The sequence below is a fragment of the Hyperoodon ampullatus genome, assembly GCF_949752795.1.
Source record: "Hyperoodon ampullatus genome assembly, chromosome: 1".
NCBI classification, from domain to species: domain Eukaryota; kingdom Metazoa; phylum Chordata; class Mammalia; order Artiodactyla; family Ziphiidae; genus Hyperoodon; species Hyperoodon ampullatus.
The window spans coordinates 227,265,875-227,410,053 of record NC_136914.1 but is presented as its reverse complement, the minus strand read 5'-3'; the positions used below and the strand labels follow the sequence as shown (position 1 = coordinate 227,410,053).

Below are 144,179 nucleotides of genomic sequence, written 5' to 3'. Positions count from 1 at the left end.
CACAGGCACCAACCCAAGTGAAAGAGGCCAGACCAGAAGGCACTGTATGTAGGACTCCTTCATGTGGCATCTGGAAAAGGCCATGTTGGGGACAGCAAGCAGCTGGGCGTTGCCAGGCGCTGGGAAAGGAGGGAGTGGTTACTGCAGAGGGAATGCAGTAAGGTGGGGGGCTGTCAGGGGATGGAACTCGGCTGGATGGACAGTGAACTTTAACAAGTGCAAATTTTCAAAAATCAACCAAGAGGATGGAGGCTCCAGGATGGAACGGAAACTGACAAGAGTACCAAACTGTGACAAATACACGCCATGCTGACCGCAGGGGAGGATGGAGCTGACCTCGGAGCTTGGAAAACAGCGCTTTGGCTGGAAACTATGACGCTCAAGACAAAGAAACTTACACAGACACTGTGCTCTACTCGGCAACCTTGTTTCCTACAGAAGTTGGGCTAAGGGTCCCGAAAGGGCTCTTCATGTACATGGGAGTGAAACAGGTAGGGGGGTGGGGGATGGAGGCAGCAGGGCCCTCACTGGCGGACAGGAGAAGTCACAGGTAAGCAAGCAGAGGGGGCAGAATGGGCCACGTGCTCCTGGATTCGAGTCTGAAACGGCACAGGCTCGTGTCTAGGACCATCGAGACACAATCATGAGCGTCTGAGCAATCACAGGTCAGTACAAACACGTACTTCCTAGCTAGAGCAACAGCAGACCAACAGCGCACGCACACTCGGGGCCAGATCTGGGTCTCTAAATGCCATCCCCCAGTAAAAGGAGCCAGGGCTGCTTGGAGAAACGTCTCATTCTAGGGGCCGGGCAGGGAAAACACAAGATGAGCGTGGGGTGCCTTACAGTGCCAGAAAGTAAGGAAGTGCTCAGAAAACAAAAGGATGGGAACATGTCAAAACACTCCCCATGGCCCCAGCTGGAACAATTTGAGCAAAAAATTAAATAATGTAAAATGGATCCATAACCAAAACTATAAGATGAATATGCATGAGTCCCTGTTGATACAAATAAGTGAATAAACGAGGAGAAGAGGTAAGTCTTCCTTACAGAAGAAGTTCAAATAATTTATGTGGCTATTTCCGCCTCCAGAAAGTAGGGCTTAATTCTGAGCAAGGCTGCACTTTGCCGCATGCTTCCACAGAATAGAGTCTGGATGGGGGGAAAGTGACTTGACAGTGGGGAGACCTGGCAAACACAACCAACTGTAAACAAGTATCTAGGTTAACATCACCAGTGGGAAGCCCTGTTTAAAGTCCGTACCCTCTGACGCAACGTGGTGAGACGGACACTTCACGTGTGCGGTGTTCATCCCAAGAAGCCATAATGCCTCGTGAAAAACTGTAGACTACATGACCGATATCCTCAGAGCTGTTGAGGTCACTAAAAGCGAGGTGAAGTATGAGAAAGCATGCCAGAGGAGCCTAAGGAGACGTGACAGCTACACGCAGCGTCATCCTTACCCCCTGAACTGGATTCTGGAAGAGACAGAGAACTAGCAGGGGGACTAGAGAACTCCGGATGAACCGTGGAGTTTAGTTATTAGTAATGTGCTGGTTTCTTAGCTGTGATAAAAAACCATGTACTATAAGGTGTTGACATGAGGGGAAACTGGTCAAGGGGTATATGGCAACACTCTGTACTATGTTTGCAACTTTTCTGTAAATCTAAAGTTATTCCCAAAGGAAAATTTTATTTAAAAAAAAAAAGCACAGGGCTTCCCTGGTGGCGCAGTGGTTGAGAGTCCGTCTGCCGAGGCAGGGGACGCGGGTTCGTGCCCCGGTCCGGGAAGATCCCACATGCCGCGGAGCGGCTGGTCCCGTGAGCCATGGCCGCTGAGCCTGCGCATCCGGAGCCTGTGCTCCGCAACGAGAGGCCACAACAGTGAGAGGCCCGCGTACCGCAAAACAAAAAAAAAAAACAACAAAGCACAGGGTGTGGGACTTTCTTCCAAGGCCAGTTGTCTTGAGAACCATTCCCCCTCCCACCCCCCCGCAACAACCAGAGGATATTTCACAGGTTCCCCACGCAGCCCCTTCCCCTCCTCCCGCCCCTCCTCCAGGTGTTCTGTGTCATTCACTCGGCAGTGTCCACACGGGGCTGGGGCTCCGCCATAATCCAATTAAGCAACCAGGCAGAACGTTCTTAAAAGATATGTATTCATAGCTTATGCATTTCCATTCTTCTTTGAGAAGTCTCCCCCAACCCTTAGCTTTTACATGTAGCCTCCAAGGTTTACTTCTAAAATTGCTATTCCATAATCCACCTGGAATTTAGTTTGCATTATGATGCGAAGTGGAAGTTTAACTTCATTTCATCCATTCACTTTTATAACTCTTTAGTTCACTATCTTTATATTTCTCCATTGTGTTTGTGTTGACTTCAGTGCTGATTATTGTCTATTTCTCCTACTTGAATGTAATTATACTCATGAATGGGGACTTTTTTATCTTGATCATCACCATAAAATTTGACCTGCACATAGAAAGGACCCCATAAATGTATGTTAAATAAATTAATAAATACAGAAAAAAAAAGATATGTATTCAAATCATTAAATCCACTAGTAAAGACGGGTAGGTTCTGACAGCCTGTTGGACTAACCCACTCCTCTGGACCGTCATAGACGGATGGCCAAGGCCTGGCTCCCTGGGACGATGGGTGTCCGTCCACTCCAGCGACGATAACCAAATGTCACAGACGGGCTGGCTTATGAATGACAGGCGGTTATTTCTGACAGATCTGGAGGCTGAAGTCCAAGGTCAGGGAGGCAGCACGGTCAGGTCTGGGCAAAAACACTCTTCCGGCTTCAGACAGCATCCACTCCCCGTGTCCTCGCTTCATGGAAGGGAAGAGCCACTCTCTGGAGCCTCTTTTATAAGAGCGCTGACCTCATCCAATAACCTAATCACCTCCCAAAGGCCCCACCTCCTAATACCACCACCTTGGGGGTGGGAATTTGGTGGGACACAAGCGTCCAGACCACACACTGGGGCAGGTAAAGCAGCCCTCTCAAGACACTTCACTGTTACACAGTGAGATCCTGCAGTCACATAGGATATGGGACCCAGGTGACAGGCAGAATGATAGCAAGCTGAAGACAACCAGCACTCTAGAGTATTTTTTTAAAGACATAAAATGTAAACTGCCTGGTTGCAAATCACATTCTGACTATTTCTAAAATGCGTGACTTTGAGCAAGTCACTTTAACTCTCTGAGCGTCCGTTTCCTCATTTATGAAATGAGAGCATCAACACCGGGCAGCAGGCAGGTCACGCTGGGTTTACACAGAGTGGCCGGGATCCGCCCCCTTGGGTGGGGTGTGCCCCTGCTGTGTACACAGCCCTTCCAGACGACACATGGTTGTCAGCCACCTGAGCATCTCGGCCTCTCAGAGGTCAACAGCCCAGGCAAACTCTTCCAGGTCTCTGTACCCCATGCTGTGGTTTTTGGCTTTCAACCTGAACAGACCACCTGCACACACGACCTACCCTTGAACCGAGTGGCTTGTCAGGTGTGAACAACACGTGAACACAGCACAATCAATAGAAGAAGTTCCACGACGCTGTGTCCCTGAGTGGTGATGATAGCTGAATGGGCTAGTATCTCCTAATCAGGGCTGTACCAATCAGGGCTGTACCCAATCAGGGCTGTACCAATCAGGGCTATAACAATCGGGAAAGAGAATTCACCCCAGAAGTTCCAGATGAAGAGTCTTTGATGTAACTACTACTTAGAGGGTCAAGTAGAGGATGGTGAGGCACCCAGAGGTGAGTCATTGCCACGGCTCAGCTTGAATTATCACCCGTAGGGCAAGGGAAATCTAGACATGAGAAGGGCGGGCTGCTCAGGGGGAGAGCCCTGAGAACTGGCCAGGGAACTGGCCCCAAAGCAAGGAGAAAGCAGGAAGAGATACTGGACCACTCTCTCCTCCCGCCCTCCAGTCTCCTGCTGGCCTCTCATAGGCTGAACCCAACTGGAAACCAGCCAGTAAGGAAAGAGGGCCCAGGAGATGCCACCCCCAAAGGTAGGCCTGCCAGGGCACCAAGGAGGGCAGAGAAAGGAGGAGAGGGAATGGAGGGGGAAGAAGATGCAGGGGTGGAGAACAACCAAAGCGTGCACTGGGGGCAGGAAGAAACATGAACGGCCAGGGATTGAAAAGCTGTAGTTAGTGTCGGATCCCACTGCAATATTATATGAATAAGTGAGTACAAAACACACACATCAAAATATAAGAGGGGACCGTCACAATGTGCCGAGGGCTCGGGGAACCTTTATTTGCTTCTTTAAACCTTTCTTTGCTTTCCACATTCTCACAATAGTTTTCTCATATTTTAGTCAGAGAAGACAAATGTTTCTGAAATGTAATATTAAATCCACACACATTCACAAAGATATATTAGACTGAACCACGTGAAACCGCTGTTTCTGCAGGTCAACATGGTTGAACGTCTGTTCAACTTAACACACACACACAGGCACACATACACAAATACACACGTACACACACGCACATACAAACACACATTAGACCCACATGCATCTCAAGCACTCTGAAATCAAGCCTACTAAACAGCGAACGCCAACTGGTGTCTGTGGCTTGGGAAGAGAGCTAGGATAACTGGTGCTGCTACAGATGTGCCTCTGATAACTAAGATGTGCCGGCCAACCTGCCAACCGCCAGCGCCCAAAGGTGAAGTACGAAGCCTGGACTCCACATCACTGACCCGGCTCATTACCTTCTTCCACGTTTCAACATCTCTGATGACACATGAAATGAAACCTAAGCAAAACTGTCCTCCTCCTCTTCGGTGGAAATGTGTTTTGCTTCCCCTGTGATCACTGGCCAAAGGTCAGTGTTCTGCCCAAACGCGCATCTTGCTGGCACCAATGTCAGCCGCCTGGGCTGCAGGTTGGGGCCACGGGTGGGAAGCCCTGGGCTCTCTGAGCTCTGGGCCTTAGAGGAGCCCACCTCCCACCCAGGCAGGCACCACGGACGAGGGCCGGCAGCAAGTCAGAGAATCACTGAAAACATCACATTATTATAAAGATATAACTTGTGACGGTCAGTTTGTAACATGCCCATGATTTTGCAGGTCGTTATAGCACAAATACCTTCTAAGCCCTGAACAAACGTCTCCCTGGTACACACTGTCAGGGAGCCCGGAGTCGCTCTTCTTGAAGATAGATACTTGCTGCAGAAGGTTCTCCACAGAGGTGATGGATGACCATGTCGCTGGCAGGCCCCCAAAGGAAGGTCTGAAATCAAAGCCCTCAACGCAGCCCGCCCATCCACTCCAGCCCCGGCCCCGGCCCCGGCCCCAGCCCCGGCCCACCAGACAGGCTCTCAAAGACCCTGACCTTGCCCCCTGAGCCCATGATGCCCACCAATCCCCACCACTGCTGAAAGCACTTTGTCTTCCTGCGTGTGGTCAGCTCTGAACTAACGACACTTGGAGGAGACTCACGCCCGTCTCACTGGACGCTGAAGTGCCACTCATGGCCCTCTGGGCCACAGGCCAGCAGGGCCAGCAGCCTAGAGCGTTTCCGACGGACACCTGCCCCTCCAGTTTGGGCTCTCCTCACTGACGGGATGCTGTTCTCTACACCCCTCCAAGCTTAGCCGTGACACATCCGTCCTCTGCAAGCACGCTCTTAAGGATGCACAACAACGTGAGGGCCCCAAGGTGGCTCATGCGGCGTGTTTCAAGCAGTCAACTTTATTTTTGGAGTCTAGAGCCCATCGACCAGAACAGACTGATCACTTCCCGGCTGTGTGACCCCCGGCAAGTGACTGCACCTCTCTGTGCCTCTGTGTCCTCAGTTGTAAAAAGTGGTTCATACCAGTGCCCACCTCACAGCCTTAGAAAAGTGCCCAGCCATCTCTGTCACTCCCTGTCACTCCCTCAGGGCAGGAGCTGCATGAACTCACCGGGGCAATGCAGGCCGATGCCTGGGGTGCTAAGGCCTCTGTGTAAGCTGCCCTGGCCTGTTAACAGCTGCTCTGTGAACCCAGACAAGTCACCTATCCTATATGGGCCATCAGTAAAATAGGAGGCCTGGGGGCCACTGTTTCTGAGGCTCCCCTCAGCTTTCACATTTCTGCTAGTCAGATCTCAAAGGGTATTCTGTTTTTGTCTCTACATCCATTTCGATGAAGAAAAAACAAAACTACTTTATGCAAAAATGGGCAAAATCCAGATACCACAATTCATCTGGCAGTCAGTCGAGGGCCCAGGTTCAGAAGACACCAGGGGGCCAGAGCTGGCCACAGCTTCCTGGGCCAGGGAGGGGCCACGGGTCACACAAGAGTCCTAGTGTGGCCTTCCTGGGTGGCACAGTTTCAGCCACGTCCTACAGAACGCCTCAGCAATGCTCACCCGAGGAAGACCCTCCAAGGAAGCATCCAGAGCAAAGGAACCCCAAGTCTGAGACTGTCCTCTTGGCCATCTGACCCTGACCAAGCGTCCAGCAGACAGGAGCACAGGGAGGGGGCCGCCGGGCAGCAGCCCCCCAGCACAGGGAGTGGGCGGGTCCTGCCAGGTCTCAGCAAGGCCACAGAAGGAGCCAGCAAGGAGAGCCGCGGCCCTGCAGAGCTCAGAGCAGCAGCGGTGGACATCAGGGCGGCCAGCCTCAGGACGCCCTCTTGCAGAGGCCAGGGGTCCTGGGAAGGTGGGGAAGGAGCTGACTGTGGAGCCAGTGGCTCCAAGTTATCTGAAACGACTGTACCCAGCAGAGGAGCCCTTCCCTGTGACCCAAGTGCCCTGGTAACCCAGGTGCCCTCCTAGGCTCTGGTGCTAGATGAGCATGGGGCAGCACCTTAGGGGCCTGACCAGAGGGCAGACATGCCCACTGTCCCTGGTGGGACAAAGTGCCTGCCGTCAGCACGGGGAGTCTGCAATGAGCAGCAGGAAAAGCCCCTGTTTTCCTCTACGCTTGCTGCTCACGCTGCACAGGAAAGGGAGGAGGGCCCTGCGGGGACAAAAAGCCTTTCCGTGTCCCCCGTTTCCTGTTTGTAGGAAAAAGGCTTCAGCCTCCTAGGCCTTCCCTGACTTCCAAAGGGCAGATTCAAGCAGTTACTAATCAGGAGGGTGAGGGAACTTGGAAACCAAGGAAAAGCAGTCAAGAAACAATAAACTGGGAGACTGGGATGGACATATACACACTACTGTATATGAAATAGGTAACTAATGAGGACCTGCTGTAGAGCACAGGGAACTCTACTCGATACTCTGTAATGACCTATATGGGAAAAGAGTCTAACAGAGTGGATATATGTATACGTATAATGGATTTGCTTTGCTGTGCACCTGAAACTAACACAACATCATAAATCAACTAAACTCCAATTAAAAAAAATTTTTTTAAAAGAAAGAAAGAAGAAACAGTAGTGCAGAGATGAAACGTCCCGGTTCCCCCTCAAGGGATAGACGTAACAATCTGACACAAATCTCTGAGTTGTGCTATAGGAATTAGGACACCACCCAGCTGGAGGATGGTGACTACAGCTGAGACCCCAGAATGGTCGGAAGCAGAAGGCTGACCAATGGGGTTCCTGTAGCCCCGCCCCATTACCTCCCCATCAACCAATCAGAAGAAAGTCACATACCCCACAGCCCTCCCCTCAAATGTTGCCTTTAAAAACCCTTCCCTGAAAACCATCAGGGAGCTCGGGTCTTGTGAGCACGGGACGTCTGTTCTCCTCGCACGGCCCTGCAAGAAGCCTTTATCTGCTCCAAACTCCGTCGTTTCGATTTGTTTGGCCTGTGTATCACGCACACGAACTTGCGTTCAACAACAAACAATCCTGACACCAGATGTGTGTGTGTTTCCCACACCAAGCAACTCTCGGACATCCGCTGGGTGTCCTGCAATTTAACTCAGTTCTGACACGGTCCACCTGGGGATGGTGTCAGGACCCACGCGTTCAAGGTCCAGACCCGCGAGACTGCTCCCAGCCACTGCGGACTCCAGGAGAAAGTCCAGGTCGTCACCTGTGCGTCTGACCACCCAGCTATAAATCAGAGGTTCCCCGGCCCCCTCCTCGGGCTCCGTAATTTGCCAGAATAACTCACAGAGCTCAGGAAAACAGCACTAGATCACCGGTTTATTACAAAGGTACAACCTGGGAACAGCCAGATGAAAGAGGTGCACAGGGCGAGGTAGCGGGCAGGGGTGGGGGGCGTCCAGGCCCCTCCAGGCCACCACCCTCCCAGCACCTCCGCGTGCTCACCAACCTGGAAGCTCTTTGAACCCAACCTTTTGGGTTTTTAGAGGCTTCATCACATCAGCAGGATTGATTAAATCACAGCCCATCGGTGCTTAATCCAACTCCCAGCCGTTTCCCCTCCCCCTGGAGGTGGAAACGGGGAGGCTGAAATTTCCCTCTAATCACAGGGTTGGTTCCCCTAGCAACCAGCCCCCAGCCTGCGGTTATCTGGGGGAGGGGTGGGAGGACTTTCCAAAAGTCAGCTCATTAACAGAAACCCAGGTGTGGATGAAGGTCTGTTATGATAACAAGACACCAATCTCACCTTTATTGCTCTGCGGCTCCAGAGCTATTTCAGGAACCAGGGATAAAAACCAAATATCATAACAAAGATGCCCCTGTGGCCCTAATCACTAAGGGGATTACTGGGGTTTAGAGCCAGGAATGGGACGCAGAGGAGGCCAAACACACACACATCTTCTTATGTAACAGTATCACACAGAGGCGAGGCAGCAGAGCCTCGGGGGCACCTGGGAGCTGGCTCTGCGGCCCCCACCTCGGGGGCCTGAGCAGGTTCCTTCCTGGGGGACACAGCTGTGGCCTCAGGGGCCAACCGGGCATCAAAGCCGTGCCCTGCAGAGGGCACACGGGCCTACCTGCCACCCCACCCAGGGCTCCAGGCTCTTCCATGGGATTCGTGCTGGCTGGGAAATGCCAGATCTGAGAAGGTGACAGCTTCTTGAGTCTCAGAAACTGGAGGGTGTTGGGGGTCAGGGTGGACCGCCCCCAAGGCATTTTGATTACGTCAGAAATGGTCAATGCACGAGGGACATCCTGACCCTCCTCTCCACCTCCCTGAGCGGGAAATGGATCTCTCGCATGAAAGGTGCTCCCTCTCCCTGCGCCTGGGCGTAGGACACCCTCATCGCCGGAGACAGGGGATAACTGCCCCCACCCAAGCCCAGACTCTGTTCAGATTCACTAAATGAGCACCCAAAACTGAAGTTTTTGTCGCCTCAGGTCCTCACAAATTTATTGCTGCTTTGTCTAAAGAGTATAAAAGCTGCCTGCTTTGGCTACTTCTAAGGTCCCATTCCTATGAGACCTCCGTGCGCACAATTAAAACTTGTTTCTTTTTCTCCTGTTAATCTGTCTTGGGTCAATTTTATTACTAGTGCAGCTACAAGAACTCAAGAAGGGCAGAGGGGGAAATTTCCACTCCACAACCAGGGTTTGCCCCTTGGGAGGCTCCAGCTGTAAATAATTAAGAAATCAGATTTTCTGTTCCTTCAAAAGATAAGGAAGAAGCCTAAGGGTGGTTGTAAATCCTTGAGGAAAATTACTTTTTTTAAGGGAAAATGTCACCAATAATGTTTTTGAGATGCACTAAAGTTCAGCTGCAACCAGCAAACAGGTACAGTGCAAGGAATTGCTTTACAGTGGCTTCACGTGGCTGGAGATTTTTAAAACCACATCCTATGCTTTTATGTCCCTGGGCTATAGGTCCATCCTGTTTCGAGTATGGAGACGGGAGAAGGAATCACTGTTGTGTCCAGGACAGAAAGCTTGCTGTGAGAGATGGTAACATGAGCAAATTTACAGACAGGCACGCTCATACACGCACACACGCGTGCACACATGTACACGCGCACGCATACACTCGGCCAGTTCAGCTTCCTTACCACCTCTTCTGCCCTCCAGGCATTCTCCTACCTGCCTCTGTTCCTATGTTTTGTAATACAACCGAGCAGAACTCTGCGGGGGCACCCCCAGGTGCAAAGGCCCCTCCCTGTCCCCTGCCTCTTGTTTGCAGAAAACCTGGAGTCTCCTGGGCCTCCCTGAGTCACACAGCAGCAGGCTCAAGCAGTTAATGATTAGGACGCTAGCATCCCAGAATCTTCCGGTGTCTGATGCACGTTCCGGAGCTGTCTCACCGATACTATAACTGCCGCTGGAGGGCAGGCGCTGACTGCGTGGTGACCGTGAGCGCGGAGCTCCCAGACCTAGTGGAGCCCCAGGATCGACAACGTGAACCCCCGTTACCTCGCCATCAACCGACCAGAGCACTGTGCTTGAGCTGAGCATGCACCCCGAGACTCTTATCCTCACGTGGCCTTTAAAACCGCTTCCCTGGTGGCGCAGTGGTTGAGAGTCCGCCTGCCGATACAGGGGCCGCGGGTTCGTGCCCCGGTCTGGGAAGATCCCACATGCCGCGGAGCAGCTGGGCCCGTGAGCCATGGCCGCTGAGCCTGCGCGTCCGGAGCCTGTGTTCCGCAGCGGGAGAGGCCACAACAGTGAGAGGCCCGCGTACCGCAAAAAAAAAAAAAAAAAAAGAAAAGAAAAGAGCCGCACTATTCTGCAGCCCCCTCATGAAGAGGTGGACTCCATCTCCCACCCCCTTGGATATGGACTGGCTCGGGGCTTGCTTGGATTAACACCAGGGAGAACGTGATGGGTGAGTTCTGGAACACGCACCTCAGAGACCTTCCACCTTTGCTCTCTAGGGACACACAACCACGCCCTGTCGAAGCCTGGAGCAGCTTCCTGGAGGACAAGAGATGTCATAAAGAAAGAGGCCACAGTGAGACAGTGGCCAGCCATCCCCCCACCCTGTTCCAGCCGCTTCATCTAAGGTCCCAAACACAAGAGATGAGGTTGCACGGATCACGCAGACCAGACCAGCCTGCAGGGAACCCAGCAGGTAAATGCAGCCAATGAGTGACCCCAGGAGATTCCAGCAGGACTGTTCAGCCAAGCCACAGAAGCGTGAGAAATACTAAGTCACTGCTTTCTAAGCAAATGAATGAGGGTCAGGCATGGGTGGGGACTACCTGCACCTACCCCCTGGCGCCCACCAGCTGGTGAGGCTGGGAGCACAGTCAGACCTACTAAGTGGCCTGGGGGCATCCTTTACAAAGCACCCAGCAGAGTCTGCTGTGTATCAAAGCACGATCTATGGCAATCAGGGCAGGTCACGGGCCTGCGACCTGTGCAGTCACGTGGGACCCACAACCAGAAGGGCCCCCCCTCCACTGGGTTTAGCTCAATCTTGAAACTGTTAACAATTTTTGGAAAGGGGGCTCCACATTCTCATTTTGCACTAGCCCATCACCTAAGGAGCCAATCCTGATTCAGTAATGACACTCCGTGGTGGTCAGTGCAGCAGCCCCCCAGGGGAGCACAGAAAGGCCACTGCAGCTTTCTGCTTGGTTTCTGGTGCTTGGGGTCAAAGAGACCCTGAATCCTATCTGTCCCTGGGCCATGTCCTAGCTCAGGCCTGAGCGGAGCTCTGCTCTGTAAGTCTCACAGGCCAAACAAAGCATAAAAATGTGCAATAGGGCTTCCCTGGTGGCACAGTGGTTGAGAGTCCGCCTGCCGATGCAGGCGACGCGGGTTCATGCCCCGGTCCGGGAAGATCCCACATGCCGCGGAGTGGCTGGGCCCACGAGCCATGGCTGCTGAACCTGCGCGTCCAGAGCCTGTGCTCCACAACGGGAGAGGCCACAACAGTGAGAGGCCCACTTACCGCAAAAAAAAAAAAAAAAAAAATGTGCAATAATTTTGACACGTTGGGGCAGACTTGTTTCAGACTAGCTGAGCTGGTGAAGACAAGTCCTTCCTCCCCCAGATCATCATGCACCACTGGGGGGCGTGGAAAATGTGGAAAATGGTACGGCAGCTCCTCAAGAAATCAAACACGAAATTACCATGTGATCCAGCAATTCCACTCCTGGGTACACACCCAAAAGAACTGAAAGTGGGGACTCAAACAGATATTTGCACCCATGTTTATAACAGCAGGATTCACAACGGCCAAAAGGTAGAGGCAACCCAAATGTCCACCAACAGATGAACAGATAAACAGAATGGGGTCCATCCGTACAACGGGATATTATTCAGCCTCAAAAAGCAATGAAATTCTGGCACCTGCTACAACACGGAAGAGCCTTGAGGTCACGATGCTCAGTGACATAAGCCAGTCACAAAAGGACAAGCACTGTATGATTCCATACAAGGTGTATGGGAGATGCAGATTCACAGAGACAGAAGGTGGGTGGTGGGTGCCAGGGGCAGAGAGCGCGGGCAGGGGACCTGGTGTTTAATGGGGGCAGAGGGTCTGTCTGCAGAGATGAAAAGCGTTCTGGAGAGGAGGGTGGTGATGGCTGCACAGTAATGCGGATGCACTTAATGCCACTCAATGGCACACTTAAAAGGGGTTAAAATTTTTAAATGGTTAAATTTTCTGTTATACGTATCCTACCACAATTTTTTTTTTTTTTGCGGTACGCGGGCCTCTCACTGTTGTGGCCTCTCCCGTTGCGGAGCACAGGCTCCGGACGCGCAGGCTCAGCAGCCATGGCTGACGCTGCCACAATTTTTTAAAATGAAAGAAAAAGAAAACACAGGTGGGGAGACAGGAGAATAAGAGGGAGAAGGAGAGAAGGGAACGACGGGAGACACGCAGAGAGAAGCAGCAGATTCAGATGGGGGCTGGGGAGTAAAAGAGAGACCTTGGTGACGGGGTGGGGGCTCGGGAGAACCCCAGAGGCGCCCTCCAGAGAAGGGCTGGCACGGGACAACAGCCGCACAAAGAAAGCGCAACGCCAGGTGCGACCACCTGGGCCCAGCGAGAGCGTCATCCCTCCGCCAAGCCCACCGCGCTGTGGGGGCGGGACGCTGATTCCAGGCCGGAGTCTCTGGCCCCCTCCCCCCACCAGCATCAGTGTGGCTCCCCCGCACCCCTGAGCATCACACCCCTCCAGAACAAAAGAGATTAACCCACACATTATTGGGTTATTTTTGTGTTACGATTTTTTTGGCGGTACGCGGGCCTCTCACTGCTGTGGCCTCTCCCGTTGCGGAGCACAGGCTCCGGACGCGCAGGCTCAGCAGCCACGGCTCACGGGCCCAGCCGCTCCACGGCATGTGGGATCTTCCCGGACCGGGGCACGAACCCGTGTCCCCTGCATTGACAGGCGGACTCTCAACCACTGCGCCACCAGGGAAGCCCTGTGTTACGATTTTTAAAACCTGCATTTTTTATCATCTAAATTTTAAAACACAAAAGAAAATCGAAGTTATCAGTAACCCTGCCACCCAGAAATGAGCCCTCTCACGTTCTGGCATATACGATACGTACGTCCAGACTGAAGGTAAGCAGACTGTGTCACCTCACGATATGCCGCCTTGGCACACTGACACATCAGGGGCAAGACAGACACTCGGACCCTCCCTCCTCTTCCCAAAAGCAGGAGACAAAACTCCTGAAAGGGGCCTCTCCGCACCACGAAGGAGGACATTCTTATCACCAGGGACGGGGAACCAGGGGCCGAGAGATCTGTACACACAAGCCTTGTGAAACCAACCCTTACTTCCTAGTTACATCCCCACCATTTACGACCCTTGGCCCAGACTCCTCTGTCCTGTCAACTCTTCACAAACTTACTGTTCCTTTGTCTGAGAGGTGTGAAAGCTTCCTGCTCTGGTCACTTCTTCACATCTTCATTCTCTTCTGAAGGCTCGTGTACATGTACAGATTCAATAAAATGCTCTCCTGTTAATCTGTCTTATGTCCATTTAATTCTTAGATCCAGCCAGAGACTCAAAGAGGGTAGAGGAGAATTCTTCCTCTCCTACAAGACACACACACACACACACACACACACACACACACACGATCCAGAGAGCCATCCACACATGTGCACAGACACACATTCAAGTATATTGTTTTTATTTCTCATCTTCAACCAAGATAAGATTTACTTGCCCAACACTTTTAATGCCTTTTAAAATGTTACCTATTACAATAGTTCACATATGATTAACTCTTCTTTTTGAATGTTGTATTTTAATGACTGTATAACACGCCATTATATGGCTCGACCACATTTCATTTGAACTAACTCATAATGGAGAACATGTAGGCTGCCTGCATGCTTTTACCGTCACGGGCATGGCAGAGACATGCATCCTGAAGGCTGCGTCTTGAGCGTCCCAGCTGAGGAATAACTCGGGTGAAGGGTGTGCACGTGCTGCTTGGGGCATGCTTTTTTCCAGAAAAGCCACCCCAATTTACACTCCACCAGGTGTGTGACATCTAAAAGGGAATCACCTTGGACTCAATTAACTTTGCTAAACAAATGCACACGAAACAAGGGCACAAAACGAAAGCAACTCCGATGGGATGTGACATCTCGGGACCTTCAGGGATTCCGAGGCTGTCCACCCACAAGCTGATGGGCTTTGCTGTAAACACAGAGCCCATGTTCAGTACAGACATGCTGCCCCAGACCAGGGAGCCAAGCTTCCGGGAGGTGCCTCCCCATCTGCAGAGATACCCGCAGCCCAGCCCGGGCCACGCCAGAGAGGACGGGCAGGGCACAGCCCCTCCCGGGCCCTCTGGGCCCACAGGGGAGCTGGAGCTGGGCCGCACAGAGCTGCGGTGAGCAGGGCAGGCCCCATGGCCCAGCCCTCAGGGGCACATCAAAGCCCCTCCCCCCAGGCAGCTCCTGCTGATGTTCAGGGCGTGGATCTTGTGTCAGAAGTTAGTGGGATCCTGTTTTAATTGAAGAACTTGCTTTATTAATGAATGCCACGTCTCCACTGTCTGTTCCCAGCCCCTGCAGGGCAGTAAGCATCTCGTGGGCTGCAGGGCAGAGGACCAGGAGTCCGGCAGGACCCAGGAGGTAGAGGAGGCAGGCTAAACCTGGGGCTCGTAGCCCCATCCTGCCCACACTAACAGGGCATCCTGTGGTCCTCGTCGGGGTCCTGGCAGCTAAATCTGTATGCTTAGGGAAAACGCTTAGGGCCTGCCCCGCCTGGGCCCTTCGTGGCTACTGCGGCCCGATGTGAGAGCCATCGACGGGCCACTGGCTCCAGAATCCCTGGGTGCGTGTCTAAGATGCATATTCCAGGCCTCACCCCACACCAGGCCAGATCAGTAGTTCTAGGGTGGGGCCCTGGAACCTGCATTTTCAACAAGCGCTCAGGTGGGTCAGGTGACCACTGAGCTGGGCGACCTCATCACTCAAAGAGGGAAGCTGCTGGTGTCTCCGCAGCTTCTCTTTTCCTTTCTTCTTCTTTTTTTAAATTCAGCTGGCTAAAATATTGCCCTAATTTTTTCGATATATGGACATGAGGGGCCAGCGGTGGCAGGACTGTTAAATGGCAGATTCCCAGACCCCTCAGAGCCCCTGGGGCGGGCCTGGAGATGTGCATTTTTAAGCTCTTCCAGTGATTCTGATGCTTGGCCCGTTTGGGAATTGATCTACTAATATGACAAACTGGGTTTAGAAGGAAAACATGTTGAAATAAAAATTCATAAAACATGGCTCCCAAGGGCCAGCTCAGCACATCCAGGCCTTAGGACTCTAAATGCAGCGATGGTATCATCTCAGAATCCACAGGGCAAGGCTGACCATGCAGTTTTCCCCTGAGAACGGCCTCCTCCCTCCACCTGGCCCTGAGGTCAGGCTCCAGTCGGGCAGGACCCGGTCCTGAGGATCAGGCGACAGGGCTCATTATTGCACACTGCCTCCCAGACCCTTCCTGACCCGCCCAGAAAAATAACCTTGAAGGTGAATGTCCAGGGCCCAGGTGGGCCGCCTGGTGAGCCGCAGATTCAGTCTTGTTCACCTACTTGTCTCCTCACCCAACACAGGAAAACCCCAAACAGAAGGATCGACAACGTGAAACAGGGCATTCCCTCTGCAGCTCCCTGGGGGAAACAGCTGACTATGGAGGGACCGGACACCCAGCTGGGCCCCCATCACTGGACCCCACAAGGATCCTGCGGGCGAGAGCACATCAGGTGCTCTGTCTAGTGGGAGGGTCTCTGAGTGCTCAGAGTGTGAACCAAAAAGATGACGGTGGATAGATCCTTGTGCTTTTGTTTGATTTTTTTTTTAAGCCCTCATGGTACTCCGTCCACTTGGGGTCAATTCAGAATTCCCAAGGGGACATGGACTTATAAACTCTGGAGGGACCCCTGAGAGCACCCCGTAATCCCACCTGCCGTTCAGGGCAACAACCGTCCCTACAAGGCTCCGCATGCTGGGGAGGCCACCCCTGTGCACCTGTCTCTGCTCTCCGCAGCTGCTGGCACACAGCCCGTAGCACAGCAGGTGCTAAGGGTGTGTTAGCGGAAGACCCCATCGGTTTCCCTTAGCCATCACCCCTCATTTATATCCTCACCAGGATGTCAGTGATGGTAGGTTTCGTTTTTCCAAACCTAGGCTGTCACACCAATGCCCAGGTGACAGACAGCCACTCTATTTAGTTCCCTTCCCCCTTTCCTGCTTTCACAGATCCAAATTCCACTCACCCTGACCACCCTTTCCCGAGAGTCATCACCCCTCACACCACCAAAGAAAGTCCAGTCCAGGAAAGCGGCTCCCTGCGTCTTCCTCCAACGTTGGGATACATTTTCAGGCAGGAAAGCTGTGACTGTGCCAGATGCCCCAGCAGGACTGGCCCATATTAATCCATCAGTGAATATTTACTGTACATTCTTAAGTATGCGTCCTTAATTTTGCCAATTAACTTCCCAACTGCTACGGTAATGGGCGATGTAAAATCCTGGAGTAATAAAAATCATTAGACTTATGAGCTCTGTGAAACCCCAGTGGGTGCCTGAACCACCGGGGTTAGGAGTCATTCTGACATCTGTTTATTCAAAAGTGCAGTGTGTTCTTAGATCAGTCTCCCAAGGCAAAAGAAATAAAAGCAAAAATAAACAAATGGGACCTAATCAAACTTAAAAGCTTTTTGCACAGCAAAGGAAACCATCAATAAAATGAAAAGACAGCCTACAGAACAGGAGAAAATATTTGCAAACAATGTGACTGACGAGGGGTTAATATCCAAAATATACAAACAGCTCATACAGCTCAATATTAAAAAAAGCAATAAAAAACGGGCTTAAGACCCAAACAGACATTTCTCCAAAGAAGACATACAGATGGCCAACAGGCACATGAAAAGATGCTCAACACTGCTAATTATTAGAGAAATGAACAATGAGGTATCACCTCACACCAGTCAGAATGGCCATCATTAAAAAGCCTACAAATACTAAATGCTGGAGAGGGTGCGGAGAAAAAGGAACACGCCTACACTGTGGGTGGGAATGTAAATTGGTACAGCCACTATGGAGAACAGTATGGAGGTTCCTTAAAAACTAAAAATAGAACTACCGTATGACCCAGCAATCTCACTCCTGGGCATATACCTGGAGAAAACTCTAATTCAAAAAGGTACATGCAGCCCAATGTTCAGAGCAGCACTGTTTACAATAGTCAAGATATGGAAGCAAACTTAATGTCCATCGACAGATGAGTGGATAAAGAAGATGTGGTACCTATGTACAGTGGGATGTTAGCCATAAAATAAGAATGAAATAATGCCATCTGCAGCAACATGGATGGACCTAGAGATTATCATACTAAGTCAGACAGAGAAAGACAAATATTTTATGATATCACTTATATGTGGAATCTAAAAAATAAAACAAATAAATCTATATACAAAATAGAAACAGACTCACAGACATAGAAAACAAATTCATGGTTACCAAAGGGGAAAGGAAGCAGGGAAGGATAAATCAGGAGTATGGGATTAGCACATACACACTACTATACATAAAATAGATATGCAACAAGGGTTTACTGTATACACAGGGAGCTACATTCAATATCTTGTAATAACCTATAATGGAAAATAATTTGCAATGTGTGTGTGTGTGTGTGTATATATATATATATATATATATATATATATATATATATATATATATATATATATATATATATATAAAAAACTGAATCACCTTGTTGTACACCTGAAACTAACACAATGTTGTAAATCAACTACACTTCAGTCTAAAAAAAAAGTGCAGGGCTTCCCTGGTGGCGCAGTGGTTGAGAGTCCGCCTGCCGATGCAGGGGACACGGGTTCGTGCCCCGGTCCGGGAAGATCCCACATGCCGCGGAGCGGCTGGGCCCGTGAGCCATGGCCGCTGAGCCTGCGCGTCCGGAGCCTGTGCTCCGCAACGGGAGAGGCCACAACAGTGAGAGGCCCGCGTACCGCAAAAAAAAAAAAAAGTGCAGTGTTTTTGCCGGGTCCCGCCCATGCTGGGGTGCAGGGCAGGTGGGGGACAGTGAACGTGAGTGCCGTGCTCTCACTGAAGGAGATCCGAGCAGGGGTGCAGGCCCCTGGGCAGGAGGGGAGGCGGCCCACCCGACCGCCGGCCACAGCAGGCTCAGGCCGGGGCCCACAGAAACATTTCATTTCTCCCAATAAGCAAGCTTCGTAACTTCTGCATTCTGTTCGTCTTTATACCAACGTAGTCGTGAAGTATAACTGTAGTACATTCTCATGGAGGAAGGGCCCGCAGAGGCCAAGGTGCCCGGGACCCAGGGAAGCCCTAATGCAGCCCTTGCGGAAGTGACAGAACTGAACCTGTGAGGGCAGGGGAGGGACCCCGGTACGGCAGGAGCGGGGAGGAGTGCACCCCTACCAGATGCCTCCCTAGGGTGGCAGGAGGCAGAGGGTGAGAGGGAATGAGACCCCCCCCCGGGGCTGGAGGGCTGGCTTGCAGGGAGGGTGGGGGGCAGTCAGCGTAGCCCTCAACAAGAGCACCCTGGGGGGGCTTGGAGGTGAGAGCATCCTCCCACCAGCTCGCCCTGGGTCTCCAGGGACCCCTGACACAGCAAGAGCACGGACCCCACCATCACCACCCACAGCCCCCATCCTCATGCCACCAGATCCCCATGTCGGTTCAGCAGCCCCCCAGGAGCCATAGCAAAGCTCCCCCAGCTTGGCCACTCAAGGCCACAGGCTGGAAGTAAAGGGAGGGAACTGTCCACACGAATACTCTTGTATTACCCTGCGTCAACCTAAAGCCCAGCCAAGCCCATGCGGGGGGAGGGTTAGAGCCAGCCTGACCAGGACCAAGCTCTGGAAGGTAGGGCCCGCCCCCCCATTGCCACAGGGCCCCCCAGCTGAGGCCATCGAATGGACTAAAGGACAGAGCCGCCGGAGCAATGCAGCCGTGGTGGACATCCGGGTCCCCGGCCCTGACCACCCCTTTCCCTCAAACGCCTCCACGGGCTTCCCCGGCCTGTGCAGCAAGCCCTCTCAGAGTCCTCACTTTCCCATGCTCAACCCAGCAACGCTCCCAGCCTAAGAAAGCCCATCTTCTTCTCGTCCTTCAACCATGAAACTACTGACAGCACCCAGGCTCCGGGGGTGCCCTTGAATCCATAACTTTGTGTGCATCCTGGGTGATGCAGTGGCAACAGAGTGGCCTCAAAAGATGTGGTCACGTCCTAACCCCCAGCACCTGTGGATTCAACCTTATATGGAAATAGAATCTTTGCAGATGTAACTGAATCAACGGACTCGAGAAGAGACCATCCTGGATTATCCTGGTGGGCCCTAAATCCAATGACAAGTGTCCTTTTAAGAGACCGAAGAAGAAAGACGGAGGGAAGACGGCCATGTAAAGACGGAAGCAGAGATGGGAGCAACATGGCCACAAACCAGGGAGCACCTGGAGCCACCAGACTCGGAAGGAGCAAGAAAAGCTGCCGACCCCCCAGGGCCTCTGGAGGGAGCACAGCCCTGCCGACACCTTGATTTCAGACTTCTGGCCTCCAGACTGTGAGAGAATGAACTCCTGGTGCTTTAAGCCTCCCAGTCTGTGGTCATTTGTTACAGCAGCCCAGGAAACTCACACAGCTGACAAACATCCGGTGTGGCCAGCAGGGAAACAAATAGCAGTTGTTATGTTCCTGCCCTGACAGCACACCTGGGAAAAGGACTACACAAAAAGTCTACTGAGCCACCGGGGGCAATATTACTGGTCCTGGAGGAACACTCGAGCAGGTGGGGGAAAGGAAGGAGTCCTGGCCAAAGCAGAGGGACCTGAAACTCAGACTGTAACTGAGCAGGACCCTGGGGGGCCTTCCCGGGACACATACCTCATCCATGTCCTCCACCTGCCTCTTGTCTTTAGAAAAACTTTAGCCTCTTAGGCCTTCCCTGAGTTCCAAAGAACAAATTTAATCAGAGAAGTGGGAAAATGCAGAAAGAAAGGAAAACAGTCAAGCAAGACAAAATACTAGTTTAGCCATTAAACAATGTCAAGGGTCTTTAGTTCCTCCTCAAGGGCTATAGATCTTATTCTGAGCTACGTCCTTGAGCTGTTTTGCAGATACTGAAGCCCGCTCCGGGCGGAAGTAGTTAACTGGATGCTGCCCACAAGCACACAGACCCCAGACCCACTGGAACCAGAAGGTGGATGTTGGTGACTCCCGATGACCTCACCACCAGCCCATCAGAAGAATGTGCCCAAGCTGATCACACACCCCACAACACCCCCTTGTCTTGAAAAACCTTTTCCTGAAAGCCTTCGGGGAGTTCAGGCCTTTTGAGCACTAGCTGCCTGGGCTCCTTGCTTGGCTCCTGCAATAAATGCTGCACTTTCCTTCCCCACCACCCGGGGTCCGTAGATGGGCTTTACTGCGGATGGGCGAGAGGACCCGAGCTTGGTTTGGTAACAAGACCTCTGTGGGTAAAATGGGAGAGTGCCTTCTCAAAGCCGACAACGAACAGGCAGAATCGCTTATTCTAGGGAAGGGTTTCCATATCCACGGGACAGGCCTATCACAGCCACTGAACTGCAGCCCAGCAAGCATTTAAAATAGCCTGAAACCACAAGATGTGCACAGAGCCTGGTTCTCGGGAACCCGGAACCAGCGAGGGGAGGAGGGGCGGGGGACACTCTGTGTGTTGGCCCCGCCCCCTGCTGTGTCTCCTGTCGCCAGAGACACAGGGCCAGCTCAACATGAGCAACAGCCAGGCACGCACCTCCCCCTGCAGCTCTCTCCATGAAACACACACAGTCTGCCGTGATTCCACTGGTTTCAGGCTCTGGTACCTTTTCACAGCAACAAATTTCTATTTTTTTGGTAAATGGTGAATGATTTCAAGCAACGGCAATGATGAAATATACATGAACGTTATCGTGCATGGCTTTTTAGCTAGAAAAATTTCCTCGTAGTTAGAATAACTGCTTCAAAGGGTTGTAGAGCTGGGAGCCATTTGATTAGGTTATAACACAAGAGAAACAACATTTGCAGAAAGCACAGATCTGATCTCCATGTCTGGACCAGGAAAAGCATTGTATTAATCAACAAAGAAGGGCTTCCCTGGTGGCGCAGTGGTTGAGAGTCCGCCTGCCGATGCAGGGGACACGGGTTCGTGCCCCGGTCTGGGAAGATCCCACATGCTGCGGAGCGGCTGGGCCCGTGAGCCATGGCCGCTGAGCCTGCACATCCGGAGCCTGTGCTCCGCAACGGGAGAGGCCAGGCCACAACAGTGAGAGGCCCGCATATCGCAAAAAAAAAAAAAAAAAATCAACAAAGAAATAAGACATCTGGGGCTTCCTTGGTGGCGCAGTGGTTGAGAGTCCGCCTGCCGATGCAGGGGACACGGGTTCGTGCCCCGGTCTGGGAGGATCCCACATGCCGCGGAGCGGCTGGGCCCATGAGCCATGGCCATTGAGCCTGCGTGTCCGGAGCCTGTGCTCCGCAACGGGAGAGGCCACAACAGTGAGAGGCCCACATACCGCAAAAAAAAAAAAAAAAAAAAAAAGAAATAAGACATCTGGGCCCCGGACACCTACCTGAAGCCACAAAAGTGTCCACACAATGAAGAGGCAGCGTCCTTGCACTAAAATCACTGCCAGAACCAGGCCCTGAGCCCCAAGCTTGGCTGAACACAGTTGCCCTGCCCAGGGGTACAGATGTCCCCTGCCTCCCAGGGGACAGTTCTGAGAGCCATCAGGCTCCAGAGCTCCTGTGGGCTTGTCTGTGGCCTCTGTTGTGGCTCCATCAGTGTCCAACTCCTCCCTCTGCCCTGTCTTCCCTCGCGCCCTTACAGGCATCGCTCTGAGAGCCCCCGAGATAAACGTCCTACACAAAAGTCTTCATCTCAGAGTCTGATTCCCGGGAACTGGACCAGACCTGGCTCAATACCCTCCTGTTCCCATGTTAAGGATGGTGTTCCCTCCTCAGTCTCCCTGAGAATTCTGAACCTACTCACCTTAAAGTTCTTTCTGCTCACCCTGGGCCTTCTCTACACTCCTGGGCCTGGGTGCTTTCCTCTTCCTTTTGAACATGTCTCCGTTTGTTTATTTTTTTTTTAACAGTTTACTTATCATGTATTTGAGTCAGGAACAGAGAAGAGAGGATTATGCCTGGATCCACCCTGCCCCATCTTGGCTTGGAAGTCCAGCCCAGTTCTTCTGTAGACAAATCTGCACGTTCAAAGGTCCTTCTGCATTTTGAGTCTAAATCAGCCTCCTCTAAGTTGTATTAGTTAGTCTTATCTCCACCCTCTGGAGCCACTTAGAAAAGGTTCATTCTTCTTCTGTGTGATGTCCTTCCAATAGGTGGTCCCTGATGGTGGTCCCTGATGGTGGTGCCTGATGGTCCCTGATGATGGTCTCTAATGGTGGTCCCTGATGATGGTCTCTAATGGTGGTCCTGATGATGGTCTCTGATGGTGGCCCCTGACAGTGGTCCCTGATGATGGTCGCTGAAGGTGGCCCCTGACGGTTCCTGATGGTGGCCCCTGATGTGGTCTCTGATGGTCTCTGATGGTGGTCCTGATGGTGGCCCCTTGATGGTGGTCCCTATGCTTTTCAGGATGAAAATTCCTGCTGCCTAAAACACAGTTTTTAAATCCTTTGCCAGCCTGGAAACCCTTCCCTGGATGCACTCCCATTGGTCAATTAATATTTAGTTCTCAATATAAGTTTCTTAATATAATTCTCACCATTTTGTTTTGCCATTAACAAGTCTATTTAGACTCCTAATTTCACTGCCAAAATTCTTCCAAGAGCAAAGAGGTATGCACCCACAGCCCAGCAATCCCCTCTAGGACGTCACTAACAGATGGCCAGCCTGCCCCTTGGAATATCTCAGAGATGGAGCACCAAGTCACCAGGGCAGACTCTTGCACCACTGAGCAGACCCTGCATGTGTTGGTGTTTCTTTCACTGAATCCCAATCTTCCTCCAAATGAAAGATAAATGTACAGGGACATCTGATGCAACATTCTTTCTAAATGAAATATATGGGGGTGGGGAGGATGCAGGCCAGACACCTAAATGTCCATCAAGTAAGGGAGTGATTTAAAAATTGAGGTAGCTTATGCCATGGAAAAGACAAAATTTGTGAATGTTGACATCGTATGTCAAATGACGCAAGCATGTCCAGGATATGCTGCTATATATGCAGTGTAATGAATGTTGAGGGATTTCAATGATATAAACGCATATGATGGATCCATACTTGTAAACACCTAGAAAAAAGATCTAGGAAGCTACCTGCCAACGGCTGACAGTGGTTCCCCCTCCGGAAGGTGCAGACAAAGCATGAAGCAGATTTGCACTTTGCGTTATAACTAATCACTTCCACATTGTTGGAACTTCTAAGTGAGTATGTATTACTTTTGTAATTTATAAAGGAAAAGAAAAACACATTCTCCAAAAGCACGTGCAGGTGAATAAGGGTTCTAGCAGCCCAAATGACTGTTTGCTGCCTGCTAAGAGGCCATGAGCCTGCACTAACTGAGCCTCAAAGCAGCCACTGTCACCACCTCCTGTAACAGATGGGAAGGCAGAAGCACAGAGAGGTCAAGTAATTTGTGCAGGCCACACAGCAAGAACAGTGCTGGGCCAAAATGCCCATCCAGGTCCAGCCCAGAGCCTGCTCACCCAACCTCTGCCCTGCCGAGGGCTTCTGCAGCCTGAACTTGTGCTGACGACTTTTGGGTACAAGGGGCTGTCAAGTGTCCAGAGCAGCTACCCTCCCTCATGGGCCGTCCCCAATGCCCCAGCTGGCACACATCTACCCTGGTCCTACAGGGGTCTGAGGGCCAGGATGACCGGACCTCATTCACCTTTGCCCCTGAAACCACCACAGTGCCTAACAGTAGAAAACATTCAACAAACTCACATTCTAGATTGTTCTAAAATGCATTCCATGTATTCACTGATATGCATTATATGTTAAGCCCAGTATTTAGAATGTCTGTGGTTCCCGAATTTTCGGTTTATTAGGTATATGGCTTGGATCAAGATTCTAAATTCTTTAAGTGTCAGTTTTCTCATCTTTCAAATAAAAACAATACCTCACAGGGTTGTTCTGAGGATTAAATGAGAATTAAGTGTATAGAAGACTGAGCACAGTGCTGGCCACACAGAAGCATCTGAATACTTAGCCTAGGTATTTATGTATTTACTACAGTTACACCTCTATTGCCTGGATTGGGGTGGGAGGTGTCGGTACCTCAGGAAGAATCACTGCCATTTAGTGACATATCAGGACCTGAAGCTCCTCTCCCCCAGAGCAACCCTGGCCGCACAAGGGCAGGGCCAATCACATCGCCCATCTGTGCTGATACACCAGAACTTCTCAGGCCCAGTGATGTTCCCTCTAGAAGCTTCCTCCTGCTGGCAAACGTCTATCATATCTGCGCTGCCCACCCTGATGCAAGATGAAGGGGACCCTGCCTGGAAACCCTGGCTTCCACCCACCGGGCTCAGAACCCCTGCCAGGCGGGGGCGAGTGTGTGGGACCTTCATAAAAACCTCTCCATGAAAATTCGACATTCCCACTCATAGCAAAGTGCCTTCTCAGGTGAACGTGGCTTCTGCACAGAATATTCCCGATGCCTTTTATAAATGTTGCATCTGGCTGGCTGAGTTAATTAACAGAATGAAAATAATGGGAAAGACAAAATGAGCTAAGCCGCTCACCATGGCAGTGGCAAGAGGAAAATAAAGCCCCTCAAAATTCTGAGTCAGATAAATCACAGCAAGATCCTTTCTGACCCACCTCCTAGAGAAATGGAAATTAAAAACAAAAATAAACAAATGGAACCTAATGAAACTTAAAAGCTTTTGCAGAGCAAAAGAAACCATAAACAAGACGAAAATACAACCCTCAGAATGGGAGAAAATATTTGCAAACGAAGCAGTTGACAAAGGATTAATCTCCAAAATATATAAGCAGCTCATGCAGCTCAATATCAAAAAAACAAACAACCCAATCCAAAAATGGGCAGAAGACCTAAACAGACATTTCTCCAAAGAAGATAATACAGACTGCCAACAAACACATGAAAAGATGCTCAACATCACTAATCATTAGAGAAATGTAAATCAAAACTACAGTGAGGTATCACCTCATGCCGGTCAGAATGGCCATTATCAAAAAATCTACAAATAAATGCTGGAGGGGGTGTGGAGAAAAGGGAACCCTCTTGCACTGTTGGTGGGAATGTAAATTGATACAGCCACTATGGAGAACAGTATGGAGGTTCCTTAAAAAACTACAAATAGAACTACCACATGAGCCAGCAATCCCACTACTGGGCATATACCCTGAGAAAACCATAATTCAAAAAGAGTCACGTACCACAATGTTCATTGCAGCACTGTTTACAATAGCCAGGACATGGAAGCAACCTAAGCATCCATCGACAGATGAATGGATAAGGATGTGGCACATATATACAATGGAATATTACTCAGCCATAAAAAGAAACGAAATTGAGTTATTTGTAGTGAGGTGGATGGACCTAGCGTCTGTCATACAGAGTGAAGTAAGTCAGAAAGAGAAAAACAAATACTATATGCTAACACATATATATGGATTTTTTTTTAAAATGGCCATGAAGAACCTAGGGGCAGGACAGGAATAAAGACACAGACATAGAGAATAAACTTGAGGACACAGGGATGGGGAAGGGTAAGCTGGGACAAAGTGATAGAGTAACGTTGACATAGATACACTACCAAATGTAAAACAGATAGCTAGTGGGAAGCAGCCGCATAGCACTGGGAGATCAGCTTGGTGCTTTGTAACCACCTAGAGGGGTGGGATAGGGAGGGTGGGAGGGAGATCCAAGAGGGAGGCGATATGGGGATGTATGTATACGTATAGCTGATTCACTTTGTCGTACAGCAGAAACTAACACAACACAATTGTAAAGCGATTATACTCCAATAAAGATGTTAAGAAAAAGAAAAAATTCTGAGTCAGACTTGAGAGGGCCTGTTTATCAGCATCTGATTAAATACCCAGCTCCTTGGGGAAATAAATTCCCATCATTCTCTCCTCAACTAGACCAATAAAGTGTTACTTACGTGTTTTCCCCTTAAAAGTTCTCCTAATTCCTCATGCTCAGCTCTGGAAACCAAATGTCCACCTTTAGCTGCTTGACTAGACAGAGACAGAGGTTTTAAATTCTTTGTCCTTTTCCTTTTCCACTCCCTCTCCCATGGGTCCCCCTTCCGACCCTCCCTCCGCTGTCCGTGGTGCTGGAGGGGAACTGACAGAAGAGTGTCTGGTGTGCAGCCAAGCTCCTCCCCTGACCAGCTGGGGGACCACAGGCAGCCGTGGACTGTGAGCCCCTAACGGGGAAAGTAGGACAAACAAATACCCAAGACCCCTTGTCTCCGGATTGTTCCTGGGGCTCACGTGCCCCTCAGGCTCAGGGAGGCCTGTGGTTGAAGGGAAAGAGCTGGGGTTGGGCTCAGACCCCCGCCCTCTGCCCTGAGCCTCTCCTAACCTCTCTGAACCTGTTCCCTGTCTGCAGAAGTCATGCTTAGCACTCAGTTTTGCCAGGAGAAGAAGTGCATGTAACATACCTGTGGCTCCGAGCCCCTCCTGAAGCCAAGCAGGACCCAGGGGGGCTCCTGGGGACAAAAGCCTTTCTGTGTCCCCTTCCCTAGTTCCAAAGGGCAGGTTCAAACAGTTGCTAATCAGGGAAGGGAGGGGATGTGGAGACCAGGTAGGAGCAGCCAAGAAGCAACAGTGCAGCCTCGGGGCAGGGTCCTGGTTCTCCCTCAAGGGATGCACAGAACAGTATCTCTAAGCTCTTTTGCAGAACTGAGACGCCCACCAAATGGAAGATGTTAACTACCTGATCAAGCGCTCTTCATTCCAGAGAAGGTCACAGTTCACCCCCCACCACCTGAAGCCAGAGGATCTCTGGATTGAAGGCCTGTGGGCCCTGCAGGTACCCTGATTCTTATCAGCAACCCCATCCCTTGATTCTGACTCTTCACACACCCCTCCCGGGATGGGACACACAGTTTTGAGGGCATTAGCCCACCATGGTCCCCTCTGCCTGGCAAAGCAATAAAGTTATTATTTTCTACTGCACCCAAAACTGTCTCTGAGATTCAATTTGGTGCTGGGATACAGAGGCCAGATTTGGCATCACTATCAAGTCTGTGCACCCCGAGAAGCGGACACTCATCTCGGCCGAGGGTGTGGAAGAGGCCACATCCCACATGCAGACTTGAGCCATGTCCTAGATGCATCCCTAACCCTTGGCTGTTGACAAAGAAAATGTATTAACCCATATTTGATGAGGACGCTTCCTTAATTGCCAACTTTGATGCATCTTTCCAATATACTGAAACCCCTAATGAAGACGTGTACGAGATTAACAGATGCAATTAGAAAGAGAGTCTTTTTGTTTCATTCGATACAGAATCAGCTTTTTATTGCGCAATTTATAACACCTTCACATTTTCAAAGTCAAGGAACACAGAAAGAGGAACTCGGCACGCCAGAGCGTATCACACGTAATTATCTTTGGAGGAAAATAAGAACAAAAGTATGAGATAAATCTCATTGCCTGTTGAATAGTGAAAACCCACAAGAAACAGAAAAATGTCCATAAGTTTGTGTTCCTCACAAGCGACTTTCCAAATTGGCTTCATAAAACCTTTGTGACCTTCAAGACTGGTTAAATCTCCTGGCCAGCATTTTCGACATGAAAAAACAGTATTTAAGGAATCTGTACTATTAGAGACTCAGCGGGTTTTTGTAGCGTTGGCCACCAAGGTCAGAAAGACGGGCAGCCAGGAGCCCCACACCCGAGCATCTTCATCTGAGGGCAGGCTGGGGCAGGACCCCGTGCATGCCCAGTTAGGGGTCTGCAGGGACACAGAACATGGCCGGGAGCCCAGGACTGTCAACAGGCTGTGTCCATAACAGTGAGGACACCTCCTGCCCTGGCCATCACCCACTGTGGCCAGAGGCATGGAGGACCCTGCTTCCATGAATGAGGCAACGGTCCAGAAAACCACCTGAACCCAGGGCCGGACCTAGGACACTGAGGCTGGACAGACATCCTTTACCAGACGCCAACTCTGATACCGCCTGGCAGGTCCAAACCAGTCACAACAGCTGAGAGCTGCACACAAGCACAGGTCTACCCCTGGGCCTCGTGGTGGGCACCGACCAACCAACGCTCAGACCTAGCGGGCACTGAATGACCTCTGCTGTTCAGAGCACCAGGCAGGAGACACAGGGAGGCACGTGAAGAGCCGTGTGTATCAGACTGACATCTGCAAGCCCCCTGAGCCCCCAGACAGGGAAGAGCAGGCGGGAGGGAGAGGAGGAGGGGAGGGAGTGGCGGCCGGGCAGGGCTCTCCAGGCTAACACAACCTCGGAGCTTAAAGGAGAAAAACGACGTCCAACTGCTGACTATTCCTTGTGCGATTCCTATAACGAGCATTAAAAACAATCAGTGGGAATTATTTTGACTTTCAGGAAACCCTCTAAAAAGCTGAGGACTTCCTCAGGGGAGGGTCACAGTAAGATTCTTTCATGCATTAAAATCCAATTAAGACCTAGGAACAATGGTCATTCTCAGTCTCAGTTGCAAACAGGTCAATCGTGGAGACTTGGAGAAACTGGAAGGAGGCTAGGTGCTTTCTCTGCAACCATCAGGGACGGGCCTGAGCCACCAGCAAAGCGGAACAATTCGTTATGAAAAATGAGGCTTCGGGGCTCTTAAAGAACCTCAGGAACTTGAAGATTTGGGGGCAAAGGATGCACAACAATATTAACATACTTAATACTTCTGAACTATACACTTAAAATGGTTTAAGAAGACAAAATTTATGCTGTGTGCATGTTACCATGATTTAAATGATAAATCAATTTTTTCAAAAGATTTGGGGCAGGCAGAGGTCGCGCTGACCCTTGTCACTGCCTCACTGTCCCCCTCACCTCCTGAGGTCCGCCGTCTCCCTCACTGGCAGGTGGTAATTCACCCTAGCTGACACAGTACTTTCCTGGGCCACTGCCTGCGGGCTAATGTCCAAGCACCCGGGTGGGACGCTGGTGCCTCGATCATCTTCTGCCCCACCCTGGAATGGGTGTCCCCAGCTAAGAGAGGGTAAACTTGGTCCCCAGCCACGGGGCCTGCCTGCTCCCTGGGACTCCAAGTGCCCTTCAGCTAGACAGAGCCAGCTCGCCAGTGGCTATTAGGTCTCCGCCAGCATCCAGGAGGTGGCTTTGTAAACTCTCCAGCTCATCTAGGAAGGTCTCGAGGTCACATGGGGCGAGCAGCCCTTTGTGAGGGAGACCTGGGTCCCTCTTGCCATGACCTCGGGCTGGCAGAGGGCAACTCCCAGAGAGGGCTGACCCGACCACAGCCTCCCGGCAGCCAGGGGTATAAACCTTCACACCCCAGGAGGAGCTGGGGCACATCCCTGCATCTTCTATTAGGACGGCCCTATAACGTCACCCACACGAGGAGAGGCTTTGGAGGATGGCCAGAGGGTCCCACCAATCATTCTGCAGGCGTGAACTGGGCCAGCCAAGCTGGGACATGCGGTCCTAGTTACAGTCCCACCCTGGTATCTGGGGACCTAGAACAAGGGATGCGGGCGGAGAGAGATGTGTGACGCAAACACACTCACTACTCAGGCCTTTCCCTAGCGCCCGTCCTCATCCTCGGCTTCTCCCCACCACAGAGGAGATCAGAGGCTAAGGGTAGGGTGACATGCCCCAGTCCACGGCGCACCCACAGACCCAGACGCTGGCGGTAAAAGCTCTCCGTGCCCACACACTGCAGCTTGACCTGAGATCTAATGCTGGTTTATCATGTACGCTGATGTGTTTCCAGGTTGACTGCGGTCTCAAGGGTCAATGCTAAAGAGAATTTATTATTTCCTATTTTTTTAATTGTGCTAAAATACGCAGAACATAAAATTTACCATTTTTAAGTGCACAGTTCAGTATGAAGTACATTTAACAGTGCTGTGTAACCACACTGTAATAGGGAAAGACCTTCGTATCCTATTACAAGTTCATCACTAAAGGGATGTTGCCTGTAAGCTTAAATTATACATAATGGCCCGTCTCTGGGGACCCTGCCTCCCAGGTTACGATCATTAAGCTAAAATACCTTTAACTCACGGGAAACATCCTGGCTAGGTCCACCTGTGAAGCCTGCAGGAAGGAAGGAATGAACCCATCCCCTCCGCAGTCTGACCAGAACCAGGCCTCCCCTCCCCCTCTTTAGCATAAAAGAAGCCTAAATTCTAACTTGGGGAGGATGGTTCTTTGGGACAAGAGTCCACCATCTCCTTGGTCTTCTGGCTTCTGAATAAAGTCACTAACGCTTGCACCAACCCTCATCCCTCGATTCACTGGCCTGTCGTGCAGAGAGCAGTACAAGCTTGGACTCAGTAACATCACTACCATCCGGCTCCAGAACTTTCCCATCCTGCAAACCTGAAACTCTGCCCCCGTTAAACACTAACTCCCCATTCCCCTCCGCCAGGCCCCGGCACCCACCATCTACTTCCTGTCTCTATGCATTTGACTATTTCAGACACTTCACAGAAACGGAATCATCTCGTATTTGTCCTCTCGTGACTGGCTCACTTCACTCAGCACAATGTCCTCAAGGTTCATCCACGTGGTAGCAGGTGTCAGAACGTCCTTCCTTTTAATACTAAATAATATTCCATTGCATTTAAGCATGTAGATTAAAGAAAAACCCAGAAAGCTGTCCTCAGCCGCCAAGGTTGCCTCAAGGCCAGAAGCGTCTGATGGGGGAGGCCGGTCTGTGGGCCAGGCCGCAGGTCATGGCAGCTGCGACCTTCAGCTGGATTCTCCTCTTCCTGGGTTGTGAGCTGTCCTGTCCCCTGGGGCCACTCCAAATGCAGCCCTGAGAGCAGTGTTCAAACTAATAAAAGCAAATGGAGCTTCTGATTGCTCCTAATGAAGTTATGGGGCTTCTGATGCTCACTGGAGGAGAAGTTAATTCTGAAAGATGGTGGTCATCTCCCGTTATCCTTTCAAGGGGAATGGAGTGGCTCTGGGGCCCCGGCCGGCACTGCTGATGGGTGGGGGGCTGCGGGCACTTGGCTCTCAATGGCTGGCCCTTCTGCCCACTGCCAGGGCCCGGGACCTCCTCCAGGGGTGAGCTGCCCAGATGCAGAAGGCTGCAAGACACCCACTCAAACAGAAGGCCACTGCTCACAACCCAGGCAGGCACACGAGGGGCAACGAGGGATGCAGCCTAGAGGCAGCCTGGGGGATGCGGGGAGGACTGTCCATTCCTGGCGTTTTTCACATTTCAAAAAGCCCCATAAACCAGGACCCCATGACCCCTGTGGCACACTAAGTGTGAAACCCTTGACTGGAACTATCCATACACATACACTGACCCTGAACTGCACAGCTAACTCAGAATCCCAGCCCCACACAGATGCTGCCCCGACCCTATGTGCACCGTTAGTGAAAGTGGCTGAGGGCTCAGGACGGGCTGTGGGTGACTCCCCTGCATCAAACCCCTGATGTTCAAGCTAGCTGCCTTTCCGGCTCATCATGCATGTAGACAAAGCTCTCAGCTTCAAGGAGACGGAGCGCTCTGAGGGCGGGCCTGTGCACCCCGTCCTCACTCCACCAATCCACGTGGACATGTTGGAACCAATAATCCCCGTCCCCCAACCTCCAGGCCATCCTGCAGCGCAGGGCAGGGTGTCCAGTTCCTGCCCAGCTCTGCCACCAGCTCCCCGGAAGGCCCTGGACCGGCCGCTCTCCTCCCCTGGGCTGTTTTCCCCTACGGACCCTGTCACATCCAAGACCCGCTCCTCTGAGCAGCCCCGTGCACAGACGCTTCCCTTCCCTCAGGCCAGCGCAGGCCACTGGGCGGTGAGTCTGACCAGGAAGGTGGCCCCCCTCCAGGGCTGAGGCTGGACGGGCCACCGCCTTCGCTGGACCCCTTCCCCTCGGCCAGAGGTGGACTCTGGGGCCACGGCTCCAGTCTGGCCAATGTACAGGGAGGCCGCTGTGCACAGGAGAGAGGTTTCCCCTAATGAAAGGACACGGGGGCTTCTCCACCCCCTCTTCCTGCCCAGGGGAGGATGACGACAGCGGCTCCGGGCAGGGTCCCCAGAGATGCAGCGAGCCCCTCAGAGGCAGGAGCATGGCCGCCCTCACATCCCAGGCTGAGAATCATCCCCCCAGGGACACCGTCCTCTGCGGCTGAAAGCGTCCTACCCCGCGCACCACCTGCTCGGAACCCCTGAGCTTTCGGCTCAACCCCCGAGCAATTTGGAGGGGCCCCTACACCTGGGCTGCCCAAGTCTCCCTGCAGAGCTGGCCCCCCGAGGCTCGGCACACACGGCAGCCACCAGGGAGCGAGCGGCCTGTGCTCTGCCCGGCCGGCACCTGCCCGCCCGGGGACCCTCGGACACCTCACCTGCGTGGAACCCATCGGACACCTCACCCGCGTGGTGGCACCTGCTCCTCCAGGTGGGACCCCTGCAGGCTGCCCTCTCGGTGAATGGCAGCTCTTACCCCACCTGACAAAAGCCTTTGGCAGCTGCTCTCGGGGACCTGGGTCCCTCCACCCTCAACCCCAGAGCCCCCATTATGGCTTTGCTGCTGTTTGCTCTCCCCGGGAGGCCCCCGCCTGCCCCAAGCGCCCCCCTGGGACCCTCCTCCCTTCCAGCCTACACCTCTCCACCCGCATCCCTTGCTCGGTGCCCAGCACGCTGCCACCCTGCACATGACACCGGGGGACTGGATCCTGAGAGGCCCATCTCAGCACCCCAAGCCCTTGTGTGGGGCCTCCACCACACCCCTTCCAGCCAGCCCCATTTACAGATGAGCAAACCGAGGCAGAAGGCCATCAGTGATGACCAGGGTGGCACAGGTAAGGACTCACCTGTGCAGAGGGTAGCTGGAGATGGGGGGTGGCGTGGGGCTGCCACAGCCAGAGGGAATGGGGGGCAAGTCTCCCAGATTCTAGAAACAACACTGCTTGTCTTTGCTTTGAATCGTAGGAACGTTGGTTCAGAGGCAGGACAGCTCCTCTGTCACTCCTGGGGCCTCCCTGTGGCATGAAGCCCAGACATCAGGGAAGGAGCCTCCAGGGTCACAGCCCCACTGGGGGCCTCCCGCCCGCCCCGCCCCAGGAGAGCCTCATGTCCAGGGCCCAGCTGCTCCCACCTCCCTCCATCCCCTCCTTGGGGTCCCACCACTGTCCCAGGAGACGTCCCAGGTTCTCTCAGCTCCCCCAGCCAGGGAGGATCCCGTTTAGGGGGAGGTCTCCTCCCCTCCCCTTCCCTGTCCCCTTTCTCATCCACGCACCCCGGACTCCCAGATCCCATCCTTAAAAGAGGGTGAGAGTCCAAGAAACACAGACATTCCCGGAGGCCACTAAAGACAGACACCTGCTGGATGGCGCTGGGAGACACTGAGAGCATAAACACCAGAATCAGCAGCTCAGAATAGCCAGCCACACCGACATGCAAATACCTCGAAATCTGACATCCCTCTGGGCACCTCTGGGCACAATGCAACTAAAACGCGATTAGCGCCAAGTGTCACTGATTTCCACCTTCCAGGGACTGGTAAACCCTTCTGAGGGCACGTGCGACTGTTATAAACCCCTGAAGTCTCACTTCTAAGTGACATCCAAACCGCAGAGCAGAGCGTTTTACAAAGCAAGCAGCAACAACGAAGCCACCAGAGCTCTGGAAGCAGCCGTCAGGAGGAGGGTGGGCCTTCAGGGCCACCTGAGCCACAGTCCAGCAGTCAGAGATGGGAGCGGGTGGCCAGGGTCACCCAGACCACACGACCCAGGGCCCCACCTGGAAGCCGGTCCTGGGGCAGTGTCGCCTCATGTGCAAGTGCAAAACAGCAAGTGCAAGTTAAAGGGTGTTTTAGGAGGAATTCGGCTTTTCTTTTTATTTATTTTTTTAACCGGCTTCATTTATTTTTCTCATATAAAACAATGTGGTGGCTCCAGCTGTAGCCTGGGTCCTCTGTACGAAAACTCTGCTTTCCATGTGCCTTTACAAGATGATCAGTGAATTCCTGATACGGAGACTTGATGAGTACCGACTCTTTCCAGAGATCATGGGTGAGACACCTGTAGGTCTTGGAAATGGCATCAAAGGTGGCCTTGGCAACGTCGCCCAGGGTGGTGGTGCAGCCCCTGGTGGGATGTAGCAGTCGTCAATTCCGGCCATCAGCAGTAGCTTCCTGGGCACAAGGGCTGAGATGACGCCAGTGCCCCAGGGGCAGAGACGAGGCGCACCAGCACAGAGCCTCAGTGGCCAGTCGCCTGGGAAGGGACGGTATGGGGTCTGCCGATCTCATTCCCCCCAGGAGCCTCGCCACACGGGCACGATGGGGAGCTTGGCCAGAATTAGGGCCCCATGGAGGGCAGTGGCTACCTCCTTAGAGCACGTGACACCCAAACCGACATGTCCCTTGTAATCCCCGATGGAAGCGAATGCCTTGAACCTGATCCACTGGCCAGCACGGGTCTGCTTCTGACAAGGCATAATCTTCAAAACCTCGTCCTTGAGGGATGCCCCCGGGAAAAAGTCAATGATCTCAGATTCCTTGATGGGCAGAAGGAGGGGACAGATCTCCTCCAGGGACCCGATCTTCACGCCCTTGACCAGGCGGCCCGGCTTGGTGACGGGGAGCCACTCCTTGTCCTCAGCCTTGCCTCCTCGAGCTCCGAGGCGTCAGCCCCAGCCCTGAGCCCGGCCCCGGTTGCCGCTGCCAAAGCCTCCGAGGAAGCCACCGCAGCCTCTCACTCCAGGGGCCCCTGGGGCCTCCGGGCTCTCCCACAGCACCGGTGTCATCCGCCCTTCGGTGTTTCGACGGAGAAGCGGCGGAATTAGGCTTTTACGTTGATGTTTATGAAAAGAGCGTGCAGAACGTGTCCCTAACTGGGAAAAAGCACGCACCCAGTGTATCTTGTTTCTACCTAAATCTGTGATGCATCGTCTACATCAAAGTGATGACACCGAAATGCTCTCACAATGTTCTACAACTCGGACCTCAGTGAGAACCGTGAGGTGTTTATAGGAATTTGACCTTGGCAGGCATCTCTGTGGGAGAGATTTGTCACAGTGCACCCAGGTGTGCCCTGCGACCCCAGATGGAATTTCCTTCCCCAGATGGAGGATAAGAGAGAACACAGTTCTCAGAGATCTCCAAGGGCTGCTTCTAGCAAGAAAACAACAGACAAACTCCTATTAGCCAAAATTTTATTACATTTTCTGTTTGGAGCTATATTTGAAATCAATTATTCACATTCCTGCACAGGCAGCCAAACATGTCCCCAGCAACTTGTCAACAGCCGTTTGCCTTGGTCACTGTGTTGACCCTGGTGCTGAGGGACAAGGATGCCTGCCGCGTGGGGCTTAAAAGAGGGAGTGAGCACCTGGCACCTTCGCAGGTGATGCTTCCCGGCTTCCACTCGGCTCAGTAACACACAACACTTAGAAGGTCTCTCCCCATTGCTGGGGTTTGTGGAGAAGCTGGTAGCGTCGTTATCCCTTTCCCTGTTTTATGTCAAGGGTCTCAGCCATAAGCACTAAAAGGAATCAGTTCCCAGTTCTTATTTCCTAATAAAAAAAAGATTCTCCCAGCTCACACCACTTCTCTGTGCTGGGAGAAGGAAGCTCCATCAAACCCGACTGATTCCAGCCGACACAGAGGATTCGGGGCGGACGGGGTTGTAGGGGCCAGGGGGCCTCCCCCGACATCAGGGCCCATGGGCCCCTCCATTTGGGAAGGGGAGGCTTGGTCAGCGTTGGCTGGAGCCCAGCCCACACCAGGCCACCACTGTCGGGAAGGCAGAGCCCAGATGCCCTGAGCCTCCAGTGGGATGGATGGGCCGGCCTGATGCTGCCCTGGCCCAAGTCAGACAAGTTGGCGCTTGGTGCCCCCCTGCGGCCTGCTGTGTCCACGGGGCCTCATAGGATCCTGTCATGAAGATCGTGCTCCCAGTAACACTCTGCAGCTGAGGGGGTGTGCGAGCATCCTCGGGGCTCCTGTGGGCAGCAGAGCTGGACCACGCGCTGTCCGGGGCTGCGGACCCCAGGCTGGAGCTCCTGCCCGGGCCCACATCTGGACGCAGATGCTGACTCCACAAGACACGTCCCGGGGTTGTAGGCGGGAATGCTAAAGAGACGTGTCGAGAATGGGATGAATCTTCCCACACTCGTGCACTTGTACATGCACGGGCATGTGGACATGCACGTGTGCACAACGCACACCCACACACGCCTGCACACGTGCGCACACGCACACACAGGCCTCTCTCCCCAGGCACTGCCTGGGACACCAGGCCAGTCGTCGCCTGCAGCTCAGCTGCCCCGGGTCGGGGGCGTGGACCCCAGCTCTGCTCCGTCCCTGCAGCCCAGCCCCTCCCAACGCACCTCTGCAGCCCCCACTAAGAGGCAGAGGTTCCCCCTGCCCCTGGAACCCGGGCTGGCTTTGCAGCTGCAGAGGAAAGGACAGGGCACCAGCGCCAGCCTGAGCTCTGCACGTGTCCACCCACTGTCTTGGACCCTGTGACCGCTGCGACGACAGGCCCAGGCCGGCCGGGGGGTGGGGGGGAGATGAGGGGCCCCCTGGGGGTCAGCTGAGCCGTGAAGGCGCGCCAGTCAGCCCCGGCCGACCCCGGGCACCCCGCCTGTGGGAGAGCCCCCGACCCCCTCCACCGCAGAGGCACCCAAGGGCCCAGAGGCACTGAGTGCGGGGGTGGGGAGGGGTGGGTTGCAGCTACGGTGGCAACAGCACTGGCGGGAGGTGACAGCAGCACGGTCCCATCTGCAGGATCGACGCCGAGCGCGCCCAGCAAGGAGGAGTCCCATCGGGTGGCCAGGCCACCCAGAGTGGTGTCACCCAGCTCCCCCGCCCTGCAAACCAGAGTCCCGGTGCGATGATCAGGTCAGGGCCGCCCGTCCAGGTGCCGCTTTGCAACAAGAGGGCCGAGGAGACCACACACGGGCCTGCTGAGAATCACATGGGTAAGGAGACCCTGCAACACTCCTCCCCCTCTGACCCCCCCTCCCGGCAGGGAGGCAGCCGGCAGGGGTCCTGACTCTGATGCACGACACACCCTTGGCCCAGGGTGGCTGTGAGGACTGCCGCCTGGGGCCTCCCCTGTGACCTGGGCTCACACCTAAACATGGCCTTTACCTCTTCCGTCACCCCGTCCACAGCCGCGTCCGGCCCACCTGCACCTGGACTCCCGCCGCAGCCTCCTCGAGGCCAGCCTCCCCGGCACGGTTCCCCCTGCCTCCCCTCCCAGGCCAGGCTTCGTCGAGCAGAGTGTTTGTTCCCATCACCACCGCCCAGGGGCCTGCTGGGGCTCCCCGTCCCGCTGCGGGTCGAGGTCCGGCCCCACACTTACGACAGGGGAGCCTTCAGCCGCTGCGCTGACTCCCCGAGCAGCCAAGGGACCCACGTGGATGCCAGATGCAGACAAGCAGGACGAGCCTCGTGCCTCCGTGGAGGAAGGGAGGCCCGGGGAGAGAAGGGGGAGGACGCTGGTGGGGGCAGTGGGCGCCACTCCAGCAAAGGCACAGGGGCAGGGGGCTGACTCCGGGACCCCCGTCTCCTTCCTGTCCCATCCTGTGGGCAAGAGCAGGGGCAAAGGAGGGCCACAGAGAGCCCCAGCCCGCTGGGCAGCTTGGAGTCAGGAGCCACATCCGGCACCATCACCAAGAGCCCATTGGCTGAGCCATGGAGGTGGAGGGTCAGGAGACGAGGGGAGAACCGGGGAGTGGCAGGGATCTGGTTAGAAAAGGTCTCACTGGCCAGGTGGGGGGACGGAGGCGGCTGGGGCCACAGAAGAGCAGCAGGGGGGAGGCTTGTGGTGGACGGGCTGTTCTGCGTCCTGACAGTGGAGCTGGGTACATGAGTTTACACGTGTGGTAAAGCTGCAGAGAACTAGACACACACGTGCCCACACGCACACACATGCATGCACAGGGGGCACGCGCGAGGACGCACATGAGGGCACACAGACTGGTGGGATCTGATGGAGGTCGGGGACAGTGTCGCTGATGTCAATACCCTGCACGACGCTCCCTGGGGGAAACCAGGTGAGGGTAGCCAGGACTCCTCTGTTATTTCTTACAACTGCATGTGAGCCTACAATTATCTCAAGTTTTGTCAAAGTCCCGCTGCCTGGCACTCGGAGAAGAGGCTAGAAGGAGGCGGGACCCCATGAGGGATGAGCAGATGGGGGCACATCAGGACCTGCTGGGGGTCGGGGGCCGCAGGAGGGGGTGACCCGGAGAAGCGAGGGTGGGATGGCTGCTGGGGCTTCAAAGGGAAGAGAGGGACCAGTTCCCCCAGGTGCCCCCCCAAACAGACAGCAGAGGCTCAGATGGAAAGGAACCAAACTTATAACTTTGACAGGTCGTTTGAGTTTGGGAACGAGGCTAGTTTGCCAAAATGATTCTTCCCTCTTTAATTAAAATCCTTTATTAACTGCCAAACTAATACCTTCCCCCAAGACAGACAAGATAATGAGCCCACATCCTTCTGCCCAGGTGGGCAGCCGTCCAAGCAGGCGGGGTGGACTCAGGAGAGGGGCCAGGCCACCAGAGACCCGCCTCACTGGGCTGTGGGCATGGCCCAAACCCAGGGTAGGGGTCCCATCTGGGGCAGAAATCACATCTGACCAGACCCGGAGTACGACAGGTTCTGGATGCCAAGGCATGTCCGGCCTGCGCCCCAGGAGCCCTGGCTGTGACCACAGGGAGAAGGGGCAGGTACGGCCACCCTGCCACGGGGGCACCACGGGGACAGTGACTGTCCACCAGCCTGGTTCAGGCCCTGGATATCGGCCCTAAATTCATTTTCTTTTCACTTCATTTGAAACATTCCAAACAGACAAGAATAGGGACCCATATAACAAAAGCCACGTACAGACCACCAGCGTTACCCAATGTGAAACCATACCCCCTCCTACCCTTTAAGTATAAAATAAATACCGGTATCGTGACTCCATGCTGATATAAATATGTTATTGGAAAAAATAAATAAATGGGAAAAAGAGACAAATCTCCCAAAAGTTCCATGTAGAAGAACCCCAAGTAGTTAGATGCTCTCCCTAACGATGTCCCTTAAGTGTGGGCCGTGCAGAGTGACTTCCTCCCAGAGGACACCATGAACAGGGGGAAAACAACGACCTGACAGGGGAAGCACCTGACAGACAGACCCCCAGGCAGGTGGTCAAGGTCACCATCAGCAGCCATAAGTCATGTGGCAAGTGTGGCCCATACCCTGGGTAGGACGTGATGAGAAGGGCGCTTTCCTCTGTGGGTTTCTTCCCCGAAAACCACTGTGCCCCTGTCTAATCACGACAAAAACCTCAGCTGAATCCCAACAGAGACACATCTTACAAAACGCCTGACCGGTACTCCTCAAACTGCCAAGTGTAGAGAACACAAGGAGAGTCTGAGAAGCTGCCCCAGCCGGGAGGAGCCTCGGGAGACACTACCCCTAAGTGTCATGTGGGGTCCTGGGTAGGACCCTGGGACAGAAAAAGGACATCAGGCAAAAACCACGAAATCTCAATGAAGTATGGACTTTAGCTCAGGATAATGTACCGATATTGGTTCATTAATTATAGCAAATCAGCCATACTGGCATAAGTTGTTAATAATATGGGAAACAGAGTGTTGAGGGGGATATGGAACCCTCTGGACTTTGTACCCCATTTTTCTGTAAATCTAAAACTAGTCTAAAAACTCAAGTCTATTAGTTTTTTTAAAAAACTAACCCCTGATTGTCCCCACTGTCCCCCAAGGTCCCTCAGCTCCTCCTCTGGAAGACACTGAAGGTTTACTGGGGCTAAAAAACAAGACTCAGGAGGGGAAGCTGGCCCCAAAGAGGCCAGAGGCCTGTGTGTGCTGAGGCCCGGGCGGACCTGTCTTTGCGTCCGGAGCACCAGGCACGGTCCCTTCTGCGCACGGGGAGGGGCGCGCGGGGACACCCGCTCCGGAAGAGCGGGGCTCGATCCTCACCCCCGGGAGTCGTCAGGATCACCAGGGTGGGCTGCGAGATGCACGCAAGCGCGATGGGGGTGACGGCTGCTGCTCCCCGCTGGCAGCGAGGCCAGGAGGGGTCGCAGGAGTCCCCCCTCGCAGAACCGCAGACACCGGGGCGCAGGCTCCGCACCACATCCGGGCCCCTCAAGGACCGGGCAGGGCGGAGGTCTCGGGGTGTCCGCCCTGCTGGGGTCCCCTGCTCCCCAGATACTGCCGCAAGGACCACAGCGGCCTCCGAGGGCCCAGATGCCCGGAGGGGCCCCGAAGGGCCGCCTTGCCACGGGGACAGCGGGGGTGGGGAGCGCCCCGAGCCAGGCTCTGGGTCCCAGTCCCGACTCCCTCGGCACCGGGGCCTCCGTGTCCCGAGCGGGAAAATGAGGCCCACGGTCGGGCCGAGGGCGGAACCTGAACGCGGGTAACGTGGCCAAGCGGCACCTGCATAGGTGCGCCGGGCACGCTCCAGGCAAGTTTCCGGCTTCTGCTTCCTCCCCCCGCGCGCGCACACGGCAGGACGCGCGCTCCGGGACCCGCGGGCCGGCTCCCGCGCGATCCTCGGTCCTCGCGCGCCCCCTGGCGCCCGGCGGCCGCCCCTGCAGGCGGTACGGGCCGGCCGCCAGCGCGGTGAGCGGCGCCCTCGCGTGGACACGCGCCGTCTCCGCCCGCTCGGAGGCCCGCGGCCCGCGTGGAGGCCACTCCGTGGCTGGCCGCGCGCTAAGTCCGAGCGGACCTCTACAATCCAGCAGGGGCCGGAGAACGAGCGCACCGGCCTGGGCCGTTCTGCATTCGACAGAACTGACGCTTGAGAACCCCTGGGGGACCTCTTTCCGTTTATGACAGCCGTGGGGGGTGGAAAGCTCAGCATCACGCGTGGCCCTGGGCGTCGCCTGCCGTCACCTGGCCCTGTGGCTGGGGGTAGAGGGGCGGCCCTGCAGGTCCCACGACCGCGGCAAACGGGGGGACCCAGCCAGGTAGGGCTGGCCACCGGCTCCCACCTCTGGTTCCGGGGCTGGTATCTGCGCGCGTCCTCCACAGCAGTGCGGCCCCCGGCCAGGCTCAGGGGCTGCACGTCTCCCGGGGCGAGGCGACCCCGCACCAGCGCAGACGCGCCCAGGCCGGCCCTTCCCGAAAGGGGGCGCACCGGGACCCACCCCTCCAGAAGTGGGGGCGCACCGGGACTTACCTCTACAGAAGCGGGGTGCACTGGGGTCGACCCCTCCAGAAAGTTGCGCGCAGGGCAGGAGGGGAGGACGCGGAGCCTGCGCAGCCCCTCCCCGCACGTGCCCGGCGCGCCCCTCCCCCAGCCCGGCCCCGAGGCCGCACACCTGCTCCCGGGGTGGCGCCGGCCGGGCCTGCGCACGTCCTGCCTGGCACCCGGGCCCTCGCGGAGGGCGAGGGAAACCGAGGGTGGGGAGAGAGGGGCCGGCCGGGCGGGCGATCTGCAGCCACCCAGAACAGCCCTCCAAGGGCTGACCGTGCTCAATTCAAATGCAGTCCTCTGGGTCATTAGCAGGGTGTATTTGTCATGGTAAGAGGACAGCTCACATTCTAACGTTTCGTTCGCTTTAGAACTTCATTGTTTGCACAGAGGGTGAGAGGCTTGCTCCGTGAGCTCCGGGCTGTCCCCCAGGATGCCCCGGGGTGACAGCAACCACCCGAGACCCACGGGGCGGGAAGGGGCTCGCCCCGAGCAGAGCAGAGGGGCTGCCCTGCCGACCGCACTGAGTGGCTGCTGTCCTCCACCCCAGCCAGAGCACAGCGCTTGCTGAGAATACCATTCGCCGCGTCCAGAAGGTGCAGGGATTGGGAGCTCAACCACCCCCTTAGGCGAGTGACTTCGGAAAATTTCTGAACCTGTTCCCCCCACGCCAAAAATGGCACCTGTGACACCCATTGTGCTTGGGTCCTTGGCAGTTTCTACCTAACAAGCACTGGGCTTCCAGCAGAGCCTGGCCTTCAGCAGAGGGCAGCTCCCGTGATCGTCAGTCTTCTCCCCACCCCACCTCCTGCACCAGCCCTCTGCCCCATTAGGGCCAGTTGGGGCCCCATCCACAAGCCAGCCCTCCACCCTGTGCTCAGTGCCCTCTGACCACCGGGAACTTGAATGGCCTCCCTCCAAGTCACCAGGGAAGGAGCTCTGGAGCCAGGTGACCCAGGGCCAAATCCCAGCTCCACCTGGTACTGTGTGACCTGGAGCAGGTGGCTTAAACCTCTCTGTGCTCAGTTTCCCCATCTATAAAATGGGATCGATAATGCCCCACCTTATAGGTTGTTGTGAGAAGCGATTCACTGTGTCAAATATATAGGACAGTACTTGACACGTCATCAGCACCAGGTAGGTAGGTGTTGCTGTTGTTATACCACATCACTAACACAGGAATGCATGAAGAGCAAGGACTCAGGACACTGATTGTGTTGAGGGTAATGTGCACGTTTCCCTAGTGAACAGTTCTAGTCAAGTTCAAAGAGGAGACTCATTACGGGACAGCAGTTACACTAAGTGGCTCTTCAACAGGACCTCTAGGAAAGAACAGGGTCAGGGCTGGACCTCCCCACCCCCACCGTCCCCCCTCAGACCACACCCCCAAGGCTTCATAGGCCTGCACAGTGCCGCTGGCAGGGCCCTCACTCAGGGAACCCACGCCGTTCAACATTCTGCTGTCACCTTGAAATGCATCATTGTATCTTTGGACTTGTGTTTGCTAGGTGAAGTCTAAAGGGACAACGTGCGTGCCCACCTGTGCCCCGCCACCCGCTCACACACAGCACGGAGTCCCAGTGCCCCTGTGCATGGGAGGTCCCTGAGCCTCAGGGCAAGTACAGGTGAGCCTGTTACACCTCTGAGCCCGCAGCAGGGAGCCCGCAGCCCTGAGAGGCCATGCTTTCCCTTCAAACCACAACTTCCTTCGTACACAGAAAGAAGGCAACAGCGTTCCAAGAGCCACGCGTGACCAGGAACCCTGTCTGTCCCTCTGCCCGGTATCCCTCGTGCTGGCCAACCACTCACGGTGAACTGACAGGAGGCAAAGATGGTACCCAGCCCCCCCACCACCACCCCCCACCCCGGGCCCTTCCTCCTGCATCAGCCAGGGCAGTGTTGAGAGAATGCGCACCCATCAAGAAGGGGAATAAAAGGTAGAGTTTTGTGCAGCATTTCCAACGTTTGGTAACAAAATACACATGCACGCCCAAGCTATAAAAACTGTCATTTCACATCCTCCATGTACAGGTAAATGCTCTTGTATTTGCGTTTAAAGTTGTCATCGCACAATACAAAGAAAAGCGGACTCCTGCTAATAACTCAAATTTTTAATTTTTCTTTACTAGGGCATTAAACAGCAAAACTTTAAAACCATGACATAGAGAATGTGGAAGAAAAAAGCTTTATGTTTTAGCACCTCTAAGGGCACTTTTTTCCTGCTCTATGAACAAAGGGCCAGAGTTTTCATTTTGCACTGGGCCCAGCACTCAGGCCCCACCGAGGGGATGCAGGAGGCTGCTTCCCAGGAGAGGGAAGTGCCCTGAGGAGCACTCTTCCGGAACAGGGCACACTTAGGGAACAGAGGGACGGGACGGCCGACACAGAGCCCGGCGCTCGGCCTGTGAGCCGCCCGCTAGGCTGCTCCCCCTCCAGAGCCTGACAGCCAGACCCACACACCCTGCCCAGCAGGACGCGGTGACGCTGGAGTGAGACCCTCAGGACACACGAGGGACAAGTGCCCCGGACTGCGTCAGTCCTGGCCAGATCTCCACTGTGGGCCCAGAAACAGCTGGGGCCTCTTCCCTGCCTGCACCAGCGGCCAATGGCCTGGAACCTTCCTCTAGAGGGAGGAGGGAGGGAGGGAGGGGCTCTCTGAGGGCACCCAAGCTCCTATCTGTCATCATGGCCCTTTTTTAAAACACAAAACACAGAGCAATAGCATAAAAAACTATGTAAATGCCCGTCAAAATACCAAGCTTCTCTTCTTCCTGAATAGACTCCATATCCAGGTTCCAGGCCTGGGTTTGAAGGCTGGGCTGTACTTGGTTCCTGGAGACAGGAACCCTAACCCCCTAACTCCAGGCCACGTGGCAGGCATCCCCCGGGCGACCCCACAAAGGGTCAGGCTCTCCCTCTAGGGGTTCATACGGGAAAAACTTGTAACTTAAAAAAAAAGCGTTGTTTTAGGAGATGGTTAAAAATTATCTACAAATGATAACCATTTAGATGAAGGTGGGGCAGCACATGAAAGGCCTTTTTGGTCATAAGGGCTGAGTCCTGGCACCTAATTTTTACACAGCCATGGTACTCCTGACGGATTTCGGAAGCCCAAGACCTCTGGCTGCAGCCGTCGTGCCACGATGCCCAAAGCACAGTGCCCAGGGCTGGAGTTGGTGCCCCTCCTGGCTCAGGCCCCCGCGGCTAGCCCCCTGCGAAGTAACTTAAGATGCACCGGAGCCTTCCTCGAGGGATGCTGCGGCCTCAGCATGGCGGCGCGTGGGGAGCCCGGGCACACACCCGACACACGCCCTCCCCGTTGGGCCCGAATGCCCCGAAGCCGGCCGAACTCACGTCTTCCGGATCTGAATGTCTGTGAACATCAGACAAAGCCCCTAAGCATTCTGAAACCAGAGTGGGGTTACTAACTATAAAACCCTGTCTTTGAAATTACCCATTTTGGTGAATGAGGCACCAACTTCTATCCATTCCGACAACTCGTCTGAAATGGGGTATAAAAAAATGAATTTATCTGCAAAGAACCAAATTACTTTTATTTCGGAAAAAAAATGTGTGAATTGTGGTCACAAGTACCTATTGTCATGTTAAGAAAACTGACTTTAATTAAAACCTAAATCGAAAATCATGCTTCATATTTCAGTCTTAAGCTTTGAACTTCTGATTTGGCCACGGGATAGGTCTTATTTTTGTAATTCCCTCCAATGAGGCAGGTAATGTCATGACCTGCATCAAGTCATTCAAATGTATTACAGCTGTTTCAGAGGTCAATTAAACTTCTTAGCATGACTAGAAACGTAGCTTTCTTTAAAAATAAGTTAATACAATGAGATATTCTAATTATAAACATATGCTTCCTATTTTAAAAAATTTGTCTCTATCTCACACTCATCAGGAGGTTTTTTGTGAAGTTTGCAAATGGAAAATCATTTTTTTCTTCCTTCTTGAGCAAGTTAAGGATCAGTCAAGATGGACGGCCTGAAGTTCCTGACCGAGACCAAGAACAGCACGGCTGCCCTGCAAGGCTCAGCTGTTCCACAGCATGACACAAGGTCCCCGTCATCACCAGGGCAAGGCCAACCCCCCCCCCATCCTTTTATGTTCCAAGGGCCATTTACATTATTTTAGCAAGTCTCAACACACTTACCTCCTAGGCCTTCTTCAAATCAATCCTTGGACTGCAAAGTAACAGGTGGTAAGAAAGAGGAAGGATGAACTGCCCTCCCCAGTGCTCAGGAGAGGGACAGACTTCAGCCAGAGCCCAGAGTCCCGGCCAGTCACCCGGCATTTCCCATTACAGGTACAAAGGCAACTTAATTCCACACACCGTGATGGGGTGGCTGCATGGAGGAGGCGAGCCTCAGGTCTAGGGAGTCATATAATCCCGGACGGAAATCTCAGCCCAAGCTTGCAGCTGAGCCTTTGCGCTAACAGCTCACTTCTCTCCCTAAGTTCCTCACCCAAATTCCCAACTCCTTTCATTGGTTTTATTTTTTTTTTCCACTTCTGGTTACAAAGCAAAATCAGAGTTTTTTGGGTTTTTTGTTTTGCTTTTTTTAGTCCCTTCCTGCAAGCTATTTCCCCAAATGGATACCAATTCCTGAAAAACCCTTCCCTCGCAAGGAAGTTGCCTCCAGGCTCGACACACGAGTCTTGGGGAGCTGCCTGCTTCCTCAGTGAGCCCTCCCGGTTCCTATGGAACAGTCACTTTCTTGAAGGGCAACCTGGGGGTTAAAAGACGAAGTCGTAACGGCAGCCAGTGCCAGCATCCCCAGCACGGTGACCTGCCACTCCCCAGCCCCAGGCCCACCATGAGCCCCATGTCACAAGCGAACTCAAGCACAGGGAACCACGTAGGCGAGGAGCTGGCAGGGCTGGGCTGTGCAGAGGCCCCCGGCTCCCCAGCAGACAACAGCACTTCCCAGCCCTTCTAGCCACACACACGCCCCTCCTCCCCCAAACCACACAAACCCACTGACACCCTCACACAGCCCCGGCCCCGTCTGCTCCCAACAAAGCTCAAACCTGCAGCATCCAAATGACACCCTGTCACCTTCCCTGCCAACGGTCTCTCGGGTGCTGAGAACTACTCTGTCTCCAGGATTTGTGGATCCCAGAGAAGATTACCATTTTAACAGAACATTATGACTACGACAGGCTTGCTGGTTAGGAAATCTGATCGGGGATTACCTATGGAATGTGAAATTCCACCAGGCACGAGAATCACCTGCCTTACTCCTACAATATACCCAGAAAAGTCAATGAGGAATGGCTATCAGTTTGCATGGAGGCCTCTTGGCCTTCCCAACATCTAGCTGGAAACACCTGCAAAACAGAAATCTGCGCCACTGTCACTCCAACATACCTAGAGCCAAAAACTAACGGAATTCAAGAGGACAACCTCACGTTCAACACAGGGACAACTCCCCAAAAACTCTGAACACTCATCTCAACTCAAACCGTGATGCTCAACCAAGGATGATACCGTCAAAGTTCTTCATCATGCCAAGAGTCACCTGAAGGAACGGAAGGCTGTCCTAAAATGCACGTAGCATCTTACATTACCAGAGCAACACCTTTGGCCAGAAGGGTGGTTTCCAAATTGGAGGTCGGCGTGTTTGTTAAAAGTTATATATTTTGTTTATCTGAATGTGCAAGAGGGAAAAAAAAAAAAAAAAAACCTAGTAAAGATACTGTTGTGATAGCAAAGACACTGTTGCTTGGGATAAGGTGAGGTTAAAATGTGACTTAGGAGAAAATATACCAGGGCAGGTAGCACTCGTGGAGAGAGCAGAGATCACAAAAGCGGCGTGCAGACGATTTAGGTTTAGGATAAAAGCACACAAGGAAATTAGGGACCCTTCTGTGAGCCACACACATCCCTGAAGCCAATGGCTTAATAAAATTTCAGTCAAAATTCCATTTCCCTCTGCATTTTAAAGGTTTGCTTATACAGTTGTTTTCATTTTAAGTGGAAAAACGTAGTTCATAGACTAATGCCCAGAAGAGACCCACCTGATTACACACAGTGGCAGGAATATCCACCATGATGCGTGTCCTCCTCCCAGCAGGAAGCAAGGCCATGTCCACCTTTATGATCTCGTGCAGATGTCTCTGTAACACACACCAGGGCATCAGCTCCCTCCTCTCCACACAACCAAAAGGCAGAGAAATGGCCTGTCGCTCAAGAGACAGGAAAAGCCAGCGCCCTAGTGAAAGGCTGACCTGCATTTCCTCCCGTTTCTCTTACCTAAATTGCTGGCCTCTGCACCCCTTTCCTTACAACCACCAGACAGTTTTCAGATGGACAGGCTGGGAAAACTCAACGAGGCTAACATGTGCCACGGGTACCAGAAAAGTCTAAGAACCATGACAGTGGATTCAACCGTCTGTTTAAGGCATGCACAGCACAGGCCTACTGGAGCAACTGTTTTTTCAGTACGTTGGATTCAGGATCAAAAACACTACTGAAATTTTCATGGAATTCTGGATGTTCTCCACATACTTAAGGGCGAAATCAATACTTTCAATGCAATGATTAAAGTAAGTTGTGATGTGTAACGCACAACTCAACAACACCATTCTGCTCTCTGCCAGGCTACCATCCTTGTACAAGTTACGAAAGAAGCCTTGCTGACACACCCACTGAGAAGTCACCTTCCTCTCAAACGTTTCTTGGTACTACGCTGCTGGGGCTTTCTGAGACGGGTCCTCAATCTGCAGACGCCTGACACTGCCCCTGCGACTTCACCAGGGCCCAGCTCAGTGATGCTGTCAGAACAAGGTCTGCAGCGGAATTTTCTGAGCTGTAAAGAGATCTCCGGCCAGTGAGGGGAGCCACTGGTCTGGTCTATGAGTGGCTCTAAATACTGCTGTGGTTCAGACTCTCACAGCTCTCCACTCTCTGAAGACTGTCTATTTCTTAACTGCTTCAAGATGCCCACATATGATGAAAAAGAGATTTAAAGTGGGTTAATTACAGTAACTACATGTCTAACACCACTGTAAAGACACACTTTTTTACACAACTATTTTTAACTGAACTTGAAGGTGTTTATTGCATTCTATTTTTGGTGGAAAAACGTCACATACGTTTATTTAGCACAACCTTGTGAAATACACACAGCGTGCCTGGGGCCGAGCACTTTCCACTCCTAGTCCCCTGCTGAGGACTAAATCATGAACTGCTCCACCGGAATGAAGGCCTTCTTGCAGTAGCTGGGCACCAAGTCTAACGTTTATTAATTCTCTCCTTTCAGTATAGGCAGCAACTCACCATTTTCTTTCAGTTCCTAAAAATAAAAAAGGAAACAATAATATCATGCATACGTATATATAAAAAATGAAAACATCTAAACGAAGAAAGATTGCATCTATATCAGAGAACCCAAAGAAACACCTTATTGGATGAGAACTCCAGTCCACCAACACACTTGAACAAAGGATCATGCCATAAAAACTGGGCACACTATCACAGTACAAAATTAAAGTTAAAAGGCATTCTGAAACGAACACCAACAGATTTTTTAGCATTAGCGAATACAGCAATGAGAGCAACACGACGAAGCTTCCTATTTAAACAACAGCAATAAACAGGGAAAATGAACTTTGAGTGACTGAAAAAAGAAACACTGTGATATTAAGGTCCACTCAGATACAATGCACATGACACCTGCGGCCCTACAGGTGGTAAACAGGCTTCACTATTTCAACCAAACTCGGAAAAGCCATGGTACTAGTACGTAAATGTAAACGCCAGAAACCATTAAAGAGATGAAGTAATTCAGAAAATTTTTTGTGCCTATCTTTCAGATCTAAAATATGGAATACAGCCATCAAGTTTAAAACATGACCATGGAGGATAAATAAGATTCTCTAGTTTAAGGTAAACACTTAATTTGATAGAACATTTCAGGTTCTTCCTAAGCTGCATGAACATTAATGAATAAAACCACTAAAATCCACTCGCACTGCTCTCTGGATTGAACCCAAACAGGCATGATCCTATCACACAAACTCAGACAGCAAGGTCTTGGGATCTTCTACCCATTTAACAAGCAGACGTCCAGCTACGCCAAGAGGCCAAGCAGGGCCTCTCAGAGCACACAACTCAGAAGCAGCAGGCCACGCGGCAAGGTGGGTGGGCCGGGCGGCCCTCGGGTGGAATCTGGCCACGGCTCCCTGGCTGCGACAGGGCACACAGCTCCCCGAACTTCTGTCCCTTTCCTCCCCCGCTGGAGGATGAGACGCGGCGGCCTACACGAAGAGCCAGAGGGGCCTGCCTGGCGTGGCGCAGGCCTTCAGACGCCGCTGTGACTGCGAGCCAGTGGGTTAAACAGCAACGGATCTAAATATTCTGCCTCTCAACTGTTTCTGCATCCACAGTCTGCGGTGAGGAACCGTTCGCTCTTTAGAGGTAACAGGGACACACCGTGTGCGTATTAACCAGCAGATATTTTTCTCAGGACATCGGCCTGATGGAGTCACTGAGTCTCCGAGTGACTCACTCGTCCAGTCACCCACTCGACCAAAAGCAGCGTTCACGGCTCCTGCTGAGCGAAGTCAGGATTAACCCGTCGGCAACACGGCTGAGGCTTGAAGTCAGGGGTCTCCATCCCCTGGGCCACAGACCGGTACCGGTCCAAGGCCTGTTGGGACCTGGGCCGCAGAGCAGGAGGTGAGCGGCGGACGAGCGAGCCACCCTGCCCCACCCCCGGTCCGTGGAAAAATTGTCTTCCACGAAACCAGCCCCTGGTGCCAGAAAGGTTGGGGACCGCTGCTTTTAGTGACCTAAAGGTGAAGAACTGCCCTCTGCCAGAAACAGGCCAAAACGGCACCCTAACAGCTCTTCCCAGTTATCTTCTCCAAGAAAAATGTTAGCACTATCACACGTTTCCAAACGTGCAAGTTCTTAGCAGGCGAACACAGAAAGTCATGTAACGGACACCCTGTTATATACCTAAGAAGTTGCCCGTGCAGCTCAGCTTTAGAATTAAATGAGATTTATTGATTGTATTTCCCCAAGAGCTACCAGTGGCTGAGGTACAGGCCATCAAACATTCAGACAAGAACAGGGTATTCCGGTCGGAAGACAGTTTGTGTCTTACAAAAATAAAAAATAGATATAAGATAATGAATGCAGATCTATTTTTGTTGCCTCAGGGCTATTCAAAAGCCACTGTGTTAAACCTTTTTTTTTTTTTTCCCTCCAGGAATGAGACACTTTATTGGGGAAATGCCTCACTGGCTTGCTCAAGAAGTGTGATGTCAGGGCTTCCCTGGTGGCGCAGTGGTTGAGAGTCCGCCTGCCAATGCAGGGGACACGGGTTCGTGCCCCAGTCCGGGAAGATCCCACATGCCGCGGAGCGACTGGGCCCGTGAGCCATGGCTGCTGAGCCTGCGCGTCCAGAACCTGTGCTCCGCAACGGGAGAAGCCACAACAGTGAGAGGCCCGCGTATCACACACACAAAAAAAAAAAAAAAAAAAAAAAAAAATGGGCCTCCCTGGTGGCGCAGTGGTTGAGAGTCCGCCTGCCGATGCAGGGGATACGGGTTCGTGCCCCGGTCTGGGAGGATCCCATATGCCGCGGAGCGGCTGGGCCCGTGAGCCATGGCTGCTGAGCCTGCGCATCCGGAGCCTGTGCTCCGCAACGGGAGAGGCCACAACAGTGAGAGGCCCGCGTACCACAAAAAAAAAAAAAAAAAAAAAGAAGTGTGATGTCAAACCTGAACTGGGCAGGAGACAAAATCTGGGCGGATGAAACCGTGGCCCTGTGTTCAGAAAACCTACCGGCACTCAGGGCTGGGCCAGAGTTCTTTCACGGTACGAAAGCATGAGTTAAAAACTTTCATTTTATAACTAGAGACAGCAGTACTTACCACTTGCTTTCCACTTAAAATACCAGGGATCTGACCTCAGGGAAAATCCTCTAACCGGCGAGGCCGAGGAGGGCCTGAGCCCCGGCAGCTCCACCACCCGCCTTTCGTGAAGGCTGGCGCTTCGGCAGCAGAGCCCTGCATTCCTGCCCAGGCCCTCCTGTGCCGACCCACTGCCACCCTCCTCCCACACCATGACGCCCAGGGTGAGCCTGGGTCGGAGGTAGGGTTTGAGGACGTGAAAGCTGCAGCTGTCCTCTGGGGTCCTGCGCTAATCAGGAGAGCACCGGAGCACACAGGTGCTACCAGGTAGGGGTGCCCTAAGTTCTGGACTTGAAATTCTATGAGAAAACTCATGTTTGTTTAAAATTCAGTTAGAATTTACTTAAAGCAAACCAAAGAAGGAAATTCATCATCAAAGACAGGTAAGAAACAGCGTCCTTGAAACACGCTTACGATCTGACAGAGTTCTCCAGAGTTCTAGCATCTGAGAGTCAAAGGGGGACTTGGAGATGACCTCAGGCCTCAGTGACACAGCCAGCAGGGCCAGGCCGGCACTAGGTCTCAGGCCCCCGGTCCCTCCGCATGGTGCTCTTCACTCCATCACCCAAGTGTATGTGAGTAAAGCAAAATAAAATGCCACCAGAAAACAACGTAATGACGATAATATAAACAGAAAAGGACAGGAGAACTTCCGGAGCAGGGGCAGAGCGACCACTTCTGGCCAGAAAGACTCTGTGAGTGACTCACAGAGAAAGGCCCTGAAGGGCGCAGAAAGCATACTTCAGTATGAGACATGCAAGGAAATCCAAAGCAGAGACAGGGTGAAGGAAAGCTGAAAACATGGAAGAACTTAGTACAGTGTGAATAGATCAAGTTCTGAGCTCGGCCACACCCGGAGCCGCTCTGAATGCCCAGGCACACTTCGGACCCTGGCCAGCAGTCCCTCAAGAGCTGGAGGAGGTTGTGAAAGGACCCAGCGTGGCAGGAAAGGCCGCACAGTAAGGGGGCTGATTTGCCCGCATCAGGTGAGAGCTGAGAGAACGGCAGATATTATGGTTGTAAAGATGGTAATGCTGGTCTAGAAGTGATTCGATATGAGGCCAGGAAAGAACATCGAGGACAACCCCAATGAAATAATTTTCAAACGCGCCCGGGTTTTCAGTTCTCTGGGCTCCCAGACGAACGAATCCCAACCTCACCTTAACGATGTCCAGTCCTCCAACAAGCTCCCCTTTCACATACAGCTGAGGGTATGTCGGCCAATTGGAGTAAGTTTTTAATCCTTGCCGAACCTACGGAAACAAAAGGGACCCTGAAACCTTCCCATCAGATTAGGATTAAATGATAATCCTAATGATTAAAACTAAGACAAAGGACAAAACATAAAACACAGAACTTACTTCTTCATCCTCCAAGATATCAAATGTCTCATATTCAACTCTACAAAAAAGGAGAAAACATTTTAACAAGAAATACAGTTTTAGACAAAAACTATAAGAACTATTTGGTGTTTCAAAAACAGTCAAGAAAAGTAAAACTATTTTGTTGCTAACAAAATTTACTGTGGAAAAATAGAAATGATTCTACTTCTTAATCTGTCAGGTACTACACAGAATACGTTATCCCAAGACAAGAATTTATCTGGAGTTTTCTCTACACAGTATCAGGTCAGACAGGGGTCAGCGACCTTTCTGTAAAGGGTGAGGCGGTAACCATCTCGGCCCTGCGAGCCATACAGCCTCTGCTCCAACCACTCACCTCCGCTGTGAAGCACAGAAGCAGCCAGAAAAGGCAGAGATGAAAGGACAGTGTTTCAATAAAACTTGATTTACGTAAGTAGCCGGCCAGTTGCAGTTTGCCAAGTTCAGGCTAGACTCAGCGTTCATGCAGGCCTGTCGTTAGCACCCTCGCTCCATTTCCAGCCCCCTCGGCACTGCTGCTTCCTAACCTACCGGCAGCTGCTTAGGGTGCAGGAGGGAGCAGCCCTGCTGGTGCCCATGAATGGAGGCTGGGGGCTCACCAGCTGGGAAAAAAATTGCCAACCAACTCTACGCTCTGCAGATGTGCTTTCCACACAGCAGTAAACTTATCACAGAACACACATGCTATACTTTCTTTTTCTTATTATTTATTTTTGGCTGCGTTGGGTCTTCGCTGCTGCGTGCAGGCTTTCTCTAGTTGCGGCAAGCGGGGGCTACTCTTAGTTGCGGTGCACAGGCTTCTCACTGCGGTGGCTTCTCTTGATGCGGAGCACAGGCTCTAGGCGCGCGAGCTTCAGTAGTTGTTGACTCATGGGCTCAGCAGTTGTGGCTCACGGGCTCTAGAGCGCAGGCTCAGTAGTTGTGGCACACGGGCTTAGTTGCTCCGTGGCACGTGGGATCTTCCCGGACCAGGGATCAAACCCGTGTCCCCTGCACTGGCAGGCGGATTCCTAACCACTGCGTCGCCAGGGAAGTCCCACGTGCTATTTTCAATATGCACAAAACCAGTGAAAGTGTTGTGGCATTACGCCGTGTAATGAACACTAATTGTATAAATTAATGAAAATTCAACCACATCTACTCGGGGAGGATTTCATTACAAGGTGGTCAAAGAATTAGTAAGAATATAAGACTGAATCCCTGCAGGGAGACTGTGGGTACACATGCGATTCCAAAAACTGGCCAAAGAAAATGCCGCATATAAAGAAACAAATTTTGTTTTCCATAAAACCAAAACCATCTTCATAGGGAAATCTTGTTTACTGAGTAAACACGTTCCAAAGAAGACTGTCCATGATGCAGGAAACAGTTAAAAAAATAACCTGACAGGCTAATCAGCAGCAAGCACCAAAAAAGGAATGTTTGAAAGAAGAGCAAAGAAGATTAAAAAAAAAGAATCACCCAATTTAAGTCTCCCTGCAGATCTCCTAACTGACACAGTACAATACAAATAATGAGTTCTGGAACTATCTATAAAGGATTTAAGAAGTGCTGGGCCTAAATGCTCATAGGTATATAGAATCACAGCAGCCAATACATCTCCTAGAAGTTCACTTGTAAAGGGTGCTTTTCACACCCAATACACACTAGGTACTCAGCCCCTCAAGGCATGCGTACTTTGGCTAGGGAAGGAACAGAGAAGTGCAAGAATGGAGGAAAGGAATAAAGTGCCAGGAGCTTCCTCCACATTCTAATGGCTCTCAGCAAGACCACGGTCCACTCAAGTTAACAGACCCTGGGAGGTGTTTAGCCAGTCTCGAGCCGGGAGGGCACTCTCTCCCAAAGAAGGCGCTCCACTGGGGGTTACCTGGTGCTTCCGATCCAATCAGGATTAGACAGACATGGGACAGAAAGTAAAGTTATGGAGACTTTCCACCAAATACTTGAGTGGTGATGGGCCTAGGGTTGTCCTACCCTGGCCTCAGGACCTGAGGGGACACACTGGCACTAGGGAGAGGTGGCCTGAGGGCGACTCACTGGGAGCTGTGGCAGAGGGAAGACAGAGACAGGGGGCGTAAACAGAACGACCAAAGCCAAGCCGGCCTCCCCTCCATCCTGGGGCGGGGTGGAAATGAGGCGGCTGGAGGCCACAGGACAAAAGCGACTAGACTCTCCTCTGTGAAGCGTCACAATCATTTGAAGAGAACAACTGTGTGTCTCCTTTGGTCCCTAAAGTTGTATTTGAACCTGTGCTACCCCACCCTGCCCAAGAATGCCCACATGCTTCAGAGATGACTTACCGTGTCACTTCACAGGGTCAGCTAGTCTATTTAAAGCTACGGTTAGAATCCTTACAATATTGAAAAGAAGCAGTTGAGAAATAATAAGGAAGAAATAAGCAGAAGCATTTGACAACCCCATAGAACATGTGCTAAGTATCTCCAAACAAGTGGTTTGGTGTTTTCGCTTTTTTTAAAATAAATTTATTTATTTTATTTATTTATTTCTGGCTGCGTTGGGTCTTCGTTGCTGCACACGGGTTTTCTCTAGCTGCAGCGAGCAGGGGCTACTCTTCGTTGCGGTGCGCGGGCTTCTCATCGCGGTGGCTTCTCTTGTTGCGGAGCATGGGCTCTAGGCGTGTGGGCTTCAGTAGTTGTGGTACGTGGGCTCAGTAGTTGTGGCACACAGGCTCTACAGCACAGGCTCAGTAGTTGTGGCTCACGGGCTTAGCTGCTCCACAGCCTGTGGGACCTTCCTGGACCAGGGCTCGAACCCGTGTCCCCTGCACTGGCAGGCGGATTCTTAACCACTGCGCCACCAGGGAAGTCCCAAGTGGTTTGGTTTTTAACCACAAAACTCAATTATAATTTTCTTACCTGGCAGCTCCATCACTAAGGAGAGCAAAAGCATGAGCTCTGCAATTTAATTTACCCTATTTGTCAGATCCAGACAATGGATCTTAATATGCATCCTATCAGTTTCATGAACAATTTGGAAACTAGAATTTTTTTTAAAGAAAATTAAAAACCTATAATACACTTTCCCTAAAATATCTTTATGCATGGTAAGAACTCAGTTATCAACTTTCCTCTGGGAAAGTAGACAGAGTTATTCTGATGATTGCCAGAATACCTCCTTTATGTTACCGATAGGTTGGACACTGGCCAGAAAATTCTACTGTGGTGTAAGCTAAAGCATTCGCAAAACGTTATAGCAAAAATAAATAGATAAAAATATATGAACAGATATAACAACTGAAAAGCATCAGTGGCAGAACTGAAAAGTTAGAATTTCTTAAAATATACCATTTGAAAACAAGATTTACTTACCCAGTACTATTTAGTATTTCCAGAATCTGTCTGCTGAAGCCACATTTAACTTCCTAAATTTAGAAAAAAACAAATTTTAGGATGCACTGCATTTCCCACACAGCCCACTAGCATGGTTGTATCTAATGCTCTGTCAAGGGGGATAGCACCTGCAGAAGGCAGCCACCTCCCAGGGCCTCTTCACATCAAGAGCCGTCAGAGGAATGAGACCTGCACCTTCGGGACTGACCCATCCCGACGTCGTCCCAGGCGCACGGCCCCTAGACTTACCTCAGTTTGTAACCACCGGAGATGACCCGTGCTCTAACATTGCAACCTTTGTGGTCAGAAAGGTCCTGAGTTAAACCCTGAGGCTTCTGCTGCCCCTTCTCTATTTCACTCAGACGGCCTCACCTCCCACCTTGCTGCAATGGTTAGGGGCACTGTTCTCCTACTCCCAACTGGACTTCTACTCCCACTTTTCAAATCTACCTTTACACTACAGAGCACCGAACTTTTCTGAGGTTATGGAAAAATCTTACAGTTTTTTTCATGCCCCAGGATTCCAACTCCCAATCCTGTGGGAAAGACCTGGCACCACATAAACACCTTAAGTGCACTCATGATCCTGTTCGAGAATTTATGCATACTTCCTGGGCTTCCAGGAAAAAAAGGATAAAAATCTGCTTTAAATAATCACCAAGAAGAAAAAAAAAAGGTATAACTCGGGAAGCAGAGAACCAAACTGCACACTCCAGGAGTCGACAGCAGCTAACAGAACCAGTCCAGTGTGAACAGGGCTGACCGCATTAGCTGACAAAGTTTGGCAGCAGGAAGAAATGCACCCCACTGAGGTTTGATGCTAAAGTCAAGCAACACGTAGATCACCGTGTCTGATCTCCACAAGCACCAACTGAGGCCTGGGAAACTTCCTGCTGCCACTACGGCTTCGTTAGCTAAAGCCAGGAAAGTAAGATGTAAGCGTCCCCTTGCCACAGACGTTAACATCAAAAGAAATTACAAATAAAACCATTTTTGAGTTCTTTACCTGTTTGTTTCCTTTCATAAAGAGCATCACAGAAGCTTTATTTGTCAGTGCTTTGAGCCTGAAGAGAGAAAATTGATATAAAACAGCTCAGCTAAATTATTAAACAGCACTTTCACTCCGCTTCATGAGCAGCGTACATCTTTGAGGGATAGAAGGATGAGAGTCCACAGCTTCGAGTGGCATTAAACAAGCAAACGCACTGACATTTTCCTTCATTCCACTGTCTCCCTGAGCCACTATAAAACACAATATTGCTTTTTAAGGCAATGAATGTGCCTTCAAGTTGCAATTTAAGCCCATCAACTCACAGAACTAAAAAAATAATAATAAGCAACTCAACAAGGAATTGTTCAGTAAGGACCTATAGACTTGAGCCCACCCAGAATTCCCAGAACTAGACGTGTGTGTCCCTTTCCCATCACGAGGCCCGCATGGCTCTACACTCTTCACGCCCACAAAAGGTCCCACCTGGAGGGAGAAGCGCTAAATCTTGGAGCACCAACACCAGCTGCTAAAATCAAATGCTCTCGTCTTGACTTTATGTTTGGTACTTTATACCATCTTTCAAACCTCATGATCTAACTGCTGTCAGGAATGCTAACCATCTGCATGCAGCCTAGAGCCCAGTAACGACTCTCAGGAACAGCCCACAGCAGGACAACGGGCTGCTGAAGGGCCTCTAAGCCCCAATGGACAATGGGACAATGGTGGTCACAGCACCGTGTTCTCCTCCTTCCACGTGCTCTGGATCATTCATGGCTCCAAATCTCCTCAGAGAAAAAAGGTATCACAAACGAGACACACCAATCATGCACAAAGCTACGTCACATACACTTTCATGTGGTACAATCAGCTAATTCTCACAAAGACCCCAATCACGCACCTGGAGACCCAACTACCGGGATCCAGGGCACCAAACAGGTCCCTGTGTCCCACCCACAGAGACATGGCCAAGCCCAGGAACTCAGGCTCCTGCACTCTGCTTTCCAGGAGCCCTTTAAATTTTTACTCAAAATATACTGGATATTACTTTCTATGGAATGCTAGCCAGTTATCTTCTGGTGTCTGAAACCACGGGAGATACAAATGCAGCACATCAGGAAAAGAGAGAGAAGGTCTGATGAAGACAGGGACAAAAACAACAGCAAAAGTGTATTCAACACAGAGGAAAATAAACGGAAAGCAAATAAAAGTGTATCTGTAGAAAGAAATTAGGAAAAGCACAGCAGTCTTCTGAGGCCACACAGCCTCCATGGCCGCCCAGGCCGTACAGCAGAAACCCAACTGAAGACACCAGAGCATCAAAGGAACCAGGAGCAGCACTTTCTACCTAAAAGGCAGTAAAGGCGTAAATCATGTGAGAAAATGTGGCACTTAAAGGTCAGCTCGACATATATGCAAACTATGAGGACTACCTCATGAATCAAAAACAGATAAACGAGGTGTTTATTATTAAACACTTTTAGAAAATCTCAAAATGTTAAATGGTAAGAAAATTACAACAGGAAGTTTTACCTTACAAAGTCAAGCACCGACTACGAATGGCTGGTATGCTGTATTTCAAAATAAATTGCTTTTTAATCCTCTACATTAATTAATATTTATTACATTTAAAATCCTAACTTTAAGTCTTCCTACTGGCCAAAGCCCAAACTTTCTGTAAGATAAAGTCTCTGAAAGCAGATTGAGATCCTTCATAAAACTAAGAGATTTTACAGCTCTACAATCTCCTCGAATTTTTAAATTACCACAGTTCTTCGAAAGGCAGTGAGAAATCCCCCAAGTGTTTACACGCAAACTCCATGCACAGCATCTGCTTTCCACACTCAACCACTTTTCACAGTGTTCTACCAGGATAGTGACAGCAACAGAAGAAAACACAAGTAAGCCAGCTTTAGGCTGTGAGCAGGAACCGCTACTAAAACCTGAACCAAGACAACTGGATCCCAGCTCCGAAATGGAGAGAACTAAAATTTGGTCGTACCATGGTGACAATGACATTTCTATAAAACAAAGACTCTCCTCCACATAATCATTAAATTGGTACAGAATTTTCTCCCATCCAAATCAGACCTTCCCAAGTCTGCATGACGAGTTTGCAAACGACACAATTATGACTTTGGCATACAAAAGCAAATCTCTGATTTCTACATAGAAAGAGTAATGCAAAAACTGAAAATTTAAAAATGTTTTTAAAACAATAGCAGACTGAAACTTTTAAAACGCTTACCTTTCCTCTAACTTGGGGGCTTTGGGGCAAATTGTATCTAGTTCGTTAGATGCTTCTAGCTCCTAAAATAAACATACATGTAAGTTTAAGAAACATTTAATATAACATCTGTCTCCTTGGTCATGCCACAATATAAAATATTAATGAATCACGTCATCAGAAATACTTTGTATTTATTTCAGATTCATATTCATAAAGGTAGAGCCTTAAGAAATTTATGCTTTAGATTTAATACAGCACTTACAAAAGTATGCTTAAATATGAAAATTCTTTATAAGGTCCAGTCTTCTCAAGTCTAACCTTAATTATATCAAGTCCTCCTATGAGCTCTCCAGAAACATAGAGCTGGGGATAGGTGGGCCAATTGGAATAGGTTTTGAGGCCCTGACGAACTTCTTCATCGGAGAAGATATCGAAGCTGCTAAACTGAATATTATGTTTGTTAAGAATTTCCACCATCTGCTTGCTGAAACCTGCGTACAGAAAAAGAAAATCAAGAACTTAATTTCTCTCTCTCAAATACACACAATTTTAAATTAATTCAGATTACATATTATCTACTGAACACAGATGCCTGCCTCTATTTTACCAATGATTTAATTAGCATGGCTGAATAGTATGTAAGGAGGAAGCAAACTCCAAGAACCCCTTCTCTGACCTTGAACCACATCACATGTTCAGGTATGGCTTAACTTTTTAAAGTACTCGTGAGTTTAAACAAACAAACAAACAAAAAGTATGTTTATTTATCGAAGTTCCTCTTCAATACTAGGTATTTTTGTTGTAGGAAAAACAGTACTGGCCAAAAAGCAGAGACCTCAAGCCCCAGCACCGGCTCCATTCACCAAGGGGAGGCACAGTTCAGGCCTGGACAGCCACCTCTGCCTCCCTGCACTTTCCCATCAATCAGGGGACTGACGTGGACGCCCAGACAGTCCCTCCCAACTCTGCTGTTCTGTGAATCTATAAGAATCAACACCAGGTGGAGGAAAAAACTCTACAATTGTTATTTTTAACTAGTACTTGACCATACTTGGAAACCCAATTCTGTTTGTTTTCTACTGCCCTTTTACTACTTCCTGTGTACCCATTTCAATAGTTCTCAATTTTTATCATCCCTAAACAGAATAAATTAAAAATCAAGAAGCAATGTGTTCTCTTTTAGTCTAAAATGGACATAGCACATTGAATTTCAAAGCTATCTTCTCTGTTGTTATATATGAACTGTCAGTAGACTGCTGGTATTCTTTCTCATCTGGTGTCATAACTTGACAGTTTCTTTTCTAAAACTATTTATATTCCCCAAAGTATGTAATGTGATTTTTTTTTTTACCTCACTGTAGTGACAATCTTATGTTCCATGATTATACTTTTTTTTTGTTCTGTACTTTTTTGACATCATTTTCTTATTATGACACTGGTACTGAAGAGTAAGAGTGTGAATATCAGCCTTTTATAAACCTGTTAGTCTTGTCTGAAAAGAGTGTATTTTTCTTTCTAGAAGCTAATTCTTCCCGATTGTTTTTCAATACTCTGTACTCTACTCTTTCACATTCCATCATTCTTCTTTTCAAACACAGTCGTAATCTGCTGGAAAATAATCTATTCTTCAGATTCAAAATTCCTGGAAGATTTAACAGCATCTGCAATTATTTTTAAATAAAATCAAACCATGAAATTCAGTATAAAATTAATTGTACGAATAGGCTTTACCTGATGTCACGCAAAAAGCACTTTTACTATTAAAACATGGATCTATTACTGGCTCCAGACATTTTTAGATCTGCCGTTCATTGAGATGAAGTACCAGTATTTATTTGCATAGCACGTAAGTTGCTTTTCCTACAACTCAAGTGTTAAGTTCATGTATAGCCTGAAGTAAAACACTGATTCTGAAATTTTTCATTCATCTGGGAGTTCATTAGTAAACAGCTAACGGCTGATTGCTGATAGTTACTCTGTTGCCAATATATTAACTCATTTCTACTGTAACTGGCTGAGAAAAAGCTTTATTTTTGCTTTAGGCAATTACATGCAGACTAGAAAGATTGATTGGTAGAGTTTCATTTTTAAGGGTTAAAGAGGCAGACTGGAATGTTATGCTTAAGGACAAAATAGTGAGAAGCCTTTATTCTAATAACAAAATGTTTACACCCACTTTTTTTAGGAAAAATGCATGCATGCAATAAAAATATTTAGAAGTAGAAAAACCACGTTTAACTGTCCCAGAACCACCATTTCTACCCACAATCATTTCTGCTCATGACAGAATACATGAATAAGGAGCATAACTGTCCCACTACATAACAACGAGACCCTAAAGAACACTGCGGAACCTGCAGTGTTTTTGTGTCTGATTTAAAAAGTAAAACACAGTTAGATGACTCTCACCGCAGGAGAAATTTTTGCACTGTGGTTCAAATACCTTTTGCTTTGCTAAAAGCTTTGTTAGCAGAAATAGATACAAGAATTCCCAAATAACTTGATTAACCTGCATGTTGAAGGATTTGTCATTCTGTTTAAAAAGATGTACATCTCAGCTCTTCTTGAAAATCATCCTAAAACATGACAGCCCTCTCTTTCCTGTCCTCCTGAGCAGCACAGAATAAGGATAATCTAATTCTTTGACGAATGAGACCCTATCAACATGTCAGGCTCCTAACACACCACATACCATTCTCCAGGTAGAGCCCAAAAGTGAAGGTTGAGAAGACAGAGATGTGCAACGTGCAGGGGCTGGGCTGAGTCCAAGTAGATTCCAGGGCAGACCCTGCAACGGCTTTCAAGGTCTCCTTGATGCAAAATGTAAATGTTGTTCGTTCACGTTTTCCTGATTAACTGAAAGCAAGGCGGGGTGGGGGGGACCCACTAATGGAAACTCACGTGCAGCTCTACCCCACAAAGGGCGCCCAAAGGGAGCGATGCACGTTACTGACAGTAGTGCGTTCAAAGCGAGTTCTGTGCAAAATACGGAAATACCAGCCACTCGAGCTCATGAGCACTGATGGCCATTCTTTTATAAAGGAGGCTTTGCCTACGCCTCATCTCTACCATACCACCAGAAAAGCAAAAACAACTGTCCACTAAACAGGCTCAGAAAGGAAGAGGGTGAAAGTCGTGTACATTCCTGTAAAAGAACAGTTTGGAGATAAAGACAGTTTGTGTAGCAGTGCACACAGAAAAGGACAAACAGAATCAGAGCAGCATCAGTGAAGGAAGCAGCAGGGCACAGTCACAATAAAAGACTCCCAATTAATCCTTAAGTAGATGTTTTTTCAAAGAATACCAAAACTCTAAAATAATCTATTTACTCTATGTGATAGAAAGACATGATGTAACAGAAACCAAAATACTGGGAAACAGAAAAGCCTATTAAAGTGTAGTTATAAAAATTATAAACAATAAAATAAGTACTTGTACGGAATGAAACTGTTTATAATATGTATCTAAAAATCTTTTTTTAATTCCCCAAGTATTTATCTAAATGTCTATAATACAGCCTTTTTATAAATGTCTACAATACAGCGTTTTTTCCTACTGTTCTGAAATGTTTCAAAGTTTCTTTTTTATTCTACCTTCTTATTTGTACAGTCTTCCAAATGCCACTCAGATGGTTAATATAAAAATGGCTAGAAATACATCATAAATCCAGTCTAATGAAGTAAAAGGTAAGCAGAAAAATGATTACTTCTAAGTATAATTCTAATTTATTTGAATAATCATACAACAGCTGAATTGAAAAGGCTCTCCAAGACTGGCTCCAACCCCCAACACCCCCAAGGAATAAGTGAAGTCACACGGAAGGTAACTGATTTGTACCTCAAGTTATCAAGGCAGGTGGCAGGCATAGGGGCAGTTAGGACTGCAGCTCACCTGTCGTGACATCTAGTCTGTGAGGCTTTCCAGTATATCTATCACCTTCCCCTCTGCTGCCTCAGAATACCTTCCCTAAGCTTCAGTTTTTACCACCTGCCAATTTCATTAGGTTATTATTCAGAAACAATTAAGAGAACACTACTGTTCATTCCCAAAGGAAATAATATTCTACTGGTTTTACTGTAGGTTTCCTGTGTATAACCTGTCCCACCGGTTCCTCCACATCTTACAACCAGTTCTACAGCACTTCAGGCTTCAATGAAGGTATTAAATAAAATTCACTGGACTGATTTAAGTCCCTGTTATTAGGTCACCACATAAAGTACCAGAAGTGATTTTCATGCCTGATGGGAGAAACTGAACCAGCTGCAACATCCATTAAAAACAAACAACCAAAACACAGAGACTATCTGTTGCTATCTTTGGTTAACTCTAGTATAGACTAAGTTAGCCTTTCAACACACAAACAGCAGGCAGGCATCTGACATGGAAATACTGGCAAGGAAAATTTTCAAGCATAACTGAGAGAAAAAGGAACCATTTCTTTATCCTCCTAAGATAGAATTCATCATGAAACTTTACGTTTAAAACTAGACTGTTTCATACTTTAATATGTAATTTGCTAACTATACAGGGAAGAATTTATAATCAACTTTATATTGGAAGCTTGGCTATATGATAAAGTCACACTGGACACGCAGTAATCATATCAATAACACACTCAACTTTCCTGCCACCTATCTTAATAAATCCCTCCTGTGCAGTTGAAACAAACAAGCATCACCAAAAGGCATTAAATGCTCCATTATGCAGCATAATAATGTTGTACAAGGCACAGTAAAAAGAAAACAATGTAACCCCAATACCAGAGGGGCCAAATAACTCTGAGACTTACTCAAGGACAAAATTCCAAGCATACCTGTGGTAAGACAATAAGAGTGCCTATAAGCCACAGAATTGGAAATCTTTAAATTATGAGCAGCTACAAATTGGAATTGACATCAGTGGGTGAATAATACAGTCATGAGACGTTGAGAGACAACAAGGAAGACAGAGGCACACCAGGTAGACATAGGAACACTACTGCAGTTCTGTACATTTTCAAACTGCTGAATCTGGACTATGTGAATAAGGAGGCTGCCAAGAAAGAGAGGTAAGTGTTAAGAGCAAAATTAACTGAACATCCCAAAAGCCCATTAACGGAGGGAGAAAGCAGTCTGGCAGCCGGAACCTAACCCCAACTCTGCTACCCAGCGACCCGAGCGAGTCACCTTCACTGGGACTTAGGTAGTAGACAACAAAGATTTTCAATCAGGTGATTTCCAAGATGCCTTTTGGTTCCAACATTCTCCGAGTCTACACTGCAAAGGAGTTCTCACACCGAATTATAGAATCCCCTGGGAGTTATAACGTTTCCCGCTCTTCTAAGGGTGTCTGAACACAAGTATCATATACGGCGCAGCCTGCACAGAGCGCGTCGCCTCAACTGCGCCCCTCCCGGTGAGTATCCTCAGAGCAGCCCCTTACCGCAGCGCGGCTCCTGAGGAGTTCCCTTCATGAACAACATGCAGGGGGCAGCGTGAATTAACTTCTTCAGGCGAAGGGTGAGGTCTTCCTTCGGGTGCTCATTACCACTGGGTGGGAAAGAGCCGCTAGACGCATGTCGCTGAACCTTTTTAGTCAACTCTGGGGCGTGGGCACCATCTAATCGGTCCATTTTCTGAGAATTCTAAAGTTAAAAAAGTCATTTAGAGTATGTGTGCATTTCTTCATCATCTCTATATTTTAGGCTCTAAAATTACAACGAGCACAAATCCATAGTTCTGGCCAGTTTCTAAAGAGGTCAACATTATCACCGGAAAAGTTTTTTAAAACTCTGATTACAGATTACCTGCTATGCATCTCAATTTTAGAAATAAATAATTGTTTTCTTTTTTCCTTTTTGGGAACATACTAGGAAAGCGGCACTGCTTCTCAAACCAGGTCAGAAAGGATTTCCCCACCCTTGCCGGGATCAAATCTACTCAAGTATAAATGAGGTACTTGGGGGACCATGCTAACACCCAGGGGTACCCTGAAGCACTGATTTGCACCCACTTCCTAAAGGAGTCATTAATCAAACCAGAACCAGCCAGATGTTTCATTACGTCCAGGCACATGCCCCAAACAACCAACTTCTGACCCAACTCAGGGAACATTCTGGGTTTACAACCACGTATCTAGAATTTTCTCCAATCCTGGTGGCTGGACCTCCACAGTCCATGCCCCTTTTCCAGGACCCCTAAGGGCCAGCCAACGGTGAGACTACAAGAAGAAAGGGCAAAGCCAGGAGCAAGCAAATGCCTAACGTTCAGGGAGCAGGGGAGAGGGCAAAGGAACCGACACAGACAGCCCCGTGGCCCACTGCAGACAGACGGTCTCTTCTGCCATCTTTATCCTTACCTTGAAAAACAGAAAGGTGGGAACAGAACTAATTTCATATTTTTCAGATACTTCAGGAACAGCTTCAGCTTCCAACTTTAAAATAAAAGAATTTAAGCGTGATTATAAAAAGATCCTTTTTACTACTTCAATATGTAAATCAGTTTCACATGCATTATCCCTTCAAGTAGTTGATGTTTTTTAAAGAGTACGGTACAAAAGTTTATGACACATTTACATTTAAATGAGACTCACTGGGCTGGCATGTCATCCACTGAGTCTGCAGGATCAAAACAGGTTCAGAGGTTTTTATTTTGTTGCACATTTCAAAATATGCCTGGAGGCTGTGAATAAAATTTTTGGTGCACTAGTGACCTAGTAAATTTTCAATCATATGCAGCTACGACTATATTGAAATCCATAAATCACTGACCCCAGTTATGTCATGATTACAGTGCTTATTTTCTGCCCACAGCAATTCTTGCTGTTTGCTCTATTGACTAATTTCAAGAGGCAGTACATCATGACTGACAGTTGCAGCCTTCTGCAAATTATGAAGCAAAAAGGAGTATTTCTTCAATAAACTATTGATGTCTGATAAATTTTACTTTTAACTCCTGCAAGGCTGCTGGACCCAAAGCAGATATCTTACTAGGTTACTTGCTTCTGGGTCTATTCATACATTTAAATGCATTTTAAATAAGATGACCACATTCTATTTGATAATTTCCTTGAAGCCCTCCAACAAGATGTGATGTGGTATCTGATATGTAAACTTCAACATTATTTAGTAACGCCCTTTCTAAATAACTAGAACACAATTACCTCAAGCTTTTTACCCGGACTTTCTGAACTGTATACTTTGAGAAAAACTGAGATACATTGTATCTTTTCCTCACGGGACTGTCAATGTAATATAAACTCTGAAAACCAATAAAAATCTAAATTCACACTACACCTGTAGGAAATAAAATTTATTGATAAATTCTACTGTTAAAGAGTTTAAACTATATACACTGCATTCTTCCAGGAGTGAAAGACCCCCACCGGGCTGGAGACACTATTTTTGTCTGGAGCCCTAGCCCATCAAACGGGCGGCAGTGACAAAGCGGGAAGCAGCCGTCTGTCTTTGGCGTGTGTCTCCAGCCCATACGCCCTTGGGTGCTCTCTTACCACCTTAATTCTTGTTTCTTTACAACACCCCTTTGAAACAATATTTTAAATTATTTTCAATCTCCAAGGTGAAAAATTATATACATTTTAAAGTCGATGTCAAATGTACAATAAAACTAAAAAAAGAACAAAGAGAAGGTAAAGCATTCGGAGACAGCTATTTAGAGGAGACTCTAAAGTCTAAGAAACTTCTGTGCCATATTCCTTCATACAGTTCCACACTCAGACCAAAGAAGAGCACAAAGGTGATGACAAAGGCAGCGCATCACGATCTGTCTTTCGGCTAACACCTGGTGAGTGCCCACCACACACTGGGCACTGACTGGGCCAGGCTCAGTGAAGATCCCCATCGCTGGCACTCCTGGATTCTAACAGAAAAGTAATACAAATCAAAAACCAGACAACACTAAGTAGAAACAAGATAACAGAGTTTTAAACCAGAACAAAACAAGCAGCATCCTGACTCATAAAATCAAATTCCTATATGCTTTTGAAACTTCATCTCTTCTCATATTCCCGCTGGTTTCCAGTAGGGTCCCTTACTGACAACTCTTCTGGGAAGCAAATGATGCTCTTGAAATTCCTGCTGAAGCCAGGAGGATCGCTACACGTGCCTCCCTTAAATGAGCTCCCAGAAGACGAGATCTTAATAAGACAAAGCAACGGTGACAGGCAAATCCTCCTGAGCCTGGGCCAGGAGCACCATTAAAGGCAAAGCCGTTCCCCAGAATATCAAGGGCACCTGAAGTCCGAAACCTTGACAACACTAAAACTCTTTGGAAATACTTCCGTTGGATGTAAGACAACATGACCGTTAATAACAATGGAAGTAGAAGATAAATGTATAAATACTAAAAATTTTTAATTTTAATCTTCTTCTGCATTCCGAACAGACCAAAGATGGCCAATAAGAGCTAATACCTTCCTTGGAGGCCTGCTCTGTGCCATAAACCATGACATGCCTTTACATGAGAGCACCTAGACCTGTCACAGCCTGGGGCACAGTATGGGGCATGTAATCATCTCAGCTTCACAGGGGGCCAGGTAAAGAGGTCACTCCAGACACAGTTAATAAGCAGCAGGGCCGAGAAACAAAGCCATGTTTGTTTGACTACAAAGCCTGTGCTTTTTTCACTATACTATGGTTAACTTTTCTACTACAACAATCAAACAAGAAATGATCAAATTTCACAGGTAGCACTTATACATGACTTCAGGACAAAACAGACACGAATATTTCCAGAACGGATTCCCAGCCGGAAGGCCTCTGGGGGAACCACGTGCTTCCTGTACCGTGAATCTCAAACTTGGACCCTCCCCACGCAGCGTGCTCTGTGTCTGTGGAGAAGGGGGAGGAGGGCAGGGAGGTGTTACTAAAGCAAGATGAGTCCAGAGGAAGACACTATTCCCTTCCAGAGGAAGGGAATTCTGCATCATCTCCTTCAATTTACCAGGGTCACCACTGACCATCGTGATGATAATGGCTAACACAGTTCTAAGTACGTTCAGGCACTGAGTTCACTTAATCGTCACAGTAGGTGCTGTCCTAAGGAAGAAACCGGAACTTCAAGAGGCTATAGGTAACGTGGTCGAGAGCACAACACCGTTGGGCGGTAGAGCAACGCAGCCTGGCTCCAGAGTCTCACTCCACTCTCCGCGGCCCTGCTGCCACTTCACCAGATCCAATGATTACGCCTTTTTTCTTCATTTTACTGACCTTTCAGTATCATTCAGTAAGGATGACCACACCCACTTTCTCTGATACCCTTCCCTTGGCTTTCGTGGTTTCTTTTCCTCCAACTCTCAGACTGAGTCTCTGGCTTCTTCCTTCACCTCTGGCCAACCACTACATGGCTGCACATCCCAGGACTTGGTTCTGAGTCCGCTTCTCTCACCTACGCTCATTTTCCTAGAGCGGTCTCATACAACCCCCTGCTCTCAGGGGCACCAATATGGTGCTGCCACCCAAGTTCTCTCCAGGCCAGACCGCTCCTCTCGCCTCCAAACCACACCCTCGACATCTGCACTCAGATCCCTACTGGGTATCTCCCACTAAACCTGTTCCTCCCCAGGCATCCCTATCTCATTTAAGCCATCTACTTGCTGGAATCGAAAAGGAGACAACCTTGACGAATCTTATTTCCTTCACCCCTGACATCCAATCCATCAACAGGTCTCCTGGGTGCCCCCCTCCAAAATATAAGCCGACTCAGACCACGACCTTACTTCAACATTCTCTCCACTAGTGTCCAAGGCATCTCTCACCTGGCCCAGTGAAATAGCCTCCTTAACTAGTATACCTGCTTCTAGGCTGCACCCTTACCCCCTTCAAACCATTCTCCACATGGCAGCCACAGTAATCGACTTAGGAATCAGACTATGTCATTTCTACTGCACTTGGAATAAAACCAAAACTTGACCACTGCCCACAAGGCCACTCGGCCCTTGCCTACCTCTGCAACTTCATGTCAAGGCCTCTCCTCCTTCACTACCCTCCAGCCCCACTGGCCAACTGCTGATCCTCTAAAGTCTGCACTTGCTAAGCCTCTACCTAAAAGCTCTCTCCCAGCTCTTCCGATGACTGCCACCTTCTCATTTTTTAACTCTCACTTATTAGATACACCTTGTCAGCCCAACCTAAACAAAGCACCCCACCTACCCACCCAAGTCTCCATCTTTCATAACCTGCCTATTCATGTCTTTTGCTGAACTTACTACCACCTGAAATTACCTTGGTACTATGTGTTACCCATTTACTGTCTGTACCTTTACTGTTCCACATTCCCAGTAACTAGCATACTGTGTGGCGTATAATTAAGTGTTCAAGAAATAAATTTTGAACAGAATATTGAACTAACAGTGGTCACTATTCCTAAGCCAAAATGGGAATGACTACTTGCCAGTGGTGGTAATGAGCCTCCAAGGTTAAGGCCAGAATGATGAAACTCGACATTCCAGTATAAATCAGCTATATTTCAATAAAACAAGCAAACAAACAAAACCACCTGACATTCCGGGACATTCTGTTATACCTCCTACAGGGCTTCTTTCTGCCCTGTGACAAGACACAAAAGGAAAAATTTTCAAAATCAAATTCTTTGTCAGATAGTCACAAATATAATTTTTAAAATAGTATTTAAATTAACATTTCTGATAACTTTTTTTAAAGACTTTGCCAAACTTAGCCCAGTAACAGCTAATAAACTATGTTAATTGTGGTATTATTTTATTACCAAGACAGCATCGATTAAAACTAGGGTATTTTTAAGATTTAACAATTTTACTAGAATTATCTAAGAGACATCTTAAGAGTTCCTAAAAAATGGAATCCTACACATGCTCTCTAAGATGCCAAATAAACTGATCAATATTCCCTGCTCCCACCTGCACAAAGGAAAGCAATTTAAAACAAAAACAAAAACGAACAAACAACAACAACAAAAAAAACATGGTAAGGTAAAGGTCCCTACCTCAAGTATCCCACCATCTAGTCAAGAAGCCAACAAAACGGGAACGAAATGACAGAGCAGATGAAGATACAAGATATTCCCCAACTAACCGTCCAAACAATGGCACAGACTAAGTTCGGAGAGAGAGGAAAGGGTCGGGGGGAAGCCACGGAGGTATACAAGAAAGACTTCACACAAAATGATGATTTAAATCATCATGTTGTACACCTTAAATACACAAAATCTTTACTTAAAAAATAAAATAATAAAATCAACTACAAAATTTTTAAAATAAATTGCCACTCCTGTTAAAAGATGGATTTGACTTGGACCATGAATATGACTAGTGGTACCCAATTTCATGACCCAATACTAGTCTTCCTCCTTCTCACCCCCTACCAGAAACTATCCTGAAATAGTCTATCTACCAAACAATTTGATTTAATGATAAACATGTATTCCCATTTTAAAGTGCTAACAAACTGACTTTACATAATTTGAAAAGCAAAGGCACTTGATATTTTAATTAGCTGGTTAATTTTTTTCTGAACAAACGAAGGTTTCTGTGAGACTTCCAGCAACAGAAATAACTCATGGATCTCCTCCATGCCCCTGGAGGTGTGAGAACATCAGGGTGGGACACAGCCCCAGGACCTGACTGGACATGGCAGCCGATGCAGGTGAGTGCAACCAGCACGCGGCCTAAACATGGCACCAGGAAGGAGCACAGGTACTTTATTACCATATCATCAGTCCAGGAAGTGAGGGGATTCAGACGCAATAGATGTGAAAATCTGGCCTTTCAGCAACCTATTCCAATGAGCACAAACTACTGGGACCAAAAATGTATGCTAGCTTTTCTCCAGTATTATTTTACCATCTTCTACAAAATAAGGAATTGTTGATGATCACAAACTGTGATTAAAACCATCTATATAATGATTCTGTAAATCTAAGTCACAGAATGAACTAACCTCTTATAGGTCAAGTCAAAAATGCCGAACGATGGCAGTCATTAAAAAAAAAAAAAGACCAAGAAATCAGAAGAACCAGAGGGCAGTAGAACATCAATTCTATGCCCTAGAAGTTTCACAAAGCTCTCACTGAGAAAGCTGTTTTGAAATGAACCACATGCCTCTCCTACTGGGAAATGCCAAGAGATCTCTCAAATATTTTACCTCTCCTGGGCTGACTATTGTTCAGCACTGTGGCCTTTAAAAGTACCTACCTTCCAAATTCCATGCAAATGATCTTTACCTTTCAGGATGTCTAAGCAAGAAAAACTAAGCCACAGAGTGAATTTGCAGAAAGTAACAACCTGGGCAAACTACTCACCTAGCCCTGTCACCCTCTCCGTGAATGGCAGGTGCAGTTGGGTTCAGGTATCCCCAACAGATAAGGGCTTCCCAACCCTTGGCTTGCTGAGACACTTAAGCACTTGAACAACTTAAAGTCTCACTGCCAAGTTTGGTACCAATGTGAGAAGTAATTCTATAGTCACTTTAAATAAATCATTCAAATGGCAGCTAAGAACAATGTGCTACTTAAACCAGCAACACTATACACACAAAAGCAGACTTACAACAATTACCATCATCTTGATTAATCTTAGGATTGAATGTTTAATCATTCATTTCACTTGTAATCATTACCTTTTATCACTGACCAAACATGCAGCTTTAATGTTCCCTTCCATTATTTATATTGGACATTTTAGGGTTATATTCTAAGGTTTCATTACACATTTCATTGGAATTTTAAATAAGTCCTTAAATTTTAAAAAGCTAACCATTATATTCATACTTGCTCTATCTGCATAAAGAAACACTGGAAGGATTCATGCAAAATTAATACAAGCAGCTACTTACGGGATGGGACAACAGGGCTGACAGGGGAAGGAGGGCGGACCTTCTCAAAGTACATCTTTTTATACTGTTTTGATTTCTGAACCATCTAAGTGCAATACCTATTCAAAGCACACTTATTTATATAGAAACTGTCTGAAAATTATATCACTCACTATACAAATGGATTAGTATGTCAGAATTCTGGGTCTTCAGTTTACATAAAAAGCGGCATACAAGCAATAGAGTTGATGTCACTTTTAACCCCATATACAGGTATATTTGCCAACATATCCTCTGAACTCACAAACCCTGGTTTTAAAAAATAAGGCTTTGGGCTTCCCTGGTGGCACAGTGGTTAAGAATCCGCCTGCCAATGCAGGGCACACGGGTTCCAGCCCTGGTCCGGGAAGATCCCACATGCTGCGGAGCAACTAAGCCCACGCGCCACAACTACTGAGCCTGCGCTCTAGAGCCCGCGAGCCACAACTACTGAGCCCCGCGTGCCATACCTACCGAAGCCCACACGCCTAGAGCCCGTGCTCCGCAACAAGAGAAGCCACCGCAATGAGAAGCCCACGCGCCGCAACGAAGAGTAGCCCCTGCTCGCCACAACTAGAGGAAAGACCGCCCGTAGCAGCAAAGACCCAATGCAGCCAAAAATAAATAAATTTATTTTTAAAAAATAAAAATAAAAATAAAGCTTTGGTTTCCTGTCTGCTTTTTTAAATACTAAGGATTCAGCTTTCTCTCTTCCCAAAATTTCATTTCTAAGATATTCAGCTCCTATTTTGGCCCTGCTGCTTAAATGAGTATTAAGTCCTGACTGATAACGTTAAATATGCTTAAACCAAGTGAGCTAATCCAGTCACAACTCTCACTTTCCTAGTACTACCTACCCAAGAAAGATGCTAGGAATGCAGGGCATGCACAACAGGGTAAAAAAAAAAAAAAAAAAAAGGCAGCAAGGGAGAGATTGGCTTCCTTTTCCTCTGCTTCCTGGCAGGTCGGAAGAACTCAGTTTCTCCTGCAGGTCTGCACCTCCCCGGCCCTGACAGCAACCTCTTCCTACTGCCCCAGTCCCTACAGCAGCCTTCACACACCCTTTCTTGAATCACTTTCCATGTCACACCTAGCTTTTCAATGAAGTAAGTCTTGTTACTATCTTTACTATATTAAAACCACAATTCCCCAAAATGAATGATCTCATCTGCTTTTTGCCCACGTCGACACTCCCCCGACTGCCATCCTGTCCTCCCAACCAAGCATGTGTCAGGGAAGTGTGGTGAGTTTTACACCACTCGGGACTTGAAAAATGCAAAACCATTTTAAGATGTTTAAGAATAATCTACTGTGATCCCAACACCATCTGTGAACATGAGGAATCCCACACCAGTCCTCCCTTATATGTTAATAAAATGTAGTCTAACCCATAAATCAGAATTAAATTCTTAAAAGACATGACACTGAAAATACAGTACCTTCACAAATGAAACCTGGGGGTGTTCTCTGGCTAGCTCTGCCATCACGTCGTTCATCTGAGCACACTGTGGAGCCCATGGTGCCCAGAAATGCACTACAAGGAGGGACCTGTAAATCCATAAAATGCAGTTTTTAAAAATATAGTAGCTTTAGAAATAAGCAAATACTGATGCAGATCAAATTCTATTAGCAAAGAAACCTGTACAAGGACCACCTGAATTGTCTTTGTACTGCTAGAATCTTGTTATATTAAACACAGACAGAAATATAATAACTTGCAAGGCCTTGAGAATCTTTTGGATGAATTTTCAAGTTAATGATACTTCTTGAGTCAATACTTAGCTCACATGAAGTGGTTCTGAATATTCATCCACCTCAACTCCTAGGCACGTAAATTAACTATTTTGAGACCCTTAGGAAAGAAAGATGGAAACTAGATTTCGGTAGTCAAGGCACAACGTTTGTGAAAAATGACTGTATATGCGTTACTACTATTCATGTTAGTATTTACTTTTTAGACATGGTACTGTGATGAAGTGACCATAGGAATAGAAATAAGATGTTGCAAATGAAGGTATATAAGCAGAAAACAAAGAGGAAAAAAGGGAGCTGCTTTTCACATACTTTTTTTTATTATGCTACAGAAGATTTTCTAAAAATTGATAGTATGAACAGACAGAATAGCGATTAATAAATTGTCAATAAAATTCTCAGGAATCTCAGTATGTATCTATCAACTATTTTCATATAAAATTATCTTGGCAAAGATATATTTAATTCTATCCTCATATCTAGCTGAAAAACCCTTCAGTTTTACAGAATTCCAAATTCAAATATAATCCCCCTTAACTACAAAAAAATCCGAAAACCCAGGAAGAAAATACATTGAAAAATATGTTACACGGAGAAAGGAAACAAGGACAACTAACCTTGGGCAAAAGGAAAGGAACAGAATACTTGGCTCATGTGAGCTAAGTACTGAGAGAAGGAGGAGCCTACCACGCAGTGCTGGGGGCCCGGAAGCCGAGGGAGGCACTGGGGGCTTCAGAGAGCTGGGGGCAGGACTTGGTGGTACTGGAGCACAGTCTAAATTTCAGTACCTCCAAGTTCCTGGCTTAGTGACTGATGGCTAGTGATAGCACTAGCCACGAGTCACTGTACAGAAGCTGCCAGCCTGCGAGGAAAGGAAGTCTAGTGGGCTGTGATAGTCTGGAGCTCCGGAAAGAAGTCCATCCTGATCTGCAGATCTGGGAATCAAGAAGGAGCGCCGGCAGCAAGCTCTTCCATGCAGGAGGATGAAGAGGAGGCCGAGGGCAGAGCCTCTGGGGCTCAGCAACACTAAGTTAGGACAGACGGCAGTAAAGGAGCCCTGGTGGTAGGCCAGAGAAGGGACCTAAAAGGCACACAGCAAGGTTCAAGGGGCTCCCAGAAGTCAAGAAGGAAGGAGAGACAATCGTCAAACGCAGCAGGAAGGGCAACCAGCAATAGTGAGAGTTAAGTCCAGAGGATGACAGAAGCAGCGTGTGGACCACTGGACTGAGGATGAGGAAGCAGAGATGGCTAGAAACCTCCTCTGTAAGAGACTGGGCTGTAAACAGAGAGAGAGCAAGGATCAAGACAGGATCAAGGAATGGGCTTTTTTCAATACAAGAGAATTTTCATCGTTTATTTTGTGAGGGGACAGTGCAAATGGGGAGGGAGAGGCTGAAGACACGAGAGACAGCTAAGGATTCAAGGTCTCAAAGGTGGCAGGAGAGGGAAACTGAGAGCAGAGAAGAATTCGCCTGGAGAAGAGGGACAATCTCCTCTGAGTCAGAAGCAAAGGAATCAAGAATGGGTGAAGCTACAAGTAAATGTGTAGGTGTCGGGGGAGGGGCAAGTCGAAGGAGAGCTCTGGAAAATGCTTCTGCAAGTCCTGTTTTCCAGGTAGGAAGCAAAGTCATGTGCTGAAACGAAGGAAAATGGAGGACAGGGGTCACAGACAGGACCGAGGAAGACGGGAGGGCTGCCCAGGGGCACACCAGAGTAAAGCAGGAGGCTCTACAGGCAGAGCCACCTAAGCTGGGAAAGGACACATGGCAGGGCCCCTACTCCATGGGTTCCAGTGAAGCGGCAGAAGGCAGGAGCTTCAGCGTGTGGGCAGGTGGGCAGAGACTATGGAGGAAGCAGTCCACCAATTCCTGCTGCCTCTGCCTCCCGGGCATGCAGCTAGACTACACCTCTCAGTCTCGCTTGTGTCCCGGGCTGGGGCCCTGGAACTGAGCTGTGGCCAGTGGGATGCGGGGCAGACGTGAGCTACGTGGCCCTGCAAAGCCTCCCGCGTGAGCCTCGGCCTACTCTAGCCTCCTCTCGCAGAGCTTCTGCACAGCGTGGCGGGGGGGCCTCTGGGGCCTAAGGGATGGTGGGAAGGAAGACAGGCCCACCAAACGACTGCACAGGAATGTTCACAGCAGCCTGGCACATAACAGCCGAAACCTGTAAGTAACCCAATGTCTACAAACTGGAGAAACTGCTGTATATCAACACAACGGAATACCACTCAGCAGTAAAAAAAAGGAACCAGCTACAGATACACGGCAGCATGGATGAATCCCAAAAACACACTGAGCACAACAACCCAGACATGAAAGACCAGGAGTTCTGCGACTCCATTTACATAAAGTCCAAGAAGAGGCACAACTCATCCAGTGACAGAAAGCAGATCCCTGGTGGGGGATTACTGGAAAGAGCCTAAAGAGCATTCTGGGGCCCTATATTCTTGTCCTGAATGATGGTTACTTGTGTTAATACAAATGTCAAAGTTCATCACACCCAGCAATTAAGATCTGTGCATTTTACTACAGTATATAAGTTAATACCTCAACCTTTTAAAAGTTAGATACCACTTTTTACCAAACTGAAAAAAAGATTTTTAAAATATTCAATGACAAAAAGGATAAAGTGAGATGGCACTTTCATATCCTACAGGTAAAAATTAAATTGGAACCTTCCTGAAATTTCAAGATACTCAAACACTTTCAAGTATCTATCCTACAGAAGTCATTAAAGAGACAAAAATGTACGTATATGAATATTTTCCCAGTATTTTACATAGCAAATAACTGTAAAAATCTATTGTTCAACGAGACAGTTTTCTTAATGGTCATACAATAAAATATCATAAAGCCACTAAAAATCGTGTGTCAAAGAATGTTTACTGACATGGGAAAATGCTCACAGTAAGTACATTTTTAAAAATTAAAACAAGTTACCAAACTTTTTAACAGTATGTGCCAACGTAAGTAAAAAAGAAAAGAAAAAAGGACACGTACACAACTTAAATTCCATTACTACTAATGTGGCTTGGAAGAGTAATTTAACTTAACTTCCACATCTGTAAAATAGCAATAACACCCTGGGAGGTTGGGAAGATCAAACGAAAATATACAAGCACTTTGGAAACATTAAAGAATGATATTGATGTTATTTTACATTATCCACAATATTCCCATGTTTAGATGCTTAACTTCCACTTTCCAATTAGGTACACGATGCCTAATATCATAAGGACATAAACCTGAAACAAACATAAACGCTGTCACCCTCTCTTGTTAATAATAATCTGTAAGTATTCTTTCCACCTTCATGGACAGCCCAATATGCAGGGTGCATTGTTTAAGGAAAACCTTTAGAGAAAGACGAGATTCAAATCCTAACTACTGTGATGTTAAACAATGTAATGAACCTGGTTCTTTTTCAGTAAGATAATTAGTGATTCATAAATGGTTGTTTCTCTGTTATTACAGGTGTTCTGCTCTTATAGTTATTCCTCTGCAGGTAACACCAGCTACCATTTATTAAGATCATATAATATTAGACTCTGTTAAATATTTTACAAATGGGTAAAAACCTTAATTACTCTGTAAATGGGTATTAATATCCCCACTGTATAGACCAACTGAGGTTTCAGTAACATATAAACGTCTATTTGACTTAAGCAAAAAAAGTTTTCAATTCACATGAAATTTTAAAATTGGGAAGTGAAGATTTGTAAAGTAGACGTTAAGTAACTACATTAACAAGTACTATTTAATATTCTGAAATGCTGCCATTTTCACCAAAAGTAGCAGAGATTTGTTCCTTCCGCAGAGGCCAAGCATCTCTTCCTTCCCATGTGCCCATTTAAACTCATCACCACGAAAAAGGTATATTGGCTTCCGGATCATTTCAAGTACGGGCCCGTGGCAAGAATTAACATTTAAACTTTTTCCAACTGTGATGTCTTAATGACTTTTTTCTTTAAAAAACGATACATAAAAACAAAAATGTGAGACACACAAAAAGCAAAATAGTCCTCCAGGTGACCGTGAACTGAACGCTTACGAAGGGCAGGTCCACACGAGCCCTGCTCCTTTCAAGACGCCGCCTCTGGGGCACTCCATAAGTGGGCCGCCGTAAGATGGGGGGAGCGCTGGATGAATCACCTTTCATCAATGAGTCCACGTCACTCCCTTCGCGCCCCCCCCGCGCCCCGCCCCGCCCGTTTCTGGCAGTTTCCCAGCAAGACCGGAAATGCCGCAAGAGTGGCTCTGGTGAACACCTTTAACTTCAGCACGGCGGCGAAGGCAGACGGGAACTCTCCCATCGCACCCGCACTCCGCAGCCCAGCCGCTCGCCAGCGTACTCACTACCCGCTTCCAACCACGATCCGCTCCTGCATTCGCGCCGATACGCTTCCACTACCAGCGAGCCCGCGCAGCCGCGCCGCCGCACGCAGAAGAGCCCGGGCGCGAAGGCGCCGCGAGTGCTCCCGCCGGCCAGGCAGCACGCGTGTCCGCTCCCACACCCCCGGGTGGGCACTGTCCTACCCCTCTCACCGCAGAGGACACTCCTGAGGCCTGGTTATGAAACGTGCGCAGCGGCTCTGAGGCTGGCTCCCTGGCAATCGGCTGGCGCTCCGCCGCCCCCACCGGCCATGCCCCGAGACACCGCCCAGCCCCCGAGAGGTCGGCCAGCGGAAGCTGCGAGACCGCTGCGGAGGCCCCGTGCCCGCCCGCCGGCGCCGACTCGCAAGCTCGGGGTTTCCATGTGTTCCCACAGGCCCGGCCTCTACATCCCGGTGGGTCTCCTTCAGACGCCGTCCCAAGGGCGAGAGGCACGTGGGCCAAGCCAGAACGGACCACGGCTGAGCCCGTCCAGGAAACAGAAGACCCGCGTCCTCGGCCCGGACAGCGCCACACAGTGCACTCTGCCCCATCAACAACACCCTTAAACGCCCCTCGGAAAGGAGGCAGGACCGCCGACCCAGCTAGGCCTTCCTCCGCCGCCCGCCCGTGACGAAGCGGGCGGGGGCCGGCGTCTCCGCGCCCACCCCCGACCCGCGGCTGAGTCCCCGCGTCGCCGCGCCCCGGGAGGCCGGGCCGGGCGGCAGGGCGGGACCCGGGCCTTGGGGCGCCCGGCGGGCGGGGGCCGGGGGTCTGCGGTGGACCCCGCTCCCCTTCCGGGGCGGGGACCTGGCCTCGGGGTCCGGGCCGCGCCGGCCGCTCCGCCCAGGCCAGGCCGGGTGCGAGGGAGCCGGGCAGCCCTCGCGGTCGGTCCCCGCCGCGTCTCCTCATCCCCGCCGCCCGCCGCCCCGCTCACTTGGCTCTGAGGCGCAGCAGCTCCTCAAACTGCCCGGCTGAGCCGACCTCCACAACAGCAGCCACCGCCTCAACCGCCCCCGCCGCCATGCTGCCGCCGCCAGACAAGAGCAATCGAGCGCGGGCGGTCGATGGGGGAGGGGCTCGGGCGGCTGCACTCGGAAGCCCCGCCCCGCCTCCGGCCCGCGCGGAAGCCCCGCCCTCCAGGCCCACCCCGCCCCCCAGGCCCGCGCGGAAACCGGGATCCGGTGAAACGCGGGAGGTTGGGGCTTACCGGCGGGCCAAGTGAGAGCCCCAGGCTCCTGACCCCCGGGGCTCCGGACTGTCAGGAATCCTGACCTCCGGGGTTCCTGGATGTCGGGGCGCCGTACGTTCCTTGCAACTCCTACGGCAGCTGGGAGAATGGTGTGTGTGATGTGAGTGTGTGTGTGATGTGAGTGTATGTTTAACAAAGTGAAATTTTAAGCTAAAAGGAAATTACATAAAGGTGGGGATGGGATGGGATGGGAGGTTAGGGGAAGGGAGGCTGAGCCCTCTCCGAACCTCAACATGACAAGGGGCTTCGAACTCGGTCCTGAAGAGCCCGAACCCGCGCCACCGCGTGGCCCTCCACCTACCTCCCGGCGGGGCCATCCCTGGGCGCAGCCAGGGCGCAGCCCATCACCCACTGGGACCTCCGAGCAGCACGGCCTGGGCAGCTGGGCCGCCTCCGGCACCACGGGCCCAGCCCCAGGACCCCCTCACTCAGGCCCGCAGGCCCCACGCTCCTCTAACCTCGGGTCTTCCCTGGCTCTCCTTGGCATCGCCTAATGTTGACGCCCCGGTAGTGTCCGCTCACCACCTTTCCCCCTCCCCTGCCCATAACTCCCACGCACTCTCCAGCCTGGGTAGAATTGTCCATGGTCCTAGTATCCTCAATTACCAGGGAAACCTCAGCCGCCAGCCAAGCGCCCTCCCCTGCCTCCGGAGCCCGGCATCCATCTGCCCTGGGGCGGGGGGAGTCTTTTTGGTTCTCCCCAAACTGCACCCCGCCTGCTCTCCAAAGAGCCACTCCTGGAGCTCCCATCTTACTAACGCCATCCCTTCCACCGAGACACGTGAGGCTCCTCCTGGGGGTCCTCGGGCTCTGCACCGAGTTTGAGGGCAGGCCCCATGGATCCTCCCGTGGGTCTTCCGGGCACCTGTGCGCCTTCTACCACGTGCACATCTCACCGGGTTAGAACTGCACCTGTGGTCTCCACCAGCCCCGGTCCTCATCAAGGGCGGGAACTGTGTCTCTGTCCCAGTGCCTAAGTTAGAGCCAAGAACGTGGCAGGAGCTCAGTACATGCTCTCTACCTGCAGCTGGTGGAGAAGTGGGCTTGTGGAGTTTCAAAGACTTATTACCAAAATATATATATATATGTAATATATTTCATTAATAATGTTTACATTGATTGCATGTTGAAATACTACTTCTGATATACTGGGTTTTGTGAACGATATTATTAAAATCAAATTTACCTCTTTCTGCCTTTTCAATGTGGTTTCCAGAAATGTTTAAATTACACGGGTGGCTGTCATTTGTGGCTCACTTTGTATTTTCTCTTGGGCAGCTCTGCTCCAGTGACTGAAAGGGGTCTTTAGTTACATACGTGCCTCATCCTGAGAAGTGGGTGTTCCTGAATATGGTAAGTTCCATTATCTAAAATGCAGTAAGAGAGTGGTGAGGAACTGTTTTGTATCCTGACTTCGGTGGTAGGTACACAAACCTAAACGTGATCAAAATTGCATAGCATGAAATACACACAAAGAGTACAAGTAAAACTGGAGAAATGGAAGAAGATGGACAGATTGTATGAATATCATCATCCTAGTCGTGATATTGTACTACAGTGTTTCAAGATGCTATCTTTGGGGAGAAGCATAGGCAGAATGTCTCTCTGTTATTTCTTATGACTGCATGTGACCCTACAATCATTTTAAAATAAAAACATTAGTTTTTTTTTAAAGTAAATAAAATCTAGAGATTACTATGAAAAAATGCACCAGGAGGGGAGAAAACAGCATGTTGCGAAACAAGATGTATGCTCTGATGACCATTTTTAAACAGAATTATATGTAAATAAAACACATAACTCCGTATAGCTTAATGTAGCATAGCTACATAGCTACATGTAGCATAGGTCTTCAGAAGGATGTTCTCCAAAAGTGTTAGAAGAACTTGTGCCCAGAGAGTAAAAATAGGGAAGTTTTAAAAGGAGGACCTACACCTTTTACATTATATGCTTCCTAGTGTCACCTGCATTTTTTCTTTTTCTTTTTTTGTTTTTTAAACTTCTTTGGAGTCATTCATTGAAATGTTAGTGTGTTTGGAAACACATCTGCAACAAATGTTGTACAAGAATTATATCTCTGGGGCTTCCCTAGTGGCACAGTGGTTGAGAGTCCGCCTGCCGATGCAGGGGACACGGGTTCGTGCCCCGGTCTGGGAGGATCCCACATGCCGCAGAGCGGCTGGGCCCATGAGCCATGGCCGCTGAGCCTGCGCGTCCGGAGCCTGTGCTCCGCAACGGGAGAGGCCACAGAAGTGAGAGGCCCGCATACCGCAAAAAAAAAAAAGAATTATATCTCTAATTTGAAGAAAATTTACACATCAATACTAAAAACATTTCACTTGCATTTTTTTCAAAGAACATGGATGGGCTTTGTAATTTAAAATTAATGAAATTGTAATGCACTAGGGAAATGTGCAATAGTGAATCTTTTTCAAAAAATGCAAGAATCACCCATCTAATGTAACTGTTAAAAATCCTGATTTTTCCTTCTTTAAATGGAATTTCCTGAAAGCAGGATATACCAACTAGAGAGCATGCTCCCTACCTTAAAAAAAAAGTTGGGAAAACTCCCTAAAAACCTTTCCAATTCTGCCTCATGCCCTTTTTGCTGTTATCACTATTGATATCAACAGGCCTAACGTTCAGCAAGTGAATCTCTGAGCTTTAAAATGCTCTGATTTCACAACAAAGACCATTCCACTCAGCCCTGAGCCCAAGCCACATTTTGGGGGGCTGTCACATCTGAGTTACAGGTAGATAAGGGTGTACACAGCTATATAGTGCTTTTCAGCTTTCCAAAGTTCTTGCTACTTCCAGATCATGATGCAAAACATCACTGCCTATGTTACCAAACCAAACTTGGGTCCTCTCACCCATCCACAGTAAAGCCAATCTACTGACCCCAGGTTGTGGTGAAGAAAAGTGCAGCATTTATCGCAGGGGCCAAGCAAGGAGTCCAGGCAGCTAGTGCTTAAAGGGCCCAAACTCCCCGAAGGCTTTTAGGAAAAGGTTTTTAAAGACAGGGTAAGGGAGGAGGGTTGTGGGGGTGTGATCAGCTGGTGGACATACTTCTGATTGGCTGGTGGTGAGGTCATCCAGAGTCAACATCATCAACCTTCTGGTTCCAGCTGGTCTGGGGTCTGCGTGCTTGTGGGCAGCATGCAGTTAACTTATTCCACCTGGTAGGGGCTTCAGTATCTGCAAAACAGCTCAAGGACATGGCTCAGAATATTATCTATAGCCTTTGAGGAGGAACTAAAGGCCCTGGACTTTGTTTAAACTATTATTTTGTCTTGCTTGACCATTTTCCTTTCTCTCTGCATTTTCTCACTTCTCTGATTAGATTTATTCTTTGGAACTCAGGCAAGGCCTAGGAGGCTAAAGTTTTTCCGCAGACAAGAATCAGGCAGAGGACATGGGGGGTGGGGTGCAGCTCTGTCCTGAGAAGGCCCCATAGGGTCCTGCTCAGTCACACCTGCCCCACTTTGTAGCTAAGGAAATTGCCCAAAGCCACAGCAGGGAAGGGGCAGTGCCGGGACTCATTCCATGGCCTTCTCTGTACCACCCCAAGCTCTCCTCCTGCCCCCCACTGCACCCAGCCTGCATGCTGCTCGTACTCTGGAGAGCCCAGTCCTCTATTTCTCCGAGCGTGTTCAGGCACAGAGGGAAAAACTCATCATTATCACACAGAACTTAGCACATGAAGACTCAAAACCACAGGAAAGCAAGATGCTGGGGCTGATTTTGGCCTTTGTCCCCAGTGTGGGTTAATCCCAGACACTGACAGTCTGCTGCCCCATATGGAAGTATCATGTAGCTACATCCTATACCCTCCTGGGGCAGAGGGCTCCCCCTAGGGAACCCAGTGACTCTTCGTGGCCTCTGGGCAGGGGCCTCTCCGGGCTCTCCGGCCCACTTGGTCAGGAACCAGGGACAGCTCTCCAAGCAACACAGCCTTGAAAAGGATGGGACAATTAGGTTTTGCTGAGAAGGCTGTGTGGCACTTCAGGGGCTGGGACCATGGGGAACGGGAAGCTGAGGCTCTGGGTCCTGGCGGCTGAAGTCCTGGCCTGGCAGAGCACAAGCTTCAGAGAGGGCTGCAGGGGGCCTTCCTGGCAGCAAAGGTGCTGCACCCTGTGTCTGTGAATGGACCCCAGTTCAAAAGGGGTGTGTTTGTGTGGTTGAGGTGTAATTATTTTTAATGACAGCTAACATTTCACCGCTCCTGAATGGGTGAGGAAATATTTTAGCCATCCCACGTTTGGTGACACATCATTCCCTCATGGGCCCCAGTGTTACTCCCCAACGGGGCACAGTGCTGAGTACTAGGTGGGCACAGATAACCCAGGTGGAGAAAAACGCCTGGTCGTTATAGGGGAGGACTTGGAATTGAATTCCCACCTGGCTGGGTTTTTGTAAACACTCCCTCGAGGAGCTGAGAGACACACAGGGTTTTTAATGGGCAAAGCATGGCATTAAGAAGAGTTGTTACTCAAGGAAAATGGCCAATGCTTCCTTTCTTTTAAGAGAGACTCCTAAATCCCAATCACTCCGCCTCCAAAGGCCGGTTGAGAATAACCCCAACTGAGGGGAATTAATTTCCTTAGGAATTTCACGGTTACAAGATTAATGGAGCCCCCTGCTGAGAAACAGTAAAACTGTAAGTACAGTAGATTTGCACCTGAAGGATACATATTTTAATTTCCTTCTCAAGCTGTGATAACATCTTCTCGAGCTGCTATAAATGGCATAAATGAGCACCCGCAAGTCTGCTGAGAACCTGCCGACTCGGAGCTCCTGGGGCGGAGTCCTGGCGGAGCTGGGGTGGCCCTGGGTCCCAATGCTGCGGGCTCCATCCACGCGGGTGGCCCGGAGCAGGGGTCGTGGTCACGTGACCACGGCTGGGCGCAGGTCTGGAAGGGCCGAAACAAACGCCCCTCCCGGGAGCCCCAACGGGTTGACCAGAACCCCAGAGAAGAATCCCTGGACCAGATTCTCGGAAGTCGACCCCCATCGGCCCGCCCTAGCCCTGCCCCCCACCCTGGCACAGTGCTGCTGAGGGACCACCGGCCTGGACCAGGAGTCGGGTAACTGAGAAGTGGACAGTCTGTGTTCTGCCCCTTGGGAGCCCTCCAGGGAATTTCACCCCGCTGTCCATCAGCTTTGGCGGCCCCAAGAATGGGCCTTGGGAAGGTTGTCTCACAAACCACGTTGAGGTAAAATGGACACTGGGTCCAACCAAGTGACCAGCCCTGTTCTCCTTGGCCCAAGGGCCTCCCTGGCAACTGAGATGCTACAAATGTCACCCTGATAACCAAGAACTAGTCTGGGATAGGGAAGTGGGAATGGGCTGTGATGTTTCCTCTGTCAACCCTTAGGAGCCCTGCACTTGATCTTGGCCAAGTCTGGCCAATTTTTTGTTCCCTTCTTTAGGAGAAACTGCTATTATTGGAAGAACTCTATGTATATGCTGGCTATAAAGGTTGTTTATGCTGCCATAGCGAGATTTTTATTGGTTGTATTTTTGCTGCACTTGCTTGAAAAATAATTAATTTCAAAGAAAAGAAGAATTACATATCCAATAAACTAAATAAGACTCATGTTTGTTAGGGACCTCTGACAGCTCCTCAAATGTGAAAAAAGATTTCGAAGCAGTGAATGGACAATTTATGAGCAAGCTTATTTGTAAAACAGATTTCAAGACATACTTCATCTTGGCTCCACTGATAAAAATACATTTCATTTCTTTTCAGAAGTGTGTGTTATCTGATGGTTTCACAGTAATCTCTTTTCTCCTAAAATAAGACAATGTGGATAAGCGTGTACCCACTAACCTAATCTAGCACTGAGTTGAACGTTTTTGGGTTGCTATAGGTCCCCCCCCAAAAAATGTGACCACATCCCATAAGGCGCTCTCTAGAAGAAATATATTTACAGGAAATGTAGTTCACAAATCTCGATCTAATTGCTACAATCTTCAAAAGCTCTTCAGTCAAAATAACTTTACACACGTTTCTAGTTGTTGACAATTTATCAGGGAAAATTCATCTTGAGAGTTGACTACCCATTTTCCATCCCCTGCATCAATTCTAATCTCTCTTCCATGGAAGACCAGCCAGGGCGGCAGGTGAGGATTGTAGAGCCAGTTTCCAGGCTGTAGGTGGCACCAGCCGCTTCTTCAGGCTGGGGAAGGAGCATCCTTTGTTGAGTGGTTTCTTTATTCAACCTGGCGATGTCACAATTGAGAATTAACACAAACTGATGCTCTATCTATAGAGGTTCTGCTGATCCACCGAAAACGTGCTTTACCCTGACTTGCCAATTTTTAACACCTCCTGCCTTCTCAGTTCGATTGGCAGTGTACTTGAGATCCTATAAGATGTACCAAGTCTGTGCTGCACATATGAAAGCCGCTAGTATGGGGTTGGAGGGAAGGGTCATGTACAGAGAGAGAGAAGGAAAAACTTACACATACACTGCCAAACACATCTTTGCCTACCTGAAGTTTCAGTTTTCCATGTGATCACCCAGATGAAGATTCCATGGCACTTTGTTGATCATGAGTGTACATAGTCACTGTGTATGTTTGCATGCAGCTGTGTGTTGTCTTGAGTCAAACGTTTTACATATAAACAGTGGTGTGTGTGTGTGTGTGTGTGCGTGTGTGTCTATGTATTTATTCTCCAGGTCCATTTTCTGCTCCTATTTGTAATTCTTGTTTCAAATTTGAGAAACTAAAGATACAAATGAGTTTGCCTTGGTGTCACAAACAAGATCACTTGTAAAATGAGAGGTAATTCTTAAGAGAACTAAGAAGTTCTAACCAGGCAAGCTCCTTTGGGCCGTGTGGCTCCAAGATGTCACGGCTCAAAGAGAATCCTTCCACCTACGCTTGAGTTCACAGGTCCTCTGTCCCGCTGACCTTGGCTCTCTCATAGGCTGCTTTTGCCTGGAGATGTCACCTTACAGAGTGGGTGTCTGGAGTGTCCAGCGAGCACCGTGAGCAGAGCTGGCCCTTCCTACCTGTGGAAGGAATTCAGGGTATGCTGAGAACACACACCCCTTAAAGAATACACCCTAATATTTCTGGGGGGCAAGCCATACCCAATCAGTGATTCTCTCACATGAGGCAGAAGCCATCCCAACCTGGAGAGCTAATTGGTTTAACTTTAGTTAAATCTATGACCACCATACTCTTATGTTTGCTAAAATGCCTCAAAAGTAGGCCACACCTATAACAGCTTCCTTCCCGGCCTCTCTAGCAGCTAAAAGGTAGTGGTGACATTTTCCCAGGTGTAGGGCAAAGGAACACCAAGTTTTTTTTCTTTTAATCACCTAAAGTCTATATTCTTGGACCCCTTCCAGAGCTGTCCAGCCTGGGCTGTGTGAGCCTTGGCCGGCACAGTGGCCCCCGCTGGAGTCCAGCGGGCAGGATGGGGCAGGGATGCTGGTGCTCTCCCACTCAGGCAGTTGTGCAAGCCCCCCACCCCACAGCGTGGCAGCAGCTGCTCTCAGTGAAGCTCAGGGACAAGTCCAGGAAGGTGGTGAAATAATAAAGTAACACTGGGTGATGTGAACAGGTTTGGATTTACTTCAAATTCCAAAAGCATTCCCAGTTCCCATGGTCTCCAAACTGGCTCGCCCAGCCCGGATTTCAATGGCTGGGATGATTTTTCTTTTAAAAAAATTGCCAACTCTAAATTCTTTCCTCTAGAACCAAACAAACAAGGAAGGAAAAAAGCAAACCACTGATTTTTAAATGATGTGTAGGCGCTATTGCCCTGTAGTACGTACATAAAATAAATGGGTCAGTCTTTCATGTTCTCTTGATAAAGTAGCTAAACCTCCATGGTTGTGTCTCTTCACCAGAGTAAAGCAAAAGCTCGGTGGTGACTCCATTATTAGCCTAAGTTTAAGTTAGTATCTATTATTTGCTCATTTGTATGAAATACACTTCACTATTTTAATCAGAACAAATATCTCATGTAAAAATGTCGATGCCAACATGACCTTTAGACCTTCCAACTATGACATGCATTCTTTTCTCAGTTCATATCTGTTGAACTAAGAAATAAATAACAGGAGATACAGGGGGGAAAAGTCTCCTTCCTATGATAAGAGGCAGAAGTGGCGGACCTTAAACTGGGTAACCCTTTATGGCGTAGACCTGAAGGAGAGAGCAGCACGTCTGGCCGATTCTGCACGGACACGGCACACCAGCTCTGCCAGGCACTGAGCTGTCAGAAGTCAGGCTGCGGCTGCCCTGAGGGCTGAGATGGAAGAGGCAAAGCTCCCGGGGCGTCAGGTAGGTCTTCAGTCGCAGCCTGCTACCCTCACACCCCCAGCCCCTCTACACAGGAGGCCCCAGCTCCTAAACTGCTGTGTTTATTCCTATTGTCCCAAACTCTCAGGCCTTTCTCCCCGACGGGTGAGGACCAGGAAGATGCTCTCACCCATTTGGATGAAATGTTGCTTCTCTGGTTTCCGCATGTTCTCTGTCACTGCCTCACAGCTAGAAATGACTGGATACACTTCACATGGATTCTGGGCCCTGGTTTTTTTTCTCCCATTGAATCAGGTTATTATAGCATTCCTTACCCAGGACAGAGTTATTATCGGGCATAACTGTATTTACCCTACAGATATATGTCCTTTTATGATGGGACATAAATATTAATAACAGTGTCCTGGAATTCCTGTCCGCTAACACAGCAGGGGAGAGCCAAATTCTGAAGAATCCCAAGGCCTTAAATGAAATGTTCTCTTTTAAGGGATGGCTATAAAAATCTTTAACATTATTTAGCAATCTCTTTGCAGGGGTTTGTCTCTTATTTACCGGAAGATATAGTATGTAAGTTTGTGTGCCTTTGCTTTTGTTTTATAATTTCAAATAGTCAGAAAATATGGCATCTGCTGGCAATCAATTTATTTTGATAGATAAAAAGGGGTTAATAAAAACCCCTTAGAAATAAAAAGAAGGTGACTAGTAATGTATCTTTCATGCTGCCTTCTTCCAGCTGTGCATAAAGAGAGCAAGCTTTTTTACTTCTCCCCAGTAAGTCTTCTCCCCTTATTTTCTCTACCTACCGAGTCATTTATAATCATTATTTCCAACCCACATACTAACGCGGCCTCAGTCATATTTCCACATCCTGGGGGTTTCTCCTTACTATGTTGTGAGAGCTGAGAGGCAAAAACACCCTATAATTTATATGAAAATACATGCCAAAAATGGATTCTCAAACATAGCCAGTGTGACTTCATATATTTGCAGATAAAAAAATCTTAGGATGAAATATAAAACATCACGCTACAATTTTAATCTATTGTTGAAACATAGTGTATCATAGAAAGTACACTGGTGTCTGGCATTTAACAAGCATTACCCAGCGATTAGAAGCAGGGGTAAGTTAAAATGAAATACAATTAAGACTTTCTGTTCAAACCTAAAGCTATTGCTTTTAAAGGCACATTTGTGGTTTATTAATATTTCAATTTTTCTACAGCACCTATTTAGAAAATGCAAAATGGCAGACTATAAAATCCTTGCCTACAGTATAAAGCAAGTGTTTACAGTTCCATTATGGGATGGATGGGGGTACATATGTTATACAGTATCATACAAATCCCTAACTTGCACCGGTCATAAAGTCTTTCAAATAATTATCTTTTTTTTTTTTTTTGAGGTACGTGGGCCTCTCACTGTTGTGGCCTCTCCCATTGCGGAGCACAGGCCCAGTGGCCATGGCTCAGGGGTCCAGCCGCTCCACGGCATGTGGGATCTTCCCGGACCGGGGCACGAACCCGTGTCCCCTGCATCGGCAGGCGGACTCTCAACCACTGCGCCACCAGGGAAGCCCTCAATTATCTATTTTTGATCATCCCTGAAGAGCATATTTACAATGTCAGGAAATAATGTAGGGAAATGGCTCAGATCACAAAGGTCTCCATGTAGAGATATTAGTTTGAAAGTTGAAAATGATGGGTTATTATTATTGTTATTCTTATTTGCCTTAATGAAATATTCCTGGATCATTATAAGGATTACATTTAGAAAAATCTTATACTGAGTCTTGCCATAAAAAAAATAATAACCTGAGCTAAAATGACGTGGGAACAAAACCATGACCCTTAGGAAGATGAACATGTGCTGACTTTCTAGAGACAGGCATCCTTCAGATCACCCCTCCTGGGATGGAGCAGCTGTCCACGGCACGTGGGCCCTCAAGTCACCTGTGTACTGTTGAGCTGAAGACCAAGGCAGAAGATGCAGGCAGAGCGTGGGGACCTGTAGGCAGTCCTGACCAGCCACTGTTTAGTAACACTTTGATTGTGGCCCAGAAGCATAAGATGTGATCCCCGAGACAAGAGGTGGACTAGTGGACGGCTTGTGCACTCTGCTTTCCCTTGTCCCATTTAACATTCCAGAGATGTTAGATGTCTTTAGCTAAAAACAGCCCAGAGGGGCCAGGAGGGCAGGGGCACCTGTCTTGAGGCCTCCCTGGGCTGTGGCTGGAGCTGACACCACACAGCTACCTCTGCTGAACTCATTCATTCACCGGCCTAGCTCTGAGTACTCAGCTGGGTCGCGCCTGTGCTGGGCGCTGGGGACACAGATTCTTAAGAGGAGAAGCCCTTGGCCACACACTCCCATTCCTGAACCACTTCGAATGCAAAGGTGGATGATCAGAAAAAAGATTATTCATGTCCGGGTGCGGCAGAGGCTCACCTTGAGGAAGCCCACTGGGACTCTGTACCTGCCAGCAGCGTCCGGAAAATTGTGTGGTGAAATTAAGGCCCTTGGGGCAACTAGCAGAGCCGTTTGGTTTGTTGAACTGTTGTTGTTTGTTTGTTTGATCCGACTCATGGGGTTTGCAGCTTAACAAGGAGGCTTTCCACCGGAACCAAAGGCAAGGCCAGCAGAAGGGTAAAAAATCCAGACAGAGCTGTGTCTGACTTCAGGTCCGCCCTTCAGCCTTTTGCAGCCCTGGGCACGGTAGGCAACATCTCTGAGCCTGACGTTTCTCTGTTCCTTTATCTGAACAAGAAGACAGCCCGAGCCCTGCTGTGTTGCTGGGAGGATGAAGTGAAATCAATGTTGCAAAATTGACCACTAAAGTCTGCTAATGCCCAGTGTATGGTTATTTCCTGAGTGCCAACTGCAGGCCTGGATCTGCCCAGTGGAGAACAGTCCTCCTGGAGGGGATATGGAACATCAGTGGATAAAAAAAGAAAGCTTCCCACCATCCAGGCATGAGTGCCCTGAGGGACCGGAATCAGGCAGATGGGGTGGGGGCTCGGCTTCTCTCTCGAGGGACGGTTCGGCCTCTGAAAAACAAGGAGAGCTGTTGCAGTTTAGGGAGAAGTGTTTCCAGGCAAAGACGATAACCGACATTGTCATATAATGTCTAAAGAAACTGTGAATTTCAAAGGAAAAAAATAACCTATTCTAGTGCCCAAAGTAGTTCTGGGAATTTTTTTAAAATAAGAGGGCAAGAAGGAAGGGAAAGCGCATTTATTAAACACTTACTATGTGCCAGGCTATGTGTTTCTGGAGATATGCGTGTATATAGATACACTATATATATTCTCTGGTACATGCCAACAAGATAAGCAGAGGTAGTCATCTTTTAGAGAGGTCATTAAAGATTTAAAGGAGGAAGGTTAAGTCAATGGAAGAGTAGAAGTAATGACTTTGCAACAGTTGAATCAAAACTGTTTCTGGCCCCCTCCTCACAACACATACACAGACGCGCAAGACACATGCGCATGCGCACAACCCATCTTGGGGAAGCTGAGCTGAGCATGTTATTAAAGACAACCCCCAGCTACTCCGTGAAGCTCTGACTTCCCTGGAAGGCTTTATTCCTATTTTACAGATGAGGAAACTGAGGCTCAGGAATGAACACTCCCCCCTAGCACACCTCACTAGTTAAGCAAACAAAACCTCTCCACAAACTTCCTGGACTCCGAATAGTCGGTCCAGTGCTCGGCTGGGAAAGACTAGAGATTCCTCATTCCATCCACAGTGAACTGCGAGCTTGCCAAGTACCACGCATCACGCTGGGCACTGTACAGACAGTGTCTCACTGTAAACTCGGAGCACTCCACTGTAGGAGGCACCGTTTATATATATATTTAAAGCTGAGAAATCAAAGCAGCTTGCCCAGGTGCTGGAAATTGGCCAGGTGGAATTGGAACTCAGGTACCTTCCTCTGAGAGCCGCTTTCCCTGTAGGTGGTGTGCAAGGTGACTGGAAGTGGTGCACAGAGAAACAACTTTCCTTTTAACGGTTAACTTTTATTTATTTTTATTGTGTTAAAATACACATAAGATGACCATTTTAATCATTTTTAACTGTACAATTCAGTGGCATTAAGCACAGTCACATTGCTGTGCAACCATCACCACCACCGGTGTCCAGAACTCTTTTCATCTTCCTAAATGAAACTCTGCCCCCATTAAACACCAGCTCTTCATTCCCCTCCCCCAGCCCCCAGGAACCACCCTGCTGCTGTCTGTCTCTGTGAGTCTGACTATTCCGCTATTTTATAGAAGTGGAATTTTATTGTACTTGTCCTTTTGTGACCTGCTTATTTCATTTCGCATAATGTCCTCAGGGTTCATCCATGTTGTAACCTGTGTCAGAATTTCCTTTCTTTTAAAGACTGAATAATATTCCATTGTATGGATGGACCGTATTTTGCTTATCCATTCACCCATCTATGGTCACTTGGGTTGTTTCCACCTTTTGGCCGTTGTGAATAGTATTGCTATGAACATAGGTGTCCAAATCCCTTCTTTCCATTATGTAGTGTGTATACTCAAAAGTGGAATTGCAGGATCGTATGATAATTTTATGTTTAATTTTTTGAGGAAATACCATACAGTTTTTAATAGTGGCTGCACCATTTTACCTTCTCACCTTCTCCCCTCGAACAGGGGTCCCAGTTCCCCCACATCCTAGCCAACACTTGTTTGTTTGTTTGTGTTATAATAGCCCTCCTAATTCACGGGTCCCCAATCCCCAGGTCATGGACCGGTGCTGGTCCATGGCCTGTTAGGAACCGGGCCGCACAGCAGGAGGTGAGTGGCGGGCGAGTGAGCGAAGCTTCATCTGTATTTACAGCCGCTCCCCATCACTCGCATCACCTCCTGAGCTCCACCTTTTGTCAGATCAGCGGCAGTATTAGATTCTCATAGGAGTAGGAGCTCGAACCCTACTGTGAACTGCAAATGCAAGGCATCTAGGTTGCAGGCTCCTCATGAGAACCTAATGCCTGATGATCTGAGGTGGAGCAGAGGCAGTGATGCTAGCACTGGGGAGCGGCTGCAAATACAGATCATTAGAAGAGAGGTTTGACCGCACAGACACCATCATAAATCAACCGCTTGCAGACATATCAAAACCCTATCAGTGGGCTTCCCTGGTGGCGCAGTGGCTGAGAGTCTGCCTGCCGATGCAGGGGACACGGGTTCGTGCCCCGGTCCGGGAAGATCCCACATGCCGCGGAGTGGCTGGGCCCGTGAGCCATGGCCGCTGAGCCTGCGCGTCCGGAGCCTGTGCTCCGCAACGGGAGAGGCCACAACAGTGAGAGGCCCGCATACCGCAAAAAAACCCAAAAAACAAACAAACAAAAAAAACCTATCAGTGAGTGGCAAGTGACAATTAAGCTGCATCTTACGGAGTAGACTGGATATAAGCAACACACTTCTGGTGTCACTGTCTCCCATCACCCCCAGATGGGACCCTCTAATTGCAGGACAACAAGCTAAGGGTTCCCAGTGACTCTGCATTATGGTGAGTTGTATAATTATGTCATTATATATTACAATGTAATAATAATAGAAATAAAGTGCACAATAAATGTAATGTACTTGAATCATCCCCAAACCATCCCCCACCTCCCTGGTCCATGGAAAAATTGTCTCCCACGAAACTGGTCCCTGGTGCCAAAAAAGTTGGGGACCACTGTCCTAATGGATATGAAGAGGCATTTCATTTGGTTTTTAAAGAATTTTTTTAAATTAATTAATTTGTTTATTTTTAGTTTTGGCTGCATTGGGTCTTTGTTGCTGCACATAGGCTTTCTCTAGCTGCAGTGAGCAGGGGCTACTCTTCGTTGCGGTGCGCAGGCTTCTCATTTCGATGGCTTCTCTCGTTGCTTTCTCTTGTTGCAGAGCACAGGCTCTAGGCACGCAGGCTTCAGTAGTTGTGGCTTGTGGGCTTAGTTGCTCTGCAGCATGTGGGATCTTCCCAGACCAGGGCTTGAACCTGTGTCTCCTGCATTGGCAGGCAGATTCTTAACCACTGCACCACCAGAGAAGTCTCTCTCATTTTGTTCTGATTTGCATTTCCCTAATGATTAGTGATGTTGGGCATCTTTTCATGGCCATTTGTATGTCATCTTTGGAGAAACGTCTATTCCAGTCCTTTGTTTTTTAAACAAGTTGCTTGTTTTTTGTTGTTGAGTTGTAGGTGTTTTTTTTTTGTTTTTTTTTTTTTTTGCAGTACGCGGGCCTCTCACTGCTGTGGCCTCTCCCGTTGCAGAGCACAGGCTCCGGACGTGCAGGCTCAGCGGCCATGCCTCACAGGCCCAGCCGCTCTGCAGCATGTGGGATCCTCCCGGACCGGGGCACGAACCCGTGTCCCCTGCATCGGCAGGCGGACTCTCAACCACTGCGCCACCAGGGAAGCCCTGTAGGTGTTCTTTTTAAAACATTATTTTTATTTTAAATTTTATTTATCTATTTTTGGCTGTGCTGGGTCTTCGTTGCTGCACACGGGCTTTCTCTACCTGTGGCGAGTGGGGGGTACTCTTCGTTGCAGTGTGTGGGCTTCTCATTGCGGTGGCTTCTTTTGTTGCAGAGCACAAGCTCTAGGCGCGTGGGCGTCAGTAGTTGTGGTGCACGGGCTTAGTTGCTCCGTGGCATGTGGGATCTTCCCAGACCAGGGATCAAACCTGTGTCCCCTGCATTGGCAGGCAAATTCTTATCCACTGTGCCTCCAGGGAAGCCCCTGTAGGTGTTATGTGTTCTGGATGTTAACTCCTTATCAGATATATAATTTTGCAGATATTTACTCCATTTCTTGGGTTGCCTTTCACTGTGTTAGTAGTGTCCTTTGATGCACAAAGGTTTTACTTTATACAGTTCAGTTTATCTAATTTTTCTTTTGTTGACTGTGTTTTTGGCATCATATGCAAGAATCCAATGTCATGAAGCTTTCTCCTGCTTTCTTGTTAATGTATGTAACATATTAGAATAACAAGTCCTTTAAATTATCACTTTATAGATATTTTGTATTATTTTAAGTCTTAAATTTTAAGATATTAAGAATTTAAATATACTAGGTAAATAATAGGAGAGGTTTAGTATACATCTTTTGGTTGGTACCCAAATGACTGATGTTTGGTAAATAGTGTGATAAGCTAAACTGCGTCCTTCTAAATATACCAATTGTATTAAAGAAAAAAGTAATCACGACACTTGTTAAAGAATGATAAGGCAGACTTTATGCAGGGGGACCATTGTGACAAGTATAGGGACTCTACTGAAATGGGCTTTTGCAGGAGTGGAGAGAGATTGGGCTCAAATCTAAATACAAGGGAAAGTGGTAATTTATAGCCAAGGAGCATGGTGGGGTGGGGGAGTGGGGTCAGTGGATGGAAAATTTCTACGAGGAAACATCAGGGGTAAGGGGAGATTCTAGCTAAACTAACCTAGCAGCATTCTTGCTGAAAGCAGGCGACCATGACCAGACAACCCCTGGGGGATGCTGGAGGATGAGGAGCCCAATCAGACACCAAGGCTGGGGGCTTCTGGCTAAGTTGCCTTAGCAAGGTTCTTGCTGAAACTGGAAAATGCAGGGATGAACACGGGAGCCCAAAGGTCAGAGCATAGTTGATAAGAGATTTCAGAGGAACCTGAGTAGAGTTTGGTCAAGGAGACCATCTGTCACTACTTCAGGGACTAAGCGTTTGTACCCCCATTACCCAATGGTTGGCTCAAGCATCTGAAAAAGCAGCCCTAGGTGCAAAGAACAGTGAACTTGAAACTGGACGACAAAGCAGGTCATTTAATCTCAACTGCAAGACACATACATGCAAAGTTTTTAAAGTAGAGGTAGTAATACAGGTCCACGGTAGTACTTTATTTTCAATTCTGAAATGCAAAAAGTCCTAAAACTTATTAGTTTCACCCTAAGTTTGGAGCAAACTCATTGGAACTAACATAAGACTATAGCCTTTATATATCCCACTTCGGGTTAATATTTGTGAATATTCACACATTTTGGCTCAGAAATATTGTCTTTGATTATATGCTGTTCCAGACCCCGCTGAAGGTGTTTCATGCAGTATGCATACTGCCCTTTAACACAGAATCCAAAAAATTCTGAATTCCAAAACATCTGGCCCCAAGGTCCCCCACCCACATCTTTATTGAGCTATAACTGACATTTGTCGTGTAAGTTTACTGTGTACAATGTAATGATCTTGATATATGTATATACTGCAAAATGATTACTACAATCAGGTAAGTTAACACATCCATCACCTCACATAGTTACATTGTGTGTGTGTGTGTGTGTGTGTGTGTGTGTGTGTGTGTGTGTTGTGTGAGAACTTTTAAAACCTACTCTCATCAGCTTTCAAATATATAAAGAAAACAGGATTGCTAACTATAATCACCATGCTGTATATTACATGCCCAGAACTTAATCACCTTGTAACTGGAAGGTCTCAAGGGTTTTTGATACAGGATTAACTACTAGTCCTAGAAGTACTAGTAGTAGGATTGAGTACTTAGTTTGTGTCAGGCATTGTTCTAAGCACTTTATATTTAATCCTCCCAATACCAGAAGAGTTATCATCTTTTATAAATGAGAAAGCTGACATAATTAGCTACTTAATTTGCTGAATATCCTGCAGAAAGTAGCCCAACTGAGTAGGGATTCATGCTTTTCACCACAACGGGTAAGGACAAGTCTTTGTGACAAAAGATGTCTCCAACTGCAGCAAAATGGTAAATTTACAGTGACTCAAATAACAGAGACAAGACAAGATGTCTGGAGATTGGTAGTCAGCTGGTTTGGGGTTGGCTCAGAAGCTCACATTGTTAGAGCCTGATGCCTTCCTACTTTTCACTAAGTTTCCAACCAGGTGCCCTCATGGTGATAAGAAGGCTGCAGCAGCTCCAGGGAGCTTCCACTGGCAACAACAGCAGGAAAGAACTAAGCCCCCAACCATCCAGCCCCTTTTTTAAACAGCAAGGAACATCTGTCCCAGAGCCAGCCATGCCCCTAACAGACCCACTAGCCAATGACTGTCAAAGGACTGGCTTGTACCAATTTTAGTTAACCAGAAAGGATCTCGGGCTCGGCGCTTTGGTGCAGAAGCCGGTGGGGCTCTGCAGTGCGGTGCGGGGGCCGGCCGAGCCTGAGCACGCTCCGAGCCTGACCCTCGGCTCCCTGAGATGAGGGCAGTGCAGCTCCGCACAGCGCTGGGTCGGGGGTGAGATGCCCACGGTTTGGGGACTGCTCACAGAGGGAATCCCACCCCACGACGGCGCGGACAGCAAGGCCTCGGTTTCCCCTTCCGCACAGCCCAAAGGCCCCGGCAGCTCGGGCCTGCAGCCTCAGAGAAGCGGGTGCTCCCGGGGCCTCCAGACGAGAAGCTACCGTGCACCGAGCAAACCCGGCAGGAGGCCACCGTGAGGCCGCGCAGCAGCCCGGGGCCCCGCTTCCGCCCGGAAGTTGAAGCTGCATCCCCGGGACTGCATCTCCCAGAGACGCCAGAGCTTCTCCCGTGCTGATAAGGCCCGCTGCGCCTTCTATCAGCCAACCAGCCACAGGAAGACGGCCGCAGACTGGGCTCGGAGACCAATCACAAGAAAGGAGGCGGGCGCTCCTCCAGCCGGTCCAGGGTCTGTAGTCTAATCGTGACGAAACCCTAAGAGTAGGTTCTTTGGAGCCCCACGGCCGACTCAGTGATCGGAGAAGTGACGGCCAGCCCTCTTCCCGAATCAATGACCTGAGGCAAACGTCCCCTCCTCTCCTCAAGGCTCTGGCCTCCACTACTCCGGCCTGTCGCCTGGGCCCGCCGGGTCTCAAGGGTTCCTTGCGGCACCCCGCCCCCAGCCCCTCATTGGCTCCCTCGGGGCACGTGGGCGAAGAGGGCGTGGTCGCGGCGGCGTGGCGGGGGGCGGCACCTTGTACCCTGTGGGAATGAGAGGCTGGGCGGCCTCGGGCTTGGGCCCGCATGGACCCCCTGGCGCTGGGCCGGTGGCGACGGCGGAGGCCAGAGGAGCTGCAGGTTCCGGGGGACGCGGTGAGTCCCCCGGGGCCTGGGCCTTAGGAACGGGAAGGCGGCGGCTCTCGGCAGGCCCCCACTGGGCCTCGCGGCTTCTTGCGCCCTGCCTGGGCGGAGGCCCGGCGGGAGCGGGGCACGCGCACCTGCTGGGGCGGAGCGTAGTGGGCGGGGCCGCCCCTCAGACCGCGCCTGCGCAGAGATGCGAACCCGGGCGCTCCGGAGCACTGGAGACGTAGGGTCCCTCAGATGTGCGCGGGGCTCCCTGCAGGGTCTAGATGTCTAGGTCAGGGGGGTGTCCTGCGTTCTGCACGGCGCTGTTCCTAAGTCATGCCTCCACGTACAGGCGGTGGGCTGGGTGTGGTATGGGTGCCAGGTGAGTAGACACGCCAGTCCTTTGCTGTGAGAGCAGGGTAAGAGGTGATCAGTAAGGGGGGCAGGGCCTGATCAAGCTGGGGTGGGTGGGTAATCCGGTCTGTGTGAGGCTTGAAGGGGAAACAGTGTGGGTAGGAAGCGCGTGGGCTTTTAGGGAACTGAAAGGAGTGCTGTGGGATTGGAGCAAGAGGGCAGGGCCTTTGAGCTGCACTCTTGTCTAACACCTCTGCCTTCGAATTGCTGTTTCTCACTTCATCTCGTTTATTTCCTTCTAAGAGCAGCAAGGATCTGCCACCGTACCGAGCTTCTTAATTGTTTGTCTGCTGCTTCTGGACCTACGGGCTCCATAAGCACGGGGTGTGCCTTCTGAGTTAATGTAGGCAACGTTTTTCTCAAATGTTTTGCACGGCATAGCAGGAGTGACGAGCTTTCTGCTCTGCAGCATGTTTCCTCACCACCCACTGCCTGACCACGAGCCAGTATCACTTATGTTCTGTCACAGTGGCGCCCCACTCCCTTGTGCCATATTACAGGGCATAGGTTAAACTTCTGTAACAGAGGGACTTCAAACCACATTGGCTCAGACCGGATGGAAGTTTGATTCTCCCGTACATTACAGCCGTACATTGCAGTATGGAGGTGAGCCCAGGGCCATGGAACACAGAGCCGCTAAATATAAGTATGGGACTGGTGGTACCCAGATCAAAGACATCCAAGGACCCAGTTTCCTTTTGTCCGTGGCTTCACCACTCCCTGGGTGTTGTCCTCCAGACAGTGGGAAGTAAATAGTAGAGTGACACGATCATACCGACATTTAAAGAGCTAACTCTTTCCACAGAGCAGCTTTGTGGGAAATGAAAGGGATAGTGGTCAGAGGGGAGGCCAGGAATATATAGATCGTGAGAGGCGACAGAGGTTCAGACAGAGGGGAGTGAGATGGTGACAGTACACAGACTTGGCTGTGTATTTTGGAGGAAGAACTGTCAGGTCTTGCTGGTGGAGTGGATGTGGAAGGAAATGTAAAGGGAGGAGTCCAGGTGATTCCCAGGGTTGTGACTTGAGCACCCAGATATGCAGTGGTGCTGTCATTGAGGAAAGATTGACGTGTGACTGCAGGAGAAAATGAGGAATTCCTGTTAGGCCACACTGAGCTGTATGTCTTAGAGACATTTAGCAGAGATGTGGCAGATGCTGCCAGTCCTTGAGTGGCTACCATGTAGGTTATCAGTTTCACAACAATCCGTTATTATACCTGTATTACCAATGAGGAAACTCAGGTACAGAGAGGTTAATCAACTGGCCTAAGGGTACACAGCTAGCAAGTGGTGGCAGTAGGTCTTAAACCCCACTGTCTGCCTTCAGAGCCTGTGTTCTTAACCACTGGGGCTATACAGCTTCCCATGGGGGGCTTGTGGAACTAAAACATGGGACTTCAAAACGAAGTCCTAAATTGGCCATAAAATGATGAAAAGTGTGATGCCATGGGCTGTCAGGGATGAGGAGCCGGAGGTCACTATTGATCAGAGAGAACAGGAAAGGCTTAATGGAAGAGACCTTGAGTGATCTTTCAGATTGGAATTGCTGAAATTAAATGCCCAGGTTGAGGCTACAACACTTCCTGATTGTGACCAAAGAAGGATGAGGTGGTATCTTATTGCTGTGGTGTATATTGCCTCCTAATTTGATAAAGTTCTTGTTTATGTTGTATTGTGTCCTAGTCTTTGATCTAATAATCCAGATTGAGTTCAGTTAAGTAGCCAAGCTCTTGTCCCAAGTTTTCCATTCTCTCTCATACACACACCCCCCTTCAGAATTTTGTCGCTCAGGAAGTGCAGCTCCTTTCCTACCTCTGTGACTGCCTAGTGGCCCTACACCCTGTGCATTAAAACCAGCCATGGAGTTAGGAGCTACAGCCGCCAGGACCCATCTCTGGAATGAGTGAGTCTCGTGAACCAGAGTCAGGTGCCTCTCCTGTGATCTTGTTAGTGTCCTGATCATGGTAAGGTTGGCTAATGTGGTAACACCTGTAGCAGTTAAATATCAGTAGTGTTTATCGTTTCTGTTGGGTAGCCGTTTTTTGCGCATCTATTGTGTATCAGGAACTGTTCTAGGCTCTGGAAGAAGAGACGTGAGGTCCTTGCTTAGGTTGACCCCGTGACTCAGGGCATCCAGTGCCTGGCTCCTTTCAGTCCCTGCCCACGACACTCACCATTCCTTTAAGAATAGAAGTTTCTGCGTAGAACACCTGAAGATTCATGTCTACTCAGCCTTTCATCTACCTGAAGACTCTCCTTCCATAAAAGCTCTGTAAAGAGCAAGTTCTCTAGGCAGAGCATACCTGAGATGCCTGGGCTCACGTTGAATTGATATTTTTTTCTGGTTTCATCTGAGTTGATCCAAGATCTCTTTTCCTAGCTTTTGATTCCTAGGGATAAGTGGCCATTTCCTGTGTTGTAATTTCTTTCCAGTCTTTGTCAATGTCCTTTAGAAATAAAATAGAAGGCTACATTAATTCATTGGCTATTACAGGGTTTTTTGCCTATCATTTTTTTAAATTTATTTTTTAACAAAATTATTGGGGTATAACAAACTACAAGTATTTAAAGTGTACAATTTGGCTTTTTGGCTATTATAAATAATGCTTTTATGAACATGTTCAAGTTTTTGTATAGACATATTTTCATTTCTCTTGGGTATATACCTAGTGGTGGAATTTCTGGGTCATATGGTAAATCTCTAACCATTTGAGGAACTGCTAAATTGTTTTCCAAAGTGGCTGCCGCATTTTACATTCCCACCGGCAGTGTATGAGGGTTTCAGTTTCTCTGCATCATCACCAACACTTAATCTGCTTTCTAAATTGTAACCATTCTAAGTGGATGTGAAGTAATACCTCTTTTTAGTTTTGATTTGCATTTTCTTGATAACTAATGATGTTGAGCATCTTTTCATGTGCTTCTTTGGCTATTTGTATATCTTTGGAGAAATGTCTGTCAGATCCTTTGTGCATTTTTAAATTGGGTTGTTGTCTTTTTATTATTAAGTTGTAATAGTTCTTTGTATATTTTAATACCAGTCCCTTATTGGATACATGATTTTCAAAATTATTCTACTTCATACCCCAGTTTTTTCCCTAAAAGTCAGAGTTTTAGCTTCTACATTTAGATCTACATTCCATTTCAATTTAATTTTTATATATGGTGTGACATCTTCATTCTTTTGTGTGTAGGTATTAAGCTGTCCAAGCACCATTTGTTGAAAAGACTATTCTTTCCCCCCATTTAGTTGTCTTGGCACCTTTGCTGAAAACCAATCCACTGTAACTGTGAGGGTCTTTTCCTGGATTCTCAGTTCTGTTCCATTGATCAGTATGTCTGTCCTTATATCAGTACCATGCTGTCTTGATTACTGTAGCTTTATAGTAAGTTTTGAAACCTGGAAATGAGAGTCCCCCAACTTTGTTCTTTCTCAACACCGTTTTTGCTATTCTGGGTTCCTTGAATTTCCATAGGAATTTTAGGATCAGCTTGTCAATTTCTGCAAAGAAGTCAGCTGGAATTCTGATAGGGATTGTATTGAATCTATAGGTTAATTTGAGGAATATTGCCATCTTAACAATATTAAGTCTCTGATCTATGTACATGCGATGTCTTTCTAAGTTTCATTGATTTTTCTCTATTGCTTTTCTATTTACTGTGTCAATAATTTTCACTCTCATCTTCTTTATTTCCCTTTTTCTTCTCATGTTGGGTTCACTCATTCTTTTGTTTCTTGTGACTGAAGGTGGATTCTGAGGTCACTGGGTGGAGGCCTTTCATGTTTTCTAACATAGGCACTGACTGCTATACATTTCTTGTTTAGTGCATGTAATGTTTTGTTTTTTATTTTTTCAGTTCAAAATGCTTTATAATTTTCCAGCTGATTTTTTCTTTGATGCATTTGTTATTTAGAAGTGTGTTATTTAGTTTCCAAATATTTGGGGATTTTCTAGAGATCTTTGTTACTGCTTTCTAGTTTAATTCCACTGTGGTCCAAGAACACACTTGGTGTGACTTGAATCCTTTGACGTTTACTGACACTTTTTTCTTTTTCTAAAATTTAATTTAATTTAAAAATTTATTGTAGTAAGAATGCTTAACATGAGATCTGTCCTCTTAACTGACAAATCATAGGTGTACAATCAGTTATTGTTGACTGTAGGTACAGTGTTGTACAGCAGGTCTCTGCTGATGAATAACTCTCCATTTCCTCCTCTCCACAGCCCCTGGTAGTCAGCATTCCAGTCTTCGTTTTGTGAATTTGACTATTTCAGATACCTCGTATAAATGGAATCATGCAGTACTCGTCTTTCATTACCTTGCTTATTTTGCTTAGCATAATGTCCTCAGTGCCCCTCCGTGTTGTTGCATATTGCGAAATTTCCTTCTTTTTAAGGGCTGAATGGTGTTCATTGTTTGAGTATACCACATTTTCTCTATCCATTCATTTGAAATGGACATTTAGGTTGTTTCTACATCTTGGCCATTGTGCATAGTGCTGCAGTGAACATGGACATGCTAAATATCTCTTTGAGATGTTGATTTCAATTCTTTTTTTTTTTTCAATTCTTTTTGATAAATGTCCAGAAGTAGGGTTGCCAGATCATATGGTATTTTTAATTTTTTTGAGGAACCTCCATACTGTTTTTCCTATGAGATGACTTCTTTTATGACTCAAAATATGGTTAGTCTTGGAAAATGTGTATTCTGCTGTTGAGTGAAGTGTTCTGTAAGTGTCAGTTAAGTCAAGTTGGTTGATAGTTTGGTGTATATCTTCTGTATCCTTAACAGTTTTTTTTCATGTCCTATAATATTTTTAATGTTCTAACAGTTTTTGTGAGATGGTATTGAAACCTCTGAATATAACTGTAGATTCGTCTTTTCTCCTTGCACTTCTATAAGTTTTTTGTTTCATGTACTGTGAAACTCTTATGTGCATATACATTTATGAGTTGTATGTCGTCTTGATTAAATGACTCCTTTGTCATTATGAAATCACCTTTTATATCCCTGGTAACATTCTCCATTCTAAAATCTATTTTGTCTGATATTAGTATAGCAACCTTAGCTTTCTTTGGATTAGTGTTAGCGTTGTATATATTATTTCACCTTTCTACTTTTAATCTATTTGAATCTTTGTATTAAAGTGAGTTTCTTGTAGACAGTCTATAATTGGGTTTGTTTTGTTATTCAGTCTGACAGTTTCTGCCTTTTCATTAGAGTATTTAGTCTATTTACTTTTAATGTGACTATTGATATAATTAAAGTCTATCATCTTGCTTTTTGTTTTTTATTTGTTTTATTTACTTCTTTCTTTTTGGTTTAGTAAGATATTTTTTATGATTTCATGTTATTTCCTTCATTGACTTAACTGTAACTTTGTTTTTTGCTTTATGATTTAGAATGTGCATCTTCAAATTGTACAGTCTGTCATCAGGTGGTACCATACCACTGTACGTGTAAGAACCTTACAATATACACTTCTATCCCTCTCCTCTCTGCTTTTGTGCTCTTGTTGTCTTACAGTTTACCTTGATATATGCTGTAAACCATACTATATTATTACTATTTCTGCTTAAACAGTCAGTCATCTTTTAAAGAAGTTTCAGTAACAAAAGCAAAAACTTACTGTTTGCCCACAGAGTTACCATTTCCAGTGCACTTCATTCTTTTGTGTAGATTCGTATTTCCATCTGGTTTTATATTTTGGTTTTCTTCCTGAAGGAATTCCTTTAACATTTCTTATAGGAAAAACCTACTGGTGATAAAAGTTTTGACCTTTTGTATATCTTTATTTCACCCTCATTTTTGAAAGATACTTCTACCACATACAGAATTCTAAGCTGGTAGTTTTTTCTTTCAGTACTTTAAAGATGTTGCTGCGCTGTTTTCCTAATTGGTTTGTTTCTAATGAGAAATTTGCCGTCATCCCATCTCTGTTCCTCAGAATGTAATATCTTTGGTCTCTGGGTCCTTTTAGTGTTCTCTTTATCAGTGGCTTCAAGCAATTTGCCCATGATGTTCTTTGGTATAATTGTCTCCATGTTTTTGTGTATTTGGTGTTATTGAAATTTTTGGATCTATGGGTTTATAGTTTTCCTTAAACTTGGGACATTTTCAGCCATTATATCTTCAAATATTTTTTTCTGTTTCCCCTCTCTTCTCTCCTACTGGGACTCCAATTATACATCATTTAAGCTTCTTGAGGTCATACCACTGATGCTCTGCTCATTTTTAAAAATCTCTTTTCTTTATTTTCAGGTAGTTTCTATTGCTGTGCCTTCAAGTTCACTGACCTTCTGCAGCATCTAATCTGCTGTTGATTACATCCATTACTTTTTTTTTTTAATCTCAGACATTGTAGATTTCAACTTATAACATTTGATTTGGATTTAAAATATCTTCCATATCTCTGTGTAGCATTCCAAACATATAGAATACAGTCAAAATAACTTTCTAAATGTCCTTCTCTGCTAATTCTTACATCTGTGTCAGTTTGGGGCCAGCTTTGATAGGTTGTTCTCTTCACTATGCATCATATTTTTCTGCTTCTTTGCTGGTCAGATATTGTGAATTTTACCATATGGGGTGCTGGATATTTTTAGATTCCTATAAACATGCTTGAACTTTGTTCTGGGTCACAGATAAGTTACTTGGAAAAAGTTTGAGCCTTTGGATCATGCTTTTAAGATTTGTTAGGTGAGACCAGAATAGGGCTTGGTCTAGGGCTAATAACTCCCTACTCCTGAAGCAAGATCTGTGTGGTCTGCCCTCTGTGTCATGAGTCATGAGGTTTTCCAGGTTTGGTGGCAGGATCAGACAGTATTCCCAGCCATGTCTGAGCACCAGGCACTACTGTTTCTAATCCTTCCGGGTGGCTCTTTTCCTGCCCTTGGGTACTTTCTTTACACATGTATGCTGATCAGCACTCAACTGTATGTGTGTGGATCATCCTGTTTCTCTCCCTCTAGGCTACTGTCTTTTCTCCAGGGCTCTGTCCTGTGAGCCCCCAACATGCTCAGCAATGTGTTATGAACTCAGGGAATCCCCCAGGCTCTGCCTCGGTTCCCCTTGCCATGCCGCAGCCTGGAAACTCAAGGCAGTGAGGGAGGGCAGGTATAGGGCTCAGCCCGTTTGTGTCTCTCTCTCAGGGGTTACTGTTCTTTGTTACTTGTTGGTCAGTGTCTTGAAATCTGTTGTTTCATTTATTTTGTCCATTTTTGGTTGTTTCATGCAGGAGGGTGAATCTGGTCCCTGTTGCTCCATCTTGGCCTGAAGAGCTACTTGCATTATTGATTCAAAGCTTATAGAAAGAAGTTGCAAGACACACACATATACTCAGTAAAGTTAAGTTTGAGGCACTCCTTAAACAGTGCAAGAATGTCAATTGTGAATGCTTTCTATCTGTTTTGACTTAGAATATTTTAAAGTTTGTGTAGGTTGTGCACTGCAGCAGCAAAGTCACTGCTAGCTAAAACAGCTAACAATATGAATGTTTTCTGCACAGAATTTAGGTGGTCAGCCCTGGTGTGACTTTATTTAGCTGTGCTGTGTGGTTTCTTCTGCAGGTTGGAAGGTGTTCAGGTGCACATTCTATTGGCAGACATGTTTTTCCTTCTGGGTACACCTGCACACAGGTCATGTCTTCAGTCCAGGGATGAGCAAGCTTGAGCTTTGTGAGAGGACAGGTAATTTTGAGTTGCAATTTGGAATGTTTTTGATGCAGCTGTTGAAATTTAGCTGTGAGTAAATTGTAAAATTCCAATCTGCCATTTTCACCAATTCTTGCTATTATGAATAGCTGCCCCTAAATTAGAGGGCTGAGGATATTTTATATCCACTCTTTCTCTGGATAACTTTTAGATCTACCTTTGCTAACACTTGAAAAGTTATCCGGTAAAGCTAGTAGTCCTTGTAGGCAAAACCACTTAGACATATTGATGGCTTTAACTCCATCCAAGTTATCCTACGTGGTCGAACTTACAAAGTGAGAAAATTCAGTTAAATTTGTTTGTTTCGTCCTGTAGGATGTAGGTTTTATGGCTCATCTGCTGAATGAGATCCCCACTGTGAAAATCTAATGAACAGGGACTTCCCTGGTGGTACAGTGGTTAAGAATCTGCCTGCCAGTGCAGGGGACATGGTTTCGAGCCCTGGTCCTGGAAGATACCACATGCCACGGAGCAACTAAGCCCGTGCGCCACACCTACTGAGCCTGTGCTCTAGAGCCCACGAACCACAACTACTGAGCCCACGTACCACAACTACTGAATCCCACGTGCCTAGAGCCCATGCTCTGCAACAAGAAAAGCCACTGCAATGAGAAGCCCGTGCACTGCAGTGAAGAATAGACCCCGCTCACTGCAACTAGAGAAAGCCCAAGCCCACGTGCAGCAACGAAGGCCCAACCCAGCCAAAAATAAATTAAAAAGCAAAACAAAACAAAAAAACCTAATGTATAGTAGCTGATGATGTGGACCCCTGAGAAAGCTCTTTTGTTTTGCCTTTCTGTGGCCACTCTTTTCATTCTAAATAATTGTAACCCACTCCTCAAGAAACAAGTTATTTATTTCTCTCACCTGTCTTTTAGTTTAGAAATCATCTGTTGAGCTACTTCGTATTGTCTGGTCTACTCAGTTTAATTGTATTCAGCCATCCTCCCATCTTGAAAAAGGAAATTTATCAATCATAATTCACCTTCAGTTATAACTCTAATACAAATACTCATACTGCCAGCTACACGTAGCCTCAATCATTTCTAGTTTTCAGCAGATTTCTTTGTACATGACACAGAAAAGTCAAAATGAGGTTAGGTCAGTCAAGAGGTAGTTTTCCATGGTTTGGGCCCTTTTAGGTGTCTGTTGTGTTCAGCAGTGGCCCATGGAGGACCATGACCTGGCGTCTGCTTCTCTAATTACCAGGTGCCCAGAACCAAGTGAGGCACCCAGTAGGTGTTCGGCACCTTCTTTGTGACTGCTTAACGTGGAAGAGCATGTGTGTGTGTATGTGTGTGTGTGTGTGTGTGTGTGTGTTTAACTGAAAAGAAATGAAGGGAGGATTACATTGATGCATAAAATTGTTGATATTTTCAAAGTATCATTTATTTAGGGAAAATTATAAATCAGTTGAGTGCAGTGTTCCCCTTCAGGACCATGCCCAGGGCCCATGACTTCTCGGATTTCCCTTTTGCGCTTATCATCAAGACCACATTGATTAGGGTTTTCTAAATGTTAAGTGTACAATGAAGTGATTTTTCGTCACTTTAGTTGTGCAACCATCACCACCCAGTTTTAGACTGTTTGCTTCACCTCAGAAAGAACTCTTGTACCCATTTGCAATCACTTGCATTCCCACACCCAGTTCCAGTCAAGTGCTGATCTACTTTCTGTTTCTCTAGATTTGCCTTTTCTGGACATTTCATGTAAACAGAATCATACAGTGTGTGGTTTTGCAGCTGACTTCTTTCACTCTCATAATGTTTTTTGAGGTTCATCCATGATGAAGCATGTATTAGTATATTGGTTTTTTATTGCTAAATACTATTGCATTGTATAGATATACCACATTTTGTTTATTCATCAGCGGATGGACATTGGGGCTGTTTTTCCTCTTTGGCTATTATGCATCGTGCTGAGAACTCAGAAGGGTCACATAGAGATCATTGTGTGGACATAACTTTTCATTTCTGCTGGATGTCCCTCACTGGAATGGCTGGTTCCAATGGTAAATTTATGTTTAACTTCCTAGAAACTGCCCGACTGTTTCCCAAAGTGGCAGTAGCATTTTGCACCTCCACTGGCATCCTGTGAGTGTTCTGGTTTGTCCACATCCTCATGGTGTCTGTCGTTTTGATTATAGTTATCCTCGTAGGTGTGAAGTTAGGTATTCACAGCAATATAAATTTGCATTTCCCTAACGACGAACGATGTTGAAGATCTTTTTATGTGTTTATTAATCATTTATATCTTTCTTGGTGGACTGTCTGTTCAGGTTTTTTGCCCATTAAAAAAATAGCTTTATTTATGTATAATTTTAAATGGGTTCCTGGACCCAGTTCCAATGTGTGTGTGTTGGGGGAGAGGCTTGCCCACAGCAGTTCTTGGACACCAGTAGTATGTCCAAGGATTCAGCTCAATCCTGACACTAACTACCCAGGGACAGCATCAGATCCCACAGGTAAAGGGCTCAGTCCCCCAAGGCTGCCCTGCACTTCAGATGCCCGTCGAAAGCTCAGGTGGTTCCCAACTGGCTATAAATCAGAGGTTCCCACGGCCCCCTCCTTAGATTCAATTAACTTCCTAAAACAGCTCACAGAACTCAGGAAGCCCGTTTACTCACTAGGTTACCAGTTTATTGTAAAAGGACATTGAAGGATACGAATCAACAGCCAGATGGAGAAACACATAGGATGAGTTCCTGAGCAAAGGAGGTTCTGTCTTCCTGGAGCTTGGGCCCTGGCACACTGGTTGTGGAAGCGTCTGGTTCCCCGTCCTGGAAGCTCTCCGAACTCCCTCCTCCTGGGTTTTGTGGCAGCTTTGTTACGTACGCGTGATTGAACACTGCCTCTGTTCCCTCTCCCCTCCCCGGAAATCAGGGGGCGGGACTGAAAGTTCCATCCGTCTAGTTTTCTACCTTGTTCCTCAGGCAGCAAGTCCCCCCACCTCCCAGGTGCTTTTCAAAAGTCACTTCATTAGCATAAACCCAGTCGAGGTGGAAAGGGGCTTGTTATGAATAAGGAGACACCCACTTCACCTTTATGGCTGTGAAGTGGTTTCAGGAACTGAGGACTAGAGACCACATATTATGACAGAGAACACTCACATTGCTCTAATCGCTTGGCAAATTCCAAGGGTTTTGGGAGCTGTGATCCAGGAACCATGGACAAAGACCACATATATCTGAAAAATACATTTTGGTCACCTGAATGACCATATATATATTTCTTATAAATCACAATTTTGCAAATTTATATGCCGTTAAGTCCACTCTGTTAAAGTGCACAGATCCGTGGTTTTAGTGTACGTACAGGGTTGTGTAGACATCATCATCATCTAATTTCAGAACGTTTTCATCACCCCCAAAGAAACCTGGTACCCATTAGCAGCTACCCCTCCCCCATCTCTGTCTCTTGATTTGCCTGCTCCGGCCAATTCATATACATGGAATCACACAATATTTGGTCTCTTGTGACTGGCTTCTTTCACTTAGTGTAATAATGTTTTTAAGGTTCATCTATATTGAAGCATATATCAGTATTTTATTCCATCTTGTTTTTAAATAATATTGCATTGTATAGATAATACCACATTTTATTTAACCATTTCTCAGTTGATGGACATTCAGGTTGTTTGCACTTTTGGGATTTTATAAGTAATGATGCTGTGAACATTCATGACCGAGTTTTTGTGTGGACATATGTTTTCATCTCTCTTGGGTGGGTACCTAGCTGTGGAATTGCTGGGTTGTCAGCTAACTCTGCGCTTAACATTTTGAGGAATCACCAAACTGCTTTGTAAAGCAGCTGCACCATTTGAATTCCCACTAGCAACAAATGAGTGTCCCATTTTCTCCACATCCTTGCCAACACTTGTTTGGATTATAACCATTCTAAGTGGGTGGGAAGTGGTATCCCATTGCGGTTTTGATTTGCCTTTTTCTTTGTTTTTTTTTGTGTGTGTGTGTGGTATGTGGGCCTCTCACTGTTGTGGCCTCTCCCGTTGCGGAGCACAGGCTCCGGATGCGCAGGCTCAGCGGCCATGGCGCATGGACCCAGCCGCTCGGCGGCATGTGGGATCTTCCCAGACCGGGGAACGAACCCGTGTCCCCTGCATCGGCAGGCGGACTCTCAACCACTGCGCCACCAGGGAAGCCCCCAAGCTGTAGTTTTTTATCATTGCAGGGATGGTTACTAGGCTCCACCCATGGAGAGCAGATTTTTACAATTTAGTGTTATAGTGTCCTTGGTAAACCATGCAAGCAGAATTAATCCTCAGGCTAGAGTGTGCATTTGTCTTTTAATTGGAAGTAAAGAGTGGTTTTTCTTCACTCTCCTCCGCTACCTTCCTCTGGGGAACCAGCTCGCGCTCCTGCCCGAGGCTTAACCTCGTTCATCTCCTCATCGGGAGGTGATGCATTCTCTTTGCTGAGCTAGACTTGATCCAGGGCGTGGATGCAAGCCCGTGCCCGGTAAGGTGAGGAGTCTTTTGGAAAGGGCAGCTGAGGGAAGCGCAGCATCTCGATGTTATGGTCCACGTGGCTGAAGTCCTGGGATGCCCTGACAACATGGGGTTGAGAGTAGGGACCCTAGCTTCTGGTGTTTTCTATAGTTTGCTCTGTGCCGCAGAAAGCAACCCCTCCCCAAGAGCACAAGGTCGTTTCCAGGTGTCAGTGAGAGGGAATCTCTGCTTGATGGAAACACGCTTTCTTTCTCAACGACAGTCTGTTGGCCTTACTAATCCTGTTCATAAGCACTAACGGTTCTGTATCAGAGCTGATGGACGTCTGCGTCAGCTATTCCAAAGAAAGTAAACTTTCTTTACTATGATAGAGTTAAAAGTAACCTATAAAAAACTCACTCAGCAAATTTTCTGATAACTAGAACTCAGTTAACCAGCATCACACAGTTATAATACAAATGATCTTTAGAATAATCTCCATTAGTCAATAAAAATCCTTAAAATACCTTTGAAATGAAAGCTGAGATTATTGTGTGTGTGTGTGTAGAGAATTACCTTTAATTGCATTACCAACTTCTAATGATTTACACTGGCGTTCTAACTTAAATATGCTTGACATATATTAGCATATGTGTTATATATGCTTAACTTAAGGTTTTTAAGAGCGTGCCACTTTCTTGCTGTGCTGACTGAAGAGGGTACACGCTGTGTTTCTGTCAGGGTTCAGGAAGTTGGCGTCTTTATCCTCCACATCCTTCTGGAGCACAGAGTCGAGAAATGAGTTTCCAGAGGTGGCCGCATGTCTGGGTTCAGTCCAGGGCAGAGCTGGCCCTCGACGGAGCCGGGCTGGACGGTGCTCTGTGTGCTCCCTGTTTCTGGCTCACCCGTGTGTGCCCGGGCGCATCAGGAGAACAGCTCCCGTCTGGTTTCTACGAGCCAGGGCTGTGCACTCCGTTTCTGCCAGCTCGTGAAACCTTTACCCCACCTCCCGTTCACCCCACTCACCAAGCTGGCCGGGGCCCCATCGCTTCCAGTAAAGGAAAGATTCCCGGCAGCAAAGGCATGACCTGCCTTCTCCACGGAGGGAAGCTTGTCTTTCCCAGACCTGCCAGCTGTGTGTCCCATCATTGTGGGAACATGATACCTCTTTTATGTTTTAATTTATGCATCTTATCAAGTGTCTTCTCTTACTCAACCATGTTCCTGTTTCAACTCCTCTCTGGCGAGGTTGCTGTTCGGTAGATCTTCAATTATTAAGTAATGGGGTCTTTGTGTATACTCAGGATTTTAATTTTGTTTATACAGAGCAAGAGTCTTTTATTTGGGTGGTAAATCTTCATCTGCCTTTATGAAGGCTGACAGAGCCTCTCCAGTAAGGAGTGGAAGAGAGCAAGCCATGCAGCACAAGCATCCTGGAGTTAAATGCCTCTGCAGCCTTCGTCTTCCTCTGGTCCAGGCCAATCCACGATAACTGGAATATTTCCCGAGTAAATGATACGGATCAGTATCTTATGCAGCCAGCTTTCGACAATCCGCAGTAAATGGCAGAAAACATGAATAATTTAATCCACTCAGCTGGCTGAGGGCCACCAAGCAGGCGATCCCCACATTCCCTAGAGGAGCACAGCCCTCGCCAAGCACCCCAGTGTCAGGGTGGCTCCCCCTTTCCCCTGCCCCGGGATTTGGGGACCCAGCCCCGGCCACCTGAGCGCCGCGAGGAGTGTCAGCTTGTCGCCGGCTGTGGTCCCAGGTCTGATGACCTTACTGTGCCAGACGTTATTAGACGCCAGAGAGGAAGAGTTTAGAGTGTAGCTCCAGCGTGTGTAGACTTCATCCAGAAAGTGTGGCTTGCGGCCGCAGTCGCCCACCCACGCCCTTTGCTTTCCTTCTTGGCAAGCAGTGTTGGGAAGGAGCGAGGGAGACAATAATACCGCAGTTACCAGCCTCTGACGCTACTGACGGGAAAGTCGCAGCCTGTATGTAACGTGGCACGGGCGCGTTTAGTATCTCCACTTCGTCCCTTTGCCCCGATGTTTTCTCCTCCGTCCCGCAAAGCACGCGGTGTCCTGGTTGCCTGACCAGGGATGGAACCCGCGCCTCTGCAGCGCAAGCGCAGCATCTTAACAACCGGACCGCCAGGGAAGCCCTGCCCAGATTATTGGAGCTTGACAGTAAACCCCTTTTACACGTCATGCCTTTTTTTGCAGTGTAAAGACTGAGCAGATCCTGAGTAAACGGAGATCTAGGTCCTTGGTCTTCTCTTCTTCAACACTTTGGTCGGCTCAGGTGGGACACAGAAGGCGGCGTCATTTCCAATCATGAAGGCAATCCGCATGATTACGGCAGTATTTGGCAGTACTTTGATACACTAGGAAACAACATGGAAATCAAGTTACACTTAACAAGGGGACGTAGCAGAGCCTGCAGTTGAATTTAAAGACGAACAAGGACGGTCAGTGGGCACCAGCAACGGGACGGCGCTTCCTGTGGAGGAGACGCGGAGCTGGGGGCGCCGGCCTCGCGTGGACCCGATGCCGTGGTCGCCGGGACCGCGCGGCTGGCAGGGGTTTCTTCCCCGCAGACTCAGGGTCGAGCCGGGAAGGTGGGGACGCGGCTCTCCTCTGTGGGTGGCGACAGGGCATTGCAAGTGTTTTGCATGGTTCGTTTTAAGAGGCATCTTGACGATTTAGGGACTCCAGGGCAGCGTGTCTAGGATGGGAAGGCTGTGGAAAACCTCAGAACGGGATAGTGAAAGGCAGTAGGTAAGTTTGGCCGGAGAGAATAGCCTCAAAGTACCTGAGAGCTGTCTTCACACATCGGAAAGGATTTTTATCTTATACACCTGTCACTGTTTGTTTTATGTTGCTCAAGAGGGAAAAATTAGAATTAGCGGGCTGTGGGAAGGCAATTTGGCTTGCATCACGCTTTAAACATTTTGCCAGCCTGATAGATGACAGTGGATCTTGATATTGTCTTAATTTTCACTTCTGTAAATATAAGTGAGTTTGAGCTTTTCCCGTGTTTGGAGGCCATTTTTATAACTTTGTTCATCAGTTGTCTGTTCACGTCTTTTTTTTCCTATTTTTCTCTTGGGTTTCTGCTGCTTTGTCCCTCAATTTTTATGAGAGTTTCATGTATTAGGGTTATTAGCTCTTCTCTTGTGGTGTATGCTGCAAATATTTCCCTCTAACTTGGAGTTATCTCTTTATTTTGTTTAGGGTTTTGTTTTGTTTTGCCCTGCAGACATTTTTATTTTTATATAGTCAAATTTATCAATTTTTGTTTTGTTGCTCTGGATTTTGAGTCATAGTTAGAAGGTCTTTCCCTACACCGAGAAGCATCTATTCGCATTTTCTTCTAGGAATTATAGTTTCTTTTCTTTTTTACATTTAGCTCCCTAATCCATTTGAGGTTTATTTTTGTATGTGGTATGAGATACAGATTGTATTTTATCTTTTTCCAAATGGCTGCCTGGTTGTCCCAGCACCATGTATTAAAGAGTCCATCTTTATCCCACTGGCTCGAGATGCCAGATTTTCACACACATTCAGGTTTCTTTCTGAACTTCTGTCCCATTGGTCTGTGTATCTGTTTATCACCAGTACTACCCCTCCTTTTGCTCGTTGAAGTATAGTTGATTTACAATAAGGTGTTAATTTCAGGTGTACTTGTGAAATTGTTTTTTTCAGGTTGTATTCTTTTGTAGGTTATTACAGGATATTGGGTATAATATCTTGTACTCTACAGTAAATCCTTGTTGTTAAGCACAGTAGTGTGTGTCTGTTAGTCCAGTACTCCTACTCCCCCCCCCCCCCGCTTGGTAATTTGTTTTCTATATCTGATGGGTCTGTTTCTGTTTTGTATATAGATTCATTTGTAATATTTTTTTAGATTCCACATATAAGTGAGGTCATACAGTATCTGTCTTTCTCTGTCTGACTTACTTTACTAAGCGTAATATTCTCTAGGTCCATCCGTGCTCCTACAAATGGCAATATTTCGATATTTTTTATGGCTGAGTAATATTCCATTGTGCATATACACCACATCTTCTTACGTCAGTCGTCTGTTGATGGGCACTTGGGTTGCTTTCCGTGTCTTGGCTATCGTAAATGTGGTGCTGTGAACATTGAGGTGTATGTATCTTTTTGAATTTGAGTTTTCATTTTTTCCAGATATATACCCATGAGTGGAATTGCTGGGTCATAGGTAGTTCTCTTTTTATTTTTTTAAGGTACCTTCATAATGTTTTCCATAGCGGCTGTGCCAATTTACATTCCCACCAACAGTGTACAAGGGTTTCCTTTTCTCTACACCCCCTCCAGCATTTGTTATTTGTAGACTTTTTGGTGATGGCCATTCTGTAACTATTGGGTAACATAATACCTCTAGGACAATGGTGAACCGAAGTGGAGACTGGGCATTCTTGCTTTGTTCCTGATCTTAGTGGAAATGCCGCTAGTCTTTTTCCAATAAATAAGATACTGGCTTTAGGATTAAGCTATGTATATTTTTTCATGTTAAGAATATAACACTCAATTCCTATTTTCTTTAGTTTTTATAAATGGGTTTTAATTTTGTCAAAGGATTTTTCAGCATCTATGGAGATAATATTAATTTTTCCTTAGCTTTATTAATACAGTGAATGATATTAATGGATTTCCTAATACTGAACCCAACTTTCATTTCTAGAAAAATATCCTACTTGGTCATGATATGTGATTGCTTAATGTGATATTTAATTCTATTTGTTAATATTTTATGTAATATTTTTGCATTGAAATTCATGAGTGATACTGGTCTGCAGTTTTCTCTCTTTGTTCTGTTTATCTGATTTATCAGAGTTATACAGGCTTCATAAAAGGAGTTGGAAAGTTTCCTTCCTTCTCGGTGCTCTGGAATAATTTCTGTGTAGTGCACTGGAATGATCTGATCTTTGAAAGTTTAGTGGAATTCCCCTGTGGAACCGGCTGGTCCTGGTGCTTCTTGTGGGGTACTTGCTCATAACCCTTTCTGGTTTTTTTTCTACCACAGTCATCTGTTTAAGTTTCCTATCTCTGATGGGGTCAGGTTTTGTCATCTGAATTTTCTTAGGAAGTTATCCATTTTGTCTACATTTTCAAATGCATTTGCATAGAAATCTGCAAAATAGTCTCTTACGATTTTTAAAATTTCTTGTGTTTCATCTTAGTTCCCTTGTGTCATTTCTTATTTTCTGTATTTGTGCTTTCTCCCCTTTTTTTCTTGGTTAAGTTAGCCAGTGGATTGTCTGTTTTGTTAATTCCTCTCTCCCCACCCCCAAATCCCCAGGATTTACATCTACTATCTTTCTATGGAAAAACCTCTACTTCATTAATCAGCTTTTCCCTCCATTATTTCCTTCCTTGTGTTTTCTTTGGGGTTACTGTGTTGTTCTTTTTCTAGTTTTTATGAGCTGAGATTTTATTAATTCATTAATTTTATGCTTTCATTTTTATTGGTAACATGTTAGTATAATGAATTTTTCTCTGATAACTGCTTTAAATCCATTGCATAGATTCTGATAGGTAGTGTTTTCCTTGTAATTATTTTTTTAATTCTGTGCTTTCAGGTTATATTTCCTCTTTCATCTGGGAGTCAATAATCAGGTTTTAAAATATCCAGGTGGATGTGCCTTTCTGTTTTTTGTTTTTGTTAATAAGGTATAGATTTATTGCATTGTGATCAGAAAGTGTTGTTTTCAATATTTCTACCTCATGGAAATTATTGATGCTTCCTTTGTGACCTAATATATGATCAGTTGTTGTGAATGTGCTGTAGGTTCTTGAGAAGAATGTGATTCTGTGTTATCAGGGTATGAAGTTCAGTACATATCCGTAAGATCTACCTTGACTGAGAACGCCACTTAGATCTTCTGTCTTCTTCTTACTTTTTGGAACCCTTGCTCTGCCTTATACTGAGGATGGTGTATTAAGTCTCCTATGATTAGCATGATTTTGTGTCCTGGTATCTCTGTATAGTCTTTGCTTCGTAAAGGTGGTGGTTATATTGTTCGGTGCATAGATGTTCATGAGCATTAAGTCTTCACTGTGAACTATGGCTTTTAGCATTAAATATGTCCTCTGTTGTATTTAATGCTTTGTGGCTTGAAATCTACTTGGTCTATTCCTTCTTTCTGTTTTCATTTGCCGGTATATGTTTGTCCATTCTTTTTATTTTTAGCCTTTCAAAATCATTTTATTTTAGGTGTGCCTCTTGTATACAGCATATAATTGGGTCTTGTTTTGTGAACCAAATTTAAAACCTTTCTTTAAAAATAGGTGAGTTAAGCTCATTAATATTTGACGTGACTGATTTATTTGCATGCAACTCTATCATAATATTCCATAATTATGTATATTTTCTTATATTTTCTATTTCTTTATGCAATCTGTATTCTTTGCTTTTTTATTGAGATTTTTTATTTTGGATTTAGGAGGATTTGTATTTTCTAGTGATTAGTTTTGTATTTAAACCTATTTTAATGTCCTTAGTAATCGGTTTTATCACTTAACTTTTTACTGTCTGATTTATCAATTTTTTCCCAGTATCGTTTAATATGCTCCTGTCACTTATACAGTATTGGCCTATACACAGTCAGAATTTTTCCTCTTTCCCTCCCCCTTCATCTCTCTTTTTTTTTTTTTTTTTTTTTTTTTTTGCAGTACACGGGCCTCTCACTGTTGTGGCCTGTCCCGTTGCGGAGCACAGGCTCCGGACACACAGGCTCAGCAGCCATGGCTCACGGGCCTAGCCACTCCGCGGCATGTGGGATCTTCCTGGACTGGGGCGCTAACCCGTGTCCCCTGCCTCGGCAGGTGGACCCTCAACCACTGCACCACCAGGGAAGCCCTCTCATATTTTAGTTGACTTATTTCTGATTGTCAGAATATTTAATATTTGCACATTAGTCTTTCGACCTAATCCCACCTTTATTTTAAATTTAGTCTTAGATGTACATCTAAATACTTTCAAATGCTTACAAAAAATCCTTATGCTGGAATTTTCCCAGTCATCACTTGGTGAGATAAAGCTCACCTTCACGTAGAATCCTCAGGAAGGGCTGATGGGTGTAGTATTCTCTAAATTCATGTATGTTGAAACTCTTTTTCTGTAATCTTGATATTTGAAGGACAGCTTGCTGGATTTAAAATTCTTATTTCATATTTTCTTTCATTGAGATTGAAAATAATGTTTCTCCATTGTCGTCTTACTTGTATGTTGGTTTTGAAAAACCTGATGCCAGTCCAGTTCCTTTGCACTTTCATTGATCTGCATGCGCAGGGGCCTTGAGGATTTTATCTTTATCTTTGAAATCTCCTAGTTTTATTAGGATATATCTCAGCGTTGATCATTGTGGGTTAATTTTCCCAGGTGCCCTGTGACCCTTTTCATTTTAAGATTCAGTCATTTTTTTTGTTTTGGGGAAGTTTTCTTAGGTTACAGTTTTAAACATTAGCTTTGCTCCATTATTTTGTTTTCCTCTTTTCGGAACTCTGATTTATGAACACTATTCCTTCTTTGTCTTCCATTTCCACTGCTTCCTTTCCTACCCTTTTTTTTTTTTTCTCTATGTTCTTTTCCTTCTCTTGCTTGTGCTCCTGTCCTTCTTTAGTGCCTTTATTAATTTTCACTTGAATTTATTCTCCTTAGTGCATTTTATAGTTTATTCCTCATTTCTGAGATAATTGTGCTTTTTCCTTCCATTACTTTCCTGAACTCATTCAAGTCTCTTTTGGTTTCTCCCTGCTTTTGTCCCTTTCTGTTTTTACATTTTACATTTCTAATTCAAGGTGGTTTTTCGTATCTTCCAATGCTTGTTTGAGCGTTTAAGTATGTTTTTAGACTGTTTGAATTACAATCTTCTTTTGATTCCTGGTTGTTTTTCAGGAGGGATTTTTATGTTAATGGGTGTTTTGTAAAGATTGCTGGTCTAATGGCAGTTCTTCTGTTAGTTTGGCTGAGTCCAGGTGTAGCAGGTGTCTGTCTGTCTGTTTTGGTGATGGACAGGGGAGGGTGTGAGGCTCCTGGTATTATGGTCCTCCTTGCTTGCAGGACCCTAACTTCCCCTCTTTCTCCTTCTCATTTTCACCACCCAGCACCCAAGGGGCACTCCCCCAACTCATTTGCCTGTTTCCCTCTCAGGAGCTGTGAGTTTGGAGGAGAGCCTCTTTAAATGGCGTCTGTTTCCACGGTGTGGACTTTGGAGGCCCTGCCCCGAGTCTGTGCTTCGGGGCTCAGGCTCCCCCCGGGCTGCCGTGTCTGGGTGGGCTTTCCGGAGGCAGATCACTCACACCCTCACTGGCGTCCCCGCTCCGTCCAGCTCACAGCTTCTGCTTCTGCCCTTGCTCAGCATGGAGCCACGCTGGGGGTGTGGGCTGGAGTAGAGGGCACCCCGCACTGGGGTTTGGTGGCTTTTCTTTCTCACTGGCCGTCTTCTCAGATGTCAGTGTTCTCTGATTTCAGGTTGTGCCCAGGGTGTGGCTCAATGCAGAAGTGACTGTGACCTTTCTGTATTGCCCGGTGTTCAGGAGGAACTGTAGGGAGGGGGGTGACTGCCTCTGCCCTTGTCTCAGCCACCTGGATTCCACACTTTATTTACCCCAGGGCATTATTCTCAATGGTTTAAGGGGCTCAGACGTCAACGTTTTCCATTTTCATCCTCAGGTATCTGTTTTAAGGCATGTCAGGGAAGACTAACACTAGCACTCTAAACCCATGCTAGGAGGTTTCCATCAATATAGTAGATAAATCCATTAAGTAAAAAAAGTCAATTTAGAAAACCATAAATAAATAATAGAACAGATAATGAACAGATTTGGCACCAGTCATGACGATGGTTTGCCAGTGACCGAAGTGGGTGTGCAGGCCGCCCGTGTACTAGGATGTTTTCTGACTCAGGTGGGAGCTGTCCACCAGCGGGGCCGCCTGCTGGCCCGGGGACCCAGGACGGAATGCTGGCGCTGGCAAGGGGTGGACCTCCTGACCCTCAGCTCTGTGTCACTGAAAACATGGTTACCCCGCAAAGTACACAGTCTTCGCACTTAGAGAGTGAACCGCTTTCCTTTAGCATTGGAGGGTTGCTTTTGTAATTCATCTTTAGTTCATGGGGAAGCAAAAGCCACATGCTGACTTTCCCAAAGGTTATCAGTTATGGGCTGTGTGTGCAACTTTTGAAATAAATAAAATTAGTTTACTCTTCAGTGTCAGGAAGACAAAGAATTATCCATATGTGAATTATTCATATTGTATTAAGAAAGTATTTGCCTTGATACCAGGCAAAATGTATTGAAGCGTATAACTAGTTTCTTGAACAAAATTTATAGGTTTTTTACATTTCCAATATCAATAAACCAGTCACAATAGTTTATTACAAGAGTTTCGGCAAAAATTGTTTAAAATGACTATTTTAAATCCATAAAGCTAAGTAAATATCAGACAATGCTAGAAATAATGAGGTTAAGTGTAATTGATGGTGTTTATTCCCGAAAGATAAAGTTTAAAGTCATCTCCTCAAATGTCCTATAAACTTGCCCAGCTCCACAGGGGTCTGTCTTTGAGCTGAGGTTCTCAGAAAGCAAATTCAATTAGAGTGTTGTGTGCTTTACAAGGCCATCTCAAGTGAGATTTTGTTTGTTGCAGAAACGGGCATGCAGGAGATTAGAAGCAGCAGCGCTGGAGCGGGGCTGCCCCCAGGCGAAGGTGCGCGTGCCCGCGTCCTGGGGCAGCAAGGAGCCCGCGTCACCGGACGCCCAGCCCAGAGGCTACCTCCCCGCACCGAGGCCAGACGGCGGCCAGGGGCGACCAAGCGTGGGGGTAGGTTTCTGCTCCCACCAAACCAGCCTTGAAATGTCTAATGAAAAGTGTAAATAACCACCGTTCTGATTCACCTGCGGCTGTGATTTGTTAAATAGGTTCCTCAGGATGGTGGAAAGAGCTGGGCCCAGCCTTGCCCAAGATGCATTGCGGGGGAGTCTGTAAGTGCATTAACCTTCTTGCTGTGACATAAAAGATAGACTTGGCCTTAAATATTAGATCCATAAAACAAAGTTCATAAAAACAGCGGTTACGTTTCTAAGGAATGAGGGATGTGAATAAAAAGGTGGAGATAAGCTTTTCTTAGCATTCTACCCGGCTGCAAACTAATCTGTTTCCAGCTTCAGACTGGAAATAGAAATTGAATATACATTTTAAATTCTTTCTAAAACACAGGGTTCAGGGAAGGGAACAGGTCTCTGGATATGGTTAAAATAGAGGTTATTTGAGTACATCTTAGAGAAAAGTCCTAACCTCATTTACTTATCCAAATAGGAATCAACGTTGTTTTTTCTCTTTTCCCTCTTTAAGCTTTTCTTTCACGTTTGCATAAACTTCACACAAACCACAGATTTCAGAAGGAGAAACACAGTATTCACACCATTAATTCAAAGTAAAGGGAGGTCTTAACCTGACCAGAGTCAGATTCTCAGTCTCCTGTGCTGGGCAGAAAATCGTAAAGTGTGTGTTAGCATCATGATACCCTTGTTACTAATTCTGAACTTGTCCTAAAAACAAGTTAATAGGTTTGAAACCGCTGTAATTCTTGGTTTTTGTTTTTTTTTAATTTTAAATTTGCAGTCTTCATATTGCAGTAAGATAGAATTGTGTTTAATTTCCACATAGAAAGCAGGAGTGTCTGTGTGTGTGTGTGTGTGTGTGTGTGTCTGTGTGAGTATTTTCAGGATTGCCCCCTAAAGATCTTTAGAGAAACACATTGCTGTTTTTGATAAGCAAAAGACTGAGTCAGTAAACTATAGTCTTCACGTGCTGCATTGCAGGCGACTTGTTTTATAGTGAGAGGCAATGACTGTTTTAAACTGAGGCCTAGAACTGTGTCAGTTATCGCCCACGTGATCCTCTGACTCTGTGACGTCATCAGACAAATATTAAGACAAAGGTTGGTGGCAGACCTGCCCCAGGGTGCGTCTCTACTTTTTGTCCTCTATCTTCCGGGAACTTAATGCAAGGTATATCGCGTTTTGTGGTGTAATCCTGACATCAAAGATCCAGCAACTTGAACTTACTGTATTTCGGGTGATTCACTCTAACTGCCAAACATGCCCTGGCTTTCGAGTAAATAATACGACCCCATTATGGGTAGATTGCATTAATGCTGGTGACTAACCAGGACCTTCCTTGTTCTTATCCCATTTCCATGGAATGTATCTTTCAAATCCCCCATCTGTTGGGCAAACAGTTGGAACATAATGTGGATTCTTCATGCTCTGAGAGGTCGTCTTCTGGCACGCAGGGCTTAAAGAAAAAAAAAAATTTGGCCCAAGCACCTGATTGGATCATTTAAGCTAATGTTCTGTTTGAACAACAGTACCTATTTGATTAGGGTTTTCCTTCCTTTGTAATTCCCCAAGCTTGCCTCTGTATGTTTCCTAGGAGATGAATCTGCACACAGAAAACCTATATTGATATGTAAATATATCACTTTTTCGTTAATGCTCGATATTCTTTTCATCTAAATTTCAGAAAGTGACTTTAAAATATCAGTTTCCCTTTATTTGTAGTTATTCTCAATAAAATTTCACCCAAGCTTGGGTGATTTAATATTTACACCCACTACTTCTAGAAGTCTTATGTAAATAAAGATTGAAATGTGAATTTGAAAAGTCACACCTCTTGATATTTGAACAGACTATAGCTGCATATATCTTCTTTTTCTAATAATATGGCTAGTTTCTCTCTTAAGCTTTTAAAATAATAAGACACTATTTTCGTATTCTAGAACATCAAAAGGCTCAGTGTTAAATAAAAAGCAAATAGTATTTTTAGAAGTGCAAGATCCCAGGGAGAAGTGCTTAACGGTAAATCACTGACGGGCAGCAATTCCAAATTTCAGAAGACTTTATTAAACACACAGCTCCATTCACAAGTGTGCCCCCCACCTCACACACAAGCCCGCCCCGTCCTGGCCCACAGTTCCCATAGCTGACCCGGGATGGCGACCTTGGCTCAGAGAGAAGCAGAGGTTATGTTGGGGAGTTTGTGTGGAATCCCTAATGGGAAACGTAGACCTGTGTTTCTCAGCTTGTTTGCTGCTTATCCCTGAAAACCTCCTTTGCATCCCAGTTCTCTGGTGCATTTCTGACCTCAGCGGGGTATCAGCTGATCCAATGGGTTCTGCTCTGAATTCTCACGTGGCTGTCTAAGCCCGCTGCCTGAGTTCCTGTTGTCTTTCTCCCGCGAAGCTTTTCCTTATTGTTATCAAGAGTCGTTGCTCACGTATGCAAGGACTTTTTCTGTAGACCTTCTCAAACTCATTTTCCAGGCTGGCACACGAGTCTCCTGTTTGGTCTGTTCCAGCTCACTGTCGCGTGGATGACTGTTTCAGTCGTTGCTGACAGTTTCTTAGGGTGATCACTGTTCAGGTTCAACTCCTAGTACAAGTTCTTCTTTAGAAACAGCTCCTCTTCACCCTGCTCGTGTTACGGACAACTGGGGTGAAGCCATCCCCAATTGTGGTGGTGGGACGTGGTGTTGTGTCACTTGGGGTGTCCACCCCCCACCCCAGGGCAGGCTGCCCTCGCTGCTGTGCACCATCCAGGCTGCAAGGCCAGGAGCAGGGTGATGGTCGCCGTCTCTAGCAGGCTCCTTTCCTTCCACGAGTGGTCCCAAGGCCAGGCTGCGCCTTGCAGCCAGCTTCCTTCCTCGGTCAGCTTAGTTTGCCTGGCACAGGGGTCCATGGCAGCCAAGTGTGCCATGAAAATCACGCTCTTCTTGGACATTCTACCCATTAAATGAAATCTAGTGAGGCTGTGAGAGGTCTCCGTGATAACGAAACGAAGATGCGTGAAAGGGAGTGGGCATTATCAGGCAGGAAACTACAGGAAGAACAGAGTTAAGATGTTTGCTGGGGGGAGGTGCTGTGTCCTCGGCACCCCGTTTTCTGAATGGTACGTGGCCACTGATGCTCTACAGCTCCTCAGGGAAGGGGCCACCTTCAGACTTTATTGGGTCCGTGTGACGGTCCCTTGTCTGTTTTCTCTCAGCTCCGTTCACCACGCTCTCGTCTCCCCTGCATCTCCCAGGGCATGGCTCCCTCCCCCTGCCCCGCCCAAGGCAGCCTCTCAGCCCCTCCCTCCACAGTCCCAGCTCCTGCTGGGTGGAGCCAGCTCCGGGGCTCTGCAGTCACACCGTCTCCTCCCTTTGTCCTCCCAGCCTGCAGGAGGGTGGGGCTTCTACTGGGGGAATATTTGCCTCCCTTCCCCTGTGTGGCTTCTCTTCTCCTCCATCACTTGTGAAGTTGAATCCCACATCCCTCTGTATGAAATACCTAGATTGATTTCCCTTTTCTGACTGGACCCCACCTGGGCTAATCATCTAAGGAGTGGATAAATCCTCCTGAAAACAAAAGCCTTGCTTAAATGTAGGCCTGTGGGTCTTGGTTGCCCAGCAGGCTCAGCATTTAGGAGTGCCCACGGAGTGACGACCCTGGACGTTAAGTTGAAAAAGATGGGCCTTTTGTATTGCACATCACTGGGATTCCTTTGCTTCCATTTATCTCGGGTTATTGGGTTTTTAACCCAAGCTGGTAGTGAGTTGCCACATAAAAGCAACATGCAAAACATGATGTTTTGGGTATTGTGGACCACCACCCCGCCCCGAATCCCCAACAGAATGATTTTGGATAACAGCCTGTTCGTTACTGTTGAGGGCAAATACTAAGGGAGCAGCCTTAATAAGCTTCGATGTTACTCACTTTTTGACGTGGAAATCCTTTGCCGGACAGTGGTGTTGGGGGAGGGGAAGAGGAGAGACGGGGACGTGAGAGTAGACGCGGGGGTGGGGTGGGGGGGTGGGCAGCACGTCCCAGCTGTTGTCTGGGCTCCGTTTTCCCCGTAGGGATGGCAGGAGGAGCCCAGGGATGATTATCCTGACTCTGAATGGATACATTTTTTTCCTTGTACTACTTCTTATCTCCAAATGGGTGACCTTTAAAATATTTGCCTTATTTTATTTACCTATCTGTCTTATTAGCCACTGCTTCCTACATCTGTAGCATCTGTAAATACTGCACTGAAACGGAATGGACCTGGAAGCTGGTGTAAACAGGATTCTCTCTTTCTCCTGGGCCCGGGTGTCAGGCAGGAGCAAGGGCTGGGGATGAGAAGGTAACACTGTGCTGTAGGTGAAGACACATCTGTGTGCAGTGGGTTGCTCTTTGTGTCCTGTTTCAGCAACAGTTACTCCTCGTGAGTCCTTTACTCTTAACGTCCTGAGAGAAGGAGACACAGTCATAGAGGGATCAACGGGAATTTCACTGATCATTCTGTAGGAATCAAATTGCACTCTGTGCATTTTCCCCGAGGTCTGTCAGGGACCCCAGAAGTCACTGGTCTAATCCTGTCACCTTACAGATAAGGAAAATGAGGTCCACAGGGGTTAAGTGACTGGCCCACCATATGCACCGTGGCTGATGGGGAGGTGGCGGCCCCAGGACCGACACCGCAGCCCTCTCCTCTTCCGGCTCTCCTGGCTGGTCCTGTGCTCATAGCCCGTGTGGCAGCAGCATTCCTGGACTGTGCACAGTGACGACCTGCTCTAACCCCTCTTGAGGAGCACAGCGTGAGGTGGTGGGTCTTCGCGGATGTCGTTCCCAGACACAGGGAGAGCTTCCTGGCTGAGACATAGGGCTGAATTATTCAAACGGTGGAAGAACAAGCCGGCCGAGAGAGGAGCTTGGCTGTGTCGGTGTAGCCAGACGTGAATCCCAAAATAGACGAGTTTGAATAGACCTGCTGACAGAATCTTTGGATGTAACTTCTGATAGTAAATGCTTTCTCTGAATATGGATGCCAGAAAAATAGTTTAAAAAAATTTAACTGTGTTGTTGAGATCATTTCCAGCCTCTGAAGGAACAGATAGCCTTCAGGTGACTAGAAGAACAAAACTAAACCTTCTTTCTCTAGGAATAAAATGTTATACTATGAGGAGGCGGTGACATGGATTTTTACAGAAAAGATAGTGTTTTAAGAAACATGTAGTTTAGATTTCCTGCAAGCACGTTAGACCAAGCTAATGCACATGTATCCCTTCCTGCTACAGATAAAAACGTTGGATCCATAGTTCATTGTATAATAAGTGAAGAGAGAAGCGGAGCAGTGGAAACAAACATATTCCTTTGCGGCTGTTGTTAGGTCTTGGCCTTTGTTGGGTTTGGTCCTAGAATGGGCCCAGGGCATGGGGGCTAGAATGCTGATGTCCAGAGATAGATGAGACTTTGGCCAGTGGAGGTGTAGGAGCTAGAATTTGGACCCTTGCCTAAAGTTCTCTGCCTTGAAGATCTGCCTATACCATAAAAGGGGATTGGAAGTTAAAGTACCGGGCCGTACATGGGTGTGGGCTCCAGGTTTATTCTGTCTCAGTGCTACAAAAATCAAAAGTTAAAGCATGAACATAAAAATAGACACCGACTATTAAAGTCCTTGAAGCCTCGGTTAGTGGCAAAGTCAGAATCCGCCTGTAGGGATGCTTCCACCATCCAGAGCGTACAGGCTTCAGAGGTAAAACAGCTGGCACTGTACGTGAGATCACAATAGAATGATATAAACTATGTAAGCAAATCTACCGCGGTGGGGCTGGCGGGTGGAGTAAGGGAGTGGCGTCAGGAACTCTTAACAAACAGGAGAAGACAAACCTGTAAGGATCTGCATTAATAGAAGAACCTGAAGTTCACTATGAAGGTAAATATTTTAAGACTTTAAAAAATGACTTAAAAAGAAATAGAGCCATGATGCAGAAAAGGATGGTATGAAAAAGGAATTGGGAGGTTAAAAAAAAAAAAAAGAACTTCTAAAAATGAGTGATACAGTCATTGAAGTGAAAAACAACTCTCAGGTTAGACACAGTTGAAGACAGAATTAGTGAACTAGGAAATTTATCTGGGGAAATCATCCAAAATACAGCAAGAGAGATAAAGAGATAAAAAGTGTGATTAGCAGTCAGAGGAAAGAATGAGAAGGTTCATTAGGAAATCCAGAAGGAAGGAATTTAGAATATGGGAGAGAAAAGGATAATGAAAAGATCTGATTTGAAAAGAATAATGGCTGAGAAGTTCCCCAAATTGAAGAAAGGCATTTGTAGCCAAGTAGTTTTGAAGAAGCACAAGGTGAGGGAGATCACCAATCAGATGTCAAGATATGTTACAAAGCTGTAGTAATTAAGACAGTGTTATTGGCCTAGGGGTAGACAGATAGACAAGTGAATAAAACTGAGAGCTTCAATTAACCAAACAGTGTAGCTCCAATGCATATATGGCAGCTGGATATATTGCAGACAATGTGTTACAAGTCAGCTGGGAATGACCAAGTTACTCTATAAATTGTGCTAGGACAGTTGGCTATCCACATATGCGGAAGAATAAAATTAGATCTCTACCCCACACAAAAATCAATTCTGGGAAGTGGGGGAAAGGTAAAGAACCTAAATGTGGGGGAAAAAAACCCAAAAAGCAAAGAAACCTTTAAAACTTTCAGTAGAAAATATAGGAGAATATATTTATGACATTGGGAAGATTTATAAAAACTAATAGACCAAAAAGGGAAAGGACTAACACATTTGACTACGCACATAAGACGTTGCATATCAAAATTCCTCCTTCACTGTTTAAGAAGATACCATAAAGCAGGGAAGACATTTGCAACACACAAAACAGAGAGTAGCAGATAAATGGGTGAAGTATATGAATTGGCAGTTTGGAGAAGAGGAAACCCAGTCAGCCAATAAATACTAAGTGGAGGTTCAACCTCTCTAATAATTAAAGGCATGCAATTAAAGCACCAAAGTGGCAAAAATAAAAATGTCTGCTGATGTAAGTGTGGATGAGGATGTGGACCTGAAGGGTCTGTCCACTTTATTGGAGCCAGTATAACCTGGCACAGTGACTTGGAGAGCAAATGTCTAGTAAAGGTGATGGTGGGTGTCCCTGTGGCCTGGAAGTTTCAGTACTAGGTACATCTTCAGAGGTGCCCAGGGAAATGTGTACAAAATAATTGTAGCATTGTTTGCTTAGCAGAAAGCCAGAAACCACAGAGACATCCACCAATAGGAGAATGGATAAATGAATTGGCCATATTTATTCAGTGAAATAAACTGCAGTGAGAATGGATGAACTCAAAAAAGGAAATTACAGAAGAAAATGACACCATTTAGATATAATTTTCAACAAGTAAAAACGTCGATACATATTAACTAAAAGAATAAAAACATTCCTGAGAACGATAGACTGAGTTCAGCATGAGAAGGTTATTCCTACCTAGGGAGTGAGGGCTCAGATACGGCACGTGTTTCAGTTATATCTGTAATATTTTATCTCTTAAGCTATGTCATGGATCATGGGCATTTGTTATATTGCTGTCTATACTTTTTTGTGTTTCTGACAAGTCCTGGTGAGTCTTGGATGTGATGTATGTGCACGTCCCTCATGGTGAAACTGAAGAACATTAAAGACAGAATTCTGGAGAGCTGCTAGAGAGAAAGGACTGGTATCCATGAGGAAACAGTGATTTGAGTGACAACAGACCCCCCATTAGTAACAGACACCAAAGACCTTGGAATAACACTCTGAAATGCTAAGGGGACTGTCCTGTGTGAACACGTGGCTGTGCTAGGCTCAGAGCTAGAATGACCAGTGCAGTGGGAATTCTCTTCCCCCCGTAGTAATTCACTTGCCAAAACTGACTCTGGAAGAGAGAATGTAGACCAATCACAATGGAATAATTTGGGAATGTTCTCAAAAGCTACCATCCCAGATGGCTTTCTAGGTTTAAAGAAATCCTACCTGAAGGAACACATGGATGACTTGCATTAGAAAAATGACTACATTGTTTGGTCAAAGGAGGAGGAAAAAAACCCAAATTTTCATCTTAATAGAGACAGAAACAGTGTTCAGTTCCTCCAAATCACACTCATGATAAAACCAGAAATAGAAGGTTTACCCTGGTAAGGTTTAAGGATCCTCACACTTAGTGGGCATTTCTGCTGACGAAGAGAAAAACACAAGTTTGTTTGCTGTCTCCACTTCTGCTTACCAGAGTTTCTAACTCAGGTAATTAAACAAGGAAAAAGAAGCAATGGCAACAAGAATTGGGAAGGAAAAAAGCTAAATGGTTATTTCCTGATGATATTATTGTCTATATAGAAAATCCAGGAAAATATACAGATCAACTACCAGAACTAATATTCAACAAGATTGTTGAATATAAGAAAAACATGCAAAAATAGGATGGATGAGTGGTTAAAGAAATTGTGCTGTACATACAATGGAATATTATTCACCCATGAAAAGAAGGAAATCCTGCCATTTACAACAACATGGATGGACTTTGGGGCATTATGCTAAGTGAAATAAGTCAAACAGAAAAAGACAAATATTGTATGATCTCTCTTATATGTGGAATCTTAAAAAAAAAAAAAACAAGCTCACAGATACAGATTGGTGGTTGCCAGAAGTGGTGGGGGGGCGAGAAATTGGTAAAGGGGGTCAAAAGATAAAAAGAAAACAGCAACAAAAATCTTTTTTAAAAGCAGCAGCAGCAGGACTGGGTAAGTGGGCTCTTTAAGCTCCTGAGGCTCCTTCCAGGGCAGCCTCTTAAAACGTCAGTATCCCCTCCAGGGTGCCAGGATGTCCCTTCCTGAGCCCATGTCAGTGAATTTGAGATAAAGCAAACTTATGTAAGAGAACAGCCTGTATGTATTTTGGAGAGTCTGTCCTTAATGCCTGCTTTTGAAGTCCAGGAAAGCTGTGCCTACAATTTTTTTTTGTCTTAAACTCAAGACTTTTCCTAGAATATATACATTCATCCTTATACCCTATTTCTTTATTTTTGGCTGCGTTGGGTCTTTGTTGCTGTGTGCAGGGTTTCTCTAGTTGTGGCGAGTGGGGCTACTCTTTGTTGAGGTGCGTGGGCTTCTCATTGCAGTGGCTTCTCTTGTTGCGGAGTACAGGCTCCAGGTGCATGGGCTTCAGTAGTTGTGGCACACGGGCTCAGTAGTTGTGGCTCATGGGCTCTAGAGTTCAGGCTCAGTAGTTGTGGCTCACGGGCTCAGTAGTTGTGGCACGTGGGCTCAGTAGTTGTGGCTCGCGGGCTCTAGAGTGCAGGCTCAGTAGTTGTGGCTCGCGGGCTCAGTAGTTGTGGCACATGGGCTCAGTAGTTGTGGCTCGCGGGCTCTAGAGCGCAGGCTCAGTAGTTGTGGCTCACAGTCTCTAGAGCGTGGGCTCAGTAGTTGTGGCACGCAGGCTCTAGGGCATGGGCGCAGGAGTTGTGGCACGTGGGCTCCAGGGCGCGGGCTCAGGAGTTGTGGCACGTGGGCTCCAGGGCGCGGGCTCAGGAGTTGTGGCTCACGGGCTCTAGAGCGCAGGCTCAGTAGTTTTGGCTCGCGGTCTCTAGAGCGCAGGCTCAGGAGTTGTGGCTCGCGGGCTCTAGGGCGCAGGCTCAAGAGTTGTGGCTCGTGGTCTCTAGAGCGCGGGCTCAGGAGTTGTGGCTCGCGGGCTCTAGAGCGCAGGCTCAGTAGTTTTGGCTCGCGGTCTCTAGAGCGCAGGCTCAGTAGTTTTGGCTCGCGGTCTCTAGAGCGCGGGCTCAGGAGTTGTGGCTCGCGGGCTCTAGGGCGCAGGCTCAAGAGTTGTGGCTCGTGGTCTCTAGAGTGCGGGCTCAGTAGTTGTGGCTTGCAGGCTCTAGAGCGCAGGCTCAGTAGTGGCTCGCGGTCTCTAGAGCGCAGGCTCAGGAGTTGTGGTGCGTGGGCTCCAGGGCGCGGGCTCAGGAGTTGTGGCACGCGGACCCCTATACCCTATTTTTAAAGTTGCCTGTTTGTCTCGCAAGCTCAACAACAGCTCCTCTGCAAAGCTCTTGATCCTTGTACATCTGGGGTGAGAGCGCTGCCCGTCGCACTGCTATGGCTGGTGGAGCTGCGCCCTGCAGAACCCTGGGCCTGGGTTCAGGCCTGTCTCTTCCTTCCCAGCGTGAGCGCCTGACTCAGCCTCAGAGGAGTGGAGAAGGTTATGGGGTGTCATCTCACGCTAGTCCACTTCCCCCGACTTCAGTGCTACCCACTTATCCTTTCCCTGGTCTAAATGGATTGCTTCCCAAACTTGACCCCCTTAAAGACATTCAGTAGGAGATGATTATAGACATCGTGTGCACATTGTTGTTCTGAACTGCTCACTAGATGCTGTCGTTGGGTGCTGATAAGTACTAAGCTTTGTTCGCGTCGGCCATGCCCGCCTCCTAGAAGGGCCCTAGCGGATTAGGCTAGGACACGTTCCAGCACACGGGAGCTGTGGGACAATCCGGAACAGAGGCAAAACGTGACCGCAGGAATCCAGTCTTCTTTTCCTTGGTTTGTGCCTGCTCTCCAGCACCGCTTCAGACTTACACAGACAAAGAATCCCTCCTAACAAGGTGGAAGGCCAGGTTCAAATACAGAATTCTTGAATTTCTCAGAGTGCCACACCGGGACATGGTGGAACGAGGGAAAGCTGGCCCCTGACCCACCCCCCTCCTCAGCTCAGGCTCTGTCCTGCATGACAAGGGGCCTTGAGCGTGTGCACGTGGACACGTCTACCCCGTCCACGTTCCTGCTCCCACATCACACCCCTCTCCAACAAGCACCCGCCCCGTGGGCATCTTTCAGGCTTGCAGCAGTCACACTAGTGATGTGCTGTGATCTCAGGAGAATGCACCTGCCGGAGAGGCTGGCCTAGACAGGGGATAGACTCTAGAAGGGGGCAGGGCCTTTGGGTGGGAACATCCATGGAGAGGTACGGCCAGAGGGGTCCCTCTAAACCATGAACCCCAATCAGGGGCTCAGTGCCCAGACATCCCCCATCAGACATGCCTCCAGTGGCTGGTCCCTGCCACCAGGTGTGTCGGAGTCTGAGGACGTCAGACCTCACATCTGTATCAGGGACAGAACAGGTCCTCTGTGGGTGCCCCTGGGGGTCTGCACTTTTGAGAGGGGCTTTGAGAGGGACACCGACAAACTGGACTGTGGGGAGAAGAATATGGTGATGTGGGAACTTGAAGTCGGGTCAGGGAACAGAGATTGGGTGGAAGGTTTAAATGAGTGGTTCCTACAGGTTCCTTTGTGTGGGAGATTCTAGATCTCGGCCCTCTTGTTGCTATGTCTCGTGCGTCCGATTGTCCTAAGTCCTATCTGTTCTGCCTTCAGTGTGGCTTCATATACACCCCATCCAACCAGGAGGGTGGAGATGGGGGCAGGAATGAGACATCTCGGTGAAGACCTTTTCAACAAAAAAAATTCTTTTGAGCCACGTCGTGGTGCTGACGATGGTGATGATGAAACTAATTAAAAAGCGTCGCCCGTCTTCTCCCCGCCCCTCCCCCAGTCCCAGTCTCTCTCCCGAGAGGCCCGTCTTCTCTGCAGCCTTGCCTGCTGACCTGTCCCCTCCTCTCCCTCTCCCGCAGCCCCTCCACAGAGCCTCCACGCTCTGTCTGGCCTCTTCCCCGCCTCCCCACCGGGGGCCCCGCTGCTCAGGGGCTCCTGACAAGAGTTTCCGGCCAGAGAAGTTCGGGAAATGCTGCATCCTTTCCCCACCTTTGGAGGTGTTATGTACATTAGACTGTTGGTCCCGAGAATCAAGTGAAGGGATGAGTTTGATTTCGCTCAGCCTAGTATTTCTAGAACAACCTTTTGTCAAGGGATGCCTGTTACACATGTGCTTCTGAGACTGTTTTGGAAAACACAGGCCCATTGAACAAATCCAGCCCCTGTATGCATCGTGGTCTTCAGGACCTTTTGCAGCGTGGCCCAGCCTGACCTCCCCTGACCTTCCAGGCAGATCTCCCATCCCTGTCTCTGTGCACCATGAACCCTGGCTTCCGTCACACAGGCAGCTGCTCCGGTTCTGGAACACTCTGACCTGCTGTTCTCACTGCCTGGGGTGCCATCTCCCGTCTTGTAAGGTTCTGCTGTGCCTCCATGGTCCACGTGTGTGAAGCCTTCCCCACCCCTCGTCAGGTTCATCAGCCACAGCATCCCATTCCAGTCACCCCAGTGAGCCATCCGTGTGAAACGGGTGTTCACGAGCTTGGGTGCTGCTTCCCTTGCCGACCACAAGTCCTCAGTCTCTCTTGTTGGGTCCCCGTGGCTCAGGGCAGCACCGCCTTCCAGGAAACAGGATGCCATCGTGGACCGGACTGCTCCGTCCCCCCACCGCCTGGCCCACCACCCCCTTCCTGGCCTCAGCCAGCCCAGCGAGGCTTCTGCCACCACGGTGCAGCCTTGGAGAGCAGGGCTGCCCTGCCAGCCTCTGCCCAGGGGCCACGGAGCCACACTGCTCTTTGCCGGGACAGTGGCCAGTGTGATAAAGGTTTCTGGATGCTGGACAAGACCTCTCGTTTCATGGTGGCACAGTGTCTGACCACGGGTCTGCCCCCAGCCGTCCGGTGCTCCTAGTTACTTCTGCGGGCGAAGGTGAGGAGACAGGAGGTCTGCTCCAGGGGCGGGGAGGGCGGGGGCCCGGGTGGAGATCCTCCCGACGCTGGGTTACTTCCAGACCCTGGCCCCTGCTGCAGTGCTTTTGTGTTGAATCATATTCCATATTTAGACATCATTTTTAAAAACTATTTATGAATTTATAAATGATATTTTTTATTTTTTTTCCCTCTCATAGAACTGTGGGAGAGAAGAGAAGTAACATTTATTGAGAACATTCTATGTACCAGGCACTGTAGGAAGTGCTTTAAATATCTTGTTATAATATTTTATATATATTCTGTAAATATGTACTTAGCGCAGAAATAAGTGTTAGCTCAGCCGTTTTAAATGCAGTGCTTTGTGTTGGTGAATGTAAAGCCAAGGTAAATTAATTCCCACGACATGCTGTTTTATCATTGTAGGGACATTTTAACCATATGGAGAGTTGGTAGAAGATGCAAGCTGAAAAAGGAAGATTCCAGTTGTGGTTTCGAACCCTCGTGTGCCAGCGAATGTAAACCTCTCCTGGGTGGATGTGTGTGCCCACCTGTTCAAATAGCGCCTGGTACCCTCCCATCAGGAAATCCCACCATCCTCCTCCGCTCCAGAGCCAGAAGAGCCTCCACATGTTACCCCTCATGAAGCCTTCTTTCAAATGCATCTTGCTTGAGAAGATCAATTGCATTATTTAAAAGTTTAAAAAATTCAGTATCAAACTTCCTGTGAGGTTTGAGAGCCCTGTAGCTTATGGAGCCATATCCAGATGTAGCCCCACTTTATACTTTTCTATTGTTTTGTGGATGTATCCAGAGCTGCTTATGTACTCTTTTTTAATTAAAAGTCTTATTTTTATATTGAAAATGCTCTATAATCTTAAACTGAATTTCAGTAAATGTTAGTGTCCAGTCTGTTCTGTGTGATTCCCCAACTAAACTTATCAGGCACAGGACCACCTTTATGTTAAAATGGGAATTTCTCACCTTCTCTTGGGTTTTCAGTGTATGGCCTGACTGTGGAGACTGGCATTGTTCCGCTGGGTCTGCAGGCACCCTGAGATGCCCTTGTCACTTAGAGACGGGTCCCGGTGAAACCACTGGGTTGTAGGCTTGCTCTCGGGTCCTTTGCCCAGGCGGACGCAGCCCCGTGCTCGCCGTGTTGCCCTGTGTTAGCTGTGTGGCCGTGTCCTCTGCCGGTGACGGGCTGCAGCATCCGCGTCCCAAAGAGCCCGACCCGTAAACCATCGTGTGTAGTCACGGAGGCACCTCATACTGGAAAGCCGGGGCAGAGGAAGACACGGGGCAGAAAGGAACTTAGTGCGACGTTCTGTGATAATGGATTACCCACAGCCACTGGACGCACGGCCAGGTTCAGGACAGAAAGCTGACTTTTCTGTCCCCAGCATCTTTGGAGTCACTAGACAGTTAACCCTGAGCAAGATCGCAGAGCTGCGACTTGATGAGGAAACGCCAGTCAAGGCCGAGGGAGAAAGTATTGAGATTTGTGGCCTTAAGAATACATCTTTAAAGAGCTTTAATATGCTTCTGCCTTTTCCAGATGAGATACACATCTTAGTTTTTATGGAAAACGTGAAAATTCTTAGATGACATTTTGTTTTGTGTATAAGCTCTTCCTTTTCCCCCAAATTCATGGGGCGAGGAGGCGACCACATATTCACAGCTAGGTGTTTTGGTAATTGAAGCAGCACAGCGGTCGCCCCAGCCGTTTACATGGACTGAAAGCTTTCCTGCGGGGGAAGAGCCCCTGTGCAGCACCCTGCGTGGCGCAGGACGGCTGCCCTTGGGTAGAGTCGGGCGGACGTGCGGTCAGGGCTCACCTCCCCTCGCTGCCACCAGCGTCTCGGCCGCAGTCCCTCTGTGAAAGGGTCTGGTGACCCTCGGACTGTCGTTAGTGTGAGACCCAGGAGTGAGACCGAGGCCGGGCCACTGCTCAAGGTCCGTCCCCTGCCCTGCCACACGGCCCCTCTGAGGCCAGAGCAGGCGACCTTCTCTGGAAAAGCCGTGTATGAGGAGTCCTCACAGTGTGAATGTGACAAGAGGGGTGAAATGAAGCCGGCCAGCGTGCGGGAACCGGCAGTTTTATCCTGAATTCCTACAGTTCTTAAATGGTAAAGAGAAAACGCAGCATGGAAGAGCTTATGGGGACCCCTGGGAGGTGTGGCCTCAGCGTTCTCTGTCCCTGTAGAACAGGCCCGCGGTAGAGTGTGCTGGGTCTAGGCTTCCAGAACCACCCCTGTGCCCCGCGGAGCCCACCAGCGGGCCCTCTTGCCCAGCAGAGACCCCTGGCGCGGCAGAGCCTGGCAGCACGTCCTGCAGCCCACCTCGCCCACCTGGCCTTTGACTTCACCCCGGGTCCAGAATCGTCCCTTCTGTCCCGCCCAACCCGCCTCCTTTTGGGCCCTGCAGCCTGCAAAGGATGCGGGAGATGACGTTTTGGTAAAACTTTCTTAATTGGCTTTTTTATTATTATAAAAATAATACTTGTTCATGTAGAAGAAAATAGAGAAAGAAAGACAAACCCCTCACCCCACATTGCCACCCTCGGCCTGCGGGCGGGCCGCCCTCTGGATGTGGACTTTTTTATTTCAAACTGAGTGTTATATAGCGAACGTGCCCCCACATCATTGTAGGAAAACGTTGTTTTAAAAGGTGGCACGGTACCCCACCTGGGGACAAGCAGGCCATCGTTTTGATGGCTCTGACACTAGCTGTGCCCTTTGGTGGGGAAGGGCTGGCTTTAAAGTCCGTAGGCAAGTGTGCGGGGAGCCTGTCTGTCTCTGCCGGGATGTAAGGGGATGTGACAGGCAGGAGGCAGGCCCGCCGCCCAGACACCCCCGCACAGGGACCACCTCTCCCTGCCACACCAATTTGTCCACGCCACAGGTATGAAAACAGACTAGCGACATGCAGAACCTGCACATATTCCACGAAATGGGGTTTTGACACACCCATGACGAGCATGAAATGTGATTATCCCTTTAAGGTGCTTCATCTTTCTCTTCTTGTCAAAAGAGGAGGAACACTCTGAGGAAACAGACCAGGCACTTGTGTATGTGTATTAAATATACGTATACATGAATATCCATTAAAATTTCCATTTCTTCTTAATCATGATCTGTCTTTGTTTGCTTTTTGTGTAGGGACAAAAATATCAACACATACCTTTTATCATTTTATCAAATAAGTTTATAATGGTTTCTAAACCTTGGAACAAATTACAAAACTCTCAGAAAATTCAAAAGCATGGTAAATGGTTATCGAAGACTTATTAACATCACTTGAACTGTTTTGCCTGCTTTTAAAATGTAGTTTATTTTCAGACTTGTTTTTAACGCATTTCAAAATGATACCTCAAATTCACACTTACTAAAGAAAAATTTTAGTTGTAGATAAGTTGAAATGAAATATAAATATAAAAGTCAGGGCGCTTCCCTGGTGGCACAGTGGTTAAGAATCTACGCTCCCAATGCAGGGGACACAAGTTTGAGCCCTGGTCTGGGAAGATCCCACATGCCGCAGAGCAACTAAGCCCATGCGCCACAACTACTGAGCCCGTGAGCCACAACTACTGAAGCCCATGTGCCTAGAGCCCGTGCTCCGAAACAAAGAGAAGCCACTGCAATGAGAAGCCCACGCGTCGCAACAAAGAGTAGCCTCCGCTCACCTCAACTAGAGAGAAACGGGCGCAGAGACAAAGACCCAACACAGCCAAAAATTAATAAATAAAATAAATTTATAAAAAATAAATAAATAAAAGTCAGGGACTTCCCTGGTGGCGCAGTGGATAAGGCTGCGTGCTCCCAATGCAGGGGGCCTGGGTTCAATTCCTGGTTGGGGAACTAGATCCCACATGCGTGCCACAACTAAGGAGCTGGTGAGCTGAAACTAAGGAGCCCGGGAGCTGCAACTAGGAGCCCGCCTGCCACAACTAAGACCTGGTGCAACCAAATAAATAAAATATTTTTTTAAAAAGTCATCTATAATCCCTATGCAAAGGTAACTAATGTTCACATTTCAGTGTGTATCCTTATAAATCTTTTTCTGTGTGGACACGCACATCTGTAGGCCTGTACTTTTGATGTTAACATCATGTACATCTCATGTCAGCAAGTGTGTATTAGGTTGTCATTCTAAAGGGCAGCATCGGGAGTTCCCTGGTGGTTTAGTGGTTAGGATTCAGCACTTTCACTGCCAAGGGCCCAGGTTCAATCCCTGGTGGGGGAACTGAGATCCCAAAAGCCGCGTGGTGTGGCCAAAAAAAAAGAAAAAGAGGGCTGCATAGTATTCCATTGACTGAAAATACACAGTGCGTTTGCCCACTCCCTGTCTAATGTGCATTTAGGTTCTTTGCATTCATTCTTTCATCTACTTGCTATCACAAAAATTGCTGGATAAATATTCTTACACATACTTTTTTTTTAAATTTATTTTTGGCCATGTTGGGTCTTTGTTGCTGTGCACAGGCTTTTCTGTGGTTGCGGCGAGCGGGGGCTACTGTTCGTTGCAGTGCGCAGGCTTCTCATTGCGGTGGCTTCTCTTGTTGCAGAGCATGGGCTCTAGGCGCGCGGGCTTCAGTAGTTGTGGCACATAGGCTCAGTAGTTGCAGCATATGGGCTCAGTAGTTGTGGCTCGCGGGCTCTAGAGCACAGGCTCAGTAGTTGTGTCGCATGGGCTTAGTTGATCCGTGGCATGTGGGATCTTCCTGGACCAGGGCTTGAAACCATGTCCCCTGCATTGGCAGGTGGATTTGTAACCACTGCACCACCAGGGAAGTCCTACACATACATTTTTATAAAGTTTTTCAATTATATTCATAAGAGAAGATTCTAGAAGTTGTATTGCTAGGTCAGCGGGGACACTGGTTTTCTGTCCTCTGGAAAGGTGGTCCCGTGTCCCTTCCCTTTCACCAACACCGAATAGAACCCACTCTTATTTTTTCTTTTTAACTTAGCACGTCTTAAACACACACAAAAGTAGGCAGAAGAAATAGTACAAGGACCCCCTTTAGCCTTTGACCTGCTCCGACAAGGGTCACCATGGCCAGTCCTGCCCACCTCCTCTCCCCCTCCCTGTGCACTGGAAGCAGATCCCAGACATAATATTAGTTCAACTATCATTATTTCAGTCTGTCCTCCCAAACAGACAAAGTGAAAAGCATAACCACAATACAATTTTCAGCCCTCAAACAAAATTTACAGTAATTCCTTATACTGTGAAATCTCTCTCTAGTCTTTGGTCAAATTGCTACACGCCTCTTCGATTTCACAGGTGATTGTTTTTATTTTGTTTGGTTTTTCATGACTTGTTTGAGTTGGATGCAGGACGCAGACAGGGTCCACGCACCTGACTGGCTGATCTGTCCTGAGTCTCTGATCACGGGTCCCCCACCTCCTGTCCCCCCTTGCAGTGTATTTTCAGGAAACTATTCGTAGAGTTTGTGCTGAGATGTTGCTAATTGCATCTCCCGTGTTCTACCTACTCCTCTGACCTCTGTACTTCCTATAAATTGGTGTTGATCCAGAAGCTTAATCAGATTCAATTTTGATTTTTTGGCAAAAGTTCCTTTTTGATCCCTGCCAATCTGACCTTTGCACCAAGTTCGTGGTCTTAATGCACGGGTCCCGCGTTGCATTTCTGACACGTGTCATCAGCCACATGGGTGTCCTTTCTGAATATCCCATCTTTGGCCATTTTCCTATTGGGGTGCATGTCACGGTCGTTTATTTTTAGGAGTTCTTTAATAATAAGTCTGGTTTTTTCTCATCTGTTACATGTATTTTTTCCCCATTTACAATTTTTCACATTCTTTTCAGCGAGGTCTACAAAGTCCTTTACTGGAAGTTTTTAGCTGTCATATCTGTTGGCCTCTTTTTAGCCTGTTTCTCTTCTTGGAACCATTCGAGAAAGACCTTCCTTTCCCCAGGATTACATACATTATATGAACTGATATGTAAATTATGCATCGACATTTTTCATGATTCTGATTTCATTTTGAACACATAGAACTTTGCTTTAGCTACAAAGTTTGGGGACATAAAGAATGATATATCTAACTTTGCTTTTCCCCAAATATTAACCAGTTATTCTAACCACATCTTTCTGCACCGATTGTAAATCCCACTTCTATACATGGGATTGCTTCCATACTTCCTCTTCTGTTCTTTGATCTGTCTTTCTCATCTGGTGGCTGTAACACTACCTGTGTGTGTGTGATGTGTATATGCGTGGGGGGGGGGCTCTTTGTTAAAATATAACACATGAGCAGAAAAGGGAAAAAAGGAGTGTCCAGGCCCAGTGCACGTGCTTGTGTGGACGGCTGATTCGGCACCTCCCCCTGTTATTTGTCAGACGTTCCCGGTTCTCCTCACGTGCTCATTCTTCCAGATCAACTTCAGGATCGTTTTGTCAAATATCAGAAGTAAAAACCACATAAAATATTTATTGGATTTGTGCTGAATTTACCGATTAATTGTGGGATAAGTGGTGACTTTACGCTGTTGTGACTTGTCACCCGGAGACACAGCACATTTTGCTCTGATAATACCTCCTACGTGTGTAGCTAAGTTTCCTTCCTTCCCCTCATTTTTGGTTTTTCTTTTGTTAGTATCAGTCTTACACTTTAAGCTCAGTCCTAGATAATCTTTTTTCCATTACATTTTCTGATTATAACTGTTATACCAGATCATTTCCCGAAAATTTGCTGCTTAGAACTCAAACAGTTTTTTGGTGCATTTTTTTCCCCAAAAGCAAAGGGAAGGAAGCTGCTCTTTAGAGAGTGAGCAGCACTGTATGTCAGATGTTGTACTAAATTATCATTTTTTTTTTTTTTTTTTTTTGCGGTACGCGGGCCTCTCACTGTTGCGGCCTCTCCCGTTGCGGAGCACAGGCTCCGGACGCGCAGGCTCAGCGGCCATGGCTCACGGGCCCAGCCGCTCCGTGGCATGTGGGATCTTCCGGACCGGGGCAAGAACCCATGTCCCCTGCATCGGCAGGCGGACTCTCAACCACTGCGCCACCAGGGAAGCCCCTAAATTATCATTTTTAACCCTCAAAAAACCCTTTGGGGGGAGAATTATCCTCACTGTACTAATAAGGATAGAGGATCAGTGAGGCCAGGTCAGTTATCCATGGCCAGGCCGCGGGTCCAGACCGGGCTCCTTGGACCCCAGCATCTGCCCCTCCAGACCCACCCACTCTCCTCAAAGCGCTCCTGGATCCTGGGGGCAGGAGGAGCTGCTTAAAAGGCAGAGTCTCCAAGTCTGGGCGGGGTGGGGGAGCTCCCAGGAGGGTGCCCCAGGAGGTGCCATTGACCACACTCTGAGAACCGGCATGTCCCCGAGTCACTTAGGACCCTGTGATGTGGGGCCTTCGTGGAGGTGCAGGCAGTCCCCGGGCTCCAGTGTGGAAGGTGTTTCTGTTTTCCTGGAATAACTAGACAGCCTAGGAAGTCCCTAGTCTTGGTGTCCATCACCTGAAGTGGTGACGTCTGATGGGTCAGGGGCCCGGGGCTCCTGCCGCTTCCTCACTCCAACCCAGCGCCTCGGTTTCCTGCCTGTGAAATGGCAACCACAGTGCCCCCCTTGTAATAAGCTGCAGCGGGGCCGATGCGGTAATGTATTTGAGGTGCTAGAATGGGGCCCATTGGCATGGGGCCTTTGAGCCACCCAGCCCAGTGCGCAGGGTCACAGGCAGCCTCGGCAGAGGAGGTTAAAGCGGGCTCTCTCTGCGCCTGACACAGACCCTGTTGTGAAGCCCCCTCCCTTGCAATCAGAGCCGCATGGCGAGTACCATCCCGGTCCTCATCACCACGGCCCCCGGCCCCTGAGCTCATGATAGTATTCTTGATTTTTGTGCTTATTTTAGAGGAGCCTTTAGGGACTTCTGGCCCGTCAGTTACTTACAGAATGTGTGCTTATTTGGTGAGGAGCCCTGGGCGTCCACCTCCCATGATCACGGTCACTTCTGCAGCCCGGTGGGGAGGCAGGGCTGTGTCTGCTGCAAACAGCAGGGCTCAGAGCGGGAGTGGGGACAGAACTTCTGTTGGGGAGGAGGGAAAAGTTCTGGAGATAATGGGGGGGAGCTGGTTACACAACAATATGAATGTACCAAATGCCGACGCAAGGTACACTTAGAAATGGTTATAATGGTGGGGCTTCCCTGGTGGGAAGGAAAAAGGTGTTACATCATGTCATTGCTGAGATCAATGTTATGAAGCTTTTCCTCTACGTTTTCTTCTAGAAGTTTTACAGTTTCAGATCTTTAATCCATTTTGAGTTGATTTGTATGTATAGTATGAAGTAAAGGTCCAATTTCATTATTTTGTGTGTGGATGTCCAGTTTTCCCAGCACCATCTGTGGAAGAGACTATCTTTTCCCCATTGTGTATTCTTGGCACCCTTGTTGAAGATCACTTGACCATATATGCATGGATTTACTTCTGAGCCCTTTATTCTGTTCCATTGGTCTATATGTCCATCTTTATACTGTTAACATACTTTTTTGATTACTATAGCTTTGCAGTATATTTTGAAATCAGGAAGTATGATGCCTTCAACAGGCGTATGAAGAGATGCTCAACATCCCTAATCATTATAGAGATGCAAATCAAAACCACATGGAGACAGCACCTCGCTCCCGTTAGGAAGGCTGTTGCCAAAAAAGCAAAATTAAGTGTTCATGAAGGTGCGGAGAAGTCGGAACTCTTGTCCACTCTTGGTAGGAACGCAAAATGGCACAGCTGTTATGGAAAATAGTATCGTGGAGGTTCATCAGAAAATTAAAAATAGAACCACCAGATGATCCAGCAATTCCACTTCTGGGAGTAGAGTCAAAGGAATCGAAATCAGGATCTTGAAGTGATATTAGCACTCCCATGGTCATTGCAGCACTATTCACAATAGCCAAGACATGGAAACTATCTAAATGGCCATTGACTGATAAATGGATAAAGAAAATATGGTATATGCATACCATGGAATATTATTCAGCCTTTAAAAAGAAGGAAATCCTACATTATGTGAAAACATGGATGAACCTGGAGGACATTATGCTAAGTGAAATAAGCCATTCAGAGAGGAATAAATATTGCATGATTCCACTTATGTGGGGAATCTAAAAGAATCAGACTCATAGAAGCAAGGAACAGAACCGTAGTTGCCAGGCTGGGCGGAGGGGCACACGGTGGGGGTGGGGGGTGTTGCTGGGTGGGTGGAGTTTCACGTGTGCAGGGAGACTAAGCTCTGGTGCTCTGCTGCACGACAGAGTGCCTGTGTCAGCAAACTGTGTGTGTTGCACACTTGAAAACCCAAGAGCGGCTGGATCCTGTGTTAAGTGTTCCTACCACAATAAAATTAAAAAGACCGCGGCGGCACTCGGGAGGGAGAGCTGCACTTACTCTTGGACTTTGCACTTGGGTTCAGATGCTGCTCCCCCGCCCAGAGGGTCACCGCTGAAGGGCCTCTCCTCCCCCTCCCCGTGGTCAGCAGTTTCTCCTTGACCAGAGCAGGAGGAGACTTTTCACAAAGCCTCTTTGTCCCCCCAGATGGTTCCACTTATGCCGCGGTTTCACTGGCATCCGGGGTAATTGACAGATGCGCTCAAGACCCCGTGTCCTCAAGTCCAGGCTCTGGAGCAGCCCACGCTGGCTGCTGTGCCCACCCAGACTGCAGAGTATCCCACAGCCGGCCAGCTGTCCCTCCGTTGTCAAGTTCGATACCAGAACCCTGACACAGGTGGACACGGTCCAGTGAGGGCCCTACATGCTCTGGGCCCTATTCTGGGAAGCGCCACCTCAGACACAGAGGCACAGAGGCACAGAGGCTTGTCCCAGAAGATCTGACTCTGTCCCCAAAAACCATGTGAGCAACAGTGACGGGCCCAGCAGATTACAGAGGTCCCGTGACAGCTGAGCTTTGTTTACATTCTCTCAAGCTCTGCGTCACTCTTAGGAAGCGTGGGTCTTAACAAAAAAGATGTACTGACACATTTGGTATAAATGCGTAAGATGGTCCATTGTGCCCTCACTGTGGCATTCAGATTTGGTGTTTCCTTGCTGCTTTTGTGAAATGAATTCACACGACTCTGTCTTATGTGAGGTAGAAAATGTCATGCAGATTTTCACATTTCTTTTAGAAATCTTATATGTTAAAGTCTTACTGTGATTACACCTTATTTTCTCTTCCAGCTTGCCTGGATTTTGTGGATTAGTGATGTTTATATGTCATGGATGATGCCAGGTCCCTGTGCCATTGTCCCCCATCCAGGCACACTGGCTCGGCCGTCAGCCGCTGGCCCAGGGCGCCCCTCCATCCCTGTCTACCCAGCCCCCCTCCCAGAGCCCTGAGGGAGGCTGGCCTTGGAGGGCAAGGGTGCGAGGTTTTCTCGGGCCCGAGTGGAGTTGAGGACAGTGCTTCACTCGGCTGTGCCCCAGAGCTGGGCAGGGTTCCCTGGCACCCAGGCGGGTTCAGTGAATATTCACGGAGCCGATTGGACCGATTTTTAATGAATTTCGGGAGCCCAGCCACCACCAGGCCAGCAGTGCGCTCAGCCAGCGGGGCTGGGAGCGGCCCACCGAGGACCGTCGGCTTCTGCTCCTGCTCCCACAACCTGCAGGGCTCCGACCTCCCAGCCAAGTCCACCACCTGCTTCCCGTTCCAGACCCTGCCCTCAGCCCTAAGTGTCTCCCCTGTTGCTGGTGTTTCTCTCCTGGGTAGAAAAGCCACACGTGTGCACCGCAGGAAGGCTGAAAAGAGAACACGTGGCGATGAGCTTAAAATTACCCTTAGTGTATCACCGAGGGATAGTCCCTTTCTAAAGGTGACAGGATTTCCTCGTTCTCTGCTTTGATTCCCAACAATATACAATAGAATATCTTGATTTTTTTCATTTAACATTTTAAATATTTCCCCTGACTTTCTAACTCTAAATGAGAAGAACTCCAAGTCTAAAATCCCAGGCTCAGCCAGCAGAATGCTCTCCCTCCCAGGATTGGAAGGGGCACTTATTCCATGTGGCTTCAGGAAGAATTGTCACTTTGGCAGCAAACCCTATGAACAAAATGACCG

At 48.0% G+C, this 144,179-nt stretch overlaps 2 protein-coding genes across 3 annotated transcripts; one reads left to right on the top strand and one right to left on the bottom strand.

Annotated features, from left to right (window-relative positions):
* Nucleotides 1-48,665: 48,665 nt before the first annotated feature.
* Nucleotides 48,666-79,473, bottom strand: GLRX3 (glutaredoxin 3; the record flags this gene model as incomplete). 2 transcript variants are annotated; one of them, XM_079701772.1, is made up of 11 exons in its annotated part: nucleotides 48,666-48,926; nucleotides 52,713-52,805; nucleotides 52,914-52,953; nucleotides 56,264-56,316; nucleotides 57,291-57,348; nucleotides 59,521-59,582; nucleotides 59,821-59,993; nucleotides 64,924-65,125; nucleotides 65,839-65,913; nucleotides 73,765-73,873; nucleotides 79,385-79,473. In XM_079701772.1, 11 exons carry the CDS (start codon nucleotides 79,471-79,473, stop codon nucleotides 48,876-48,878), a joined length of 1,005 nt encoding a protein of 334 aa, XP_079557898.1. In that variant the 3' UTR covers nucleotides 48,666-48,875. The 2 variants fall into 2 exon arrangements, with proteins under 2 accessions (XP_079557898.1, XP_079557897.1); XM_079701771.1 differs by lacking the exons at nucleotides 73,765-73,873; nucleotides 79,385-79,473 and adding an exon at nucleotides 66,073-66,118.
* An 18,486-nt stretch (nucleotides 79,474-97,959) lies between these two features.
* On the top strand, nucleotides 97,960-133,909 carry LOC307059616 (uncharacterized protein C10orf143; the record flags this gene model as incomplete). The annotated part of the gene is made up of 4 exons (XM_079713715.1): nucleotides 97,960-98,028; nucleotides 120,257-120,430; nucleotides 120,529-120,591; nucleotides 133,522-133,909. The coding sequence occupies 4 exons, from the start codon at nucleotides 97,960-97,962 to the stop codon at nucleotides 133,549-133,551; spliced, it is 336 nt and encodes a 111-aa protein (XP_079569841.1). The 3' UTR covers nucleotides 133,552-133,909.
* Nucleotides 133,910-144,179: the final 10,270 nt, after the last annotated feature.